At 55.6% G+C, this 135,766-nt stretch overlaps 7 protein-coding genes and 2 long non-coding RNA genes across 20 annotated transcripts in view; 5 read left to right on the plus strand and 4 right to left on the minus strand.

The window, feature by feature from the left end:
• Positions 1 to 12,553, minus strand: part of HDGFL2 (HDGF like 2) — a 20,378-nt gene extending 7,825 nt beyond the window's left edge. For all 5 annotated transcript variants that reach the window (XR_004677748.1, XR_004677747.1, XM_034996605.1 and 2 more), the window contains exons 1-4: positions 12,388 to 12,553; positions 9,660 to 9,736; positions 9,418 to 9,556; positions 3,557 to 3,748 (exon numbers count right to left, since the gene is read on the minus strand). Coding sequence is in view for 3 of the 5 variants with exons in the window: in XM_034996605.1 (XP_034852496.1) it covers positions 3,557 to 3,748; positions 9,418 to 9,556; positions 9,660 to 9,736; positions 12,388 to 12,459 (480 nt within the window). In the remaining 2 variants the exon portion in view is untranslated. The remainder of the gene's footprint in view (positions 1 to 3,556; positions 3,749 to 9,417; positions 9,557 to 9,659; positions 9,737 to 12,387) is intronic.
• An 8,477-nt stretch (positions 12,554 to 21,030) lies between these two features.
• On the plus strand, positions 21,031 to 31,717 carry UBXN6 (UBX domain protein 6). Of its 4 annotated transcripts, none has more exons than XM_034996608.1 (10): positions 21,031 to 21,209; positions 24,057 to 24,220; positions 24,549 to 24,613; positions 25,402 to 25,530; positions 28,439 to 28,536; positions 29,140 to 29,215; positions 29,891 to 29,975; positions 30,075 to 30,425; positions 30,532 to 30,680; positions 31,161 to 31,717. In XM_034996608.1, the coding sequence occupies exons 1-10, from the start codon at positions 21,127 to 21,129 to the stop codon at positions 31,287 to 31,289; spliced, it is 1,329 nt and encodes a 442-aa protein (XP_034852499.1). In that variant the 5' UTR covers positions 21,031 to 21,126; the 3' UTR covers positions 31,290 to 31,717. The 4 variants fall into 4 exon arrangements, with proteins under 4 accessions (XP_034852499.1, XP_034852501.1, XP_034852498.1 ...); XM_034996610.1 differs by having other exon boundaries at positions 30,075 to 30,372; XM_034996607.1 differs by having other exon boundaries at positions 29,891 to 30,425.
• A 1,634-nt stretch (positions 31,718 to 33,351) lies between these two features.
• On the minus strand, positions 33,352 to 59,082 carry CHAF1A (chromatin assembly factor 1 subunit A). Of its 3 annotated transcripts, XM_034996602.1 has the most exons (16): positions 58,906 to 58,936; positions 58,448 to 58,673; positions 55,812 to 55,862; positions 54,125 to 54,987; positions 48,298 to 48,354; positions 46,388 to 46,617; positions 46,120 to 46,180; positions 45,814 to 45,882; positions 42,354 to 42,580; positions 41,667 to 41,835; positions 41,432 to 41,512; positions 40,653 to 40,745; positions 39,304 to 39,556; positions 38,308 to 38,798; positions 34,422 to 34,518; positions 33,352 to 33,819 (listed from the first exon to the last, which is right to left on the minus strand). In XM_034996602.1, the coding sequence occupies exons 3-16, from the start codon at positions 55,858 to 55,860 to the stop codon at positions 33,719 to 33,721; spliced, it is 2,841 nt and encodes a 946-aa protein (XP_034852493.1). In that variant the 5' UTR covers positions 55,861 to 55,862; positions 58,448 to 58,673; positions 58,906 to 58,936; the 3' UTR covers positions 33,352 to 33,718. The 3 variants fall into 3 exon arrangements, with proteins under 3 accessions (XP_034852493.1, XP_034852491.1, XP_034852492.1); XM_034996600.1 differs by lacking the exon at positions 58,448 to 58,673 and having other exon boundaries at positions 58,906 to 59,082; XM_034996601.1 differs by lacking the exon at positions 58,906 to 58,936 and having other exon boundaries at positions 58,448 to 58,764.
• Positions 42,590 to 52,514, plus strand: LOC118004986. Its single transcript, XR_004677749.1, has 2 exons — positions 42,590 to 42,648; positions 52,417 to 52,514. It is a non-coding gene; the product is annotated as an uncharacterized LOC118004986 (long non-coding RNA).
• Positions 59,083 to 61,579: 2,497 nt separating the features above from the next.
• On the plus strand, positions 61,580 to 93,347 carry SH3GL1 (SH3 domain containing GRB2 like 1, endophilin A2). 2 transcript variants are annotated; one of them, XM_034996613.1, is made up of 10 exons: positions 61,580 to 61,778; positions 87,561 to 87,629; positions 87,909 to 87,981; positions 88,910 to 89,053; positions 89,491 to 89,624; positions 89,793 to 89,951; positions 90,241 to 90,344; positions 91,063 to 91,187; positions 91,321 to 91,377; positions 91,871 to 93,347. In XM_034996613.1, exons 1-10 carry the CDS (start codon positions 61,734 to 61,736, stop codon positions 92,065 to 92,067), a joined length of 1,107 nt encoding a protein of 368 aa, XP_034852504.1. In that variant the 5' UTR covers positions 61,580 to 61,733; the 3' UTR covers positions 92,068 to 93,347. The 2 variants fall into 2 exon arrangements, with proteins under 2 accessions (XP_034852504.1, XP_034852506.1); XM_034996615.1 differs by lacking the exon at positions 61,580 to 61,778 and adding an exon at positions 62,260 to 62,348.
• Positions 93,348 to 93,643: 296 nt separating this feature from the next.
• Positions 93,644 to 101,496, minus strand: MPND (MPN domain containing). Of its 2 annotated transcripts, XM_034997120.1 has the most exons (13): positions 101,481 to 101,496; positions 101,106 to 101,386; positions 100,139 to 100,375; positions 98,290 to 98,422; positions 97,757 to 97,841; positions 97,464 to 97,560; positions 97,113 to 97,185; positions 96,956 to 97,032; positions 96,023 to 96,191; positions 95,856 to 95,926; positions 95,396 to 95,485; positions 94,657 to 94,749; positions 93,644 to 93,855 (listed from the first exon to the last, which is right to left on the minus strand). In XM_034997120.1, the coding sequence occupies exons 1-13, from the start codon at positions 101,485 to 101,487 to the stop codon at positions 93,769 to 93,771; spliced, it is 1,500 nt and encodes a 499-aa protein (XP_034853011.1). In that variant the 5' UTR covers positions 101,488 to 101,496; the 3' UTR covers positions 93,644 to 93,768. The 2 variants fall into 2 exon arrangements, with proteins under 2 accessions (XP_034853011.1, XP_034853012.1); XM_034997121.1 differs by lacking the exon at positions 101,481 to 101,496 and having other exon boundaries at positions 97,464 to 97,563; positions 100,139 to 101,210.
• Positions 101,497 to 107,776: 6,280 nt separating this feature from the next.
• Positions 107,777 to 116,442, plus strand: STAP2 (signal transducing adaptor family member 2). Its single transcript, XM_034996426.1, has 13 exons — positions 107,777 to 107,878; positions 110,323 to 110,394; positions 110,493 to 110,615; positions 112,114 to 112,170; positions 112,615 to 112,715; positions 112,903 to 113,037; positions 114,072 to 114,141; positions 114,233 to 114,335; positions 114,459 to 114,533; positions 115,518 to 115,673; positions 115,761 to 115,838; positions 115,921 to 115,995; positions 116,264 to 116,442. The coding sequence occupies exons 1-13, from the start codon at positions 107,777 to 107,779 to the stop codon at positions 116,350 to 116,352; spliced, it is 1,236 nt and encodes a 411-aa protein (XP_034852317.1). The 3' UTR covers positions 116,353 to 116,442.
• Positions 116,443 to 116,560: 118 nt separating this feature from the next.
• On the minus strand, positions 116,561 to 127,579 carry FSD1 (fibronectin type III and SPRY domain containing 1). The gene is made up of 13 exons (XM_034997299.1): positions 127,565 to 127,579; positions 126,484 to 126,579; positions 126,134 to 126,265; positions 125,251 to 125,352; positions 124,333 to 124,355; positions 124,015 to 124,136; positions 123,369 to 123,578; positions 119,976 to 120,074; positions 119,042 to 119,201; positions 118,610 to 118,688; positions 117,326 to 117,487; positions 117,042 to 117,130; positions 116,561 to 116,944 (listed from the first exon to the last, which is right to left on the minus strand). Exons 1-13 carry the CDS (start codon positions 127,577 to 127,579, stop codon positions 116,920 to 116,922), a joined length of 1,314 nt encoding a protein of 437 aa, XP_034853190.1. The 3' UTR covers positions 116,561 to 116,919.
• Positions 127,580 to 135,747: 8,168 nt separating this feature from the next.
• Positions 135,748 to 135,766, plus strand: part of LOC118005898 — an 877-nt gene continuing 858 nt past the window's right edge. Inside the window, exon 1 of the long non-coding RNA XR_004677894.1 lies at positions 135,748 to 135,766. This exon is cut by the window's right edge and continues 42 nt beyond it. This is a non-coding gene — a long non-coding RNA (uncharacterized LOC118005898).

A 135,766-nucleotide genomic window follows, 5' to 3' on the forward strand; every position in this document is an offset into this window, starting at 1 on the left:
AAAAATATACATATACACACATGCACACATACAGTCTGAATTCAGTTTCAGGGGTTCATGCGTTCCCTGACGTCCACCCAAAGAGGCCAACAGAAGAATTTTTATGAAGGGCGCCTGGGTGGCTCAGTTGGTTAAGCGACTGCCTTCAGCTCAGGTCATGATCCTGGTGTCCCAGGATCGAGTCCCGCATCGGGTTGCCTGCTCAGCGGGGAGTCTGCTTCTCCCTCTGACCCTGTCTTCTCATGCTCTCTCTCTCACTCTCTCTCTCTCTCTCAAATAAATAATTTTTTTAAAAAAATTAAAAAAAATGTTTATGAAGAAAGAACCAAGCTTTAGAAACAGATCTCAACCAGGGACGACCTGGGTCTTCCTAGCCGGCAACTGTTGAGGTACACCACATTTTCCCTCTGTTTTGTCACACCTGAGAAATGTGTCAGTTCTCATAATAACAATCACCTGAGCATCTCCCCTGCTCCAGGCCCTGTCCCCCTAAAATTCCTATGGTGAAGCCCTGACCCTCAACCTCAGAAGGGAACAGGGTTTGGAGACAGGGATCTTTAAGGATGTAATTAAGTTAAAATGATGTCACTGAAGGGACCCTAATCCAGTATGACCTGTGTCCTCCTAAGAAGAGGAGCTCAGGACACAGACACACATGGAGTAACCACCATGTGAGGATGGGAGGGGGTGTCTGCACACCGAGGAGAGGCCTCAGAAGGAACCAGCCCTGCCGACACCTTGATCTCAGACTTCCAGCCTCCAGGAATGATCTCGAATCACAGGCCGTCTGTGGTCTAGGGGCGCCGCATGCTCTCCCTTCTCAGCCCTCCAGCACAGGACTCTCACCCGGGGTACTCAGGGAATCTAGAGTTACGACAGTAACTCTCGAGGCAGTTCCAGGGTAAGCGTTTAGAGCTGGGACGTGGCCAGATTCCCCAGACAAAAAGGCAGGAATCGCGGGGACTAAGATGACCCAGGACCTACCCTCCCAATGTCTACACGCCAGGGTGCAAGGGAAGGCAGTGGGGAGGGGCCCCGAGCAGTGAGATCGTGGAACCCCAGAGAGAACAGACCCTGGGGGGCGGGCAGTGCTGAGCTACTAGGGCTCGGGGCTGGGGTCAGGGTCTGTTGTGTCGTCCTCATGAAGGAAGTCTGCCACGGAGCCATTCAGAGGATAGATGAGAAGAGCAGAACACGGATCCACAGAAACACACCAACAGGTTAATGTCAACTGAAGAGAGAACACAGAAAGCTGGCCCGACCGGAAAACCACAGCTCCTCACGGATCAGGGAAAGGAGAGCTGCCATGTGCTAGTGCCAGGGGGCTACCAGGGAAAAGGTCTCTTAAATGCCCCCCGCGTGGTTAAAGGTGTTGTAAAAAGAACTTAGATCTGGGGCGCCTGGGTGGCTCAGTCGTTAAGCGTCTGCCTTCGGCTCAGGTCATGATCACAGGGTCCTGGGATCGAGTCCCGCATCGGGCTCCCTGCTCTGCGGGGAGCCTGCTTCTCCCTCTCCCACTCCCCCTGCTTGTGTTCCCTCTCTCGCTGTGTCTCTCTCTGTCAAATAAATAAATAAAATCTTAAAAAAAAAAAAAAAAAGAACTTAGATCTGTTTAATGCAAAGCTGGCAAAAAAAAAAAAAAAAATCTAAGTACTGACTTACAAATAGGGGTTTACCTCTAAGGGATGGCATGCTGGGGGGGCTATTTTCTACACATTTCTGTTTAACCTCCCCGGCAACTGGAAACAGAAATAGTGGGGAACTTCAGAAAATGATGCCACTACATTATAAAAACTGGAGAAAAACCTAAATGCCCACCAGTCTTAATAATATATTGGTTAGAGGGCGCCTGGGTGGCTCAGATGGTTAAGCGTCTGCCTTCGGCTCAGGTCATGATCCCGGGGTCCTGGGATCGAGTCCCACATCGGGCTCCTGACTCAGCGGGGAGTCTGCTTCTTCCTCTCCCTCTGCCTCTCCCACTGCTCATGCTCTCTCTCTCTCTCTGTATCTCTGTGTCTCAAATGAATAAATAAAATCTTTAAAAAAAAAAATAATATATTGGTTAGAAATCATCCATGTTATAAACTACTTCTTAACCGCTGAAGACTACTACTTAATATCGGACGTAAGGACAAAGAAATGCTCAGCATTTCACACACATGATCACCAATTCCGGAATTCTGGGCTTCACGCAGCCGCCCTGTGTGTGAGGCACAGGCGGGATCGCGGAGAAACACGTCAGGTTGCGTCCAGTCCTCGGCACGGAGGCCCTCCCACGGAATGTGGGTCTTTTCTACTACAGCCGCTCCACACCTTTTACACCTTTCAACTTACAACGAGCGTGGCTGACCCTTATGAATGGAACCGGAAGCAAATGTTATTTTTATAAATAATAAAAGGAAAGCCTTACTCTGTTGAAGAAGTTGATGATAAATCCTAGTCCTTTCATTTTGCACCCGAATGTTTAAAAGCAGTCAAAAGGCAGACAAGGCACGAAAGAGACTATCTCCAGGAGAACCGAACACTCTCGTCCCCACAGAAATCCGCACACACCCGTGCTCAGCAGTATGTTCCCAGCAGCCAAAGTGGACACAACCCAGATGTCCATCAACTGATAAACGGATACACACAATGCGCCCACCACACATGGGAACATCACTCAGCCATCAGGCGGTAAACGGACAAACACGTGAAAATGGCCACCAGCAGGAGCCAGGCGCCCACATGCGCTGCCCCGGGGACGGACCCCGAGCCCACGACGCTCAAGGAGGGAACCAGACACAGAAGGCCACATGGGGTAAGTCCACGTGGGTGACACGTCTAGTACAGGCTCATCCACGAATGGGAAGGGGGCACGTGGGGGCTGGGAGCTGGGGACTGGGGAGGGATGGGGGATGACTGCTGACGGGGACAGGGTTTCTTCTGGAGTCATGGAATGTTCTGGAACTAGCCAGTGGTGGTGATTGCACAGCTCCATGAATGTACTAACAACCAGTGAATTGTGTATTTTGGAAGGGTGAGTTTTGTGGTATGTGAATGGTATCTCGATTTTTAAAAAGTGTGTTAAAAAAAACCATGTTAATCATGCAGAAAAATTATCTGCATATTCAGGCTAAGGGCATAATTTCAGCTAGGAGGCTCCTGGGAGGGAAAAGCCAAGAGCAAGCACATGCATTCTAGTTCTGCCAGCATCTGTTCAGTCTGGCTGGTGTTGAGTAAAAGGTCGGGTTAATACAGGAAAGCATTTCACCTTCACACTAGAGAGCTGCGCTAAACACACAGCCTTCCCCGAGGTGATAATCTACACAGTGGAAATGGTAATATCTACTGAGCAATATTATAAAGGTTAATGAGATGACGCATATAAAAGAACAACAAATAAAAATAATAAAATACATCAGAATGAAACCACGTATTAAAAACAAGAAAAGCAGGGCAGGGGGCAGAGGCAGCCGGAGGCGGAGGCCTCCTGAGGGAGGAGGAAGGCCCAGGGCGTGGCTGGGGTGGGGGGGCTGCCTGCCGCCCCCCAGGCCAGGAGCTCCCGCCCCGCCCCTACCTTCAGGGCTGCCGCCTTCCGCTTCAGGCCACTGTTGTCGCTGCTTTTGTCTGAGTCTGAGTCACTCTCCATCCTATCGCTGGCCGCTGTGGCGGTCACGGCTGTGACGGCCATGACCCCCCGGACCTCGTCGTCCTCGCTCTCGCCCGCCGGGTCGGCTTCAGGGGCCTCGCTGTCAGAGGAGCTCACCGGCTGGGGGGCGGGGGGGGGGGGGGGGGGGCACAGACCATGAGTCACCATCAGGCTGGGGTGGATTTCCAAATCAGGATGGTGACCCAGAGGACAGAACCCATGGCGGGGTCTCAAATGTCAGGGTCTGGCCTCCTCACTTTCCAAACTGGGGACCTGCGGCCCAGAAAGCCCCCGAGAATGGAGGCTGGAGGGCAAGATGACACATGCAGGGGGTGCTAAGGATTACAGATCAAACCCTGGGCCAGTTATTTAGCCACCCAGTGCCTCAGTTTCCCAAACCGAGCAATGGGGATGGAACCATTTTGGCCTCACAGGGCTGTGGTCAGGATGAGGCAGAAGTGGGATGTGACATACTGAGGACAGTGCCCAGACCGGCCAGAGGTCCACCAGAGTTGACTTTTCTATATTAATACTCTCATCGTTATGAACACAGGCCCTCCAGGCTTGACCTGCTAGGCACTGTGATTTCTGTTTCACCCAGTGTGCCCGCTCAGGCAACAAGAGCCACAGAAGCAGCAGATGCTTATACAGCACCCATTCCCAGCTCGCCCTGTGCTGGGCGCCGTGCGGGGCAGGCAGTGAGCCCACACACGCGAGCACAGCATGGTGCCTGCCCCCAGGGGGTTTACGGTCTAGTGGGAGAGGCAGACAGGAGACTCTGCGGCAGAATAACGTCACACTGTGGGGACAGGGAGACAGGACAGCACCGGTATGTGGGTGCCGAGGGATCGGGGAGGGGCAGGAGTATTCTGAAGTGCATTTTGGGGGGGACCTTGGAGGGTGTGACATTTTAGTTGAGAAATTGTCCCAAGTATGCAAAGGGGCAGGGGCTAAACGTGAGCCAGATGGCATCCCTGCCCTCGGGGAGCCCACATGCTAACGGGGGACAAGGAAATGCACAGCTACAATGCACCACAAGATGGGGTGCCCACGACAGTCCTGGGGTACCCAGCACAGCCGAGCCTGAGTGTAAAACCTAATCGTGTTATTTTGTGGTACTTCTTTACTGAATAACCGATTTCCCTTTTTTTTTTTATGAGAGAGATTGAGACTTTTTAAAGCTACATTCTCTGCAAACAAGGCAAACGGCCACCTACTGATGAACACAACACCGCCCGGCTACAGAATGGAACACTACTCTGCCATAAAAAGGAACGAGGCTCTGACAGGTTACAGTGTGGATGAACCCCCAAAACACGCTCAGTGAAAGAAGCCAGGGGTAAAGGGCCAAATAAGGACTCCATTTATGTGAAATATCTGGAATGTGCAAATTCATAGAAATAGAAAGTTCATCAGTTCTCAGGGGTGGGGCACCTGGCCAGCTCAGTCAGTGGAACGCCCCATTCTTGATCTCAGGGTTGTGAATTCAAGTCCCACGTTGGGTGTGGAGCCTACTTTAAAAAAAAAAAAAAAAAGAGTTTGGGGTGCCTGGGTGGCTCAGTCGTTAAGCGTCTGCCTTCGGCTCAGGTCATGATCCCAGGGTCCTGGGATCGAGCCCCGCATCGGGCTCCCTGCTCAGCGGGAAGCCTGCTTCTCCCTCTCCCACCCCCCCTGCTGTGTTCCCTCTCTCGCTGTGTCTCTCTCTGTCAAATAAATAAATAAAATCTTAAAAAAAAAAAAATTATTAAAAAAAAAAGAGTAGGTCAGGCCCCAAACCTCAAACGCTAGGAGAGAATAATGTCGCTTTCTCGATGGACGTCGTCACACCTTGCACCAGGGCGCGGGTTCTCTTCACGGTAGCCCTGGTGGGGAGCAGGGAGACCTGAGCCCTGTTCTCCATGGCAGGGAGGCACAGCAGCTTGGAGGCTGAGTGACTAGGCCCATGGCTCTGCCGCAGAAGGGTCAGCTGCAGTAAGGGCTGGCACTGGTTCAGAGCAAGCCCCTGCCCCAAGCTCACCATCTCTCTCTGGGTGTACTGGGTATGAACTGTCACCCTCGTTTTGCCGCTGAGGAAAAGGTGGCGTGACAGCTCAGGATCATAGCGACTATGCGACAGAGGCGGGATACCAGCCAGGTCTGCCCTGGCCTTTAGGCCCGGGCCACTGGACACAGCTACTGCTGATTAAAACCCCTCCTTGCTTCTGCCAAGCTCCCAACTAACTGGGGTCCAACTCGTGACTCTCACGTGCGGCCAGGTGGCTGGGGCAAACGGGCTTGTCCCACGATTGGGAAAACGGACTCTCTGGGAAGGTGAGTGACTGGCCCTACCTTGTGCCTGTAGGTAAAGCTGGGAACTCTGCATCTCCTGGGTCAGCCCATGGGATCTAACTGCCTGCTGGCAAAAGTTTGGGGAAATCCGGTCCACACAGAGAAGCATGGGGCACAGAGAGGAACCAGGAGACACAGGCTAAGAGCCAGCCGACCTCCAACCATCCCGAGCCCAATGGTCTGGTGAGGGAGGTGAGCATTCATGTCTCTCAGTGCCTTAATGGATCAGGGGGGTGACGGAGGTGGAGTGGGAAGGTCACGTCCAGCCTGGCCTCATTTGAAATTAGTACCTCATCACCTGCTCAGCACTTTGCCTGTGGTAGGTGCCTGATGTGCGCTTGCTCATGGGGCTCCCCCCAGCAACCCTGGGAGACGCAGACACTACCATGACCCTCTGTCTTAAATGAGGAGACTGAGGCTCAGAGAGGCGATGTGGAGCCCCAAGGCTCATGGTAAGCAAGTGCTAGAGCCGGGACTCGAGCCCAGGTCCCTGTGCTCACACCACAAGGCTCTTAACCCCAGCCCAAGGTGCAGAGATTATTCTCGGGGCCCTCCTCCAGCCTGGGACATGGGAGGCTCAGGCTTTAGCCCTAGCTCATGCTCACCAGCTTGAGAACCGTGGAGAGGTCCCTGTCCCTTTTCTTCTATCGAGGGACAAGCATGTATTTCTAGGATCCTTCTAAGTCAATGGTTCTCAACCAGAAATGACTTTTGTTCTCTTGCCGGCATTTGGCAATTTCTGGGGACACCTGAGGCTGCTGAAACTGGGGCGCTCCTGGCATCTAGTAGGTGGGGGCCAGGGATGCTGTTAAACACCCCACAGTGCCCAGGAGCACCCCTCCCCACCCCGGCCTAGAATGATCCAGCCACAATTGCTGAAAAACCCTGGTCTATGTCTAAGAGGTCTCAGATTCTAGCTGGGTCCCTCTGGGCCTCAGTTTGCTTATCTGAAAAATGAAAAAGATACTACCTGCCCAGGCTACTCTCAGAATTACTGTGTGGACCAGAGGACAATGAAGTTGGAACCACACTCAGATATCACTTTCCACCTCCCGCCTTGGCAAGGAGATGCAGGAACAGGGCTTGCTGTCCCCTCTTAGTGGAAGAATCAGCTGAGTTAAGGCTGTCGGAAAGAATGAGTCTGTTCTCTGCATGCAAACCAACAGTCAAAATATATTTTGGGGCACCTGGCCGGCTCGGTCAGTGGAGCGTGCGACTCCTGATCTCAGGATCCTGAGATCCATGATGGATGTAGAGATTATTAAAAATAAATAAGTACGGGGCGCCTGGGTGGCTCAGTTGTTAAGCGTCTGCCTTCGGCTCAGGTCATGATCCCAGGGTCCTGGGATCGAGCCCCACATTAGGATCCCTGCTCTGCAGGAAGCCTGCTTCTCCCTCTCGCACTCCCCCTGCTTGCGTTCCCTCTCTTGCTGTGTCTCTCTCTGTCAAATAAATAAATAAAATATTTAAAAAATAATAATAAATAAAAGTAAGTAAATTTAAAAATATATATATATTTTGGAGAACAATAAGCAAAATTAAGAATTCTATGCTTTAGAAGGGAAAGCTGTGTAGGATTTCATAGGAATACAGAACCTCAGAGGATGTACAAGAAATGAGTAGCTATGGCTATCTTGACAGGACACTGCAGCAGAGTGACCGGGAGGCAGGGCCGACTGCCCACTCTCCCTACGCGCCTTCGTATCTTTTCAATTTTGCACCGCGAATCTGCATTCCCATTCAAGATGGAAAGAGAAACAAAAAACCTGAAGGCTGAACAAAGAGACCGCTCCGGTACCCACACAGAGCTGCTTCTAAAAGCGTGCCTGTGGCCTGGCTCCATCAGAAACATCTAGGCTGACGTGTGGTAAGGAACACCTCAGGGGTCCCCGGCCTGAGCTCCTGAAACCCAAACTTCCATGCGTTGGGCCCATGAATCTGCATCTTAAACAGACCTTCAGTGTGGAGCCATAGGCGCGTTAGAGAACCAAAGAGCAAGACAAGCTCTCAGACTTAACAGCTACTTCTCAACCTGGGAAGTCTGTGTAGGGCCAGTTTAATGTCAAGGTTGTACCATTTTTGAGTTTATTTCCTCGAGGGCAGGCATCTACACAGCACTTAGCAAGCCGTGGGTGTGCAATAAATTTTAAATGATGATTCACCAGCAGTAATAAGCTTAGGACGTAACCAACAGCACTTGAGCTAGGACCAGAAAAGGATCACACAGAACCCAACTGTCTTGAAGACCTTCCGACCCATTCAGCCACAAAGCCGGGAGACACGGTGGGCAGCAGAGGGGGAACCTCCTTCTCCTAGACCCACCTGAGGAGGTAAAAGCAGACCACCACCAACATCCACTAAATGTGAGCCTGGCCCCCTGAGAAGGGGGTGCCAAACCCTCAGTGCTCAAGAGACATCTGGTGAGCAAACTTTGAATTCTGGACTGTGAGCTCCCAGGACGCCAGAAGTGGGTCTGCTCCATCTTGGACTACTGGTCCCTCAATACGCAGTGCCTACCGGATCAGTGGTGGCTGAGCTCACACACACCAGACCCTGTCCGCCTCCTGCGTCCCTCCCCACAGACCAGGCCGCAGGCCCTCTTCTCCAGCAAGGACGCTCTGCCCCCTGTAGTTTGCTTGGCCTCCCAGCCAACCTCACGCCCACCCCTCCTGAAGCCAGACTACTCTGCGTCCCTGCGCCTCCTGCAGAAATCCAAAAAATGGTGGCTGAAAGCAGAGCAGAGAACCCCAGCCCAGCCTCCCCTCATCTGCATCTCTTCCCAAAATGCCCAGAGCAAGGTAGCTCTCTGCCACCTTTCTGCAGCCTTCCAAGGCTTTCCATGAATTTCACTTCGACTCTTCTGAATTCCTTCTTTCCCTGAACATTTCCTGACACTGATTTGCCACTGAGATGTCATCTCTGTGGTTCTTGGCACTTTTTTCCATCTAAGCAAGAACTCTCACATCGATTAACCACAGCCTTTTCTCAAGCCTAAAATCTGGCAATAACGGGGGAAGGGAGGTGTGTTACTGACAGAACGAAGTTTTTTTTCTGAGAACACAAAAGACTTTTTAAGAGCTGTAATAACGCTATTATAAATCCAAGCTAACTGCAGAGCACTGGGTTTCACCAGGGGTGGTCCTCTAGCCCTCCAGGACCCCAGGGGTACTCGTCAATGTCTGCAGACGTGTATGGTTGTCATGACTTCGGGGACGGGGGTGGGGTGGGGCGCTGCAGGCATGGAGCGGGTGAGGCCAGGGATGCTACTCACCCCACCGTGCCCAGGACGCCCCAGGACACCCCGACAGAGAACAGTCAGCAGTGCCAAGGGGGGATGAGCCCTTGCTCCTTTCCTATGAGACAAGCTAAGACCACCTGTGGCGCCCAATTCGTGCACGCACCAGGCATGACTTGGGCTCCACAGACACCACACCAGTCATTCTCCATCCCCAGGTACTCACCAGAGGAGCACTGTAGCTGGCGTGGGGATTGTTCTGGATCTCCCACAATCCCTCATTGAAGCCTTTCCTCTTGTTGGGTTTCCCGTACTTATCTTTACATTTGTCGTAAGGAAACAGGTCCTTGGGTCCCAGGAAGGCTCTGGAGAAAGGAACCATGGGGCCAGTCCCAGGTGAGTCAGGCCACCCAGGAGGCCCCAGGAGGCACCAGGTGGGAAAATCAAGCCCCACCTGCAGACACTTACGTTTCGTGTGTACCAAAGAAGAAAATGGGGTACTTGTTGGGCGGGGGCTTCACGGCACCGTCAGCGATGTCATCGATCTGCAGTGAGAGGCAGGTCAGGGGGTGGCTGGGGGACACTTTCACCCACTGACCCAGGAAATCAGCAAGAAACCAGCTAAGTTACTTGAGGTAAGCATGCTGGGAGGAAAGGAGCCTTCGACTGAGGGAGACACATCACCTTCCAGCTTGGCATCTGCATTCTTCCAGGAAACCCCCCTCTGTGCGTACCTGTCCCCTCCCCCCAGAGTGTTCTCTCTGCCTCCAGGGTAGGTGCTTCACCTGAGCAAAGCTCCAGGAGAGGGGGCCAAGCTCAGTTTCTCTACATTCCCAGGACCCTCCCACGGGACCCCTCCCGCAAAGAGGCGGTGGGTGGTCGGTGGTGGGTCTCCCAGAGGCTGCAGCTGGCAGCTTCCAAGGATGCAGAGGGTGGGGGGTGGGCTGCAGGAGACAGGCCCTGAGCATCCAGGAAGTCCCACCCTCTCCCTACAGGCCCATGGGCCCCGGCAGCTGTCAGTCACCTCCCCACAGGAGGCTAGCAGCCCCTTCACTTCCAATCAGGCGCTTGGAAATGTTCCGGGCTTACAGAGCTGGCAGGAGGGGGGACAGAGGAGAGAGAGAAGCTGGTACTCTGGAAAGTAGGGAAGTGCCTGTAAAGTTTCATGGCTCTAGAGTCCCCCCAAGAAAATAAGCCCGAGCACATCAGGTTAAAGTGAGTTTTCTGGTCCCCATTAATCCCTTCCCATCCTCTACTACGCCTGGGGGTTACTGGAACCTTCCCTGCCACCCCTCACCCAGCTACCTTCCCCAGTTCTCTGGGCTACTTTTCAAAGTCCTTGGTCCCTGGGCATCTGGCATCCATCCCAAGCATCCCACTCCTGCACAGAAGCTTCCCCAAACTTCATCTCCCTGAGAACTAGCCTGCCACGCCTCCAGGCCTGGCTTCTGCTCTGGCCTCACCGAGGACCCGCCTCTGAGCCTGAGGCTCAGATATCCTAGCAGCAGCACCAGCTCCAACTGTTCCCAGGACAGCCTAGCCAGTGTCCCTTCCTGGCCTCCTGTGGCAGCCTCTCCGCACCCAGACCCCCAGCTCTGCGTGATGCCCTTCTACTTACTCCCACCCTGAGGGGGTCCAAAGCAGGGAGCAAGGCTGAAATCTCCAGCCATCTCACAATACTGCCTGGGCAACTCCTGTGCTGCTTCAGTTCCAGCCTCATCCTTCCCATGCCCCCTGCTGCTGCCTGGGCCTCTCACCCCCCACCCCCCAAATTCCTTCAATCCTGTCATGCATATTCCACCAGCCTAGGTTCTGGGGCAACTTTATCCCTAAGACCTGGGGATGACAACATCCAGGTCCCTCCTCCACACTTGGCCTGCCCTGGATAGTGCCTGGAACGGCACTCTGCGACTTCCAGACTCAGGACGCCCTGCACCCGTCGGACCCTCTGGGTCCCCTGGATCTCCACTTCTACACGGGATCCCCAAAGTCCCCTTGGCTCAACCCCTCCCCTCAGATGCTCTCTCTCTGGGGCTTGAGCCTGAAAAGGTATCTGATTCAAGTATCAGGGAGGACCACCCCAAGATCCCATTCAACCTCACACCCCAGCCAGCCTCCTCTGCCAGAGCAGTGTGGAGGGGCTCCTCACAGGGCACCAGCCCCCAGGATCCCTTAAACAAGTCTCATTCCAAGCTCTGGTCCCTGACACCCCACATTATCAGATGAGTCCTCCCAGCTCGTGACCCTGTGAACACAGCCCCCGGCCCCATTTCCAGCCCTAGCCTCCCTCAGCCCCCCTCAGCCTTAACCCTCAACCCTTCTCCCTACTGCATCCCTCATCTCTAGCCCCCCCTCACACATGGCCTGGGGCCGCACAATGAGATCTTCAGATCCTCAGTCTGGGCACCCCCTTCACGTCACTGGGATTCCTCTCCTTAAACCCCGTGTTCCTCAGCTCTCCTCACACCACCAACTCCTTCAAACTTGAACCCTGCCCCCTCAGGCCCCAGGTCCCCGAAACCCCACCTCCCTTGGCTCTGAGCCTCCCGGCGGCCCCCACACCCCCGGCGCGGCCTCCCTCAGGCCCCGGGACCCCCAGACGCCCGGCACGGGCTCCCTCAGGCCGGGGGACCCCCCAGACCCACGGCGCGGGCTCCCTCGGGCACCGGGACCCCCAGGCCCCCGGGGCGGGGTCCCTCAAACCACGGGACCCCCAGATCCCCGCGCGGGCTCCCTTAGGCCCGGGGGCCCTCAGACCCGGTGCGGGGTCCCTCAGGCGCCGGGACCCCCAGGCACCCGGCGCGGGCTCCCTCAGGCTCCGGGACCCCCAGACCCCCGGCGTGGGGTCCTTCAGGCCCCAGGACCCCCAGGCCCCCGGCGCGAGCTTCCTCAGGCCCGGGGACCCCCTCCAAGCCCCCGTTGCGCGGGTCGCTCAGACCCGAAGTCCCCAGACCCCCCGCGCGCGAATCCCTCAGGCCCAGGGACCCCCAGACCCCTGTTGTGCGGGTCCCCGAGGTTCGGGGACCCCCCCCCGGCCCCCGGCGCACGGGTCCCTCAGGCCCAGGGACCCCCAGACCCCTGTTGTGCGGGTCCCTGGGGTTCGGGGAACCCCCCCGGCCCCCGGCGCGCGGGTCCCTCAGGCCCGGGCCCCTACTGCCCCACCCCCCCGCCTGGCCCATCTCCCGCGCGGCCTCACCCGGGCCGGCCAGTGCGGGTAGCCCTTCATCTTGGCGAACACCAAGTCCCCGGGCTTGAAGGCATGCGGCATGCTGGCGGCGGGAGGCCCAGGCCGCAGAAAGCGGCGGCAGCAGCGGCGGCGTCGGCGGCAGCGGCAGCGGCTGCGGCGGCGGCAGCGGGAGGCGAAGCCGGGGGCGGGAGAGGGGCGCCGAGGGGGCGGGGGCGACCGCCTGGGCAGAGAGCCGGCGCGTGCTTATTGGACTGCGCGCCCCCGGAAGTCCCGCCCTCCGGCCTTCACGGGCGGGAGACGCCGTCGCTCAGGACCACGTGCGGGGATAGAGGAGCACGGGGACCAATGAGAATAGGGGCTGGAGCTGAGCAAGTTAACGGGATTGGGTAACGGGTAGAGCCAAGGGGCGTGACCCAGAGGCCTAATGGGAGCGGGGCGTAGGTTATGGGAGGTGAAAGGGGAAAGATGGGAGGAGGGAAACGGAGACTTTCAGGGAGTGGTTAGGCGGGTCGCCAGGCTTCTTCGGGGCGGGGCCTAGGGCAGAGGGGAGGGCCATGAACCTCCACAGAAGGAGGGCTTTAAGTAGGAGGCAGGCTATTGGCTGCCACCGAAAGAAGGCCTAATCCACGTAGGGGGCGGGGCACCGAAGGCGTCCCGCTCCCCGGAGCCGGGGCTGAACAGAGAGCCGCAGGCCATTGGCTACCACTCCAGAAGGCCTCAAGGTAAGGAGCGGGCATTGGCTACAGCGGGGGGCGGGGTTTCAGCAGCTCTTCGCCATTGGATAATGTGATAGAGGTTCAACTCAAAATAGGGACGCGCCGTTGCCGGTCCGAGGGGTGGGGCTCGGGGAAGGGGCGGGGCGTGGGGCGTTCTTGGGATAAACAGCCACAGAGTGCACCGAGGACTCACTTCTTCGCTCACGGAAAGGTTTTGAGCACCGGGTGCGGGAGCCGCAAGATACCCGATATGACTGTTCCTTCAAGAAAAATGTGTTTCGCACCCCGTGGCCGAATTCCTTAGCCTCTGTGCCTTAGTCTACCCACCTCTAAAATGGGATTCGTGGGTGCCTGGGTGGCTCAGTCGGTTAAGCGACTGCCTTCAGCTCAGGTCATGATCCTGGAGTCCCGGGATCGAGTCCCACGTCGGGCTCCCTGCTCGGCAGGGAGTCTGCTTCTCCCTCTGACCTTCCCCCTCTCATGTGCTCTCTCTCTCTCTCATTCTTGCTCTCTCAAATAAATAAATAAATAAAATCTTTAAAAAAAAAATAAAATGGGATTCGTAATGGTACCAATCTTAGGGGGGCGTAAAAGTTAAGCGACTTCATCACCCCTAAAGCGCTGTAAACTGTGCCTGGCCATGAGAAATACTGGGAGCACTAGATGCTGTTACCTGCTCTGTTAATTTCGTTCTAAGGAGGACTCTTGGTAGGAACTCGAAGTACAAGGAGCCAGAGTGCTTAAGAAAATGCTGAGTAGTGGGGGAGGGACCAGGAAGGGCTTTCTGGAGGATGTAGTTTAACTGGAGACTCGCAGGGTTAATAGAGATTGGCCAATAGAGTGAAGTGGATACAGAGAGGGCACTCAGGGCGGAGGGGATAGCAATTGCAAACGTCTAAGCTAGAGAGGATGGAGCAAGTGAGTGGGGCAGACAGGTAAGGCTATAGGGGTCCATGGAGGACTTATCCTAGTGCCTTGTGAACATGTGTGAGAAGTTTGGCTTTTACTTTAGCTTCCTGGGAAGACACCGGAGAGATTTGATCACAGGGTACAAAGATAATACTTTAGTCTCAAGATACATCCTTATGCACGTGAAATATAGCTCAAAAAGACTTTTTTGTTTAAAAGTTAAACATAGGGACGCCTGGGAGGCTCAGACGGTTAAGCGTCTGACTTCAGTTCAGGTCATGATTCTGGTGTCCTGGGATTGAGTCCCTCATCGGGCTCCCTGCTCAGCAGGGAGCCTGCTTCTCCCTCTGCCTCTGCTGCTCCCCCTGCTTGTGGTCTCTTACTTTCTGTCAAATAAATAAATAAAATCTTTAAAAAAAAAAAGTTAAACATAGACTTATCCACATGACCCACCGATTCCATCCCTAGGTATCTACCCAAGGGAAATGAAAACACATTCCCCACAAATATCTGTACACTAATAGTCATCACAGCATGATTCACAACAACCAAAAAGTGGAAAGACCCAAGTGTCCATCAACAGGTGAATGGATAAAACCAATGTGCTATATCCTTACAAGGAACACTATTCAGCAATGAAAAGAAAAGCAGCACCGACACACACTACAACCTGGATGAGCCTCAAACACACTATACTCAGTGAAATAAGCCAGACAAAAGGTCACATATTCTCCAACATCATAGGCCATTTGATGGAATGTCCAAAAAAGGCAAATCTTTCAAGACAGAAAGTAGTTGCCTTGAGCTAGGGGTAGGAATCCAGAGTTAAATTTTTTTTTTTAAAGATTTTATTTATTTATTCATGAGAGACAGAGAGAGAGAGAGAGAGAAGCAGGCTCCCAAGGAGCAGGGAGCCCAATGTGGGACTCGATCCCAGGACCGTGGGATCACAACCTGAGCCGAAGGCAGACGCTTAACCATCTGAGCCACCCAGGCACCCAGGAATCCAGAGTTAAATTTATAATTTCATACAAAGGGGTATGAGGTTTCCTTTTGAGATGATGGAAATATTCTAGATTGTGGTGATGGTCTTACTACTTTGCAAATATACAATGAAATTCATTGAATTGTATCCTTAAAACAGGTGAAATTTAGGGTATGTAAATTATGTATCAACAAAGCTGTGTCTAAAAATGATTTCCCGGGCTAAGAAGGACTAGAAGGTAGAATTGTCAGATAAAATTCAGAGTGCCCAGTTAAATCAGAATTGCAGATACACAACAAATACCTTTCCAGTATAAGTATGTTCTGTTTGTCTCATGCAATATTTGTGACATGCCTATACTAGAAAATTGTTTGTTACACATCCAACAACATGCATGAACCTTGAAGACATTATGCTCAATGAAATAAGCCAGACACAGCAGGACACATCCCGCAGGACCCCACTCCCAGGAGGTCCCCAGAGGAGTCCTGTCCACAGAGACAGAGAGGAGAGGGTGGGAGCCAGGGCTGGGGCAGGGGGTGGGGAGTCCGTGCTTCATGGGGACAGAGTCTCAGTTTGGGGAGATAGAAAGTTCTGGAGACAGAGGGTGGGGGTGGTTGCAGAACAATGTGAGTGTGCTTCATGCCACTGAGCTGTGCACTTAAAAATGGTTGAAAGGGTAAATTTTATGTTATGTATATTTTACAACAGTAAAAATATAATTAATAATAAATATCATCAAATAGAAATACCTGATTCATAGTTCTTTAAAATGGTTAAAATTGTAACTCAATGTTATATAGATACCATTAAAATATTTCTTTATCAAAAATTCAGATCTAGGTGCGCCTGGGTGGCTCAGTCATTAAGCGTCTGCCTTCGGCTCAGGTCATGATCCCAGAGTCGTGGGATCGAGCCCCACATCAGGCTCCCTGCTTGGCGGGAAGCCTGCTTCTCCCTCTCCCACTCCGCCTGCTTGTATTCCCTCTCTCGCTGTGTCTCTCTCTGTCAAATAAATAAATAAAATCTTAAAAAATAAAATAAAAAATTCAGATCTAAGGGGTGTCCTATATCTTATATTTGCTAAATCACACAGGAGACAAGTGTGGAAGTTGAACAAGGAATGAGGAAAATGGTGAGGAGGGGCCTGAATTAGGTAGGTAGACAGACTGAGGCCCAGAGGGGGGCACGCCTTGCCTGAGGTCAGACATGGAGTCCAGGGGCTCAAATGTCATGTCTGCAGGTCCCTCTTTCCAAAGCCCTCCTGATTCTGTGCATACATTTCCCCCAGATCTTGAGCCAGGGCAGAAGACCAGACTCCCTGCCCAGACCTCATTGAGCTACATTTAGCAGCTAGGAAATGATGAAGGTTTGATGAAAGCTGGGGACAGCATGCTCCCAGAAGGTGGGGAGGGACCCCCAAAGTGGCAGGCTGAGGCAGGAGAGGATCCAGAGGCCAGTGAAGACAATGGTTGAGCAGTTAATCATCACCTGAGGAGGTTACTTCCTATTCCCTAAAGTTGCTTCCTGTTCCCTAAGAAATGGGGCCTGGCACGTGGCCAGAACAGGCAAGCTGGCACCACCACTGCCCTCCCAGAACGGCAAGACACAGCCCCCTCTAACCAGCAGGTGGTCTGAGCACCTACTGTGTGCTACAGGTTTGGTCCCCAGTTTACTGCAGGACTATCATGAGGAAATATTTACTACCCACTTAGCCAAGTACAATGATAAGTAACATTTAGGGGCACCAGCCTGGCTCAGTGGGTAGAGCCTGTGATTCTTGAGCTCAGGGTCATGAGTTCAAGCCACACGTTGGCTGTAGAGATCACTTAAAAATACAATCTTTTTTTTTTTTTTTTTTAAGATTTTATTTATTTGACACAGAGAGAAAGACAGCGAGAGAGGGAACACAAGCAAGGGGAGCGGGAGAGGGAGAAGCAGGCTTCCTGCGAAGCAGGGAGCCCGATGTGGGGCTCGATCCCAGGACCCTGGGATCATGACCTGAGCCGAAGGCAGACGCTTAACGACTGAGCCACCCAGGAACCCCTAAAATCTTTAATAAAATAAAAATAAGGGGTGCCTGGGTGGCTCAGTCGTTAAACGTCTGCCTTCAGCTCAGGTCATGATCCCGGGGTCCTGGGATCGAACCCCACATCGGGCTCCCTGCTCGGCGGGAAGCCTGCTTCTCCCTCTCCCGCTCCCCCTACTTGTGTTCCCTCTCTCACTGTCTCTCTCTCTGTGTCAAATAAATAAATACAAAATCTAAAATAAATAAATAAATAAAATAAATTCTTCAAAAAATCGGTAACATTTATTGAGCAGCCAATATGTTCCAGGCCACATTATTATTTTTATAACTTTTTTCAAAGATTTTATGTATTCATTGGAGAGAGAGAGTGAGCAAGAGAGAGAACACTAGCAGGGGTAGGAGCAGAGGGAAAGGGAGAAGCAGACTCTCCTGACGAGCAGGGAACCCGACATAGGGAGCCCCACTTAGGGCTCAATCTCAGGCAGGACCCTGGGATCATGACCTGAGCCGAAAGCAGAAGCTTAACAGACTGAGCCACCCAGGTGCCCATCTTTATAACGTTTTGAATCATTTCCTTAAATGTTTTTTCTTTTTATAAGATTTATTTATTTGAGAGAGGAAGCACAAGCAGGGGAGGGGCAGAGGGAGATGGAGAAACAGACTCCCCGCTGAGCAGGGAGCCTGATGCAGGGCTCCATCCCAAGACCCTGAGATCATGACCTGAGGCAAAGGCAGATGCTTGAGTGACGAGCCATCCAGGCACCCCTATTATTATTATTATTTTTAAGTAACCTCTACCTGCAATGTGGGACTTGAGCTCACGACTCCGAGACCGAGAGTCGCACACGCCACCAGCTGAGCCAGGCAGGTACCCCCAGGCTGCATTATGTAGTATGTTTGTTTGTTTGTTAAGATTTTATTTATTTAGGGCGCCTGGGTGGCTCAGTTGGTTAAAGCAACTGCCTTCGGCTCAGGTCATGATCCTGGAGTCCCGGGATCGAGTCCCGCATCGGGCTCCCTGCTCAGCGAGGAGCCTGCTTCTCCCTCTGACCCTCCCCCCTCTCATGTACTCTCTCTCATTTTCGCTCTCTCAAATAAATAAATAAATCTTAAAAAAAAAAAAGATTTTATTTATTTATTTGACAGAGAGAGAGACAGAGAGAGAGAGGGAACACAAGCAGGGGGAGTGGGAGAGGGAGAAGCAGGCCCCCCACCAAGCAGGGAGCCCAACTCGGGTCTCGATCTGGAGGACCCTGGCATCGTGACATGAGCCAAAGGCAGATGCCCAACGACTGAGCCACCCAGGCGCCCCTGCATTATGTAGTATGTTATGAACATAGTTAATTTCATTCCCATGTTAGTTATTTGTCATCCCTGCTTCCCAGATGGGGAAACCGAGGCAGTGGGGTAGCACTGGGGGTTTGGAACCCCCCCTCCCCCGCCAAGTGTTGGATTCTACTTACCCAAGAGCTTCTCCCCACCTGAGCTGTAAGAGTAACGTATTCATCTGTTCCGGCCCGCTCAGTGCCAGGGTAAGTTCCAGTCCTCCTAGCCCAGCCTCCTGCACTCTCACCCGGGGGGTGGGAGGTGGGAGGATGGGGATGCAGAATCATAGCCCACTCAAGACCTATGCCTCAGAATGTACATTTAAACAAGCTCTCCATGGGACTCCAGTGTGCATTATGATTTGAGAAGCACCTCACTGAAGTGTCATTAGATCTGCTGGTCCTGGGTTTGAATCTTCTCTCTGCAAGCTGTGGGGATGTGGACAAGTGTGTTTGGAACTTTACAACATCCCCTGTCAATTGGTGAGAAACATCAGTACTTATCCTTAGGGTCGTACAGCCTAGGGGTTGCTTTCCTTATCTATTATTTAGGAAACAAATTGCCACGAACTTGGTGGCTTAAAATAATGCAAATTTATTTTTACCATTTTGGAGGTCAGAAGTCCAAAATGAGTCTCACTGAGCTAAAATCCATGTGTTGGCCAAATTGTGCTCCTTCTGGAGGCTCTAGGGGAGAAACCGTTTCCTTGCCTTTTCCAGCTTCTAGAAGCTGCCTCCATTCCTTGGCTCCAGGGCTCCTTCCTCCATCTGAAGACATTTTCCCAAAGAAAACATAGATGGCCAACAGGTACCTGAAAAAGTGATCAACTAATTATTAGGAAAATGCAAATCGAAACCACAAAAATATCATCTGATACCTGTTAAAATGGCTATTATTAAAAAGACAAGAAACAAGTGTTGTGAGGATGTATGTGGAGAAATAGGAACGCTCATGTACTGTTGGTGGGAATGTAAACTGGTACAGCCACTGTGGAAAACAGTGTAAAGGTCCCTCAAAAGATTAAAAATAGAAGTACCAGGGGCGCCTGGGTGGCTCAGTTGGTTCAGTGTCTGACTCTTGGTTTCGGCTCAGGGCATGATCTCAGGATTGTGGGATGGAGCCCTGAGATGGCTCCAAGTTTGGCACAGAGTCTGCTCATCCCTCTCTCATCCTCTGTCAAATAAATAAATAAATAAATAAATAAATAAATAAATAAAATCTTCTAAAAATTAAAAAAAAAAATAGAAGTATTGTAACCCAACAATTACACTTCTGAGTATCTGAAGAAAACAAAAACACTAATTGGAAAAGGTATGTGCAACCCCCATGTTCATTGCAGCACGATTCACAATGGCCGTCTATGGAAACAACCCAAGTTCCCACTGAAGGATGAATGGATAAAGAAGAGGTGGTATGGATATACAATGAAATATCACTCTGCCAAAAAAAGAATGAAATCTTGCCACTTGTGACAACATGGCCCGACCTCAGGAGCATTAAGTGAAACAAGTCAGGCAGAGAAAAGCAAACAGTGTAGGATCTCTCTTATATGTGGAATCTAAACAAAGTTAAGAAGAAACAGGAAGAACCCCCCCCCAAGCTTATAGATAAGGAGAGCCCATGGTGGGTTGCCTGAGGCAGGGGGCTGGGAAAAATGGATGAAAGAGGTCAAAAGAGAAAAGAAAACAAAACCCAGATGAACCGAAGCTACCACCGCGCCTTTTCTCACTCCTAAAAAAGTAACTGTAGTTCCTTTATATCATATGATGCCCGGACACATCAGCATTTCCCCCGTGGTCTCAAAAATGGCCCCCCCTTTCCTGCACCTGCCCCCCTTAAGTGATGCTGTAATCTGTCCCCACCCGCCCTCCCGTGGTCCCAACGTCCACCATTTCTCTCTAGCGCTTAACACCATCTGCTCTGCCACAGACTTGACTTATCGCGCTGTCTGTCTGCCCAACCCCATCCAAAACACCATGAGGTCGGCGAGGTCAGGGACTTTGTGTCTTCTTCCCTGCTGGTACAGAGCCGACTCTCAGATATGAACAGAGCAAGCCATTATAACGTCTGACATTTATTGAAAGCTTTGGGACGGCATCGTGACCTTTACAACGGGGTCCTACGAGGCGGGTGCCAGTCTTCTCCCCACTTCCCAGGAAACCAAAGCTCTGCAAGGTTAGTTTGGGCTGCACCGGATTCTTCCCTAAATCCTGTGAAGGCCCTCGGGATGACGTTGGGGCTCCTTGGCCCAAGCCCCGTGGGGATGCGCCACCGTGGGTCCCCGGGTCCTCGCTCGTGCGCCCTCTCCCACGTCCCCCAGCACGTGTGTCCGAGAGAACCACTGGCGCCGGGCACGGGGACGGTCGCTACGGCCCTGAGCGCCCCCACACTGAACTGCGCGGGGAAGCCAGGGAAGGCTCTCGCGCAGGGACAGGGGCAGGACCAAGTTCGGGGGGCCGGTCCCGCCCTATCCGTTCGTTCATCGCTTCGGGGAACGCGGCGCAGCCTGCAACGGGAAGCGCGCCCGTCGCCCCTGGCAACGGAGTCCGGAAAGAGCACCGAGACGCGGCCCGAGGGTGCAGAGCAGCCGCCGCGGGCCAGCGAGGCGCGGAGAGCTAGAGAGGCACCCCGGCCGATTGTCACGTGGGAGGCATCCTGAAGGCGGGACTTCCGGGGAACGAGGTATTTTCTTTCCGGTTGTTGGCTCCTGCAGGCCCCACCCCGACTGGGCCCTGCGCCCCCCCCGCCCCCCGCGGCCCCCAGCCGCCGGGCCCGCCGCCACCATGAAGAAATTCTTCCAGGAGATCAAAGCTGACATCAAGTTCAAGAGCGCGGGACCTGGTCAGAAGCTCACGGAGTCCGTGGGGTGTGTGACCGGCGCTGAGGCTTGAGATCCGGGAGCAAGGACGGGACAGGGAGACCGGAGAGGGCTCGGGGCGGGGAGGGGCGTCCGCGCGTCTGGGGGTGGGGAGCGATCTCTGGGGGGCGGGGCACGGGGGGACGTGGGTGGGAGAGGGGGGAGGGGTAGCCTCCGGGGGTGGGGCGGGGGGCGGCCGAGGCCCGGGGGGCGGGGCTGGAGGCGGGAGCAATGGGGCGGGGTGCAGAGAGGTGCGGGTCGGTGGAGAAGCCGTAGGGGAACATGTGGACTGGAAAGGGGCCCGAAGGGGCGTCGCCTAGATGTGGAGGAATCTAGGTGTTCAGAGATTGCACACAAAGCCGGCGGAAGCAAGTACAGCTGGGGTCGTAAAGAGTGGGGAGGCTTAGCATCCATGGCGGTGGGGGTCTGGGCCCTGGTTCTGGAGCGTGAGGGAGGACGGGGTAAGTGAGGTTAAGGCCGGGGAGACTGACGCGGTGTCAGGACAGGTCTCGGTGAATTGGGGGCGCGGGTGTCGGAGCGGCTTAGGAAGGTCTGGGAGGGAAATGGAGGCAGGGTGGTGGTGGAGGTGGGGAGCTGGAGGCATCTGTGACAGGGAGGAGATGGGGACCTTGTGGGCGAAGGTTGAGTCAGAAGGGAGGCCCTGAGGGCGACCCGGGAGGAGAGGGTAGAAGACGGAAGGCCAGTGGAGTGCACATCCAGGCCACTGTGGATCATCTGGGGAGGACTTGAGAGAAGGGCCAGGGGCAAGTCTGGAGGCTCAGTGGGGAGGAGTGTGAAGAGCTGGAGCAGGGGAGGGCGGGAGACGGAGGGCTCTGGTGGGCTGGGAAGAGCGACGAAGTGCAGAGGGGGCAGGGGCTTTGGGGACTGGGTGGGGTCTAGGAAGGGGAGTGGCTGAAGAAAGATGTCAGTCCTGGGTGGCATCCGTGGGGAATAATGGAAGGGTTTGTGAAGAGGTGGGCAGTGAGGGGTAGGCAGGGAGGCGTCAGGAAGGGAATCATGAGTCAGCGGGGGTGGGTGAGGGAGAGTGGGTACATGACATCAGGGCATCAGTCATGGCGATTGGGGGTTCCTGGGAGTGGGACAAAGGAGGCCCACTAGGGCCAAGTTCCTGAGTCAGGGAGGGAAGCCCAGTACACCGAATCAGGTCCTGGGAGCCTGAGAGCGGAGGGCAGCTTAAGAGAGGGCCAGGGAGAAGGGGTGGACCAGACAAGGGGGTCCATTCATTTGTTCGACAGGTAGCGGGCAGAGGTGGGGGCTGGTGCAGCTGGGACTGAGCGTGACAGGAAGGAGGTGGGGGCCGTGTGGGTGACGGCTGTGTCAGACAAGAGGCCTGGGAGGAGAAAAGAGGGAAGTCGCGTGAAGATCCAGGCTTCTGTGACATGCTTGGGGCAAGACAGGGGGTTCAGGGTGTGTGACAAGTGCTGTCATGGGTAAGAGAAGGTCTCTGCTGTCTCGGGGCTCCGTGTCCGTTGGGGAGATATGGACAGATAAACCAGCACACGTGTGGTGAGAGATCAGGTGGTACTCGGGCCCGTGAAGAAAAATACGCTGGGTCAGGAGATAGCAAGTGATTCGCGGGACTGTTAGGGCGTCCCGGAACCCCTCAGTGGGAAGGAGACATTTGAGCTGAGAGCCGGAGGAGGTGAAGTTCAGCCATGTGAAATTCAATCTTCACACACACTCACTCACTCACTCACTCACTCACTCACTCTGAAGCAGCCCAACCACTCCCAGACCTTTCCTCATCCCACATGCAGACAGAACGTTCTGGGCAGAAAGTGCAGAAAGCGCAAAGGCCCTGCGGTAGGAGCCAGTTGGGCCTGTGGGAACAGCAGCAGGAAGGCAGTGTAGATCGAGAGGTGTGAAGGGCCTACAGGCCGGGGAGGCTTTAGGACTGTGTTGTGTGTGTGGTGGAAGGGCTTGGTGTAGGAGGGACAAACTTTGGCTTAGGTTTTAGAAGGATCCCTGTGGCTGCCCAGTGGAGCCTTCAAGAGTAAGGTGTCTTGAAAACAGGTGTTTTTATAGAACTAAATGTCACATGGGGCTAGGGTGGGGCTACGTGATCCATCTTTTCTTCAACGTGAGGTTGTCGGCTGTGGGCATAGGGGCAGGGATGGGCAGGAAGCAGGTCCCAGAGGCCTTGGGCCATGAAAAACCTGTGTATCTGAGCAGAGCAGGAGGAGTGAGGCCGTGAACCCAGAGCCTTGGCTGCTCAGAAAGTCCTGGGGTCGGGAGAGGGTCTTGAGGGAAGGAGGCAAGGCAAGTGAATCAGAGCAGGGTGTGAGGAAGGACTTCTCTGCAGGGGAAGGCCAGGTCACTTCTGTGCCGTGTAGATCCGGGAGCACGCATCCCGTGCTCGTTTCCCCAGGTGGAGGCGAGCGCAAACCCAGCACCTGCGGTGTGACCTGGCATACTGCCGGGCAAACTGTAGGTGCTCCCTGAAGGAAGCTTCGGGGCCTGGGGCTGCCGTAGATTGGCAGGGTTGATCTTGCTCAGGGGAGGGACGGAGGAGAGGAGTGACACCTTCAAGTCTGCTCGGTTCCTGAAGGCGATGGGTGCCTTCTCACTGCTGTGCTCTGGCGGGCCTGCCATTACCCCCGTTTAGCCGCCATGACCCTGAGGCCCAGGCCCATGCAGGACGTGCCCCCGGGGGCAGAGCTGGGAGCAGACTGGCCATCTGCCCCCAGGGGCTCTTCTGTGTTAGAACCATCTAGTGGCTGCAGGTGGCCCCTGGGAAAGAGGGACGGGTCTGTCTGATGGGGCAGAAGTGGGAGAGGGACAGAGGCTCTTCTGTCTGACCCCGTGTCACCTCACTTTTCCTCTGCTTCTCCCCAGGGAGAGGGCCCCCAAAGAAAAACCCAACCAGCCAGCACTGCGGCAACCCCGCCAGGGACCCACTGATGAGGCCCAGATGGCGGCCGCGGCAGCCCTGGCCCGGCTTGAACAAAAGCAGCCAAGGGCCCGGGGCCCCACGTCGCAGGAGTCCATCCGGAACCAGGGTGAGCGAGGCCTGTGCTTGGCCCTGGATAGAAATAGTTACGTGACCAGCAACTTTGGGGGCTTTAAAGTCTCACGTCGTTGGGGTGGAGGGGAGTGCAGGGTGGAAAGGTGCAAGGGTGCTGGGGTCTGGAAGGCTGAGGAGGGGAGAAGGGAGCCGAGACAGGGGTCATCAGGCCATCAGGGGAAGCCTAGGGGCAGGGGGGAGGTGGCTCAGGCAGGGGGGCCTGAGCGGGGGAAGGACTCGAACTTGACCCACTCCGGTCTCGGGGGTGCGTGCCTGGGGACAGAGCAGGGCCTACAACCTGCCCATCTCTGCCCTGTCTCCAGTGAGAAAGGAACTTCAAGCTGAAGCGACTGTCAGCGCAAGCACAGAGGCCCCAGGGACCAACACGGTAACGACATCTGCGTGGCAGTGGGACACCCGAGGGGCGTCCTGGAGCAGGGAGCTGGTTCTCGCCCGCATTGGTCTAATTGGCCATTTTCTCATTACCAGCCGGGTGCCCAGCGCTGGGCTGGAAGCACATGATGCTGGGGTGGGGGACACAGAGGAGATGTCAGGGTGAATAGAGGTCATGTCTGGCCTTGTGCACAAAGGCAGTTTAGGGGAACCCCGCCTGGAACAGTGGAGGCAGGTTGTGGTTGAAGGTGGGGTTGACTGTGACCTTCACACTCAACTCCTGCCCTCAGCTGTTTTCTGGGGAGGTGGGAGGGCTGTCCGGAGACTGGTGTCATCATGGAGGCCTTGCTGGGGGAGGTGGGCTTTAAAGGAGAGCTTGGCAGAAATGGTGTTCTGAGCAGCCTGACCCTCGAGGTCTCACTGCGTTTTAGAATGGGAGAGGCTCTAGATGGTGCCTAGGGACGGAGGTCCAGAGAGCGGTCTGGACTCATCTAGGGCGCAGTGACTCCTGACTCGCCCACCATGGCCTCCTCCTCACGAGATCAGGGAACCCTGGGTGGCCCTGGAACAGCAGGCGCTGCTGAGCGTTCGCCCCGCATCCAAAGCCGCCACACACCTTCTGTTCCCGTCGTTTAGTTGTGAGCTGGCCCCGCAGAGCCGTTTTACAGAGCGGAAGGCGGCCGGGGGGCGCTCCGGTGCGGGGCCAGGGTGTCCCAGCGCTAACAAGCAGAGGGGGCGGCGTCGGGACCAGGGGGCTCAGCCGCCTGCACCCCCACCCCCCAGGTGCCAGAGGCCAAAGAGGAAGGCTCAGCCCATCTGGCGGTGCCCAGTGTGTGCTTCACGTGCCCGCTCACCGGGGCCACGCTCAGGAAGGACCAGCGGGACGCCCACATCAAAGAGGCCATTCTTTCGGTGAGTGGCAGCCCCGTGTCCCGTCCCCCCGCCCCCTGGGTCCTGAGGCCAGAGCTGCTCCAGAGAGCTGGGCGGCATGGGTCCTCGGTGACACCTCTGCCTGTGTGGACGGCGTCTGCTTCCGTCTTTCCGAAGAGGCAGTGCGTTTGTGGGGAACGAAATTCAAACGCACCAGGGTGGGTGGAGAAAAGCCACCCTTCCTGGAGGCGTCCACTCTGAGTGGTTTCGGGGCCTTTCCAGAGAGAGGTTCCAAATAGGTACAGCTGTTGAGCCCCCGAACCCAGGGTCCGAGCTTCCTGTCCCCGGAGTAACGAACTCTGACGAAGCTGGTGACTTCAAACGGCTTCAGACGGCAGCTGCCCTCCCACCAGGCTGGTGCCCGCCCCCCAGCCCCCGCCATTCCTTCCCGCTTCTGGAAGCGAGGAGCGTGCCTCCGGTCCGACTGCGCTGAAATCAAGGGGGCAGCGGGCCGGAGTTGCTTCTGGACACTCCAGGGGAGAGTGCGGCCCGGCCTTGTCCGGCTTCCAGGCTGTCCCCGGTGTCTCTGTCCCTCCCCACAGCCCGTGCACCAGGCCCCGGCCTTTCTCAGGCCGCCTCTCTCCCCTCTTCCCCTTGAAGGGACCTCGACATTACGCCTCACCCACCAGGATAATCCAGGCTCATCTCCCTATTTTAAGGCCTGCGGATGAGCAGCCTTAACTCTCATCTGCCTCCTTGCTGCCCCCCTCCCGTGTTAATTGAACGTATTCGCAAGACCAGGGGTGAGCATGAGGGCATCTGTTGCGCCTTACCCCGAGTTCCCAGGTGTTAACGTTATTCCCCATCTGCGCCCTCACCCCTTTCTAGTTTTTTCTGAACCATCTGAGAGAAAGTTCTGCGTTGTTAACAATTTCACCATAAGTCCCGTAGCCGTTTAGCCAGCTCCTTGCTGAGGAGCGTGCTGGGAGTGCGTCTTTTACTGGTGGGAATGGGGACATGTCGCAGAGCCTGGGCTGTGCGTTGCTTTGAGCGCTGGGCTCAGTCCCGGGGGGGAGGGCGGGGGGGGGCGCTGGGCTCAGTCCCGGGGGGGGGGGCGGGGGCGGTAGGGCCCCCGGGGGGGGGGGGCGCTGGGTGGACACGTGTGTGCGGCGTGGGCAGAGCGGCAGCTGCTGCACCTCCAGGGGTTCGCGCTCCACCGCATCACGGTGCCCACACCGTCCCTGTGGGTGTGCAGACTCTTCGTCTTCCCCCGAATTGATAGGTGGAAATATCTCGAGATAGTTTTATCGTGCATTTCCTTCATTTGGGTTCAGATTGGCCGTGTTTTCCTATGAGAATGCATCCTTTGTTCATTTTTCTGTTGGGGGTGGGGCTACTTATGTGTGTGTGTGTATGTGTGTGTGTGTTTTAGGGAGGCTCCATGCCCGGGGCACCTGGGTGGCTCAGTCGGTTAAGCATCTGCCTTCGGCTCAGATCCATGATCCCGGGGTCCTGGGATCGAGTCCCGCATCGGGCTCCCTGCTCAGCGGGGAGTCTGCTGCTCCGTCTCCCTCTGTGTGCGCCCTCTCTCTCTTAAAAAAAAAAAGAGGCTCCATGCCCGGCGTAGAGCCCATTGCGGGCGATCCCACAACTCTGACATCAAGACCTGAACTGAGACCAAGAATTGGACGCTTAACCGACTGAGCCCCCCGGGTGCCCCTGGACTTTTTCTGAAGTTGATTTGTAGGCACTGTTTGCATATTAGGGAAATCGGTCCTTTGCCTATAATGTGAATTGTGAATATTTTCCCCTAGTTTTTTGCTTTTGGTTTGTGCTCATGGTCGCTTTGCCACGTAGAGGTTTTTGATCTTTATGATTAAATGTGTTGATCCTATGGCTTCTGGGGTTTGTGGCACACTTAGAAAGGCCTTCCCCTAGGGGTGCCTGGGTGGCTCAGATGGTTAAGCGTCTGCCTTCGGCTCAGGTCGTGAACCCAGGGTCCTGGGATCGAGTCCCGCATCGGGCTCCCTGCTCAGTGCAGAGCCTGCTTCTCCCTCTGCCTCTCTCTCTCTCTCTCTCTGTCTCTCATGAATAAATAAATAAATAAAATCTTTAAAAAAAAAAAAAAGAAAGGCCTTCCCCACTTTGGAATTAAAATGATTTTTCCGTGGTTTTTCTAGTGCTTTTCTGTTTTGCGTTTTGTAATTTAACGTTTAAAACTTTGATCCGTAAAAACCACCTCGATCCGACTAGAAGCTCTCACCCTGTAGAGCATGAGGCATGAAGCCAGTGCTATTTTTTCCCTGATAGCCACCCACCTTCTCCTCCCCCAACACCCCCTTTTATTGAAAACACCTGCTTCTTGGTCATAGCTGTGAAGTCTGCCTTTGTAACAAAGCACATTCCTGTATGCATTTGGGTCCTTTCTGGACGTTCTGCTCCTTTGTCTGCTCTCGGGCCCTGGTCCTGATTTAAACGTGGCCACGGGTCTCCTGGAAACACTCGAGAGCAGCCTTTGGGGCAGCAGCTCTTCCCGGGGGGCTGTGGGGGTTCCCGAGGAGGCTGGCGGGGCACTCAGCCTGGCCTGGCCTGGCCGCGTCCTGAGGACACGCCCCCTCTGACTGTGGGTGCGCCTCCCCTCTGCACACTGCTTTCTCTGCTGGGCCATGTCTGTGTCCCCCCCTCTGTCCCACCCTGGCAACTGAACCGGGAAGCTGGGCATCGTCTGGTGTGTGATGCCCCCTCTTGCCTAGAGGGGAGGGCAGGATGAGGCCCAGGCCACTGAAGGGCTCTCTCCTTTTCCTCTGCTGAGAACGCACAGCTGAGTGTATTTCAGGGCAAGGCTCCTGGCCTGCCAGGGGACCATTATCACCGATGTCACCTGAGTAGTGAGACTGGGCTGCTGGGGGGAGGGGGGGGGTGGCTGATGCATTGCCCTCCCTCCTCCCAGCACTTCTCCACCGACCCTGTGGCTGCCTCCATCATGAAGATCCACACGTTCAACAGAGACCGGGACAGGGTGAAGCTGGGCGTGGACACCATTGCCAAGTGAGCGGGCAGCTGCCCTCCCACCAGAGTGTCGCCCCCCCCAGCCCCCACCACAACCTGCTGGGGGAGTCTGGAAGGAACACAGCGCTGGGAGTGCAGCCGGCCCCCCCCCCCCATGCCGAGCCCTCAGAAAAGGGGCTTGGCTTCTCTGGTCCTCAGTTTACCTGTCTGTAAAATGAAGGGGTTTACCAAATCAGGGGGTCCCAAGCCTGGCTTTCCTTTGGGATCATCAGAGGAATGGGTGAAGGAGGCAGGGTGCCACCCCACTCCCCTCCTCTGTTCGAACAGGCCTGGGGGAGGAAGGATGCCCGGAAGTCCATGCAGCTCACGAGCTGCTGGGGACCCAGAGGCTTTAGTGGTCCATTCTGGCTCTGTCTGCCGCACCCCACTGCTGTGTGTGTTGGTGCCCTCAGGGGAGGCAGGACCAAGGAGGAGGCCCAGGGTCGGTCCCCCAGTGGGCTGTGTCAGGGGCAGCAGTGGGGGCTGTCAGCACCCCGGGGTGGGCTTCGTGGGGCGGCCAAGGTGCGATGGTGCCCCTCTGGGGTCACTGTCACCACAAGGCCAGGTGGGACCCTTCAGCTGCTGCTCCCTGTTCCACCCCAGGTACCTGGACAACATCTGCCTGCACCCCGAGGAGGAGAAGTACAGGAAGATCAAGCTGCAGAACAGGGTGTTCCAGGTGAGGCTGCCCCGGGCGGCCAGCGTGGCCGGGCCCTGCGCACGCACACACGCACATGCATGCACGGCGCCCCGGCCCGTGGGGGCCACAGGCAGCTGGAGGGCTCGTCCGGGGCTGGCGGCCGACAGGGACCGGGGGCTTTGTGAACACGGGTGGTGCGGAACGTGGATTCTGTCTGCTCTGCGCAGCACCCCCAGCGGGTTTTGACTTTAAGCCGAACGCTTCGGGAAGCCGTCGGCACTGGTGCGATTTCTCCCATAAACGCAGACTTGGGGTTTCTGTGGAGAAACCTCAGGGTCCCGCCACCATGGCCCGTGTTCGCTGCGCCGCTCACAGGGCGCCTGCTGTCCCCTGGTGGCCGTGGCCGCCGCCTGCCCCCTTCCTGCCCCCAGCACCACACGCAGCCGGTCTCCCCCACCTCTGGACCCTCGTGTTGTCCTTTGGCAGTTCAGCCGCCTCGCTCGCCTGCTTGGTGACCTCCGCGGGCCGCTGCTGGACGCCCTGCAGCCTGCGTTGGGGCGAGCATGCTCCGCTCAGGGGACGGCTTCAGCGGGTTCACCTCGTTAGCGGTTGCTCTAACACCAGGGGACTCCGAGCCGGGCAGGGTGGTCAGCGAGGCTAGTGGCCTCCCAGGGACCCCAGGGCCTCGTGTGACCTCTGGCTCCACTCCCTCAGGAGCGCATTAACTGCCTGGAAGGGACCCATGAGTTTTTCGAGGCCATTGGTTTCCAGAAGGCGCTGCTTCCGGTTCCTGATCAGGGTAAGGGAGGTAGAGCAGGGTCTCGGCTGTGCTGGGAGGAGGGCGGCAGGGTGGGGGGCTCTCCCCGCGGCAGCAGAGTGACCCCTGTGCGCGCTCCAGAGGGCCCCGAGGAGTTCTACGTGCTGAGCGAGGCCGCCCTGGCCCAGCCGCAGAGCTTGCAGAGGCACAGGGAGCAGCTGCTGGTCGCCGAGCCCGTGCGGGCCACCCTGGCCCGCCAGCGCCGCGTCTTCCGGCCCTCGCCCATGGCCTCCCAGTTTGACCTGCCCGGGGACTTCTTCAACCTCACGGCGGAGGAGATCAAGCGGGAACAGAAGCTCAGGTCCGAGGCCGTGGAGCGGCTGAGCGTGCTGCGGACCAAGGCCATGCGGGAGCGGGAGGAGCAGAGAGAGATGCGCAAGTACACGTACACGCTGCTGCGCGTCCGCCTCCCCGACGGCTGCCTCCTCCAGGGTGGGCGCCCGCGGGGCCGGCGCTGTGGCGGGGGGGGGGGGCCCTGGGGTGCTCCCCGGGGGTGCTCCTGTGGACCGCAGCCCCACTGACTGTCCCGCCCCCCCAGGGACCTTCTACGCCCGGGAGCGGGTGGCTGCCCTGTACGCGTTCGTCCGGGAGGCCTTGCAGAGCGACTGGCTGCCTTTCGACCTGCTGGCCTCGGGGGGGCAGAGGTTGTCGGAGGACGAGAGCCTGGCCTTCAACGAGTGCGGGCTGGTGAGTGACGGGCTCCCTGCCTGGGGCTGGGGGTGGCGGGGAAGCGTCTCTGGGTTTCCCTGCCCGGCACAAACTCCCCGAGAGGCCGGCCGGGGCCCTGGGTTCAAGTCCCACCTTCCCATGTACGTGCGGCATGCCCCCAAGTGCCGTGTCTCTGCCTCGGTTTCCCACCTAGAGAGTGGGAACACGGCAGGTGTGTTAGAGTTCTCTGAGGAGCAGAACCGAGGCAGACGGATGGGAGAGGAGGGCCTCACTGGGGCTGGGGAGGGGTGGTCAGACCCTCCCTCGGGCAGACTGGAGGGACGGCCGCTGGCTGGGGTGTTCGCCGGCCCGCGGGAATGGGCTGATGGTGGTGGGTGCGCCCACTGGCGGGGAGCTGCCCGGGGCGAGGGTGGCCCCGGCTCCAGCACCAGGGAACGAGCGTGAAGTCTCCATCACGTAAAGGCCGGAGTGGGGCTGAGGCTTCTCGCCCCACCGCAGGTGCCCTCGGCCCTCCTGACCTTCTCGTGGGACGCAGCCGTGCTAGCGGACATCAGGGCCGCCGGGGCCGAACCGGACTCGTCTATTCTGAAACCTGAGCTCCTGGCGGCCATCGAGAAGCTCTCGTGAAATAAAAGCAGGGTCGGCTTTAGCCCGCGTGGGTTTGTCTCATGCTCTCCTGCTTCCTCCACCACTACCCCCGCGCTGTGTCCTCCCTCCCGGGGCCCCCCGCTCCTCCGGAACTGCCTGCCCTGGCCCACAGAGCACTGCGGGCATGGGGAGGAGCGCTGGTCGGCTGCGACGTGTGCCTGGGACGGCCACCCGGAGAGGGCGCTTGGGAGGCAGCCGCCGCACCTGTTCACAGAGCCCCTGGGCAGGAGAGTAGGCCTGCGGCATGGGCCCAGTCCCTGCGGGCTGTGGCCCAGATGGCCGCAGCTGGCCCTAACACCGAGCCACGGGGTTGCTGGGGACAGCGGCAGCGGGAGATGCAGGGCCTGTCAGGACACGGTTCTGTGATCACTGAGTTACGAACCTGAATAAACGACATCGGACCAGGATCCTGGTGCTGAGTTGAAGCTGTGCCATGCAGGGTAGGGGCAGGGGCGATGGCCGCAGGGCTGCGGGCACAGGAGGCCCGTGTGGCTCCCAGGGGGTGGGGCCAGGTGAGCACCTGCTGAGGGTGGGCCTCCCAGAGAGTTCTTTTCTTACTGTGTGGGGGGGCGCAGAACAAGGTCCCCACAGATGGCCCATCCTCAGCCCCGGTCCCTGTGGTGGCTACTTTATAGGACTAAAGGGGCTGTGCCTGTGATTGGTGATAGCCAGACGGGGAGTGTCCTGGGTAGGCAGGTGGGCCCAGTGTAACACCTGGAAGGAGGTGGAAGGAGGCAGAAGGTGCCAAGCTGCAGGGGTCAAAGGTGGAGGAGGGGCCACGAGTCCACATGGGCGCCTCTGGAAGCTGCAAAAGGCAGGCAGGTGGTCTCCCCTCCAGGGCTTCCGGAGGAACTGGCCCTGCCCACACCTTGGTTTCTAACCCATGAGGCCCATGTCAGACTTCTGATCCCCAGAACCGTAAAAACAAGTTTGGTTTTAAGCCAAGTGCGCGGTGGTGTTTCCGCAGCCACAGGGAGTGAGTAACAGGGAAGCCGAGCCTGGAGCACGGGAGGCACTGGCCCTGGACACGCCCCAACAGGAGCTGCCCTTGACCGCTCATCTGGACTGTCCCCGCCTCTCCCCCCAGGCCAGCCCCTCCCAGACCCTCTCTTCCTGCTGCAGAGGCCTGTGCTGGCTGGTCCTCCGGCCACCGCCAGCTCGGTGGACAGACTTGAAGCTTTGAGCCCCAAATGTGATTTCAAAACCAAAAATGCCTTGTACCCCCCCAGCCAGCAAGTAGCCCCACACACGCTTTTTCTTCCCACCTGGGCCGCCAGCTGCTCTGTTCCCACACAGGGCAAGACCGGGGCCTGTCCTCTGCTGCCCCGTCTCGGTCCCCACCCCGCCCAACTGTGACTTGGCGTTGACTGCACGTTGTCAGGTGGCCAACTAAAACGGGTTCCAGGGGACCCAGCCGGCTGAGGTAGCCCCGTCCGCAAATGCAGCACACACACCTGTACCCCGCCTCCTGCGGGGAGTCCTGGCCTTCGATGCCCTGAGGGTGGGGTGGGGTCACCGGGTCTTGGCCGAATCCAGTGGATGCTGAACGCTGGGGGGGTGGGGGGGGCGGTCACGGCAGGAACAGAAAGAACTCGGCAGAGGGACCAGGCGTCCAGGTTAAATGGAGTCCATGAGCTCTGCCAAAATCTCAGTGCCCCCAGGCCTCTGATGTGCTCTGATCCCTCTGTGGGGCCGCTCACAGCCCCAGCACGGCTGCTCCAGGGCACAGGGGCCCGCAGCCGTCTGCGCATCCTTCCCCAGGTGTGACCCGACCCCGGCATCCATCTGGAAGCCACAGTTCCAGTCCCGGTGGCCTAACAGATGGGCAGGAGGGCCAGACTGGCAGAAGCACCTTCCGGAAGCTGTCACCTGGTACTAGGTCAGCGTAGAGACCGTAGAGTGGGGACAGTGCTTCTGCAAGGTGTGACCGTTCATACAAACGAGGCAGGGGAGTGCGCACCCGCAGCCCAGAGCAGGGGGCCAGCCCAGGGGATGGAATGTACCCACTCACAAGAAACGATGTTCGAAAAGACAACAGATGCACCGGGTCGGGGCTGGACAATAAGTTTATACACACCCACTTCAGGTCCAACTCATTTACAAGCATTTCATCACAGCGCCTGCTTGGGGGCCCACAGGCGCGACCAGCCTGTCCCTGGACAGGTCCTCACATCGCAATAATGCTTTATTAAAGGGCAGATTAATATGCAGCTTTTGGGGGGAACATTTTTACAAATATCAAAAGGAACAAATCAAGCATCCTCTATAAAACTTTCCAGACCTCCGGGGAGGCCTGCGAAGCAGGACAAAGTGCTCTTTACACAGGACTCGCAGGACTTTCAAGTATCCAAGAGGCGTTTGTGAATGCCCTAACCATTCTACCTACACACACCGGGCCGGCGGGGCACTCAGCAGGGGCCGAGCGAGCGGGCGGGCACGGGGCTCTCACTGGTGTCCATTCCCACGGACCCCCCGGCTCCAGAAGTGGTTCCGCACGGGGCCGGGGCCTCTGCAAGGCAAGAGAGGGAGGCGGCTTTAGCTGGCTGCACCCCCAGACTGGGTAGGGGCCCGAGTCACTGCCCCCCATGCCCCCCTGCCCCCTTCAGACAGCTGCACTCACAGCCCTCAGAGCCTGTCCCCTCCTCAGCTCACCCGGTAAGAGCCAAACGTTGGCCTTCCCCACTGCCCACTCGGCTCCACGCCCCTCCTTCAGGTCTCCCCAACTGAGCCCCTTCCACAGGAGAGCCAAGACTACACCCTAAGACTCCACCGCTCCCCTCCTGGGACTCAGCCCAGGGGTTGGCGCTGCAGGTGCAGCACTGCCGATTCTCTGGGAAGCTTCTGGAACAGCACCCCGACGTGGTCAGCATCCCAACTGCAGGCCCATTACTGTACCTACTTCTGCCATGGCTACTGAGTCCAGTCCTGCTGTGCACACGGCAGCTTTCAGATAAGTCAGATCCTGCAGACCCTGGACCAGAACCCGCCATCCACACCCACCCAGCCCGCCTAGCGCCTCTTGGGGTCTCTTAACTCAGCCCCACTCTTTACAGACGGGAGGCGCGTGGGAGCGAGTGCACGTGCATTCTTCCTTTCCTGCCAGGTTCTCACCCCCAACATCCGAGATGTCCAGGATCACACAGTCGCCGTCCTCCTCTTCCTCCTCCTCCGTGTCTGCCTGGAAGCCATCCAGGTCCCCGGCTCCAACCTGGGCAGACAAGGGTGCACGGGCCATTAGCAGCAGCAGATGGGCCGCTGTGCCCCCCGAACCTCCACCCGATCTGGCCACAAGTGAGAGCCTGTGAGCAAAGGAGCCTTGTGGGGGGAGAGAAGGTTCTCTCAAAGGACCTCATTCAGATCTCCCAAAATGACCACCGGCATTATTTACATTACAAAAATAATTTGCCGTTTTTTCTGAATCCGCAATCTGGGTTTCTGGTTTGGTCTGAAACAGACAGGGATAAAGACCCACTTTCTCAGCCAGCCAGCGTCTCCTCCTCTGCCCGGGCCCTGACAACTCTCTCTCGTCACTCATGCTCAGACCACTGTCGCCAGTGACGACACCGTCTGAGCCGCTGTGGGCACAACCTCCACCGACTTGCCGGAGCCGCTCATTGGCTCTCATCGGAGGGGACAGAAGGACGGTGTGGAAAAGAAGGCCACTTTTAAACACCAACCATCCATACAAGCGCCCTGCTCTCTGGAGATGAGCAAAGGGCCAGCAGAGGCGGAGACGGGCTTGTTTCAAAAGGGGGACTGTTTCTCAAGACACTCCCGGAATTCCTCTGCTACAGGAATCCGCATTTGCCTGGAGAAGGGGTGACGGCACAGGACCGTGGGGTGAGCAGCCTGCCGGCCCGGCCGGACAGCCCCACAGGCACGACGGTGGCCCCAGAACAAGCAGCGCTGCCGCCTCCAACCACCTGTCTCCAAAGAATTCACTGGCTAAGGAGAGCACAGCCCGGCTCTCGACCGTGCTGATCGGGAGGCGCTCGGCTGGGTCTGTCCAGCAAAAGGAACGAAGCGGCCACATACAGCCCTTCCCGCTCACGGGCCCTGCAGACAGGACGCGCAAGCGCCGACGAACAAGGCTCCCCGCATGTCCGCCAGTTTGCAGGGGGTCCCCATCCGCAGCCCTCCAGGCCCAGGACAGGTGCTCAGGCTGCCACTGCTGCTGGCAGGGGGCCCAGGGCCCGCCACACCCCCCATGCTTGGAAAGGCATTTAGCCACAACGAAGACTTGACTCTGGGGAGCACCTGTTCGGGGTCATTTTGATCAGATGATTTTTGACTGGAAAGGGAAAAGAGGGTCTCTCCCCATTTCAGAAAAAAACTGCGGCCCAAAGCTTGAGTCACCCTGGGGGCCACCCAAGACCACAGACCTGGTGCCTCACCTCAGCCCAGTTCACCTGACTGATCATGACCCCTTGTGAACACATGGCGTAGTAGGACGACTGCCAACTCAAAAACATCTTTAAATTCCCACAAGACTAAAAAAAAAATTAACCAGAATTTAAGTAAAAATTTGAAAAAATTAAATTCCCACAAATTAAAAAAGCTCAACCCAATCTAAAACATCTGCACATGTTCAGAGTTTGGCGACGACTATCCCCAAGGGGAGAGGAGTGTCTGTTAGCGGCTTTACCAAAACGCAAGTGGAAACACTCCTTCTAGAAGTTGACCTGTGTCTTGCGTGGTTTATGTGGGTGCTGTGCAGCGGGGGGCGCCCTGGCTAACGCACGCCCCAAGCCGTGCCCCCGCCCCGCCCCAGCAGAACCAGAGTGCTGTTGAGTGCTGCTGGCCAGGCTCATTTACCCAGCCTCCCCTGCGGCGGGGGTGGCTGTGCCACCGAATTCGGGCCGGGAGGACTCCGGTGAAGTCCGCTGGGGAGGGTTTCCCTTTCCAGCTAAACGGAAAGTCTCTGCTGCCTTGGTCCTGCTGGCTGGAGCTGAGACAGCCATCCCGTGACCATGAAGACAAAGGCCACATGCTAAGGAAGGAGAGAGTGGGACACGGGGGAGCCTGTCGTTACCGGAGCTCAGGACAAACCCCCATGTGCTGAAGCTGTGACGCTGTGGCCCCGTGACCGGTGGCCCGACACTAGGACCACCGAGTTCTGTGTCCCACTCTGCAGAGCAGGGGTGAGGCTAACTGCCCATGGAACCGCTCCCAGAATACCCCCAGAAGCCAGGCGCTCAGGGCTTCCCTCCCCATGAGGCACACACTGTGCGGACCCACCCTGCGGTCCTGGGCCGAGCGAAGGAGCACACATGCGTACAAGCAAGCAGGCGGAGGGACAGAGGAAGAGGGAGAGGAGAATCTCCAGCAGACTCCCCGCCGAGCACAGAGCCTGACGCAGGCTCAGCATCACGACCCTGAGATCCCGACCTGAGCAGAAATCACGAGTCAGACGCTTCACTGACTGAGCCACCCAGGCGCTCCTCTAAGGAGCTTTCACAGTGCAGACTTCAGGGGCGCCGGGCTGGCTCAGGGGGTGAAGTGCCCGACTCCCAGTTTCCGCTCAGGTCATGCGCTCAGGGTCAGGAGATCGAGGTCTCATCTGTCTGCAACATCAGCAGGGAGAAGGCCAGGCATCATTCCAGGAGCCATTTCTCCCGCCTTCCTGTTCTGAAGCCACTTTACTTTCTAAGCTGAAAGGAAGAGCAGCTGTGGGCAGGAGCTGGGAATGCGGGCTATCACCGCCCAGGTTGCGGCACGCAGCTCCCCAAGTCACATGGCCCCCCCTCGGAGGGCACCGGACGTGAGCCGGAGACACGGCTCGAAAGACACCTTCATCACGTCCTCCTCGTAAAATCCGTAACCCTGTAAGATGCCTGCCTGAGACGAGGACCCAGTGCTCACTCTGCAAAATAGGTTTCCGGTAAGAGTAGATGCATGAAAGGAAAGAAACTCACCACATCCCTATTCCAGTAAGGAAAAAAAATACACATCCAACATCAGCGAAGGCTGTGCCCGGGTCCCTGCCCCTGAGCACGCAGCCGGCACAGGAGATGGGGCGCCCCCGTGCCCCCAGGACCCCAGGCTCCGCTCCTCCAAGCACTGCCTGTCTGTGATCAAGCAGCTGTTCGTGCGACAAATTCGTCTGTGCGCCTATTAGATGGTTCTGCTCGTCACTGTGTGGACAAGGTTGAGCAGAGTCCCTGATGCAGTCAATGCTTTGTAACTACAGTAAGTGAATGTAAAAGCAAAAATAGATAAGAAAAAACTAAAAAGTCACTGCACAGAACACTGTTGGGGGCTAAAAAGCAATGAGCCATCGGGGTGCCCGGGTGGCTCAGTCAGTTAAGCGTCTGCCTTCAGTTCAGGTCATGATCCCAGGGTCCTGGCATGGGGCCCCACGTCGGGCTCCCTGCTCAGCGGGAAGCCTGCTTCTCCCTCTGCCTCTGCCTCTGCCCATGCTCTCTCTTTCAGATAAAAAAACAAAATCTTAAATTAAAAAAAAAAAGGAAAAGAAATGAGCCATCGAGCCAGGCAAGGGCACGGAGGAACCTTAGAGGCACATCCCTAAGTGAGAGAAGCCGGTCTGAGAAGGCCTCACACTGTGTGCTTCCAAGTCTGGGGAAGACAGGGCCTTGGAGACGATAAAGAGCTGGGTGGTTCCCAGGAGTCGGAAGGGAGGGGGGAGGAGGAGGAGGAGCACAGGGCACGTTTCGGTCGGTGAAGCTACTCTGCAGACCACAGCGGTGGATACGTGTCATCACACATTCGTCCGAATCCACAGCAGGTGCAGCACCAAGGGTGACCCCTACCGTCCCCTGGGGACTCGGGGTGAGAATGACAGGTCCCCGTGGGTTCGTGGATTGGGACAAACGCACAGCCCTGGGGCCGTGCTGATGGAGGGGAGGCGGTGCCTGCGGGGACCGGGCGAACGTGCGAAATCGCTATACTTTCTGCCAGTTTTGCTGTGACTCTAATAAACCTGCTCTAAAACACAAACCTTACTGAGTGAGAAAGCCCGCCCCGCCCCGCCCCTCACCTGCCCGTCGTGCCTGCGCTTCTTCATGAACTGGGTGATGCACATGCTGCCGGCTGACTTCCGCTTCAGCGAGACGGGCGTCCCCTGGCCGGGCCCCGTGGCGGGGACGCTGCCACTGTCCTCCCTGGTGGCCGCGGGCACCATGGTGACGTAACTCCACTGGCACGGCACGGGCAGGTGCTCCTGGTCAAAGGTCTTCAGCACCTGCGGGTGGACGTACCAGCACATCCTGAAATCAGGCCTCTTCTCGTACACCGAGTTCTCGGAAATTATCCGCTTGAGCCTGGCCTTGGAGGGCACGGCGGCGTCCTCGCTGGTGGTGGGGGTCTGCGGGCGGGAGGAGCTGGGGCTGGGCGGGCTGGCAGAGCTGCTGTCAGGACTGCCCGTGTCCTTGCTGAGCAGCCCCCGGCGGCAGCACTCCTGGAACTCCCGGATGATCGCTTTGCTTCCGTTCACATTCCCGTGCAGCAGTGGGAGCAACTGCCCCAAGACTGGCGGGGGCGGGGCGGGGAGACACGGGGAGAGAGAACACACATTGCACAGGGCTCCCCGGTCTGTCACCAAGGTCAGAGACGCGGTCAGCTTCGGGGTGGCCTTTCAAGGGTAGGTTTCAGACACACTCGTGAGCTGCAGGAGGCTGGGAAGCCCGTCTCCCGAGGCAGGATTTCTCTGGATAACCTAGCACGCCTCCCTCTCCTTAGTCATGGTCACCACGCTCTCCTGAGACATTGGGCCTCCCCTGGCTCTGAAGAGCGAGGAGGCAGAGTCCTCAGGGACGTGTGCGACCTTGAGCCAGGCACGCTGGGGAAGCGGGCTAATGAAAGGACCGCCCCGGACTGCTGTCGTCTTAAGGAAGGAAGAGATGTGCTCAGCAAGCGCTGGCTTTTGTGATTTGTTGGAAGGACTTCTACAGCCTAGTCCAGCCACCTAATAAAGTCTCCCTGGGCCCAGGACAGCTGGGATCCCCTCCCGTTCCCGCCAGGCACCGGCACTCACTCTGCTGGTCTCTCTTCTCTCGTCTGCAGGCCTTGGGCGTCTGCTCCTCCTCGGAGGGGACTGTCTCCAGAAGGCACGCCGTGAACTGCTGCAGCACCTTCAGGTCGGCACCACCATCCTTATCGGCTGCCCAGATGCAGCCAATCTTCACGGGCTGGAGCACGCGGAACCTCTTCCCTTTCGCCAAAAACTCGTCCCACTCTTTGGCCTTCAGTTTCTGGCGAACCTTGTGGTTCTCTGGGTCGGCACACTCCTTGCAGGGCGGAGAGCAATGCTCACTCAGGGTTCCCAGGCCCCTGAGCCTTCTCATGCCGCCCCCAGGGCCGCTGCGTCTGCCTCTCCTGGCCCCCACGGCGTCCTGCACCCCTCTTCCTAACATCACCGGCTGGGAGATAGCAGAGTGCTTCCCTAGACTTAATGTGACTGACATTAAGTGACTGACACTTGCACCCTTTGCTGTTTTGGGATGCACCCATCCTCTGGCCATGACTGGCAGAGTCTCAGGTATTCTCCAAGCCTTACCGGTAAGCTGCTCAAGGCCACTCTAGATTTTCTGGGGAGGATGTGATGCCAGGGCCGTCCAATTCCCAACCCCAAATCCCACACCCAGTTCACCCTCCGGGCCAGGCTCCTCCCACGCCAGGCCCAACACCGCTCTCAGGGACGGAGAGGCTCATGGGCTCCAGAGACACAGCTGCCTCGCTGGTTGGAAATACCCGAGGAACACCTGCCCCTCTAGTCTGATCTGGAGAGACAAAACCACTCCCCCGGGGCAACGTCCTACTTCTCCATCTCTCCACTGCCCCAACACTACAACCCGATGGGCTGTCGGAGCCCTAAAAGCAGCCATCTGGCAGAGTCTAGCAAGTTGGTGGCAGGGGTTGGGGGTTAACTTGAAGGGGCACAGGGGAACCATTTGGAGAGACAGGAAGTTCTAGATTTTATTTTGGGTGATGGATTTACAAATGTCAATCATTAAAGCTCACTGCACTCAATAATTAAGATCTGCATGTTTTCTTCTAAGTTCATTATACCTCAGCTAAGAAAATGTAAAAAGAACGAAAGTGCTTTAGCACAAACCCCCCAGCCTCTCCGACTCAGGTTTCTCCTCACGCCGCCTCCCCACCTGGGATTCTCTCCTACCTCTGCAGATCCCACTACCCTCCCCAAGCAAAACCCAAGCTCAGGTCCCTGCGACCCCACAAATAACTACATGTTGGGGTCACAAAATGCACGTGGAACCAGGTGGATGAGCTAGGGCTGTCACACAGCCTTAACGGCCCCCAGGATAGCAGCCAAGCTTGGCCCAGCGAGCTCTCTCTGGGACAGTCACCACCCTGCTCCCTCACCTCGGTTACTCCCTCGTCCTCAGACAGGTACCCATGGGGCACGAAAAAACCATCATCCTCATCTTCATCTTCTCCCACTTCGTCATCATCATCCTCAAAAAAAAAAAAAAGATGTTCATAATATGTGGCAACTGAATATATACCTCATTTAAAATGTTAACCTGCAAACATCTAAGGAAGAAAAAACCATCTACTGCCTTGAGCATCATTCTTATGGACACAGGGTCCATAAGAATTCATGAACGAATCCCATTATTTGACGGGGGAAGGGGTGCAGGCAAAACACAAGCGAGTGAAGTCACCCAGATTTAAGACAGAAGAGGGGGTGGGGACCAGGGCAGACCAGGGGTAAGCGTGCCCCACCTAACAGGGTGGACACTGCTCAGTCCCACAGCCAAGTGGGCTAGCGTCACCAAGTAAGGTTTTCCAAGAGAAGTTGGAAATCTGGTTGTTGTTTTTTTAACTATTCTTTTAAAAATAAGGATTTATTTATTTATTTGAGAGAGAGAGAGAGCATGGAGGGAGGGAGGAGGGCAGAGGGAGAGAGAATCTCAAGCAGACTCCCTGCTCAGCACAGAGCTTGACATGGGGCTCCATCTCACGAGCTTGAGATCGCTACCCGAGCCGAAACCAAGAGTTGGTTTCCCAGGTGCCCCTGGAAATCTGGGTGTTAAACGCCGGCTGAAATTTTCAGACAACACTGCCGTCAAACACAGGCTGGCTGTGAGTGAACTCAGCCTTCTGGGCGAGACCCGAACGAGGTGCAGGTGCATGCTCACCCCCTCACTATGGGAGAGGGACTCTCCCGGCTCCTCCTCTTCCCACTCCTCGTCACTGTCCACCTCATAGTCCAGGAGCTTCTGAGGAAACAAAGACGCAGTGCGTCATGGTTGTCTTTCAGGGCTGGCAAAGCAGAAACGCTAGAATCCAGGAGACCAGCATAAAAAAGGCAAAGCGAGGAGATGCAGACAGACAGACGTGCCTGGACCAGCAGCACCTCTGCCACGTGCTCACCCTGTCTTGGGCCCAGGGGTCCCTTGGATGGATGACAGTCGTCTTCTTATTCCATGTCCCCCAGTATGCCGGCCGGTGATTCTCAGAAAACTGTAGGAGTTTCATTCTGCCAAACTTCTTCCTCTTAGGAACGCCATCCACCTTGCCGCTCTCCACGATCAGCACATCGCTGAGGAAGAAACCCAGTAATGCGCCTCCTCCGCAATATGCCCGCTCAACACCCAGGCTTCTCAAGGAAGCAGGCCACCAACATTTTACAAAGATGGGTAACCACCTGCTCCCAAGAAAGCTAAGGGACGTTCATTCCAGGGACACAGAGCAAGGAGGAGGGAGAAACAAGATTGCCAAGCTGCTGCCCCACAGCAGTTATAGAACAAGGAGATCAACAAGAACAGCAAAATGTCCTCCCAGGGAGGCCGGCACGAAAATAGGATCCCTCCCCCAAAAGACCAGGAAGCCAGGCCAGGCAGTCTGCCCTCCTGCGGCAGCGGTTTTCAACAACGCCACTGCACACGAGACTTCAGCAATGAAATTTAGGCTTTTGGCCCAGGAGGGAGACAGCTGGCCCAAGGCCACGATGAGCCAGCACCGGACCAGAACCCAGAGCTCTGCCCTGGGCCCCCCAGGACTTTCCAACTGTGCTCTGACATCACCAACAGGCAAAAGACGGTCTCCCTGGCCACTAACCTGTTATAAATATTCGTGTTTCGGTTTGAAACCATGGTGGGTCCAGACCTGAGGGGCTGCCGGCCTTTCAGATCTTTCAGGAAGGAGAGCTCGCCATTCTGTTGCTGGAGGAGCTGGTCCAACTGATCACAGAGGTCTTGGTCGAAAGCAGTCCGAAACCGAGGGGCGAGAACCATGTGCTCTTTAATTTCAAAAGGGGCGAACTTCCCGCAAGAGCCGGCCAGGGTCTGAAATGGAGAAGAGGATGTGATGTACGCCTGTGAGGCGGGACGCCTGCCGCTCAGCAGCCTCCAGGGTGAGTCCCTGGACATGCGGCACGAGCATGTGCCTTTTCGCATTCACCCAGGTTGGTAAGTCCAGGAGACACACAAAAAGCTACACGCTGGGTGATGTCATTTACATGAGTTTCTGTAAAAGGCGAAACTACAGGGCCAGGAGTCAGGTCAGCAGTTGCCAGGGGCTGGGGGGCCCGAAAGGGGAGGAGGGTGCTGAGTACAGGGAGCAAACTGGGGTGACAGCAATACTCTTGAGTATGGGGGTGCTGGGGAGCCCGACACATTGTCAGAACTCACCAAATGAGCGAATTTTACTGAATTATACCTCAATAAACACGGCTCTTTAAAAAGAAGGGGGTGGGGTGCAATAGGACCTGAGATCCCAGGTGAGGAAACCAAGCCCCCGGGGAGTGACCGCTCACCCAGAGCCGCACCGTGACAAGATGACTCACGACCCAGAGCCCGTCTCAACACCAAAGGCGGACATGAACCTGACACATTGGTGTCTGTTCCCTAAGAATCATTCCCCACAAATTCTGGTGGATTTACTCTCCCCCCTCAGAGTTCCTTCAGCATCTGCCATGTCTGTCAGTGGATCCCAAAGCTGGCAGCACATGAGGACTTGGGGGGTCAGGAGGAGAGTCTAGTCTACGAAGCTGAGTATAAGCCAGCCTCCGACCTCACTGAGCAGGTACTGGCCGCACAGCGGGCCACCCTGCTGAAGACCCTGAGGCCCACACCAGGCCCGGGGGACGCTCTGGGACAGGAGCCAGGCTCCATGATTTTGTAAAGCTCCCTGGTGCTTCCCAATACACAGCCAAAGCCAAGAACCAGCCGCCCGCCCACCTCACTAACAAATGGGTGCTGGCATATCGGGCACCCATACGGGACAGAGTTAGGACCAAGCCCCCATGACCAAGGACTCCAGCCAAGCTAAGGAGCTACACATAAACAATGAAAAAACAGGCGCCTGGTTGGCTCAGTCGGTGGAGCCTGAGACTCTTGATCTTGGGGCTCTCAGTCTGAACCTCACAGTGGGTGTAAAGATTACTTAAAAAAAAAATCTTTAAAAACAAACAAAACACAAACAGCAAAAACAAAACAAAAAAACTAGGAAAGAGAATACATCTGTCTATGGCCACAGGGTACACGAGGCTTTGCAACCATAAGCTAACTGGCATAAAAAATTTTAAATGTCGACATTAAAACACAAAATTTCTGTAGGATAAAAGACACTACAAACAGGCTAGAAGGCTTGGGCTCCCTGCTCAGTGGGGAGCTTTCTTCTCCCTCTCCCTTTGCCACTTCCCCTGCTTGTGCTCTCTTGCTGTAATAAATAAATAAAATCTTTAAAAAAAAAATAAAAAAATAAACAAACAGGTTAGAAAGCAAATAACAGACTGAGGGAATATTTGTTGCGTATATCACCAAGAACAAAAATCCTGGCTGTGGGTGGCTCAGTCAGTTAAGCATCTGCCTTTGGCTCAGGTCATGATCCCAGGGTCCTGGGATTGAGTCCCGCATCGGGCTCACTGCTCAGCGGGGAGTCTGCTTCTCCCTCTGACCCTCCTCCTTCTCATGCTCTGTCTCTCATTCTCTCTCTCTCAAATAAATAAAATTGTAAAAAAAAAAAAAAAAAAAAAAATGCAGAACTAAATGCAATGTGGTATCCTTGATTGGATCCTGAAACTGTGACAACCAAGTAAATGGTCACTTAGCATACTTTTTAACACCTTTGCAACTTGTCTGTAAACGTATTCAAAAATAAGTGTTTATAAAAAGTGCAAAAAGTACTTGAGTGTGGGGACGCCTGGGTGGCTCAGTCGTTAAGCGTCCACCTTCGGCTCAGGTCATGATCCCGGGGTCCTGGGATCAAGCCCCGCACCGGGCTCCCTCCTCTGCGGGAAGCCTGCTTCTCCCTCTCCCTCTCCCACTCCCCCTGCTTGCGTTCCCTCTCTCGCTGTCTCTCTCTCTGTCAAATAAATAAAATCTTACAAAAAAAAAGGAATTGGCAAGTCACAGAAGATATAAAATGGCAAACAAAACACAAAAAGATGTCCAACTGGAATCAAGGAAAAACGTAAAGTGAAAGAATGTCAATTTTTTTGCCCACTGGATTGGTGAAGGTAGAAGAAAACACATTCCATTCCATGCCAGTGCAGGCGGGGAAGAGCTAATTTCCCCACAAGGCCCAGCACGGACATTTCTGCTGGGGGGGCACCTGGGCAGGAACTAATATAATCAGTAATTCTGTCTGCGTGCGTATCCTGGGACCAAGCATCAAGCCTGCTTCCAGGCAGCCGTCCTAGGAAAGGCACACGGGCACAGTGTCAGTGACAGTCATCGTGCCACTGATGGGGCAGCGGCGGGGCAGTGGCCATATAGACTGCGACCCCACCCACAGTACGGGAGGTGGCAACAGGAAGGACCAAGCCGACCCAAACGTGCCAGCATGGCAAGGATCCAAGATACAGCGACGTAGACAAAGCAAGGACAGGACACATCCATGACTCACCACCTATATAAACACACAAATACACCAAAGGATGTGAATGCACAGAAAGGTCTAGATGGACACCCTTGCATCAGGGGAGACGGGTGACCTCCGGAGCATGGAGGGAGGGAGAAGGACGTCTGAGGCCTATATAAACACACAAATACACCAAAGGATGTGAATGCACAGAAAGGTCTAGATGGGCACCCTTGCATCAGGGGAGACGGGTGGGAGCATGGAGGGAGGGAGAAGGACGTCTGGGGTCTCCAGAAGCAGATGCTGCTAGAAGGCGACAGATGCCAGGCTGGAGAAGCAGAGCTCTGTGCTGAATTCTGAACTATTGTTTTATGCTTAATCTCGCCTCCTATCCCAAGCCTCAGCTCCCTGAACGTAAGGACTAGGTCTTCTCTGGCACTTTCCCACACAGCTCCCAACGCAAAACTGTTCAGGAAGCAACCTCCGAACACTTGGCAGGGGTTTTAGTAAATGTGCCACTTTTAGCCTTTTCAAGGACATAGCGAATAACAAAATATTGCGTCTCCAGCCTCTACCAGAAACAAATCTCCCTCTGAAAGCAGAAACCCCCTCTTGATGAAAGGGAAGCTACCTGGTCAGAAGATACGCTTTTACTTTTCAAAAGGAAGAACATGACAAAGACAAAAAGTCAAGCCAGAGGAAGCCAGTTGCTCACCTTGGGGGCCTGTGGGGTCTTTGGCTTCTGAAAGAACCTCGTGATTTCAGCCTTCTCTGCTTTAATGCGCTGCAATGGAAGAGAAGATGAGCACGAACAAATGAAGAGAGATCGTAGCCCCAAGAACGGGAGCCCTAGCGTTTTTCAGCTGAAAGCATTCCTTTGATGTCAGCTCTCCAAACCCACCAACACAGGCCAGCATCAGCCACTCTGCATGCCAGCGAGCTGTAGGTGCAGCCTGCCCAAGCCACCTGGCTTCCCCAGGCAAAGGGAACACTCCGCAGCAGTTCTGTGAGAATAACCTACCTTCTCTTCTTCCCGCAACCGTTTTTCCTCTTCCTTTTTCCTCTTCTCCTCCAGCTTCGCCCTGGGAGACAGGAAATTCAGCTTCAGCCCAGCAGCGCAGGTGCACACAGACCCAGCCTGCGCTGGCGAGGTGCGGCTCAGGGGTCCCGGGCAGGCATGCGTGTGCAGTGTGTGTGTGTGTGTGGGGGGGGATTGTGTGCTCCCACTCCCCTGCACCCCCCCAGGCCCCTGCACCGCCCCCACCCCAGCCCTCCAAGGGCGCACGCACTCCAGCGCCTCCTGCCGCTCCTTGCGCCGCTCCTCCTTGAGCCGCTGCTTCTCTGCCTTCTCCTTTTCATCCTTCTCCCTTTTCTCGCGCCTCTCTTTCTCCTTCAGCTCCTTCTCTTCCTCCTTCTTCTTCTTGGCTTCTTCCTTGGCCCGCTTGGCCTCCTCCTTCAGCTTCTCCTTTTCCTCTTTCTCGGCCCGTAACTTGAGCTGCTTGCCCAAACGCTCCTTATCCTGCACCAAGAGACGGTCCCACAGCTGCGTCCCCACGCCTCCCTGGAGGGCCCACGTGCGGGGGGAGGGCTCGGAGAGGTGGCTCACCCGGGAGGGACCCCACTGGCCCGCGCCCTCCCACACGGGCCACGCTGCTGCACGGGCCGCTAGGAGAAAAGTGATGGCCGCCAGCCATTTGTCACAGGACCTCCTGGGCAATTCAAAATAAGATTCACTCAAAATACCATCTTTAAACATGAGGCGGAGTTTTATCTTTTTACTTAATTAAAAACAATGACCTAAGAACCTCCCAGCTACCTAATCATAAAACCATGATAAAATACACAAAAACACCTGTAGGTTTTGCTTCCCTATCTTTAAAACAAAAGCATTTTTCTTCCCACCTTCCCCAAACCAGCTCAGATTATAGGGTTTATTTTATTTCCTCTGAAATGGAAGATCAGGATGAGGCAGGGACCGGGAACCTGCTAAGTCAGGGGGGAAAATGAGAATAAACAATAAAAGCAAAAAATGAATTTCTTTTTATCTTTACATCAGTTCCTCATTCCAAACAACTGGCACATGGCCTGAGGCACTGCGTTATTATATAAGCTTCAGTTCCTACTCAGCAGGCTCGCCTGCCACACGTGGGCACTCGTCTTCTGCCATAGCACCAGGGAATTTTCAAGGACTCTATCTGTCGGAAATGGGTTTCTCAACATCAGGAGTCTGGCAACTCCGCTTTTGGTCTGGGCATAGGACTGTGCCCTCATCTCTAGGGAATATCCTACCCTCTGCCCTGAAAAACCTCTGGTTGCTTTAAGGAAAGCCACAGAGGCTCCCTGTTAGAGATGGTGGAACTGCTCAGTTCTTACAAAGTATCCTCTGCACCTTCTTCTGACTGGTCGGATACCTGAAGAAGGTTACTGGTCTGGAGAAAGCGTGCAAGGCTGTGAGGAGTCGCCTGTCCCCATTGCTAAATAAGAAGGCAGAAGGCTTCTGGAAACCAGCCATACTTGAGCCCCATGTCCATCCCCACCCCACGTGCGTCCACCTCTGAAATTCCAACCAAGAATGAGAGAAACTCTAAAACCGCCGCCATTAAAACCTGACCCACAAAGACTGAATGCAGCCATTAGGTGGGCGGCACAGGAAGCATCGGGTGAGGACAGACCCACTGTCATCATCAACCCTTCCACAAGCTGGTGGGTGGGCGGGGGCAGTGGGCTTCCCTGCTCTTTACGACAATGAGAAAAAAGTCCTCTGCTTTGAAGTGTGTGACATGTGGTGACCTCCAGATGACAGAAGTGAAGACTCAGAAGGCAACACTAGACAATAACCACCCACCTAGTCATGGCCACCAAACCAGCACAGCACACGGGAAGGGGCCTGGGAGGCAAATTTCAACTACAACAATGGGATGCCCAGCTCTCAAGACAGTATGAATAACAATGATAATAATAGTAGAAGTTTAGAAAAGGCTACGTGCAAAATCTTCAGATGATTTAGCAAAGCTAAAAATTATGATGCAACCCACAAGTCCCAGGGCACAGCTGTGCGAAATGAAGCAAGAACCAAAGTCATGGTCAGGACAAGTGGGGAAAGGTGACAACAGGCAAAGGAGGTGCACGGGGGCCTTGCTTACTATTTAATGCAAAAAGCACAGCAGGTTAACTTTCTATTTCAGGGGAAATGTCTTACTCTTTGCAGTCTGCGCTTGTCCTTCTCTGCAGAAGCTTTGACCAATTTCTTAGTTATCTGAAACGAAAAACATTTCTCTTTAAACATGGGTTGTTTCAATCACTACAGCACATATAACATATCACACACTTCTTTGGGAAAGAAAGGGAAGGAGGTGGATAGACGACTCACACGATTAAGAACTTCTTTACAAAAAGAGCACAGTGAAAACCTTTCCAAACAGAACCAAAAAACCAAAATGTCATGGTGGGGTCATGAACTCCAATGAACATGCACATGCATGCATCTGGGGATAAAACAGGAGACCGGGGAGACAGATAACCAAAATGAAGGGGGCCAGGCACAAAAGAAATAGGGCAGCCCCTTCCAATTTTTCCAAGAGGAGCTGATACTGGCAATTTTATTTAAATTTTGTAGGTAATGTCTAAAAATTAACACCGTGAATCAAATAAAACAGGTCTATGGGCTGGATTCCCATGAGCCACCAATGCGTACTCTCTGCCTTCTGAGATGTGGAGTGAATGTTCAGGGGAAAAGGTCAGCTTGCCAGAGGTGGTGATCTGGTCTAGGACCCCTATATCCTAGAGCACAACATTCTCTACCGCCCTGCTACAAAGTGAGCACGGGCCGGAAGGACTCACCAAGACGCACCGTGGGATTCACTCCCTATGCAGGCGACGTGGCCTCAGGTATGAGTATGAACAAGTTCAGACTACTGGCCTAAGCTATCTCCAGAGCGGGGAATCCTGAAAACCAAACCATCCGATGGAAGAACAGTGGGGAGGGAGCACGCAGACGGGAAAAGCAGTAACTCCCCGGGCTCCTTGGAGACTTACAGAGGCAACCAAAATGTGAGACTGAAGAGTCAAAAAACCAAAGGCCTATTCTCTTGACATGCTCTGTCATATCGACAAAACTAGGTAGCAGTGATTTCTCTGAGAAAGCCCAAGACCTCGTGCAGAATACGAATGACAGATTAATAAATTCAAGAAGACATCCTTCTTACCTGGGACACACCGAGTTTCTTGGATTGAGCCTTCCCTTAGGAAATGGCTGAGCAGTCACATGAAAGCCACTTGCCGGCAAGGACCTCAAACGCCACCCACATTGTGCCGGGATGCTCAAGCCTGTCTGTACTAAGCACGTGCCAGCACAAACACCAGTGACCAAAGTGGTTTTACCAAGGGCTTGAGACAAAGCATCTGCCTCTCCAGACTCCACTCTGCCTGCCAAGTCCCTGGACTTCACCCCCACCAGAAAGGGTTTAACAGCAGAATCTGCAAGTTGCTGTATCTCTGTTGTCCTTTGCGTTCAAATTTACAGTACCAAATGTGATGGCCAGATTCCCTCGTGAGGAGAGCACTTGAGGGAAAAAGTCTTGCCCCACACTTAGTGAATTTCAGATGTGGAATCAGTGCCTCTTACAGAGCTCCCCCTCCGCTGTGAGTCCAGGCTTACAGTTGACATGACTCCCAGGAGCCGGCTAAGGATCAACAACCACAGCAATTATAATTTCACGCAGAAGCAGGGTCTACTGCTTCCCTAGGCGCTCAGGTGAGCCTTACTGGTCTGATAGGTTAGCTTCCTTTTTTTTTTTTAAAGATTTTGTTTATTTATTTGACAGAGAGATAGAGAGAGAGCACAAGTAGGCAGAGAGGCAGGCAGAGGGAAAGGGAGAAGCAGGCTCCCTATTGAGCAGGGAGCCCGACGCGGGGCTTGATCCCAGGACCCCAGGATCATGACCTGAGCCGAAGGCAGCCGCTTACCCAACTGAGTCATCCAGGCGCCCCTGATATGTTATCTTCTTGACATTTGGCCCAAGTGTTTATGGAACTCTCTCCAAGTGGAGACCACACGCGTTACCTATCTGGAACTCAGCTGTCAAAAACAAGACCCAAGATCCCAGAAGGAAGCTGAAACACACACATCAACTATCCCGTGTCGTCAAGACTGACTGAACTATGTGCACGAACATCCTTGCACTTTATTTGGCAGGATCCTCTCAGAGCCACTTGCTCTGATTTTATATATACAGGGAGATTTAATTTCTTAGCTCATAAGCAGCGGCGAATGAGGTGAGGAGAGGTGGCGATGCGGCAGGAGCAGGAGCAGCTAAAAACCTGCCGGCAGGGGAGAGACAGCAGCGGGGAAGACATGCAACCCAAACCGCTCCAGCCATGGTGGAGGGCAAGCAGGCAAGATTCACCTGTGCCTTCCTGTGAGCTCCAAGTGCTACTGAACAGCAGCCCAAGGAAACACGCAGAAGGAAGCTCATTACAGTTGTTTTGTCAAGGCTGAGAATGAGAGACAACGGAAACATCCAGCAACGGGAATGACTCCGTGAACTGCAGTGTGTCCACACCACAGGTATAAGATATGGCAGCTAACGAGAGATCTTCCCAGCCCTGTACAGAAAATATCAAAAATACCGAAGACATCCCAGAATGAAAAAGAAACATATTTACAGCACATGGCTCATGTAAGGAAACAAAATGATACTGTGTATTCCCAAGAGATCTTGCACACACTGGTGAGGAGCTCCTGGGACAGCCCAGGCCAGAGGGATTGTCATGCTTAGATTATGTCTTTTTGAACACGAAGAATTTAATACTTGTATAATTTAAGTGATACTGGGGAAAGTTCCAGTGATCTGAGTTCATTTGTATAGATTCAGAGATTCCAGTAACACAACTGTATCAACATCATCATTTATAAAAAAATAATTCTTGAATCACCAATAAAGCAGGCTGAATTTCACAGCTAAATGTAAGCAATCTTCTATTCCAAATGGTAAAATGCTCTAATGCTAAAGAGCAACTGTTTAGCTAGTCAGAAGACCCTGGATTATCTAAAATTGGTATTCTTAAATAACTGTTTTTCAAAGTGAGATTCTCTAGAACCCCTGGAGTACTTTAAAAAAACAAAACAAACAAAAGAAACAACAGAATGAAGCTCTTTGGGCCGACCATCTCAGACTCCCTGGGAAGATACAGCAGGATCTGCATTTTAACCAGTTCCCTGGAAGGGAAACACACACACACTCACTCACTCACTCGCTCGAGGACCATGTCTAGGGAATCCAAATGCAGAGATTTCATGGTCCAACTCCAGGACTATGGGAGCCAAATAAAATCAAACACATTACATAGTAATATGAAACAATGTGTAAGCTTCCACGGAGTTTCTACCTACAACCAGGAAAGGAGGAGGTGGAGAGGGAAAGTGGAAAAACAAAAGTATTCCCCAAACTAATAAGGGTCAGGAAAACCTTGAGCCCCCCCCCCCCCAAAGAGAAGGTGTTGGTTGAGCACCAAACACAAAACTAACCAGCAAATCAAGAAACTCCTGCTCCTGGGGGGCGGGGGGGAAGGGGGGGGAGATAAAGGACGAGGCTGTGGGTGTGGCCGCAAGTGGTCTGTCTTCTGCCTCTCCCCGGGGAGTCTTGCTCTCACAGCAGCCAGAGGTGCCCGATGATCACTTCACTTTGCTCTCATCCTTTTGCGGTTGACCACCATCAGGAGGCTCTACATCCATTCCTGTGATGGACCAGCCCGCCTGTGGGTGGCAGAGGCAATTTTCTGCCACAGGCTCTGGGGCGGTCTGAACCTTCACCACTCACAGTGTAAATTATTTGCAAAGCCACGTGAGAACACTGCCTTCTGGAGCATTTCAGACCTCCAAGCCTGTGTTCAGAGTTAAGATCCAACATCTCAGATCTCAGGATCTCCTAACCGACCACACTCAGTTCACTTGCTCAGCTGTCCGAGTGCCATGTGGGCCAGCAGACAGAAATAAAATTGTTTCATGACAATGCCCAACTATGTCACTTCCCGAATCTCAGGCTCAGCTACAGGCATAAAAACAAACTTAAAGGGACGCCTGCGTGGCTCAGTTGTTAAGCATCTGCCTTCAGCTCCAGGGTCCTGGGATTGAGCCCCGCATCAGGCTCCTTGCTCGGCGGGAAGCCTGCTTCTCCCTCTCCCACTCCCCCTGCTTGTGTTCCCTCTCTCGCTGTGTCTCTCTCTGTCAAATAAATAAAATCTTAAAAAAACAAACAAACAAACTTAAAAAATGAAGTGCTTAAGAAGAATGGAAACGTGTACACGTCCTGTTTTCTAGGCTAACTGGCTGTAACATGTCACATGACAGAAGATCTCGGCAAAGTAGAAGCAGCAGTCTGGAAGGATTTCAAGCAATTGGCTGGGCCGAACAAGATGGCTGACAACAAAAAGGGACGTCAACTCTGATTCTCAGAGTCTGAATAATGGCTCGCGTGGAAGTTTAAAAATGTATCTCCGTTTCCAAGAAAAAAAAGATTGCTCCAGGGGCGCCTGGGTGGCTCAGTTGGTTGAGCGACTGCCTTCGGCTCAGGTCATGATCCTGGAGTCCCAGGATCGAGTCCCGCATCGGGCTCCCTGCTCAGCAGGGAGTCTGCTTCTCCCTCTGACCCTCCCCCGTCTCATGCTCTCTCTCTCTATCTCATTCTCTCTCTCAAATAAATAAATAAAATCTTTAAAAAAAAAAAAAAAAAGATTGCTCCACTCTTGACATTTTGAAAACCTAAAGAGAAAGCCATTTTTTTTCTTTTCTTCTCAACTCCTCAGGAGATAAAAGCCAAAGAATCATCTAGAAAAATAATGAGTCTCTTAGAGATCAAATCTCAGAAAGTGATCAAGGTCAAATCAAGCAGGTACAGTAGAGACTGAATGATCCAACCTGGGATCTGATCCTACATTAAAAAGCAACCAAAAAACAAAACAACCTAAGGGCATCTGGCTGGCTCTGTGGGTGGAGCATACAACTTTTGATCTCAGTCCTGAGTTTGAGCCCCATGCTGGGCGTGGAGCCTACTTAAAACAAAACATAATGTAAACAAAAATTCTACAAAACCAAAATACTGAAAAACAAAACCCCAAAAACCCAAAATAAAGAACACTGTTAAACATAAATCTGGATTCTTGACTCATTTTATCAGTTTTACCCATAAGACCCTAAAAAGATGGGTGAGAGCAGAGACAGCTGCCATCGTGCTGATCACAAACCAGCAACAGAAACAGGCATTTCAAGTCATCTTTCTGTGCTCCTTAAAAATGGTGTCATGTGGGGCACCTGGGTGGCTCAGTCGTTAAGCGTCTGCCTTCGGCTCAGGTCATGATCCCGGGGTCCTGGGATCGAGCCCCACATCGGGCTCCCTGCTCTGCGGGAAGCCTGCTTCTCCCTCTCCCACTCCCCCTGCTTGGGTTCCTTCTCTTGCTATGTCTATCCCTGTCAAAAAAGAAATAAAATCTTTAAAAAAAAAAAAAAATGGTGTCATGTTTTCCTTTTGTTCTTGTTGCTCTGGGTGAGGTTTCTCGTGGGTGTCTAGGTTGACGAGAGCTGACCCTACAGAATCCCCATTTTATTCTTCCTGCTGTCTTGGGGTCTCTTCACCAACACTCGTTACCATCAACACGCTTATGAGCCTGTGTTGGAACAGCAAGGAGAAATGGAGGGAGCTAACATTTGACATGAGGGGTCACAGTTGCCTGCTTACAAGCGTTCCTTACTAAAATTGCTACGGTGACTAGCACCACTCATCAGGTGTGAATAACCATGGCTACCAAGATGGCAGTTCACAGAAGACATCCGACACACTGGAACTCGTACATCGCAATGGATACGTAACCGAACACTGCTAATGGCTTTTGATAGCCAAAGAATTCTGAATCAGCCTGTGGCCCCACCTGCTTGGCCACTAGCCACTGGGGTGACACAGTATCCCCAGGGGAAGAGCAAGAGGCTGAATACCATCAGCACTGCCACACCGGCATTCAGCAGAGATACTTACTCTACGGACAGGTGTGGAGGTGGGGGAAGGCCTGGGACTGCTGTGCATTTTGGAAGCAGACTGTCCCTCAGGTGAGCTGGTAGGAGAGGAAGAACCCTGGGACGAATGGCTAAGAACAGAGTCTTCTTCAGGGCCAGACTCCAGCATCTCGCTCTCAGAGGGCATGCCCTGGTCTGCAGGTGTCATGGGAGGAGACTTGGCTTGAGGAGGTTTCGCAGCCAGGATATCCTGCAAAACCACTACGGGCACCTTCCCTTTGAACAGGATGCCCCTGGCTTCACTCCAACCATCCTGGTCCCTCTCGGAGCATGTTCTTGGACCACCTGTCGGCACAGGGCTGCTTGGGGGCGAGGCTTTCTGCCCATCTCCACTCCTCTCTGCACCCCTGGAGCCAGCACCCTCCTCTGTTTTGCATGGAATGTCTGTAAGGGTCTCCTCAGGGTATGTCAGCTCATCCTCCAGACTGGCCTCCAGCGTCGCCCTGTCACATCCAGCTTCTTCTCTGACCCCACTTACAGCCTCCTCGGAGGGAGAGGCTGCAGCATCTAGTTTACTGTGGGCCACAAGGCCATCTAGTTGGTCACTCGAGTCCTCCGTCAAGTCAATGATGACTGTGGTCTGGTCAATACTGGTTTTGACTCTACTTCTTAAAAAGTTATCTAAGGGACCCTTCCCATTGACAAGTTTTGGACTACAGTCTATATCAGAGCCCATATGACAGTTGTTCTCCAAGGTGTCCAAAGAGGTCTCCAGATCAGGTACTTGACTTTGTGCAGGAGTGCCCTCAGAGCTCCTCATGTCATCTGACCCATCCTCACTCTTCTCCTTTGGAACAAGATTCAGGCGCTTGAAGGGCAGACGAGCTGAAACAGAGAGAGGAGGCCATCTTTATGGGGAACGTGTGAAGAGCGACAACCCATCAATAATTTAATATTCCATATGTTCAACAAGTATCAACCTTGCTGGGCTGGAGGTGGGCCCAGGAGGTGGGGATTTCCCTATAAAACACTCATGCCCTCGGGTTCCACAGTTTGCCCCTGTCCGTGATCGTTTCACCTCAAAGACTGTTGCCCTTAACGTGACTCCCCTCAACACCAAACTTGCTATCAGTCATCATGGGAGGAGGAAAGCTGCTCCAGGAGAACCAGATATCAAGTTTTAAAAATCAGAAACCATAGTTTTTTCTACAGTCACTTAGCTAATCTGGCCTAAGGGCAAATATACTACTCTTTTCATACAGAAGGATTTGGACACATTTATTGTCCTGTACAACAGTGGTTCAACCAGGGGCAGTTGTGCCTGCCAAGGATTTCTGATGAAGTCTGGAGATATTATTGGTTGTGATGACTTGGGTGAGCGACAAGGGACACTGCTAAGCCCTACATTATAGAGGATAGCCCCACACTGTGACAAAAAATTACAGAACATCAACAGTGCTGAAGTAGAGAAACCCTCATAGTCAGTGACCACTGGATTTGCTTCTGAGAACCTAAGAAAACAGTAACAATCACATGGATTCCCCAGCTTCTGACTGGAAGGTGCAATTGTTTATCTTGCCCCTAGCCCTTGAGGCTTCTGCTGAGAACCCCAGCAGAAGGCCCCTGCTCAAAGAAAATTAAAAATACAAATGAGGAGACAATGAAGGATATAAATTAGGAACAGTATTTAACCCTTCCCAGACAGTTACCTTGTATTAACTTCTTGACTGGAAAAGCTGGTCTGTCTTTGCAATCCATGGCTGTGAATGAAGTGTCAAAGGATAAGTTATTAAAAGTTGGAAATAATGAAGTAGTAAATACATATGCAGCCACCTACTATGTCCAAAGTGGTTGTCCAGTGGGGGCGATTTTGCCACCCCCACCAAGGGGCCTTTGGCAATGTTTAGGGACATTTTTGGTTGTTGTGAGGGGGGAGCGTCTAGTGGGTAGAGGACAGAGATACTAAATATTCTAAAATACACAGGACAGCACCCACGACAGAATTATCTGCCCCAAATGTTAACAGGTTGAGAAATTCTGTTCTCAACACTGTCATACCTTCTCATCTCTGTGTGGTAATTATCACTCTGAATCTTACATTATTATGTCCCCCACCCCCCCAATACCAGCTCTGTGACAACAGGGAGATTTGTTCCACACTGTACCCTTTGCACCTAGCTCAGAACTGGCACATAGTGGGACACCAATGAGCTGGTAACAGGGACAGTGGAAAGGGGAAAGATGGGGCACCTGGCTGGCTCAGTTGGTGGAACGTGCAACTCTTAATCTCAGGGTCATGAGTTCGAGCCCCACACTGAGTGTAGAGATTACTTAAAAATAAAATCTTAAAAAAAAGAGAGAGAGAGAGAGAGAGAAAAGGGAAACGAGTGCAGAGATGACAGAAAACACTGCATTACCAATTTCACCATTAATGACCCCAAAATGTTCTCCTCCAATCAACCCATCCCCACCACCAAATCTGCAAAATCAGAATAGGGCTTATTTTCTTTTTTAAATAGAGTCCATACTGGGGCGCCTGGGTGGCTCAGTCATTAAGCGTCTGCCTTCGGCTCAGGTCATGATCCCAGGGTTCTGGGATCGAGTCCCACACCGGGCTCCCTGCTCTGTGGGGAGCCTGCTTCTCCCTCTGCCCACTCCCCCTGCTTGTGTTCCCTCTCTGGCTGTCTTTCTCTCTGTCAAATAAATAAATAAATCTTAAAAAAAAAAAAAGTTTATGGGCGCCTGGGTGGCTCAGTTGGTTAAGCGACTGCTTTCGGCTCAGGTCATGATCCTGGAGTCCCTGGATCGAGTCCCGCATCGGGCTCCCTGCTCTGCAGGGAGTCTGCTTCTCCCTCTGACCCTCCCCCCTCTCATGTGCTCTCTCTCATTCTCTCTCTCTCAAATAAATAAATAAAAAATCTTAAAAAAAAAAAAAAGTTTAAATAGAGTCCATACAGGTAAAACAATTTAAAGCATGTTGAGCTTGCCAGGCTGGAGCTGAGGTGCTGTCAAGAAATAAGGGAGAATGTTCTCCTGCATGAAAAAAATCTCAAGAAAAGCATCTAATGATATCAAAGCTGATGCAGAAATGACTGTAAATAGAACTAAGTCTTTGGGAAAATATGCTTAAATTGGTTAGAATAAGTTTAGAAGCTGACACCCGCTAGGAGATCTGGCTTGAGAAAAATCTAGGTTACTTATTTGGGCCAATCTACATACGTTTTGTAAAAGATACATACACGTAAGTATTTTTAAAAAGCAGATCAAGGTTTCTAAAAAACTTGCTGTCCATAGATGAAACTGCTCTCGCCTACCCTCCAAGCTTGGAATACCAATACCCTGAGGATTCACATTTCCTTTCTACCCATTTCAAGACAGTATCATTCTCAAGCCCTTGTTTACCAAAGACATGATTTTCACCCCTCGACTGAAGTATATACGTAATCTTTACCTACTTATTTTTAGGACAACCACAAGTATTTACTGGTGTGGCCCTGAGTCACCAGCTTTGATGTGAGTGAAACACAAGTGACCTAGGCCCAGAAGCATAAAAGAGTAGCCCACCCAGGGATCTGAACTGTTCAAAGGAACACGTACAATTAACACACACTCCTGTCTAAAGTTACCAATGCTCTTTATTCTGAGATTACATGCCTCCTAATTTTATTTAGCATTAAAACGCACCTTCCCTTTATGATAGGGCGGTCACAGCAAGGTAGTGTTTTTTAAATTTTTAAATTAAACATTCTTACTGGATCAAATGACTGCCCAGGACAATCGGTCCCAACTTTACTGATATGAATCTTATGTCTCCGTGAAATTTCAAAGTTTGGAAACAACTGGAACAGTGCTTCTCAACGAGGGGGCCATTTTGCCCCCTCATCCTGAGGGGCCGTGCTTGGATACATTTTTGGTCATCACACACAGAAAAAAGGGGATGCTACTGGGATCTAATGGCTGGAGGCCAGGGATGCTGCTCAACACCCTACAATGCACAGGACAGCCCCAAATGTCAACAGTGCCCACCCAGGTTGAGAAACCCTGGAGTAGACTAGTTGATCTCCCTGTCAACCCTTAAGTCAACGAACAGGTTATTTGTCGGGCACTTACTATGTGCCAAGCATTGCGCCAGTGCTAGGGACAAAATGGAAGTCAAGCAAGGTAGACAGGCAGTCTGGTCCTCTTTGGTTCACCATCCCACGTTTCCGAGGCCCTGCCAGGTGCTAGAAAGCCCCTCCCAAGGTGGGTGGGGGAGGGGAAGGCAGGTCTTCACCTTGCACATCGGGCAGGATCAAGAACCCAGGAGTCCCAACTCCCTGACGATCCCACCATCCAGGCCTCTTACCTGGGCTTGCCCTGACCCGCAGACGCAGCTGTTGTGGTCCCCGAGCCCGTGTGCCCCCGGGCCTCAGTTTCCCCAACCGGCCAGAGGGTCGCTGCACGGTCCAACTTGCTCAGGGAACACAAACGCACTCAGCAACCTGCAAAGCCAGCCCTTTCGCCTCCCTGGGCCTCAGTCTCCCCTCCGGGCCATACCGACCCGTCACCGCAGAGAGCCCTGCAAGGACGAACTGACGCAAAAGCGCCGGGGAAAAAATGGTCGCGGCCGCAACAATAACGTCAAGGAGGGCGCCCTTCGGGTCGCAAGGCCCTGGCTCCGACCGTAACGGCCGCACCGACCGAACGCCGGCCGAAGAGGAGCGGGCCGGGGGCCGAGAGGCCCGTCCGCCCCCAAATGCCGCCTCGGCCTGCGCAGGCCGCGCGCCGCGCCCCCCCTTCCTCTCGGCGCGGGCCCGAACCGACCTGCGGCCGCTCCCCTGGCGCCAGGCGCCGCGCACTCCAGCTCCTCCAGCATCGCCCCGGCGGCGGCTCGAGCTCCCCTCAGACGGCGGAGGCGCGGGCTCTGCTCAGGCGGCCCCTGCCGCTCGCCCTCCCGCCCGCGCCGCTGCTGCCGCGGCCGCCGAGCTCGTATTTGGCGGGAACCGCGGCGACCCCCGCAGCCCGCGCGGTGATTGGGCGAGGCTGCGTCACGTGACAACCCGCCTCGGGAAGAAGGGAGGCCGGGAGCATCCTCGCGAGAACCGAGGCTTCCATTCCTCCCATGGCTCCCCTATTGGTATTCCCGCGGAGCACCGGGGCTTCCGCTCGGGCGCTGGTCATTGGCAGGGAGGAGGTGCCCTGCGATTGGAGGCAGACGATGTCAAGCTGAGAGTTCAGCACTATGATTGGCTGAGTGCGTGGGATAGGTCTGCAGGAGGAGGGAGGGCCAGGCTCTTACGTCATGACGAAACGCTTTACGTAGGGTGACGAGTGACAACCTGAAACTGCGGTTTAGAGCAAGAACAAAGTTTTTAGTTTATGCTAATTGGGCCTCGGCTGAATATTATAAGTATTAAAATTATAAATGTCTTTTTATGTGAACAACAAGGAGAAAATAAGTTAAATTCTGCGCAGCGCTTTAGAAGCATTTAATATGCACTAAATATATTCAGAGGGAATGAATGAAATGGATCTTTCTGGTTTAATCCTCAGGACTTTTGCACACGCTGTTTCCTCACCCAGAAAACTCTCCGCAGCTTTCTTCCTGGCTAGTTTCTATCTAACTTTCAGATCTTAGATCTGCACCTCAGAGGCGCCTTTCCTTCCCTATCCCCAACAGGGTGAAATTCCTACAACTCAGTTCTTTTCCCCTTTTTTTCTTTTTTTCCTCCTCCCCCGCCCTTTTTTCTTCGCAGTTCTTTTTCTTGAAGCAATTACAGCTTTTTTTTTAAATTAACGTGTTATTTGATTTAGTACCTGTATTTGTCACTAGCTCCATGAGGGCAGGAATAATTTAACATTGTATCCCCAGTACCTCTCAGTGACTGATACATTAGCAAGGGCTCAATAAATAGTTGAGTGAATGCATAAACTTCATTTGATTGGACTGTGTGATCATGTAGATTAAAAACCTCACAAAGAACAGAGACCTTCAGTGTCAACCTGTGAGCCTTAGAGTCGGTTTTCTTTAGCACCAATTTAATCCCTCAAGAGGAGAAGTGAGGAACGAAGACTGAAATTTAGCCCAAGTTCGTAATTCTATTGATTCTATAGATTGGATAATTAAAGCTGAATTTTCACAAACAATCATGGAACACTACATCAAAAATTAATGAGGTACTGTATGGTGACAGACATAACATAATTCTTTTAAAAAAGCCGAATTGTTAGGTATCACTTTGGGCAGGTCATGTTTTACTCAAGCCCTGAGTTTCCCCATATGAATCATGACATTCTGGCATTTTCCAATGATTTAAACCAGTGGGTCACCGTTGAGAGTTCCTTACAGAATCACATGGGGAATTTTAAAAAAACTATTCATAACAGCCCCATCAGGATCTTTGGGAAGGAGGTTTGTGGCCTACATATTCTGAAACAATCCTCCATCTAGTCCAGTACGTTCTGTTGAGGCATTTGGAAACTTCCAGCAATCTTCTGCTTCAGAAAATCACCCAGATCTGTCAGAGATTTCAACATTGAAGTTGCAAACACGTTAGCTCTAGCCACTTTCTTGTTCCTCTTTTTGGATTAATTTATCCATTTCAAATCATTATTAACTTCCAATTAACTCAATTCAATAATAATTGATTTAAAAAACGAAATCAATTAACATGTATCAACCTGGAAGGACTTCCTGAAGGAGATGACATTCCAAACAGATTTCTCTTTTATGCACAAAGGATGGAGGGAAGATTGGGGGAGAATGGAACAACATTAGCAAAGACCCATAGGAAACAGGGATCATGGATTATAGAAGAGGAAGAGAGCTGAAGTCAGAAGGGTTGATGGAACCAAAATGTGCAAGCTTTGTAGGCAGGCCATGCTAGGAAGTTGTGAGTGTATTCTGAGGACAGTAGACTAATGTGATATGAATTGTGTTATAGAGCATCTTTCTGACTATTTTTTAGGGGAAATTGTAGGGGGAACCTGCAGGTGGGCATACCAGAGAGGAGGCTGGTGGGATGGTCTAGTCAGGGCAGGGAGAACAAGGGGATAGAAAGGAAGTAGAAGTGACACCCTGATGTCTGACTTGGGCAACTGACTGGATGAGCACGTGGCAGGGTCACGGAGGTGTGTGGGGGAGGGACTAAACGCAGAGAGAATTGGGTTAGCTGAGATTAACGAACAGGTAACTGGAGACTTGTAAACCCCGCCTCCCAACTTCTCCAGGATTTGAGCGCCTTTTCTAAAACTTTAGGACTACCTCCGGGGCCTCCAGGGGACGCTGTAGCCCCCATGGTCTCTCTAGGCTCGCCCCTGCCGGCTCGCTGGCGGAGGCAGCTGCCGCAAGGCAGACGACATGCGCGTGCGCTCTCTGGCCGGCAGGGGGCGCGCGTGCGCAGTCGGGGCCGGGGGCGCGCGCAGGCCGGCGCCGGAAGTGTGCGGTTGCCATGTAATATCCTGGCCGCGCGGGCGCGCGAGGGGCTGAGGCGGCGCCGGCGCGGGCGCGGAGCTGGCGAGAGGGCGGTGGAGGCGGCGCCGACGGGGCCCGCTGAGGCGCGCGGGGTGTCGGCGGCGCCCGGGAGCCTGTCGCGTGCGCGGTCCCTCCGGTTCGCTGGGTCCGGGCGGGAGCCCGCACGGTGGCAGGCAGTATGTCGGTGGCGGGGCTGAAGAAGCAGTTCTACAAGGCGAGCCAGGTGAGCGGAGGCCGAGGCGGGGGGAGCGAGCCCCGGGACCCAGGCTGCCCGGAGTCGGGGACCCGGCCAGGCCCGACCGTGGCTCGGGAGGGGGCTGCGGGCACCGAGCGGGCGGCGTTGGCGCGTGCTCCCCGCTGGGTGGGGGGAGCCCAGGCGGGACGGGGGCTGCCCCCGAAGTGGCCCCGGCCCTCCCCGCCATGTGGGCTCCGGTCTCCCCGAGAAGGGTGGGCAGACCCCTGAGAGGGGCAGAGATGCACGCGGAGGTTGGCCCGGGACACGGACCCCTCCCCTCCCCTCCCTGTAAAAGGGCAGGGGGTGGGGAAGGAGCCGGGGAAGAAACACTCCCGAGGCTGTCGACACGGGACTCTTGCCGGAGAGCCCAGGGGAGGGCAACTTGGCGTCTGGAGTAGTTCTTTAAAACAAACAAACGGAGACCCCTTTTGACGGACCCGGTACAAAGCTGGGAGAGGGTCGAGTGAAAAGTCCGTTTCCGCGTCCGGCCCCTCGGGCATCCAGCCCCTCTCCCCGGCGGCAAGGACCGTCACCCACGACTCACATCCCTTTCCAAAGGTATGTTTCACCTTTCCTTTTAAAACACGCGCCGACGCGGTGGTAGCACAGTCCACATAGCCCTTCGTGCTTCGGGTTTTTCGTTAAATGGTTTTGGAGATAACGCTAGAGCTGGAATTCACCTCGGGTCGCTCTCTGTTGTGGAGGGACGTCCTGGGCACTGTGGGGTGATGAGCGGCATCCCTGGCCCCACCCACTCGATCCCAGGAGCACCCCCCCCATCCCGACACCACAGATATCTCCCTGTACTACCAAATGTCCCTGGGGGAACTCCCCTTCTCCCCTTACCCAGAGCTACTGCGCCAGAGCATACCCCCGGAGTTTCTTTGACCTTTATAATGGGTTGGTGGTATTCCAGTCATCTACTGGGGACTGGTTGGTTAAATTTTAACCAGTCATCTGTTGATGGATGTGTAGATTGTTTCCAGTCGGTTTCTGCCGCAAACGATACTGTAGTGAATAGCTATTGAATATCTTTGCTCACAGGTGGGATTGGATTTACATGTTGAATTCCCAGAAGGGGGATGCTGAATCCAAGAGTATAGTGTTTTATGTGTGACGGCTAAGTATAGGTTTTTTGGGGATGTCCAGGCCCCATTGCTTGTGAATCTGGTGAAAGCTGTGGATCCACTCTCCAGAAAACTGGGCAATGGGGGAATTCAGTTTACAGTTTCGGATCCACGAAGTCCCAGATTCCTTGAATCCTGTTGGTTCCTGCATCCCAGATTAAGAACCTTAGGTATGGAGTCTGTGTGGATAGACTCCTCGGAGGAATGAGCGGCCATCTTAGGGATGGTGTGGTCCCTGCTGGCAAACTGGGCTTTTCCCACAATTTGGAGAAGTTCAGTGGGAGGGAAGAGAAATGAGTCCACAGTAACACAGCTGGTACCTTTTGCCCCTTGATGGAAGAAGTCCTGACCCCACCCTACTGTTTTATCTAGGGCAAACCCCAGATGATGGCTAACCCCTGGTGGAAGAGAAACTTAATCCAGAGGGGTTCTAGGATTATTGCTGAGAGTACAGCCCTTTGCCCCAGCAGGATAGAATTAAAGGGACCTGGCCCTGGGTTAAACCTTGTCCGACAGGCACCAGATCCCCAGGGCTTGACCAGAGCACCTGGGGATGGTGCTTACTGTCTTGGACCTTGATGACCTTGATGTAGTCCCTCCTGCCGGAGAAGCCCTCTCCTCCCAACCCCCAGCTCTCAAGGCCCATGCTGGAGGTCCATACCCCATACTGTCCCAAGCAGACACACTCTGCTAGAGGCACTAGCTAGGCCGCTCTGGCTGGCCACCAGAGCTTTTGGTCTCAGGGGGAAGCAGGGTGTCCTGCATTCAGATTTGTGAGAAATACATTGAAACCTGGAAAGCACTGTGCAGTGTAAGCTGCTGGTTCAGATCGATTTGTGATCTCGCCATTCTGAGGCCCATCCCCAAAGAGCTGCTGCGATGGCCACATCCTACTTTGGGAGCGGCTGTCTTGGCCTCCTGATCAATCCTCTGCTGAGTTGTGCTCTCAAGAATCATGCTGGCTGTGCTCCATGCTCTTCTGCAATTGTTTCCACAGGCCCCCAGCATCTCTGCTGTTTATCCAGACGTGTCCATCTCCTTGTGTGTTTCTTTTCTTGTCCTCAGAGTAGGGTCGGCTGTTGAGAGTATGAGGCAGTAATTAATGTCTCTTGAATTCTCACCATATGAACAGGCAGTATGCTTTCAGCCACTGGTCTCATTTATCTGGCACAAGGGTAAATGCACTCCCCTTTTTACACAAAGCCATGTAGGGATATTTATATCTTCCTGTAGGACAGTGGTTCTAAACCAGGGCCAGTTCTACTCTCTAGGAGTCATTGGCAATATCTGGAGATATTTTTGGTTGTCGCAACCTGAGTTCCTATTAGTATCTAGTGGGTGGAGGCTAGGGATGCCACTCAACACCCTATAATGCACGGGCAGCCCCCACAACCAAGAATTATCTGGGCCCAGAAGCCAGTAGTGCTGAGGTTGAGAAACCCTGCCCTAAGATTTGTGAGAAGTGAGAATAATTATACCAAAACAAAAAACAGAACAAAAAATCTCTCCTGGGCCATTCTTGTGATAGCCGCCTGCTTTTCTTTGTTTCTTTGTACATAGATAGACATGTACATAAAACTCAGCATCCAGATCCCAAGTTGTTAGAACCCCAGGGTATCTTTTGGCATCTGGTATTTTTAAGAAGGTATAAGCTTGCATCTGTACTTTTCAGCTGGGGTGACTAACCCTTCTTCCCCCCCCCCCCCCCCGCCCCGCCCCCGCCCCATGTGCCCTTTCAGGAACATTTGGCAATGTCTGAGATGGTTTTTGGTTGTCACCGCTTGGGGAGAGGGCGGCTACTGGCATTGAGTGGGTAGAGGCTAGGGATGGTTGCTAAACATCCTATAATACACAGGACAGCCTTCCCCACAACAAAGAATTATCCGGCCCCACATGTCAGTGCACCGAGGTTGAGAATGCTTTGAAACAGGTTCTTGATTTCAGAGGCTTGTAACAGTGTTATTTCTAAATTGAGAAAAAGAAGTCAGGTGGATGTGGGAGAGAGTGGGGCATGGAGAGGCTTGATTCCTAGCAATTGAGGCTGTGATATTAATTAAAAGTTTCTGATCTCACTGATGATACTGGTAACAAACCAGTTATTAGTATCTGGCAGCATCCTGGCAAATTCCATGCTAGTTCATCTCTGGTGCAAGCGTTCAGGTCTTGTATAAGGTCAGTTTGGGCTTGCGTGAGAAGTTTGTGAGCTTTTACTTGTTCAGAACTGGTTGCTACTGGGCTGTGGCCTGCTGGGCTGAGGCCTGCTGAAGAATCTGTAGAGGAAAGCGCTGGAAGGAAAAGACGTCTGTCCGGAGCCTCAATCCTACCGCCCACCTGGTACTTCTGCGCATCTAGAACTGGGGGAGATGCTTTAATCTGAGTGTTTCTGGAGGACTAAGGAGGGTCAGGGGACCCCACTAGTGAGATCCAAACTCAGAAGTTCATTTCTCATTGTGGTATGATGTTAATTTCCAGGCCTAAGCTGCTCACTGGTTTCTGATAATTCTTGTGGCCAGGCCAGGTTTGAGAGTGTAACTAGGGATAGATCTGGCAGCTGCCTGGAATGCTGGCTTAACTTTTTTTCTTTCTTTTCTTTTTTCTTTTTTTCTTTTGGCTTGAAAGGAGGGAGAGAGTTTGAACTGAAAGATTGGTTCCGTCAGAGCTAGGAGGAAAATTTATGACTGCCATATCACATAGCTTTGAAGTTCGTTGGATGCTTGCTAGGCTCTGGGTTTGTGCCTAGGAGGAAAGATCAGACTTCCTTTGAGAGGCATGGGGTGGGGAGTGGGCTGGGGCACCCAGGACCCCAACCTGTTAGAGTAAGTAATATCTGGGGGACGTGGCTGGTATTTGGAACGTCAGCAGGTACTACCTGCTCTGACCTATTTTTAAAACCTTATTGTGTGGAATCGGGCTTTTGATTTCCCAAGAAAGGGTTTGGCCTGTTAAGTAATAAATGTGGAATAGTCTTAGATACAAGAGTCTGGAACTTGTAGCTCCTTCACCTGAGTGGAATAAAAGCATGGAACCTGTGTGCTGAGAACAACAGGTGACAGGCAAAATTGGGTCCCTGCCCCAGGCCCTTGAGCTCAACTGCTGCAGGCTAACTTCCTGAAGACCTTCTGCCTTGGGCAGCAGACATGGGAATGGCTTTGGCTGTTGGCGATATCCATGTGTGATGGGAACTGGATTAAGTCCAACTTTGCCGGAAGCAACTCTGCTGACTCCCTCTGTAAGAAGACCCTTGAACTGGCAGTGTCCCTGTGGGACCCTGGACAGAGATGTTCCCATCCTGTTCCATCGGTAGACAGGCCAGGCTGCTCTTCCCAGCTCAGCTTTGGGTCACCAGCCTGGTGTTTTAGGCTGGACCGTGGAGCTACAGAACAAGTGTGAGACTGCTCTCCCCCAAAGGATCCTGGGACCTCCTGGAACCCCACCACTTCCCAGGCCTGTCTGTAAAACTGGGTTCGCCCGACCGCCTTCACAGGACCCACTGTTCACAGTCATGGAGGCACTCTGTAACCAAGCAGAATCCTATATTCTTGTTGTTAACAAACCAGGACCAAGAGGGCATCATACTCGGATTCTGCTACCCGTGCCTGCCAAACATGAGGTGGCAAGTTCCCCTCTGACTCAGAACCCTGTGTTTATTAAAGACCTGTTAGCGTGCCTGGGTGCACTTCTCCCTACTTATCTGGCACAGTGTGAAGGCAGAGCCATAGGATACTTAATTATAGTCCACGTGCCACTGAATAATGGCCTGTGAGGTTAAGGATTTCATAGTGTCTCTCTGTTCGGTTTCAAAAATTGGGGGCTGTCGCATTCCTGAGACCCCAGAACTTAGCGAGTGAACCAGGGATACAGTGCTGTTTATCCCCGCACCCATCCACCCAGCCTTCCCTTTGTGGAGCCCTCTGAACCTTAGGTTTGCAGGCCTGAGCTCACCGGTTGGCCCCTCAGATGTCCATATGCGCATCTGCTCGTTTTTTTCCTCAGAGGAAACACTTGGCTCTGTGACCAGGGCCACTCAGGCCTGCCCTTTGCCTCTGGAGAGCCCATCCCATGGCCTTTGACCCAAGGACATAGGCCAGTTCTGCTCTGGCCTATCTCCAGCCCTTCTCCTCTTCTTCCGTTGTTGCCAGTATTTTGATACTGATCCAATCTGGGGAAACTTGGTTTTTGATTTGGGCCAGCTTCCTCCATAGGATTTCAGAGGCAAGTGTGCCGCACGTTTTGGCACTGTGGCAAGTTGGGGGTGGGGAGGTGGCCAGAGGAAAGTCAAGTAGTCTTCTGTTCCTGATTTCCAAGGCAGGAGGTGAGATTTGTAAACTGTAGGATGGTTTGATGCTGAAGCTTTCCAGCAACAGACCTTTTCAGCCCCAGGGGGTTAGAGAGCTGCAGGCCCATTGAGGCGTCTTTACCCTTGTACTCAAACCCTAATGGCTTTTTCTGCCTGGTGAAGTGTTAGGGGTGGCTTTTTCTGGTTCTTTTTCAAAGCTGTCCCTGGCAAGCTGGGTGGAGGAGTGTGTCAGATTGGCAGCAGCTGGTTTCTGTCTTCTCTCCTCTTTGCTCTCTCCTCTCCCCCCTCTCTCCTCTCCCTTCCCCCCCTTCCTCCTCCCCTTCCTCCCTTGCCTTGTCCCTGCCCCCCACCCCCACCCCCCAGCTGCTCACAGGGCTGGATTTGGCAGCTGCTTCTACTGAGCACTGCAGTTTGGGTACATTTCCGCTCATTTCCTGTTAGGCAGTAACCAGGGTTCCACTAACGCAGGATCCCAGAAGGACAGCTCCATCTTCCTTTTCCGCTCAACTCCTAGGAAAAAACCTGCTGACTAGGCCCAGAGAGGGGGGGTCACGCGGAGACTCCCAACCACAGCAGGAAAATAGAAGTGTGATTTCCTCCGAAGGACCTGACTCAGCATTGGGTCACTGCCCAGCTGCTCAGAGTTCCACACCTGGGAATCAGGCACCTCCAGTGGCGTCACTTCCGGTGCCTGAGACCACTAGCCCAGTGGCCACTGTCCCAGCAGGGCTGGCAGTCGTAAGGGGTGCTATCCTAGCCCAACCGTGCAAGGTATCCACTGAGTGTCAGAGAGGACACGGGCTCTTCTCCCGGGCTCAGCAGCCCTACCTGCCTTTGGTAGATGAACATTCAGTTCACCTTCCATGTCCCTTCAGCCTCTGCAAGATGTCTCCCCAGCCCCTGGGCACTCAGAGCCCCTGTCTTCCTGTCTCTCTGACTCCCGCGTAGCTGCCTTCCCAGTCGAGGACTAAGATTGGTGTCTTTGTTGCTGGATCCTAAGTCTTTGCGGGAAGGGCCCATGTGGTTCTGCCACTGCTGTGTGCCCAGTTGAGCCCGGTCCCTGGCCTGTCCCGGGAACTCAGGAAGAATTGGATGGATAGATGGACAGACGGACGTTTGCACACTAGTGAGCAAATGGTTGCATCATGGGTTATGGGTGCAGATGCCGAGCTGTAGTGTCAGCATGCCTAAAGGAAGCAGAGCAGAAAGGTGAACATCCCCAGCTGACCTGGCATTCAGGACCTCCTGGAGCCCCACCTGGTCCCAGTTTTAAATCCCACCTCTTCCCTTCATGGGTGGCACAGTCCAGTCGGACCAGTCTGCCTGCCGGCCGGGCTACTTTATACTGCCTTATGCCTCACCTTCCGCATCCCAACCTGGTTTCTCTGTCCACTTCCTGTTTACCCTGTAAAGCCCTGTTTGTATCTCCCTTTATCCTTACCCTCTCCTGTGGCTGCCCACTGGAAAGACTTCTCCATCCTCTGAGCATCTGACCCAGGGCTCTCGCGCCCACGTGCCACACGCCAAACACATCCTCACACCAGAATGTGCTTTTCTGCTCATCAGACCTGAGCTCCTGATGGAGCAGGGCTGCCTGGTGGCTTGTGACAAGCCCAGGGCCCCCTGGGTCATGGCTTGCTGACCAAGTTGTCAGAAATGGTGGGCTCCTTCTGAGTGGGAGTGGGGCAGTCCAGTGACAGTGACAGTGGCCTCCTGCAATGTCCCTGGGGGTGGCTCCTGCTCAGGCCCAGGCAGAACCCCAGGGGAGCAGAGTGGCTAACAGCCCTCCATCAGGAACAGGTCCAGCTGGTTTAAAAAGAAGAAGTCAAAGCTCAGAGATTGTTCCCCTGGCTTTGGCTTGGCCTGACAGTAAGTGCACGGTTCAGCCGATACTCTCAGGGAGTCCCCAACCATCACCTGGGCCCCTAAGTCACATCTCTTTCACCAGTGCCCCTCCTCCCAGCCCTACTTTTTCTAAAGTGCAACAGTTGAATGATGAACTTTCTGTCATTTGGGGCTTCAGCCCCAGGATTGAGCAGCAACCCACATTCTTAGGAAGCCCCACGGGAAGGAAACTGGGAACTTCCTGCTCCTTTTGCCCCCCAAGGCTCCCCCTGGCCCCAGCCACTCACCTTCCCAGACGAGGCCCCATGGATGCCTGGGGGCAGAGGGGCAGGCACCCTTCAGCCCGGAGGCCTTGGCCCATCAGAGCCATGATTGTCTGGAGGTGGACACCCGGCACTGGCCCTTCAAGGCCAGCCTTTGTGGTTCACAAGAGGGCAGCTGAGGGAATGGGGATGGGATTTCTTCATCCCTGAATCAAACCCGGCTGGTCTAGGGTTGACCTTTAGCTCCTGAGAGTTGAGAACCGTTGCTACAGGTTAGTCTCTAGCTGCTTTCTGCCCTGCACAAGGCAGTGTTTCCCTCATCTTTGTGAAACGTAGGAGCTGCTGCAGCTCCGCGCTGACCACCAAGTGGGTGTCTGGGTCAGGGCCCTGAAATGCGTGCAAGTGATGCCCCTCGCCGAGGTGGGCTGTGAGGAGGTCCTGGACGCCCCAGTCCGGATGGCTTTCTCGCCCAGCTTCGGCCTGGGACGTCTTCACAGCCGAGTCTGAGCCATCTGTCTCGGGCTCCCCGCGAGGTTCCTTTCTCTCCCACAGCCTCAGGGACCCCTGAGTGTTCTCTCCCGTCCTGCGCTGCCCCAGCTCAGGGTGGGCAGGAGGTGCTAGCAGGCCCCTTCCGTTGAGTAGAGCCTCTCTACCACCTCAGTACAAGCGGGCTTGGGAGTCTCAGGTGGGAAGCTGCAGAGGCAGGAGGAAAGTGCGCTGGTTCGGGAGGGCAGGGAGAAAGTCCTTTTGCCCGGTTGCCTCCATTGTGCTTCTGGAGTCCAGGAGTCCGCTCGGCTTTCCAGCGGAGTCCGCAGGGTTGACCTTCTTGCAAAGGTCACCGGGGTCGCTCCGGGTGCACTCACCAGGCCCCGAGCCAGTCGGTGCTGGGGTGCCTGGGGTGCTGTCGAGGGCCCGTCACTTCTCAGGCACCTTGGTAAGGTTGTTGCTGCTGTTATTAGCGTTCCTTATTGTTAATCACATCCTTATGTCATAACCATTAATGTGGGTACATTGATCTGCTACGTGGAGTGACACACATTATGTGTTGTCCATAACCATCATCTAGCTAATGTTAAATTATAAGTGTCCACGTAAGGTTGTGTATCATCCACGTCTTGTGTTGCTGTATCATGAAGTGGTTCAGACACAGGAAAAGATATAAAGAAGGGCCACCATAGTAGCCACGCGCCCACAAGAGTTTCACTAAAACACGGGCACTGCAGTCACAGGCAAAGCCCCTCCCTGATTTACACCTTCACTGCCCGTGAATTGTCACCAGAAGGTGCACAGTGTTGTTTTGCAAGTTTACCCCTCCAAATAGTTTCGCATGGTTATTTGGTGTAAGCTGCTCTTTTTGCTCGGTACCCTTCATGCTTCTCGTCCACACGCACATGTGTAGCTCTAGTGTCATTGCTCAGCTGAACAGCTTTCCCTGGCGTGACTGTACCATCCCCTGCCAGTGGGCATGTTTCCATGCCTTTGCTCTTTCCAACCGTGTGTCAGTGAGCACTCTTGCAGATGTCCCCTCAGGCATGTGTCTGAGAAGTTTTCCAGACTTACACCTCATTTAATGTAAATGTATAGGTTTTCCGTGGTAGCAGCATGGGAAAAAAAAATCGTATTCAATTTGCATGACCTCAAGTCCCGGGCCCAAAGCTGGCGGGAGTCATGTGTCTGAACACTCATAAGGGTGATATTTCAAGTGTGCTCTGCGGTACCGCCCAGGGGCCCTGGCCAGGATGCTGAGTGGGTGGGGCGGAGGCTCCCCAGGCCTGGGGTTAGCTGGGGGGGTGATCCAGGGGGGCCTGTAGCTGCAGCCGGCACCCAGAATCCTCTGTCTGCCCCATGTCCTCCTCACAGAATTCATTTGTTCATCAGCCTGTCAGTTCCTCAATAGCTGTGTTTTCAGTTCTGTTCTCCACAGTGAGACCGAGTTTGCAGAAAGCACCTGGCATCCAGCCTTGTCGCAAAGGGCCACTTGCGCTAGTATATACAGTCGAAGCTCCCTGATTGGAGATTCTGTATGTGCCTTCACCTGTTCGCTGGTATTTACTTGTAGCCCCCAAATCAGTACTTGGGGCACTTTGCAGTCATTTGCAAACATGTGCAGAGGGGCAAACAATTTTGAGTCTCCCGATGTGCTTTTTCCCTGCTGAGATGTGTTTCAGCTCAGATTCTTAACCAGCATCCTTGCAGTATATTTAAGTGCCACAGTTTTTTTTCAATTTTGTGCTTTTTGTGGGTGATTTCGCTGTTCGGAACGGCCCCAAGCACAGAGCTACAGGGCCGGCTCGTGTTCCTGAGTGCAAGAAGGCTGTGTTGTGCCTTATGGAGGAAACCCATGTGTCAGATGAGCTTGGTTCAGGAGGGGTCACAGCACTGCTGGCTGAGTTTAGTGTAGAGGAGTCAATAGCGTGTGTTAAATAAGGTGTCTTTAAACGGAAACGCACGTGACACAAGGTTATGTATTGATTGGCTGTGGCCAGAGGCTTACAAGAGCCTAACCCCGTTGTTTCCCCTAGGAGCAGTGGTTCCATATTCAACAGCTCAGTGTTTGCTGCGACTTTCTAGAACAGAACTGCTATGGACGAGTGGCGAGACCCGCCTGCGGTTCCTGTGGCAGGCAGGGTGACTCGCCCTGCTCCACAGAACCTGTCTGTGTGCTGCCTTGGTGTGGGGGCCTTGTCAGTGGGAGCCAGGGTGTGGACCTGGAGATGCAGAGATCACTTGGAATTAACCTGGTGGGCCCCGCTCTAGGGATCAGGGCACTTAAAGGCATATTCTTGTCCCCTCTGTGGTGAGAGGGAGGTGTGACTGCAGAGCAGAGGGCCCAGGAGAAGGGAGCGTGGCAGATCGGCTTCGCCGGCTTTGAGGACAGGACGGGCCACAGCCAAGGAATGGGGGCCGCTCTAGAAGCCAGGAGAGGCACCAAAAGCCCCAGCGCTCCTAGACGGGAATGCGGCCCTGCCAACATCTTGAGCTTAGCCCAGTGAGATCCGTGTCGGACTTCTGACCTCTTTAAGATTTATTTTTGTATGTTGTGTGGTGTCAGGTTGTTTAACGTTTTGTGGTGTTTGTCCCTGAGTTTATAGTAATTTGTTTTGGCAGCCGTAGGTCTGCACGGTCTTAAAGCCTTGCCCTGATAAAAGTTTTCAGCTCTGTCTTTAAGGTGTGGGTGTGTGCGCACATGTGCTCGTGTGTTTTATCCTCCGTGAGCTCTCGCCTCCAACTTGATAGCCGAAGTCAGCCAGAAAATAGGACCGGTTCGCTTGGCCAGGTCGACTTCTGGGTCACCGTGCTGAGAGCAGGTCCCCCAGCCATCTTCAGGTAAAGGGCTCTGTGGAGGGAATCCGAAGCTCTACAGAAGTCACTCCCTGGTTCCTGGATCCCATGTTGGTGACTTAAAAGCTGATGGACTGATAGGAAGTCCTCCATCACCATTGTTTAACATGAATTTGAAAACTGGCTCCATGTTCAGGTTTTATGCCCAAAAACCCTGTTGCCCGTCTGCCCCTCAGGGCAGCACCTTGCAGCAACACTGTGGGAGAGTCTGACCCACGCTGGCTCCTGCTAACTGTGTAGAAGGAGGTTGGTGGGTCTCAAGTCCGAGGGCCCCTTTCTTCCCATTGTGGAGCCTGGAGCTTCACACCAGATACTCTTCGCTTAACGACCCTCTCATCTCTAAGAGGGACCCTTCAGGACCCCTCCCAGGCACCTGTGTCCGTGCCAGGCCTCAGCTCCTCTGTCCTCTGCATGGGCTCAGATGCCGTGTCCTCTTGTCTCTGCCTTTCTTCACATCATGTGCCTTTCTCCTTTCTGCATCAACTTATCCTTCAAAGCCAAGTTCAGGGTCATCTCCTTTGTGAACAGTCCCTGGTTCTCTCCCCACAAGGAGGAAGTAGCTTCTCGCTATAGGTCCCTTAGCATAGACCCTTCTAGTAATCTTTTTTTGTGTGTGGTTTTATTTTTGTGTGTGTGTGGTTTTATTAATCTTTTTTCCCTCTACTATACCTGGCATTTATAATGAATTGTTGAATGAATAGGGCAGCCTTTTCAAAAGGGGGGAATCTGGCCTTCTGACTTTGACCCCAAATGTTCATCCCCACCCAACAGAGCAGATCAGCTCCAGGCAGGAGAGTGTCCCAAACATGCATGGTGACTAAGTGATTGGATTAGGGCTGATAGAGTAACACAGGATCCTATGACCAGGCTTGTAGGAAGGAACCAGGGATGATTCCCAAGGTGATGACCCTGGATGCTGGCTTTGCATTTGGATGTGGGAGGAAGAAAGCAAAAGAGCATACAGGGCTTCCTAGACAGGCAGCTAGAGCGAGTGCTGGAGCCTCAGGGCTGCTGGCTTGCCCTGTTATATTCTCCCACTCTCCCCCTGCCCCATTCCAGGAGCCCAGAGACCGTCTATCAGTGGCGTCTGTCCTTCCCGGGAAGTGGAGGCAGTCCTGGCTGCTAGATCAGCATCACAAGGTGGAGAGGGATTTGAATGCTCTTACGGCTCCTGGCTTCAGAAGCAGCAACACCAGACATGTATCATGGGGGTGACAACAGAGCAGGAAGGCCTGGGGAGAAAGACCACCAAATTGGGAGGCAGGGTTCCTTCTCTCTTGCAAAACATAAAAAAGCATTGCTGAGGAGTACCGTGAGTCAGAATAGGACAGCCATCTTGGCAAATGCAGCAAGACCCCCCCATCCCCAGCTTGTGGGGGTGAACTCTCATTCAGGGATGGGGAGAATAGGCATCTCAGGTGGGGGGGCTGGGGGCAGGAATCCCATTAGCCAGGATAGAGGGTAGACCTCTGCTCGGGCGTGTTCAGGGTTGGCCAGAAGGCCACCTTGGTTGCTGGGTGAATGCAGGACGAGGAGCAGTGGCCTGCAGAGGGGGGGCAGCCAGGTTGTGACATGGTAGCAGTTGTGTGCCAGGGCCTACCCTCCACTGGGGGTTTCCTACCCGCCGTCTTCGTGCAAACCAAGTCGTTTCATCTCAGTGCCCTGTTCCCTCCCTTTCCCACAAATAGAGCTTCAGAGTCGTATATCGCAGGGGCTCCTGGGTGGCTCAGTAGGTTAAGTGTCTGCCTTCAGCTCGGGTCAGGATCCTGGGGTCCTGGGATTGAGCCCCATATCGGGCTCCCTGCTCAGCAGGAGCCTGCTTCTCCCTCTCTCTCTCTGTCCCACCCCCCTGTTCCTGCACACTCTCTTGCTCTCTCTCACTCTCAAAGAATTGTGTATCACAGCTGCCCATCAACAGATAGTCTTGGTGCTGTGAGCTTTCTGGAGTCAAGGTCCCGTTACTGATCCCTTGGAGTTTCTGTTGCAAAAGAAGAGCTAGTAGATCAGCCTGCTGTGGACGCAGTTTTTATCCCTGCCTGGCTCTGTGTGGTCATGTGTGTGTGGGACCATGGATCCCTCAGGAGGGCTCCCCAGGAAGCCTCTCACCCCGTCCTGTGGGCCACCTGGCAGATCCTGCTTCTGGACCTTGCCCGAGTTGTGGAACGCTGCCCAGCTGCCTGCACACAGCCCTCTGGCCGCCTTTCCTCTGGTGGCCTGCCCCGGGGTGAGCAGCAGGCGTGTACCTATAGTCTGTGGGCTGTTTTTGTTTTTTTTTTAAGATTTTATTTATTTATTTGACAGAGACATAGCGAGAGAGGGAACACAAGCAGGAGGAGAGGAAGAAGCAGGCTTCCTGCCGAGCAGGGAGCCCGATGTGGGGCTCGATCCCAGGACCCTGGGATCATGACCTGAGCCGAAGGCAGACGCTTAATGACTGAGCCACCCAGGTGCTTCCCCCCTTTTTTTTAAAGATTTTATTTATTTATTTGAGAGAGAGGTGTTGCCTGGGTGGCTCAGTTGGCTAAGTGTCTGCCTTTGGCTCAGGTCATGATCCCGGAGTCCTGAGATCGAGTCCTGCATCTGACTCCCTGCTCAGCGGGGAGACTGCTTCTCCCTTTCCCTTTGCCCCTCCCCCTGCTCCTCCTCTCTCAAATAAATAAAATCAGAAATAGAGGGCGTGCACACGCAGAGCAGGGAGGAGGGGCAGCAGGAGAGGGAGAAGCAGACTCCCCACTGAGCAGGGAGCCTGATGCAGGGCTCCATCCCTGGACCCTGGGATCATGACCTGAGCCAAAGGCAGCCGCTTAACTGTCTGAGCCACCCAGGCGCCCCTACTCTGTGGGTCTTAAAGCACGTTCATGCCTGAGTCCCAGAGCACGTCGTCACCACCTCCCATCTTAGAGTTGAGGAGACTGAGGCTCAGCAGAGTCTGCGTTCTTGTGTAAAGTCATGGCCTGGTAGGCAGAGGTGGTGCTTGTTTCTGCTGAGAGCCCCCACCCAGTAGCTCCCGGAGGGCAGGGTGTGCATGCCAACATGAATCTATTTACTGTCTCAACGAATATTGGTTGCCCAAGCACCTACTGGGAGCCAGGCCGGTGCTGCCCTCCCAGCTCCTCACCGTAGCCGCACTGCCGACTGGGGTGCCCTGGAGCGGGGAGGTGGGGCGAGGAGGTGGAGCCAGGCTGTCCCAAGTGGCATTGCTGGAATGAAGATGAACCCTGAGGGAGAAGAAAGGGCCCCTGAGACCTGCACTTCTGCATCGATGGCCTGCGGCAGGGTCCCCGGGAACCTCAAAGTGCTGGGGCTCGGGTGCTGACAGCTCTGTGTGTGTGTGTGTGTGTGTGTCTGTCCGTCTGTCCGTTGTGCCTCGGATAAACCTCATTGGCTACGATACTGCCACTGCACAAAGCTCCCTCCGTCCCGAGGAAGAACAGGCCTGGTCGCTCGGGTGCTGACAGCAGTGTGTGTGTGTGTGTGTGTCCCAAGGAAGAACAGGCCTGGTCACTAAAGGGTGGGTGGCAGCTGGGGGGATAGGGGCAGTTTGCCCCCGTGACCACCGCGGACTCCCTGCCTGACCCAGGCAGCTCCTTCCTCCTCAGCCCTGTTGGTGTCCTCATCCGTGCTGAGGTGGCTGGACAGTGATTTTGAGGCTAGACTCCTTCCAGCTCTGGCCTTCCAAGACTGATTCTGCAGTTGAGACAGGCGGGTGCCCTGGACCAGTGGGGCGGGGGGGGTATGGTTGGAAAAGTGGCCAGGCAGGGTGACCGAATTTCGGCATTTAGCACGTGGCCCCACTTATGGCGCCAGTCATTAACCGGCAGCAGGGGTAGGTCAGCTGTGCTGAGGGCTACTGACCGCTTCACCTCTCCCCGCTTGCCATGTGCCGTCCTAGGGTCAGCACCTGCCTAGGAGCTTATGTAGCCTCACCTGAAGAAACTGGTCTTGTCAACCAAGCCTGTTGTCACCGCCCTGATAGGACAGGCGAGCCATAGAGCCAGGTGACAGTACGTTCCTCGGCACCCACTCAGAGCTGCTCCACGTCGGAGCTCTGCCAGCCCGGGGATCCACGGCGCCCTGAGTGTGTGCTGCCCTAAGCTCCCCAGCTCCAGTCTGGCGTGTTTCTGCTTGACCTTTAGAGGCTGTTTCCTCTCCTGTGTCCTGGCCTCCTGAACCACAGACTTGTTGCTTTCACAAGGGTTCCTGTCCGTGAGAAATCACGCCACTCCGGGAAGGGGGAGCCTCTGAATACGAACAGCCTGGGCCTGGCTAGCTCAGATTTTTTTTTTCTTTGCAAATTTTTTTGACCCTTGGCTCTCTGGTGAGGGAGCCAGCCACGGGCAGACCTTGGGTGGAGAGCAGGGAATTGGACCGGCAGCCTCCAGCCAGTGCCAGCCTAACCTGGATTTCCCACAAGTGGGTAACAAAAGGAAGTTGGGGATGTGGAGGCATGCTGCCATCCAGCTAACCCCAGGAGTCTGCTGCGCTCTCAAAGCCTCGCCGCCGTGGAGTGGTGTATGAGGTCATATCAAAGTGCTTCTGTCAGTGATGGGGTTACCCACTTCAAGTTCACAGTCCAATGGGTGGAGGACCATAACGAGGTGGGAATGAGGTGGGTGACTTCACAGAACAGAAAACACAGCCTGGGGGGAGCTGGTCCAAGGTGAGGTCTGAAGGGGGCAGGGACTTGAGAGAGGAGGTGCCAGTAATGTGATGGGAGAGATGGCCAGTGTCCACGTCACTCCCGTCTAGGTAAGGAGACAGGTGATAGAGAATCAGGAGGGCTTCCTGATCAGAATCAGAAGGGGGCTTTTCATTAGTTAGGCCTTTAAAAATGGAAGGGGTCTTCGAGACAGGAGAGAAGGCATCTGTGTTCCAGGAGGCAGGGGCTCTGGGCTTTTAAATTGATCAGGGGGTCACCTTAGCTTGTCATGGTTGGGGTACACGTGGCCCTTCCTCGAGACTCGTGCCTGGGTGCCTAGCCTCTGGTGTGGTAGGCTGTGCTCACGGTGTTTGATATGGATGTTGTATCGGTGCCTTCCAGAGGCCAAGCAGGATTTCCAAGCTGCCTCTCTGGTCTCTTTCTGAAGGGCTACTCTTCTGTCCGCTCTGCCATCGATACCAGATGAGTTTGCAGAATACCCTTATTGTATCCGCGCATATGCGGGACACACTCCTGCTCTGCCGGCCTGACTGTGGACTGGCAGCCGGCATGCAGCGCGCACTCACTGATGCGGAGCCAGGCAGGACTGGGGGGATTTATTACATTTCTTCGTGGGTTGGGTGTTTCTTTTTTTTTTTTTTTTTAAAGATTTTTTTTTATTTATTTTCAACAGAGAGAGAGACAGTGAGAGAGGGAACACAAGCAGGGGGAGTGGGAGAGGGAGAAGCAGGGCTCCCGCGGAGCAGGGAGCCCAATGTGGGACTCGATCCCGGGACCCTGGGATCATGACCTGAGCCAAAGGCAGACGCTTAACGACTGAGCCACCCAGGCGCCCTGGGTGTTTCTTTTTATAAGTTGTCATCTGAAGTTGACTTTCCCAGTTGTCTGACTTGCAGCCCTCCTGCCTCATCCCTGTGATGAGAAGACAGAACACAGGAGGTCAGTATATACCCAGTATACCCAGGCATTTTAGCCCGACCACGAGTCCCAGGGGTGATCTGTTCCGTAAGCAATTGCTGGCATCTCAGGCGTTGGGAAAAACCTTCTGTATAGCGAGGGGCACCAGCTGGGATCAGGCCCAGCTCAGAGTCCCCTGGTCAGCAGGCCTCATTCCTTCCACCTGTCCTAGGAGGAGGCAGAATGAGCTTACAGCCTGAGCCTCCCCACCCCCCCATCCCCTGCCTGGTCTGGTGCTGCCCAGATTCCGCACTTTCCCAGGGTGTGTTCTGGGCCAAGTCACAGTCAGCGGGAGGGTGAGAGAGAAGTCCTGTCCTATTCTTTCCAGGTTAGCAGCACCATGCCACAGGCAGGGGTCTGCATGACGGAGACTGGTGAGCCCCCTGAACAGCTCCAGTCTGGTGCGCCCTTGGTATTTGCACAGGGCTCTGTAGTGTTCCAGGAGTTTTGGCCTCCTGTCAGCCCTGAGCCGTGGGTATTATGTGGAGTTCCAGAAGGCTCAGGGCAAAGCTGGCCCTCAACTTCAGGTCTCTGGAGTCTGGGCCGGCACAGTTAACTCAGAGTAGTCCTGGACGGCCGCCCTGCTTTAAACTCGGGTTCTTGGCCTGGCGTCCAGGAGCAGGTAAGGTCCTCCTGACCACCCGCTTACAGGGCCTGAGATGTGGCTCCACACCCGCTGGTGGGAGGGTTGGGGTTTGCAGCCCACCCCAAGTGCCATCCTTAGTCTCCAGCAGACCCATGCCCGTTATTAATCGGCCTCTTGTCTCCCAGCACCCTGACACCCAGCTAGCCTCTGAAAATGGGGAAACAAGCCAGAGAAGTCCAGGAACAGCCTCTGGAGTTGGGTTGGACTTAACTATTTTGGGACTCCTGCCTGGCTTGGACACACACGTGCACGTACACCACCACCACCCCGCCGCCCCCCCGCCCGGCACCCCTGCACATACGGACTACTCTGCCTGGCCCTGGGCAAGGCACATCCTGGGGCCTCCTGGGGCCTTAGTTATCCCATTTATAAGGTAAAGATACCTGCCCAGAGGCCGCAGCTAGGCCAGGTGGTTGCTGGAGCTCTCTGATAGCTCTGTCCCTTCCTCTTGGGGTCTCAGGGATGACAGAAGGGCCAGCAAGGCAGCAAGACCACAGAACATCATCTGTGCTGCATGACCCTCCTTAGCTCCTGCTGTCCTGCCTCCCTCTGCAAGCCGAAAGTGCTTCAGAGCCAGAAGCTGGCTCTTCTCAGCACCCAGCGGGGCCCTCTTCCTCCCCCAGTTTCTGTGAGATCAACCAGGGAACTGGAGAACCATGGATGAAAGCAGGGACCAGTTCTGTTAAGTGGCTTCTGATTCCTTTTGGGGAAACTTGGCATCTTCGTAGAAATCCCAGGATTGCCAATCTTTACAGTTGAACTTGGGCCAACACTCCATTTCATTGACAAGGAAACTGGGAGGGTCCCCAGAGGAGCCACACCTAGGACCTTAGGCCACCTCCGCACCAGGTGCTCAGCCCCTGGCTCCTGGCCAGACGGACCCTGAGGGGAAATCCCTGCCTGTGGCCAGTGCTGGCCAGCCTGCCCTCTCCCCGCACCATCCACGTGGAGCTGGGGCCAGGCAGGGTGAGTTCCTTGTTACCACATCTCCTAGGACTGCTGAGTCACCCTGCGGGGAGGAACAAGGCACTTCCCTCAAACAGAGAGGGCTGAGGCCAGCTCCATAACGTCTGGGAACTGGGCCCGAGCAACAAGAAATGGCACCTTGCAAATGCCTGTGTCTGCCCAGCCCCTCGCTGTTCCTCCGCGGCCTCGTGCACACAGACTCTCCCAGCCTTTGGGGCCTCCTGTGCCCCTGCACCTCTGTGTCGTTAGCCATGCCCTGGGAAGTGAGGGAGGCTTCATCTCAAGCCTGCCCTTTGCAGGTGGGGAGAGGGCCCAGCAAGAGTCTGCCCTGCAGTGGGCCTTGGGCCAGCCAGTCAGATGGTGTCCATCAAACCCATGCAATGTGCTGGGTTGGGCCAGAAAGCAAGACACACGGGGTCCTGCACCCTGGGAGCTGGCCGTCAGCCAGAGACAAATGTGGGATCCATGGCATGCATGGCATGCAGAATTAGAACGGGAAGAGCTCTGAAAGGCATGGGGGACTCTAACAGGAAGTTACACTGAAGCCGAGGCCTCTGACTCCACACAGGGATTAGGCTGGAGTGGCGGGGAGGGGAGGGGAGGGAAGCAGTCCTGGGGGCTGCAGTGCAAAGACAGGGTGGGTGCGGGGAGACGGTGGCAGGCTCCGATTTGACTTGTGCAGGGTTCTGGACAGGAGGCGGGAGCAAGGCCTGGGGAGGGAGACCCGGGCAGAGGCTACCCGGGGTCCTGGGGAGGAACGAGGAGAGTCCGAGCCAGGGTGGGAGCAGGCCTGGTTCGGGCACGTGGAGGGCGCAGAGACACACGCGGCCCTCGGACGGATTCCTGGGTGTTGTGGGCCTGGCGGGCAAGCGGTGTGACAGTCGCAGGGAAGGGTGGATGAAGCAGGCTCTAGCGGAGTCCGCGGAGAAAAGTTTTTAGCCTGGAGCTGGAGGGGCAGCTGTCTGGGTGTCCGCCTGGCGGGAGCCTCTTCCTGCCAGGACTGACTTGCGCTGCAAAAGCAGAGGTCGGGGCCTCAAGAGCAGCCTCCACCGCATCCCTGTTCTGTCTCTGGGACAAGCAGCACACAGAGCTCCGTTACCTGGCTCCTTACTCCACCGGGACGGTCACTGGGTGAAGGCCCCCCGTCTGCCTCGCCACCTCCCTCTAAAGTCCCTTCTCCACAGTGGTCAGTTCCTGCTTTGCTCCCAGTGCTCTTGCCGTGGCCGGCTCAACTTTCGGATGAAGCCAGACAGGTGATTTGGAGGGATTTTCTTGTTTGAGGGACCCCCCCCCCGGCATTCAAACGGCCTGTGCCAGGCAGGGCAGCAGCAGCTGGGACTTCGTGTGGCATTCGGCTCGCCGCCTTCCAGACAGCACAGCGTTTATCTCCCCGTGCCAGGCCAGTGTCCCATTCCTCATCTCGAGGAGCCAGGAGCCAAGCAGTCCTGAGCTGCGTCTGTGCAGGGATGGGGGAGGCTCGGGCCAGCCCAAGACGGGACATCAACGACCGGCCCTGCGGGTGGCAGAAGACCGCGAGGGTCTCGGTGGCTAGAGGCCAGGTCTGACCAGGGCCCCCCTGCCCGGCTCCTCTCCACAGCTATCCTGGCTCCTTCCCCAGACAACAGCCAGCCCCACTCTGGCTGGGAGAGCAGCAGCTGGTGCAGCCCTGCAGTCTAGGGGACCCCCGGCTTCCGCTTCGGGGCCAGCATCGCAGCCACCACGGCCCCTCCTGCGGAGAGATCTTCAGAGGCCACGGTGCTTTGGCACCCAGAACCAGTTCCCGACGAAGTACCACATGCGGGGTCTGTCCGCTGGGGCCTGATCTGGCGGTCGCGGCGCCCAATTGGGAGTTTTCATGTGGCACATAACTTCGGAAGACTTTTCCTGCTTGATCATTTCTACTGCACCCTTCCACCGAGCTGCTTTTTAGAAATCACCGGGTTGGGATGGCTAGGAGAGGAAGCGTGCACCCTGAGGCATGAGGGTACCAGCAAATCCGGGGAAATTTCAGAATTCCCGGTATGTCTCCGGAAGTTCTCACTTGTCCGAAGCCTGCCCTCTGTGAGGTTTAACCAAGGGCCTGGTGATTTATTCTCCCAGTCACCTCACAAATATTTATGGAGGACCTGTGACAGATGAAGCGTCTCGCTTAGTGCCAAGAGCTTTCGGTCTTCTGCTCACATGTCTGCTTTGTGTCCTCCGGCTCCTCCCAGGAGGGGAATGAAGGTCTGCTAGGGTGCAGACGATGTTTCCGCAGGCTCTGCTTCCCTGGCACCTCCTCCTCACCCCCCAAGCTGTGGGCCAGCCCCATGTCTCATGGCCTGTGCTCTCAGAGCCGCAAGGGAGCTCCGCCCCAGTCAGCAGGCAGCTCGTCCTCGAGCAGCTCACAAGGGCCCGGGCTTTGGGAATTTTCCCAAGTACCCTGGTGACGCCAGGGGCCACTGAAGGTTTCTGGGTAGGGACAGACGCATCAAGAGAAGGGGGCTTGGGGGCAGCCAGTGCACCACCCACATCACCTCCCCGGCAGCGTGCTCAGCTCGCTTTGCCTTTCCAGGAAGAGAGTCCCATTAGCCAAAGAGTACACCAGGTGGTGTCTCTGCTAGCACCCCCCAAGGTGGGGGCCCGGGAGCATGGGAAGAGGAGGGAGAGCTACAAGAAGGCCAGCAGCCTCGTGTTCGGAGGGGCAGCAGACAGACCTCGGCTCTGCCCACGCCATGGACTCTGGGTCAGGAGACAGAAGACCGTGATGGAAGCTAGAGGGGTTTGCTCTGCAGCGTTTGGCTCTAAGCCTTCCAGATGTCAGGAGGCGGCAGGAAGGCGGGTGGAGTTGGAAGGGATCTGGAGGGAGTGTGTGTGTCCTCCGGGGGCAGGGGGGCGGGGGGGCTCCCCTCCCTGTGCCATCACCCTAGCTCAGGAATTTCTCAGCTCCGCCCAGGATCATCACTGCTGCCTCTTGGGGCCTCCCATGTCCAGGCATTGTGCACACGGCATTCTGACACCTCCCCACAGCCCTCGGAGGCCCTCACGGCCCCCAGGCTTCACCCACATCCTATTGCTGCCCAGTCTTCCAGCACAGGACACAATGCAGGTGGACTGGCAAGTCCGACAGGTCTGGGCACAGCACCCATGTCCTCCACTTACAGCTCCACAGCCTCTCACCCCTCGGTTTCCTCATCCGTGAAGTGGGCTGGCTGGTCCCTGCACCCTCATCAAGTAGATACAGTGCGTGTACCTACACAGTGTCTGGCACATAGTTGGCCAGGAATGGTAACCCTTGTGCCCCAAACCTGCATCTCACCCGGAACCCAGAGCTCTCTCTGCCCGCCTGGCCCGGCTCTGCCAGTTGGGACCCTGCCCTTCAGGTCCAGCTCGGATAGCACTGGCTGTGTGGCTCATCCAGCTTGCAGCTACATCCTGCTGCCCTTTGGGCGTATTTACATCTCCTTTGTGACTCTCACCGTGTTCTTCTCTGAATTGCTGTTATATCGGACATTCTCACCTCCCCCGCCAGAGGGCTGCTCCCCAAGGCCAGGAGACAGACTCTCGTGCCCCTTCTGTATCCCCTCCTGCTTTAGACACAGATCATCACGTAATGTGGTCATTAGCTGGTGCTGGCCCCATTCTGACAGCCATCGCTAACGAGGCAGCCGTGCTCACACCCGAGAGCCAGGAGGCCTGTTCACTGGCCCAGATCTCAGGATGGCTCATGTAGGGCCATAGCCAGAGTGGCTGGGCCTGGACCCTCAAGGCCCCCTTTGCCCCGGGGCCCTGGTCTCGGTCACCTGTTCTGTGCCGTTCACTCCGGCTCTCCAGCAGTGCCGACAAGCAGCTTCTCCCCTCTATGCCTGGTGAGGGAAAGGTCATCCTGGCACCCACAGATGGGCAGGGAGAAGTAAGCTACGCAGAGGCAGGAGGGGAAGCCTGGGCCAGGAGAATTCAGGTGACCTCCAATGTTACCCTGGGAGGTGGTCCTGGAGCGTCTCAGGTGGCCCCCAAACACAAGGTGGCTGGACGAGGTGCAGGACACTGGAGTTAGGGACACACGGTGCCCCTCCGGGACAGTGCAGCCCTGAGCAGCCCTGCACATCTCCCCTCCTCCCAGCACCTCCGTGCCAGCTTCCTCCTCCTCCTCTTCCTCCTCTTGTTTTCTCTTAAACCCTCACATCATCAAAGCAGGCCATCTGCCCAGGTCACGGAGCCTGCAGATTGGCCCCTTCATTTTCCGTGTCGCGTGTGTTGATCAGGTTTCCCTGCGGAGATGATTCAGTTGGAGGCCTGATGTTGGCTTCCTCCCACCCCACAGGATTCGAACTGCTTCCGCAGCTACCAGCAAGTGGCCACGGCAGACGTGCCCGCCAGTACAGTTGGCCGTCATCCGCTCGCCCCTGTGAAAGCAGCTTCTCTGACTTTCCGTGTTCGGCTTGCTACTGGAGGGGCCGCCCTGCTGGCTCCTGGCACGCAGCAGCTCCCCAGTTCCTTTCATGGATCCTTCCACTGCATATGCTTTCTCTCCCGAATGTCAGATTCCTTACTTCTCCCCCAAGATGCCAAAATCTGGAGTGATAACACCAGTCTTTGAAAGAACAGCCTCTCCCCTAACTGGTCTTACTATTAATGCCCACAGGCCAACACTTGTGCATGGAAGTCACGTGGGTGCTCTGGGTGACGATCCAGCTCTGTTCCAGGCTGGCTCACCTCCCAGGTGCCCAGTTCGCAGGGGGTACCATCAGCTGACGTGGCCCTGCTGCTCATAAATGCAGGAGCCTGTGACAGGCCTCTGTCTGCCCAATGCGGACACGTCATTGCCAGTGTGATCATTCAAAGGCCAGGTGGGATCCGGGCCCGGGGAGTTGCCAGAAAGCAAGAGGGGGTCGGGCATGCAGAGAGGCATACAGGAGCAGGGCCTCTTGCTCCCTACCCGGCAGCACCCACCTCTGCAGCCTGAACTTAAGGCACTCAGAGCCACAGATCCCTGTCCCATCCTGGAGCGCCTGCCACCCGGGCTGGAGGCAGAGCATGCTTTTCCCAAAAGTCAACAGTAGTACGGGGGTAGTATCAGTCTGGCCAAACATACGGCGTGAGCTCGTGTGTGCAATTTGCAGAAGAGGTGCCAGCAGAGAGAAGAGAGGGAACTTCCTGCCTGCTGGGGGTGTCCTGAAGCTGGATCGAAGTGCTGGCACTAAAACTCATCCAAGGGGAACTCATGACTGGTAGATGTGGGGGAGGCCAGCAGGATCTTGATGACAGACACGGGGGCCTCGCTGCTCAGGGTGCCCAGCCCCCCCCAGGAGAGACCCCACTCTAGGCCCTACGTGGACACAGTCACTGAGCCAGTCTCGCAAAAAGCCGGGAAGCATCCGGTGGGCAATGGGGAGCTCATCTCCGGAGGCCGCCGCCAGGTCCCCCTGCGCGGTAGCCTCTTCCGCAGCCCCTGGGTCTCACCTGGTGGGGGCCACTTGGGGCGCAGACTGGCTCCCGAACCGGGGCAGGGTTCTGGAGAAGGTTCCGGCCCGGTCTGGGCTTCATGTTGGCCCCAAGGAGGCGCCAGCCCGGCTTTCACAGCAGCAGCCATGATGGGATCACTGCTAGTGACTCAGGCTCTGATGCAGTTGGGTGGGGCCCGGGAGGCTGCAGTTTGCACACACTGCCGCGGTCACGGCCCTGCAGGGCTCAGCCAGTGGGGGACAGGCCCTGGGCACTGCGGGCCCACCAGGCACCTCGGCTGTTCCCTCCCGCCCCGCGTGGGAGCAGAATCGGCTTGTGCTGAGCCCCGACTGAGGGAGGGTGGGAGGTGGGCTCTGTGTGCGGTGCAGGTTTTACAGGTGTTATTTCCATGGTGGTATCTGCTGCTCTCGTTGGATCTGAAAATGTGTGTGCATTTTTCCTGAGCGGGACTGAAATGTCAGGGTCGTAGCCTTCCCCATGGGCAGGGCCCTTTGGGGCCCTCCTGCCCCCTCCACCCAGGCAGCGTCCCAACCGCTGAGTCTCCAGGGCTGGCTGCTCAGTGACAGGAGGCCTTGGTCCCTAGAAATACCTGCTCTTCATACCCAAAGGTTCGTCCTTGTTATCAACACCACTTACAGTTCTTCCCATGGACCAGTCAGGTCCCTCTCCGCCGGACATGGTCTGCACCCTGGGGAGCCCCACACTCAGAGCCGCGGCTCTTCTTTGGACTTCTTTGATTTTCCCTTTTCCCTTTTGGCCTCTTGTCATCCTTTTATCCATTTGTGCCGGTTCCAAGACTGTGAGCCTTGAAGAGAAAGGACATGGGGAATGATCGTCTGCTACCTGAGGGACCTGAGCCCAGAGCTCCCAGGCGGGGGGAAGGGAGACTGGTAGGGGCCCAGCATGGCTTCCTGTGTGCCCGGGTGCAAGGACAGCCTGGTAAATCCAGCCCCACACGTAGTTCCTGAGGATGAGGGCTCTGGGGAGACAGGGAGGCGCCACTCATGCCCCCCACCCGCCCTCAGCAGCCTGCAGGGTCTGCTCGTGCTCCTCCCGTTAGGGAAAGGATGTGGTTTCTGCCTGGGAGACCTGTCCCTGTCTGCCCCGCGACATGTCCTCCTGCACTGAGCGGGCCATCGGTCCTGGGGCCCCGGAAGGTGTGGTTTTGAGCACCTACGCTTCATCTCCCTCCCAGTTCACCAGAAGAGTCTTGTCTCACGTCAGGCAGTGAACTCATTTCCCTCTCTGGCAACCACTGAATTTGAGAACGTCCTGTTTTACCATCATCAAAAGAAGTGAAACTGTCCCATGAAATAAAGTGGAACGCCCCATAAATGCCTAGGGAGCAACCAGGGTCTTTCCTTAAGAGTGGCTAGCAGCAGGAGGGCAGCCCCTGCCCGTCCTGCAGGGTCCCCTAGAGGATGGCACGGGGCCTGAGCCGCTGCAGGTGGCAGTCAGTCACCAGGCAGGCCCTGCACCAGCCCTGCCTCCTTCCTGTCCCTCCACTGCAGCGGCCTCACAGCTCACCTGCACCCCAGGCCCCTCCTGACTCCCAAGCTCAGCCAAGCAGGAACCCCCGACCCACTGGGGAAGTGGCCCTGTCTCCTCTGGACCCTGTTGCGGGGGCGGGCACAAAGCGATGGACTGGGTCATTCCCATGTCCATTCAGCCGCAGGACCTCCTCCCCACCACAGACCTGCTCATTTCCCAGAGGTGCCCGGGGAGAATGTATTTTGGGGAAGTGCCGGCCCCAGGGTTCCCAGGATTCCTTTCCAAAGAGGCAGGAATTCAGTGGGGGAAAGGGAGGTGTATGATCCCCGAGCAAAGAGGCTCTGATGAACCTCTTCCCCACTCCTGGAGCTGAACCATGGCATCACTGTCTGGGTGTGGGCACCTTGGCCCTGAGAGAGGACATCACTCAGCTGCGGTTGGCACCAGGCAGGTCTCTGGGGATGGTGGGCACTCGAGGGGTAGGCATGGCCAGGGAAGGCTTCCAGCAGGAGGCGCCACCCTCCCACCCCGCCCTGGGATCCAAGGAGGGTGTGGGTGTGGAAGCAGGGTCTCACTTGGCCACCCATCTTGCCGTCAGCTGTGTCCCTGGGAAGCAGTCATGGATGTGCTGACCCCTTCACTGGCTCCCCCTGGCAGTGGACGTGGCTGGAAGGCATAGTTGGGCCCCCTCCTTGTCTGAGGCTCACACTGTTTTCCCTCCTGTCCCCCAGCTGGTCAGTGAGAAGGTCGGAGGGGCCGAAGGGACCAAGCTTGATGAAGACTTCAAAGAGATGGAGAAGGTACCAGGAGAGGTGGTGCGGCCCGCCTGATGCCCGGCGCCGTTTACCCTCACGGGCCATAGCAGCCCTACAGCTGGGCCACGGGGGGGCTCATGGATGGACGGGTCCCCCGGCCCTGGGAGGCAGGGAGGCCAGCAGCCCTGAGCGCAGCATGCCGTTCTTGTGTGGGCTCTGAGGCAGGTGGGGCCGGGGAGCAGGGCACAGGCTGTCCAGGGATGCCAGGTTTGGCCTCTGGCACCCCGATGGTTGCGAAAGCCCACACCCTGCCTCTCTTGACAGAAGGTGGATGTTACCAGCAAGGCTGTGACAGAAGTGCTGGCCAGAACCATTGAGTACCTGCAGCCCAACCCAGGTAGGGGTGCCAGCCAGCTAGGAGGGGTCCGTGTCAGCCAGGAATCGGCCGGTTACCGGAGCCTAAGAAGGAATGTGTGAGCTCAGAGAACTGAAGTGCCCAGGAGTAGGCAGGCGGGTTTCATGGGTGGCTGGATCCAAGGGCCCAAAGGATGTCCTCAGAGTCCTGCATTTCCTTTCCACTTCATCAGGCAGCTCTCGTTCTGTGTGGCAACCCTAGTCCGAAATCACCCTTACAGCTAATAGTCCCAGCTGAAAAGAGCATCTTTTCCACCTCACCAACTCACTGGACCAGTTTGAATTGGTTGCCCACCCGTTTGCCAGGCCCACTTTGGAGCATGAGGTGGGAGTCTCCTAGTCTGAGAGAGAGATGAGGACCTTTCCCTGAGGAAAATCCATATCTGGGTTCCCATAGAAGGAGGTGATTGATGTGGGACCGGCAGCAACACCAGCCAGGTCCATTCGCGGCCCGGGCCAGGGACAGACCCGAGCGGGCAGAGGCAAGCGCACAGCTCCTCCCCGACGCCAGGTTGGGGGGCTATGTCTGGGGCACCTGGACCTATCTATACACACCTATACCTGCTCCCCTACTTCTCTGGGGTGCTACTCCCCAGGCCAGGGAAGGGAGCTTCTGTGATCGGAGCTGTGCTCTAGAACGAGGAGACCCCGTGGGGTCCGGAGGAACCAGCCACCTGCCCATTGCCAATGTTCCTCTGTGGCCGAGGTGAGCAGAGGAGGGAAGTCTATGTAGGAGGTTCTCCTCGGAGCCTGGCCATCAGCAGGCATAGGAACCAAGCTTCCTTGGGTCAGGGCAGCGCTTTAAAAATAAGGGTGTTGGGGAGAGGGAGGCAGCCAGCAGCACTGGCCAAGTGCAGGCCTGGTTCTCGAGAGAGACTGGCCGCATGCCTACCCAGCCTGTTCTCTTCCAGCTTCACGGGCCAAGCTGACGATGCTCAACACGGTGTCCAAGATCCGAGGGCAGGTGAAGAACCCTGGCTACCCACAGTCAGAGGGCCTGCTGGGCGAGTGCATGATCCGCCACGGGAAGGAGCTGGGCGGCGAGTCCAACTTCGGTGAGGGCTCTGGAGGGCCAGAGCGTCTGGCACTGGACGGTGGGATGCCACTTCCCTGCCACTGCTCCAGAGTCTTCTACCGTGCCCGTTAATCCCCTGGGCGAGGGTGACTGAGGCTCCCAAGAACACCTTTCCTTCCTCAGTGGTGGTGAGCGAGCATCGGAGTGTTGCCTGTAGGGCCAAGGCCACTGGAAAGCCTACCCTCGAGCCACAGCTAATGCGGGGGAAGCCATGGGGTGGGGGGCGTGGGAGGTTTGACACCCGTCATCGCCAACTCCTCCCAGCTGCTGGGGCTCAGACTTCAGGGACCCTTGTTTTGTCCTGAATTCTGGCGTCTGGGCCCTGGGGTGAGGGCAGGTTAGCAGTTGGGGGTATCTTGGGCCCCGAGGCCCTGGCCTCCTATGACAGCTTCTCTCCCAATCCCTGCCCTGCTGCAGGGGATGCCCTGCTGGACGCGGGGGAGTCCATGAAGCGCCTGGCAGAGGTGAAGGATTCTCTGGACATAGAGGTCAAGCAGAATTTCATCGACCCCCTACAGAACTTGTGTGACAAAGACCTGAAGGAGATCCAGGTGCTGCGCACCCCATGCCCCATCCAGCGTGCCCACCCTCACACAGCCCCCAGGGCAGGTGCCTCACAACCCTGCTCCCCCACCTCTCCACCCCACCCAGTGTGCCCGTCCTCCTGCAGACCCCAGCATGTACCTCACAGCTCTGTTGCCCTTCCCCCCCCTCCCCAGCACCACCTGAAGAAGCTGGAGGGCCGCCGCCTGGACTTCGACTACAAGAAGAAGCGACAGGGCAGGATCCCTGACGAAGAGCTGCGCCAGGCCCTGGAGAAGTTTGAGGAGTCCAAGGAGGTGGCCGAGACCAGCATGCACAACCTCCTGGAGACCGATGTGCGTCTGCCTCCCCCCAAAAAAAGCGGGGCGGTGGGCAGAGTCACTAATGCCCTGCCCATAGCGGGCTCAGCCCCTGCTCTGAGCCTGAAGGGGCAGCTGCCGGACCCGAGGGGCCTCTACCCGCCCCCAAAGCTTTCGGGTCTCCTCCAGCAGCGCAGGGGTCAGGCAGATGGGGAGGGGGCCAGCCCCTGTCCCGGGAGCATCTAGCAAGACTTCCTAAAAGAGGGGGCCTTGGGGGTAGGGGTCACAGGGAGGGCCACCCCTTTAGCGGGCTGCTCACTTGCAGATCGAGCAGGTGAGCCAGCTCTCCGCACTGGTGGATGCCCAGCTGGACTACCACCGGCAGGCCGTGCAGATCCTGGACGAGCTGGCCGACAAGCTCAAGCGAAGGTGAGCCCCAGCCCCTGGCCTTCCCTGTGGGAGCCTGTCCTGTTTTGGGCTGGGCCGGGGTGCCCTGGAAGCCCAGAGTTACCCCCGTGGATTCCTGGGCGGCCGTTCAGGGCTTCCAAGACCCCACCGCCAGCCTCCTCGACAGCCCAGCCCTGCTTGGAGCCTGTGTCAGAGCAGGGGGCTGGCTTCTTTTCATAGGAATCCCCAGACTGCACTCGTAGGTGGGGGCTCCGGGAGGGAGCAAGACCTCATCAGGCTTGCCGCAGTTGTCAGAGGGGAGGGTTGGAGTGACCTGAGGCTGGGAGGCCAGAAGAAAGAGGCCTTCAGAGCTCTGGGCCTGAGGGGGTGGGTTACCCAGGGCCGGGGCGGACGGGGCTCCCCTCTGAGAGCTGTCACTAGTCTAGGGCCTGAGAAGGACAGCCTTGGGCAGCCGTGTCCCCAGGTCAGGTGGGCATGCTAAGGGGGCTGCAGGGTTTGGCAGGAACTGGCCAGTTGGCAGCCTCTAAGAAGGGCCTGAGCTGGGGGAGCTGACCAACTGGGAGGCCCTTTGGTTAGACCCATTGGGCCTCTGAGTCCAGGCCTGGTCTCGGGGGTCCCTCCCCCCACCCCAAGTCCTGGACAGCAGCATCAACGGTGGGGAGGGAGGTGTCCCTTCACCTTGGCACACACAGGACTCAGGCGCTGCTGGCTGCTCACAGCTCTCCCTCCCTGCCTGCAGGATGCGGGAAGCCTCCTCTCGTCCCAAGCGGGAATACAAGCCCAAGCCTCGGGAGTCCTTCGACCTTGGGGAGCCTGAGCAGTCCAATGGGGGCTTCCCCTGTGCCACGGCCCCCAAGATCACACGTAAGGAGGGGGAAGGGGCCGCCCCCAGCCCGCTGCTCTGTCCAAACTGCGGAGCCAGGCCCACCCCACTCCCTCTGGGGAAGGGGCCCAGCCCAAGGTTCTCAGCCCCACTTTTTGCTTTGTCTGCGAGCAGCTTCGTCATCTTTCCGGTCTTCCGACAAGCCCATCCGGACCCCTAGCAGGAGCATGCGTGAGTGTCCCTGCGGGCACAGGCCCTGCCCTCACAAGCTCCCCACCTCAGTGCATAACACTGCCTTCTGGTCTGTTCAGAAGGACCCTTCTCTGGTAGACGCGGATGCCCCTGGGATTGGTCCTCTTGGCCCATCTCGGGCAGGGGAGGAGCTAGGCACTGGGCCTGCACGGCACAGCACGGCCTCTCTGGGCCTCCCCATCCGCGTGAGGGTCTCCCGTGAACACCAAGGGTGTCCCAACAGCCTCTAGGCTCTCCAAGTGGCCGCCTGAGGGCTTCTGGTCATTCTCTCACCCTGATGCCACTGGGCGTCCCCAGCTCTTCCCAGGAGCACGTTTGGAGTCCGTTTATGTCCCTCTTTCCCTTGACCCTCTTTTCTGACAAGGCTGGGGGGCAGCAGAGGAAGCGGCAGCTGTCCCTCAGGGGCCACGACCAGGCTGGGGCGGGCGGGGTGGGAGGGAGCCAGGGGTCTGAGCCGAGCCCCTGCCCCCAGCACCCCTGGACCAGCCGAGCTGCAAAGCGCTGTACGACTTCGAGCCTGAGAACGCCGGGGAGCTGGGCTTCCACGAGGGCGACGTCATCACGCTGACCAACCAGATCGATGAGAACTGGTACGAGGGCATGCTCCACGGCCAGTCGGGCTTCTTCCCCCTCAGCTACGTGGAGGTGCTGGTGCCCCTGCCACAGTGAGGGCGTCGGCCCGGTCCACACGGCCTGCATCCCACCTGCGTCTGTGGCGCTCCTGGGGCTGGGGGTGGGGTGGGGAGGCAGGCCCCCCCTCGGGGGTCAGCAGGGGCGGGGGAGGCGGGGACCGCTGACAGTAGCGCTCACCCCCAGCCCCCTCTCCACGCAGCAGTCTGGGCCGGGGCTGCTCCCTGACTGCATCTCCCCAGCCCCGCGCCCCGAGGGGGCGAACACTAAGGTGCTCTTAGAAACACTAACTTCCTCCCGCCCGTCCAGGAACGGGTAACTCCAGGTGGGCCCCCTCACTCACACACGCACACATGTGTGTGCACACACACCCTGTCCTGTCCCTCCTTCGTCCCCTCTATTCTGGGGCGGCCCCCACCCCCCAGGAGACCTGCCCTTAACAGGATGAGCTGGAACATCTGTGCCGCTGGGTGTTCTGAGCAGGACCCGCGGCCAAGACTCGCCACCCCTGCTTTTAAATTTCCCCACAGCACTCCTTCCCAGCCCCAACTCCAGGCCTCCCCAGGCCCCGGCACACCCGGGATGCCACCTCCCTGGGGAGACACAATCCTGGGGTCCTCAGGGTTCCCCTAAAGACCGGCCCTTCCCTGAGCAGCCTTGGAGTGGCTGTCCTCTCCCTCCCGCAGGGCACTCAGCCCTGCACGCCGGTGCCCTCCCCCCGTCCTGCACCCTCTCCTCAGTTCCCCGTGTAGGGTGCCCCACCCCAGACAAGCACACAGACGTTCTTCTCGGGCACGAGCTGCCACCACCAGCTGTGCACGCAGCACACCCGTGTGCCCCCGCAGACGGGACCACAGGAGTCTTGCAGCCTCTGCTCTGCTGAAGGTCCAGTACACAGGCTTTGAGGCATCTTCCCAGACCCCTGGCTGCTGGGACTACCCTCAAGAGAGGGTCACAGGCGCCTCCCCCTCCTGAGCCGGCCGCTGTGCCCGCAGCTGACAGTGGCCCCAAGCAGGCAGCTGCCCTGACCAGCAGGGCCCAGCCCTGCATCCACTTGCTCTCTTGCCTCGTCCAAAAATTGGCTCAACTGGGGGACTTCGGGACTGGATCACATTCCCCCCTCCTCTGAGGACTCAGCAAAGCCCTAGGGACACCAGGCTCTGCTCCTGCCTGAGCCTCCCCCCCCACCATTGCCATTCCGGGGGGGAGGCACCGACCTCCCAGCAAAGAATGAGCAGCGTAGCCTTGGTCACAATCAAGGGCAGATCAAAATGTAATCCTGATTTTTTTTAAAAAAGTATTAAAGGTCTCTTTCTAGAGCCTCTCGCTTGGTTGTGGTGGGGGTGGGTCTTCCCCCAGCTCCCCTGGACCCTCACGGCTCCCCCGAGGCGTCCCCTGTCAGGGCAGGGCCACTCCCGGGGAGGGTACCTGCCCCCCCAGGAGCCAGGGAGGGCGAGCTGTCCCCTGCCCAGCCCTGGCCCCGGGAAGCCCACACCATGGCTGCACGAAAAGCGTCCCCTCGTGCACCGGCCAAGGTGCCACGCTGCCCAGACAGCCACCCATGTGCCCAATGATGAGTGCGGGGACGGCGAGGCAGCCCCAGGTGAGACACACGCCCAGGCTATTCGCTTCTCCCCTTTATTATCTGTGCCACAAACAAAGCCCCCAGACCCATTCCCCCTGAGCCGGAACCACTGGGGGTTCAGAATCTGACCAGAGGCCCTCGGAGGTGGTGGTGCCTCAGCTCCCTTGTTTAAGGAGGCCGTAGACCTGCTCCAGGACGTGGCACAGGCCCTGGTCCTTGGGTGTCCTGCTGGCCAGGGAGATCTGAAACGGGCAGGGCTGGCGCCTCAGGGCTGGGCCCAGTGGTCCTGCGCCCCCCCCCCCCCGTCCTGGTAGAGGGGCTCCACTACACAGTAGTGTCCCGAAAACGTTTTATTTTTAAAGTAGGCGGCCCCCCCTTGCAGTGTTCTGGGTTTTGGCAGGGGGAAGGGGGTGCTCTCTGCACATTCCACATCCTGCTCTCTCCCCAGCTGCCTCCCTGCCAGGCTCTCACCCCCCCTGCGTGGAGAGCCACCCCTGACCCCACCCGCCCAGTGATGGGGTGGAGGGGACCCGTGGCAGCTTGAAGTTCTGGTCACTCTAAGTTTGAACAAAACAAGCATGCAAAACTGCATTTCTCTAGCTAGTAGAGTTGAAAATGCCTTCTGAGAAGGACTTCCATGTCAGAAGTCAGTCAGAAACCGCCCCCCCCCCAGGCCACCAAGCCCTTATGTGTCCCCCTAAATGACTGTAGGGCCGGCGAGCTGGAGAAACCCCTCAGGGTACCGGCTGCGCTCGGACTGCAGCCCCCTGTGCGCTCCCGCGGGCGCCCAAGCGGAGAGACGGCCCCAGCGTAGCTTCTCCCCAGCCCAGGGTCCGCGGGCCTTTACGCTTGCAGCTGCATTCCAGTAGTGCTCCCGGTCACTGTCACCACCCACACGTGGCCGAGCAAGCTTTCATATCCGGCTGAAGTACTTTATACAGAACAGTTTAGGACAGCACCGTTTCTCAGGCTGCCCCTGGATAGAGCCTTCGGGGCTCCCCAAGAACTGTCTTCCTCTGCAGGAGACGGGGCATGAGTCTTACCTTCAGCTTGTCGAGGTACGTGTGCTCCTGGCTCCAGGGCTCCTGGAACCTCACGAGGTCCGGGGCGCCCTTGTAGAACTCCACCAGCAACATCTGGAGGACGGGGGACCGATGGGACCCCTGGCGCCCGCCCTCCTGCGCAGGCGCTCGGGACACAGCAGCGAGCACCACGGGCGCCTACCGCCGCCTCTCGGGGGGCTCCCAGTCCTATACAGCACACAGGCGCTACCCGGGACCCCAGGACAGACCATCCGGGAGCGCCACCAGCGGGAAATAAGGGAGCTTCGCAGGAGGGCCCTGGAAGGGGGAGGCGGGAGGGGCACCCCCTCCCCCGGCAGAGGGAAGCACCAGTGGTTCTGAATGTCCCCACAGACCCGCCCCCGCCTCCCACGCAACAGCGGATCCGCAATTCCACAGGTGTGATCCACTAGCTGTTTTTAAAACGGTTGTTGGAATGTGGGCGCTGAAAACATTCATCTGGGCACCACCTGAAATCCCTCACGGGTCTTCAATCAGTGGCAGGTGCAGAGGCGCGAGGCCGCGGCACCTCCAGCAAGTTCCAGAACAGCAAGGAGGCCAGGTTGGGGGGAGGGCGGCGGGGGGCAGGTGGGCAAGAATCTGGGACTTGAGTTTCGGCCGCGGAAGAGGAGTCTGACCCCTGCTCCGATGAGTCCTGCAGTATCGCTCCGTCCCGCGGGGGCCCCGAAGCCCCGCCCTCCCCTCCCGGAAGTGAGCTCACCATCTCATGCAGGATGTCATTAGTCAGAAAGCTGTCCTGGACGTAGGCCATCTCCACGTCCATGGGGATGCCGTAGTCACTGGGCCTTTGCTGGCAGGGACACAAGCCGGTCACCACCAGCCACCTCCAGCGCCCCATCCCATGAGGGATGTGCCCTGGGCCAGCAAGGGGAGAATCGAGGCTGCGACCAGCTTCAGGGCCACGTGGCCCTGCGCCCCGCACGAGAGGTCGGGAATGGCTCTCCAAACCCCATTTCCGACCCCAGGACAGCTTCGGGAAGGAGGCCGTCTTAGCAACAGGCGCAGCATGCTCCGGGTGGAGCGCACACCCTTTCAACGTCCCTCACGGCCCAGGCCTTCACCAGAAGCCCAGAGAGTGCAGGGGTTCTGTTCCCATTTCACAGGAGATACCGAGGCCCCAGCCCCCTCCCGGCCCCGCCTCCCCCAGCAGCCCCGCCTACCTCGGGCGGCGGCATCACCCAGAAGGGGGAGATCTTGGACTCGGGGCCCGGATTGCCAGAGTAGTAAGGGGCTGCAGGGGGAGAGTGAGAGTGGGCTGGGCCCGGAGGGGGTCAGCGGCGCAGGAGGGCCACGCGCACGCGCACGCACGCCGGGCAGCCGGACTTACAGCAGAGCAGCGCGAGGCAGGGCTGGAAGCCGTTGCTGGAGCCCTGCAGGCGCAGCTGGTAGTCCATCTGCGAGTCGATGTCCTGCAGCGATGGCAGCGCGGGGCTGTGCGGGTGGCTGTGGTACCAGCCCACCAGGGACAGGCCCCGCAGGAGCAGGCTCTGGTAGATCTGGGGGGCACAGGCGAGGCTGGGGCCGGGCGGCGCAGGCCGGGGGCTCTACCAGCCCGTGTGTGCGCACACCTGCCGCGTTCCGTCCCCATGTGAGGCCAGCACTGAGTATGTGCCTGCTGTGTACCAGGCCCGGGGACGCAGCGGTGGCCAGGACCCTGCCCCCACCCTCCATGAGGCCAGTGGAGGGGGCACAGTCAACAAATACATTAAGAAAAAGACGCACCTGTCACCACAGCAAAGGCAGAAGTTTATTGGGGGCCCTGCGGTGTCCCTAGCTCGTGGAATAATTCCTGGCACACAGTAGGCACTCAAATAGTTAAGTGAGGAGCTAGGTGGGTGTGTGCGCACTTGCGCAGGACCGGCATTTCCGGATGCCTGAAGCAAGTAGGGGCGAGCGGGGCCTACGCGCAAGAGCCAGCCGGGCCGGGAGAAGGCGGGTGTGGAACGCTTGGCACAGCGCCGGGCACACGCAAGGCCGCACCGGGCAAGCACTGCTAGAGTGGCAGCTGATATTCGCGGGGCTGTCACTGCACGCCGGGCCCGGCATGCAGACGGGGGTCCAGAGGCAAAGGGGGCGGGCCACCTGTGCCCAGAGGAAGGATGTCCGCGGGCTCACAGCCACGGGGCGGGCACTCACACACGCACACATCTGCACACTTGTTGAACTAGGACACCGTGCTAGCCACCAGGACACGTCAGCCAGGACAGCTGTGTCCACCCCCGCCCTCCCCAGAACACCTGGACCCCACGTGTCCCCTCACCTCCTCTTCCATGGTGGCGGCCATATCCGCATCCCCCAGCCGGCTCCGACAGGGGAAGGCTCTCAGCACCGTGAGCACTGCGCAGAGGTGGGGAGAAGGTGTAGACATCATCCCCGGCCCCAAGCACCCCCCTGCCCACCTGGCCCCAAATACCCACTCTGGCTGTTGATGTCCCAGCGGCCCCCCAGGTACCCCACGACCTCGCTGCGAGTCAGGTGGCTGTGGAAGTCCTGGGGAGGGGATGGACATCGGAAGAGCGGCTCAGGCTGCGGCCCAGCCCCAAATGTCTATCCGCAGGGCCAGAGCCCTTGCTATGTGCAGGGACCACCCCACCCACCTCCTAGGTTCAAACCTTGAGTGCCTACTGTTTACCAGCAGTGACAGGCAGACAAGGTCCCTGCCCTCATAGAGCTAACATTCCAGGGACCCCTCCCAGGTGCCCCAGCCACCTGCCCAGGCCTGGCCTGGCCTAGGCCCACAAGGGACAAGGTGGCAATGGGGCACGCACCAGCAGGAATAGCACGTTGCTGGAGATGGCCACGTTGAACGGCTGGAACTTGTTGATGGCAGCGAAGGATGTTACTTCCACCAGTGTGTGGGGGTTCCTGCTGGAGCCAGAGGGTCCCACGGCTTCAGGAGCTAGCTCCCCAGGCCTCCAGAGCCAGCTCTGAGCACGGGAGGCCTTGTGCCCACCCTACTCCTGCTCGGGCTGCCCCCACTCCCGCGGAGCGAGTGCACACGGCGGGGAGGGGGGGGCGGGGGGACAGGGATTGGTGGCGGCGGGCACACGGTGTGTCTGACCTGGCAGAGTCGCGACTGCCCAACATGCAGTAACGCACAGGCACCCGGATCTTGTTTTCCACCCGCTTCCCGGGGGGCACGGCCTCTGTGCGTGTGGGGTAATGGAAAAAAGACAGTATCAATCCCTCCCAGCCCAGAACCGGAAAAGAAAAGCCCAGACGGCCCAAGAAAGAAAAGCCTCCAGAGGCAGCTTGAAAAATCAGGCCGCAGAACCAAGAGATCAAGGTGGCGAGTTAACAAATCGGAAAAAGGAGATTAAAATGCCAGATGAAGGGGGGCTTAGGAAGTCAGGTGAGGACCTCAGGAAACCAGGCAGGGGGCCAAAGGAATCTGGCAATGAGGCAAAGAAGTCCTTTAGGGGAGCATGGAAATCAGGCAGCACGGGAAAGAACTTAGGCAGCGGGGCTAGGAAGTCAGCCAGGCATCTTGGGAGCGCTGAGAAAAGGAAAGGCCAGATCTGTCCCCTGCCACCTCCCTCACCTTACTTGTGCCCGCCTCCTGCGCGGCCTCCTCCCCTCCCCTAAGCCTCTCACCTGGGTGGGCAGGCTCCAAGGGTCCCTTCGCAGGTGGTCTCCGACTCTTGTCCTCGGTGGAGACCCCTGTCGGAACGTCCTCCTCTTCTTCCTCCATCAACAGCTCCTCCTCCTCCCCTTCACTGGCCGGGCTCTGGTGGGGAGGGGGCGGGGGTGGGGGACGGCCGCAGCACCCTCAGCTGGGTGCCGCCCACCCTCCTCACCACGGTCCACCCAGACCTTTGGCAGGCCTGAGCCTTAGGTTCCTGCCATTGCCCCAGATGTCCACTAGAGGGAGCGAGGGAGCAGAGGCGGCCGACGGTTCTGCCGCAACTCCCCTCTGAGCGCCTTGCAGAAAATCCAAACCTGGCCTCTGCTTTTTACAAGCTGTGTGGCTTCCCGCAAGCGCCCTAACCTCCCTGAGCTCTATTCTCCTCATCTGTAAAACCACACAATGACTTTCACCTGCATAAGGACAACATCGGGGTGAAATAAGATAATGCCTGCAAAGCAATTAGCATGCCTCCTGTTGAATTCACTCATTGGGCAGGCCGGTGCTTACAGGGATTATTTTATCAGAGTCTCTCAATAATCCCTCCTCCTGACCTCCCCTTAACTGCCTGTGCTGGGGTGACTTCCCAGTGTCCAAATCCAACAGTCACATAGTCTCTGTCCTCCTCCCCCTCGCCGCGGTGTCTCACTGACCCTCCTTCTCCTGGGAACTCCTCAGGGACCTCACACCCCTCCCACCTCTCTGGCCCCTCAGTCTCTCACCCCTCCTCCCCCATGCCCAGGCTCGGTCCTCGGGCCTCTTCCCTCCCTACCTGCTCCCCTCCTGGGCAGCCTCGTCCACTCTCCCCCCTTGTCTATGGCAAGATGACGCCCACAGTCCTGTCTCCAGCCGGGCCCTCCCCTGAGCTCCAGACTCGGGGGTCCAGCTCCAGACTTGGAGGTCTCTTTGTGGGGGGCTCCCGGGCGTCTCACACTCAGCTGGGGGACACTGCACCGGACTGTCCCCCACACCTGCTCCTCCCCAATCCCCGTATCTCTGAGGATGGCAGCTCCAGCCATCCTCAGAACAAAACATCCCTTAGCAGTTATCCAACATCTCATGCAGCCGCAGATCCCGTGAGATCCACTTTCAAAATTAGCCAAAACCTGCCCACTTCTTCCCCCATCCATTGTTGGGCTGGCCCACCCCATCATCTCCCACCGGGACCAGTTCAGCCTCCTATACTGGTCCCCAGCTCCCACCCTCGCCCTGCCTCCCAGTCTGTACTGCATACAGCGGCCACCAGAGGGCGCCTGTGGGCCCCTGAGTCAGGTCTGTCCGTCCTCTGCCCCTAGCCTTCCAGGGCTCCCACCCACCTGGGGGTAAAGGCCCAAGTCCTCCCTGCCTGTTCCCAGCCTGCCAGCCGCCCTACAGATTTCAGACCTGCCAGCCAGATATACATATCTGATACATACGGGTACTGTGGTCATCTTTATTTTACATACGAAGACGACTTAGGACCCAGAGAGGGTCTTTGGTTGGTAAGTCCAGCCAGCTGGTGAATACTCAAAGATCTATTATTATCGTAGCATTCGAAACTCAACCAGATCTGGTCCCTGCCAATGTCCCCAGTCCCCTCAGCTACCCAAGACACGTGAGCCTCCAGCTGTATCCGCTAATCATGGCCCCCCCAAGTGCTGTGTTGCTTTCTGCCAATGTGGCTTGGCTGTGCCGTTCCCGCCCTCTGAAAATTCTCTTCACCTTGCTCTGACAAACTCCTGCTCATCCCACAGGGCCCTAGCTCCAACGCCCTCACTCTGGGCACTCCTTATCCAACAGCACATCCGGGAGAGCTTGCTCCGAGGCTGAAGGACGCACCTCATCGGCGGCAGCGGTGGGAATGTGGAGCTGGTGTCGCCGGAGCCAGGCTGCCTTGTACTTGTCCAGTTTCTGGCCCTTGTACTTGACAGAGGCCCAGCCACAGCCGGACTTCTTGGCCGGGTTCACCAGCTTTTTGCAGTGGGTGGCCCAGGCGCTGGGTGAGTTGAACACCTGCCCCGTTTCCTGCCACACGATCCTCCCGTCGGGCTGCAGGTCCCCCATGAACTTCTTCCCCTGCAGTTAACAGTGGCCTGGCTGGGCCCCGGGGACCTGGGACCCACCAAGGCCCCTCCAGGAAGTCCTCCCTGACCGCCTGCTGCTCCCCAGGGCTTGGCACCCACTTCCGCCTACAGCATCCCTCCCAGGAAGCCTTCCAAGGCTTAAGTGCCTCCCAGCACCTGTGTGTCCATTCTCACAGTCCTCATCAGCCTGGGCTGAAAGTGCCCAGCTCTGTGTCTCCACCCCTCACTGGACTGTGAGCCCCCAAAGGGCAGGGACGGGGTCTGCTCGATCCCTAACACACAGCGCACAGTCAGGCGCGCAGCAAGCGCTCCGCTCATAAACTGCTCCCACTCCCAGACCTACAGCAACAGCAGCAAGCCCGTAAAGCACTCACGGTAGAGCAGGCACCCTGCTGGGCGCTGTATTCATTTAATCCTCACACAACTCCGTGAGGGGGGAAAAAATGCCATTTTATACATGAGGAAACCAGGATATGGAGAGGCTGAGCAAGGTCCCACAGCCGGGAAAGCGGTGGTGTCCTCTTCTGAGCTCAGTTTCTCCTTTGTGCAATGGGGTGTTTGGTAAACGAAGTCCTCCTGCCCAGAGGGGCTCCTGCTGGGTCTGGATGCTCCGTTTCAGCTTTCCCTCCACACACCCGGGCTCGGCCGGCGGCCAGGGAGCTCTGGGCCTCAGTTTCCCCTTCCTGCCTCAGCCGGGATGGGATGGGGGTAGGGGCGCTCACCAGGTAGTAGATGGACAGCACCCCGGCGCCCGGCTCCAACAGCGCGTCTTTGAGGAGCACCCTCAGCGTGACGGCGCGCCTGGTGAGCGCGCCCCCCGGCCCGCCGCAGCCCCCGGCCCCGGCCCCGCAGCCTCCTCCTCCTCCGCTGCCGCCGCCGCCGCCTCCGCTGCGCGCGCTGCCCGCTCCAGCCGGCCGCTCGGGGTCCTCGGCCTCCGCCTCGTCCTCATCCTCGTCCGGCGCCTCCTCGCCCGCGCCGCCCGCCGGGGACAGCGGCTCCGGAGCTGCGGGCAGCGACAGGCTGCACGGAGCCGCGCGCCCCCCGCCGCCCCAGCCACCCCGCCGGGTGCTCCCCGGCCCCCGCCAGGCCCGCCGTACCTGCCATGGCCGCTCCGCCCCGCGCCCCGCGCCCCGCGCCCCGCGCGCCGCGAGCCCTTTCTTCCCGGCACGTGACACGGCTCCGCCCCGAAGGGGAGGGGCCCCAGCCTGGGGGCTGGCGGGGAGCCTGAGGCCTCGCGCCTGCGCGCGGACTGGGAGCCGGGGCACCCAGCCCTCCGGGACCGTTCAGAAAACGGAGGCCCAAGGCTACCTCCCGTGGGAGGCGCGTGGCAACATACAAGGGGGGAAACTGAGGCCCCGGGACTTCGGCTTTCGGGGAACGCGTGCCTCCACTCGAGGCGACCCGTTATTGGACTGAGGCCTGGAGCTGGAGGCTACGGGGGACTCAGCTCATTGGGACCAGACGGGAAACTCGAGGGGCCAGAGATCTCGGTCGTTGAGACCAGGGGAGAAACTGAGACCCTGAGAACGAGCCACACAGCGCCCTGGCGCTGCAAGCCCGAATGGGGAAGGAGCCCCGCGCCGCGGCTCTAAAGCGTCCCAGCCGACGTCAGTCTCTAAAGGGTTAACTCCCAGTCCCTGAACTGATTCCACAGTTGGACCGGCGCCCAACAGCCAATTATAGGAGGGCCATTTAAACTTTAACCAATAGGCAGCAGCCGCTGGATGCCCCTCGGCCAATCAGTGTTAAGCTGCTGCTTCCGCCAAACCCGTCCCCCTCAGCCAATCAGCAGGAGCTCCTGGGCTTCCCGTATCCATTCAGTTGTAGAGTTTGGTCCTCCGCCAGCCAATCAGGTCCCGGGTCAAAAAAACGCGTCCGCCGTCTGGCTCGCCCCCCCACTTCCCACGCCCCCTTGCGCGGGGTGTTAGTAGGTGGAGCCCGGCTGGGTGTTCGCTGGGCGGGTCCGTCCCTGTCTGATCCCCGATGCTTGTCCCCGGACCTTTGCGCCGAGGCGCAGCAACACTTCCCAGAACTGATAGGACTGGAAGTCCGGGGTGGGGGCTCCTAGCCTGCGGGGAGCCATGGGCTGGGCTCTGCCGCGGACAGGTTTACTCGGCCCCCGTCTGGAAAGGGGGACAGGACATTGGGGGTGGGGGCGGGGATGTTCAGGGAGGGTGGTCTGGAGTCCGACCGGACCTGGCTCCAGATCCTGCCCCACCACTGCCCAGCCCTGTGACTTTGGCCAAGTGGCTCCTCGTCTCGGGTTCACCATGGGGGCAATAATAATATCTACCTCAGGGCTGTTGCAGAACAGGGCTTGACATCTATCTAGTAAGAGCTGGATAAATTTTTGTCAAGTCCACGCCTGCTTTTGGAGTTTCCCACACACGCCCCGCCACCACCACCACCCCACAGCTACCAACTGGGCATTCCCTAGCATCTCCAGACTCTGACCTTAGTTTATACCCCCATATCCTTGCCCATGTTCTCTTTGACTGTGTTCCCAAGACCCTGGGCCAGACCTCCAGCCTCTCCATCTTCCTCATCCATCTTCCACCCTGGCCCCAGAGGGATCTTACTAAAATGCAACCATGACCACCTCCCTCCCCTGCTCTAAATCCTTCTATGGCTCCCCATTGCCTTTGATAAATAAAATTAAACTGCAGTGACCTTACTAACCGTCTATGACTCCCCTTTATGGCAGGTATTGTTATCAACTTTGTAAGATAGCTCATCAGATGAAGAGATTACCAAGTCAGACAGCTCTTGAATGGATTCCAAAGGCTATTTTTCGCTATGTGTATGAAGTCCAGGCAGCTCTGTAATGATTAAGGAAGTTGAATTTGTAATTTTAAGACTCCGCAGAAAGAAATCTCCAAGCCCAGATGGAGAATTCTACCAAAGTTTCAAAGAAGAAATTAACACCACTTTTAAATAATCTCTTCCAGAACGTTGAAGAGGAGGGAACACTTCCCAATTCATTTTATGAAGGTAGCATTACCCTGATAGAAACACCAGTTAAGGGTAATACAAAAAAAAAAAAAAAGGAAAGGAAAGGAAAGAAAACTATAGACCATATTCTTCATGAAGAGATGCAAAAAATCCTTAACAAAATATTAGGAAATAGGGGCGCCTGGGTGGCTTAGTCGGTTAAGCGTCTGCCTTGGGCTCAGGTCATGATCTCTGGGTCCTGGGATCCAGCCCTGAGTCTGGCTCCATGCTCAGCGGGTAGTCTGCTTCTCCCTCTCCCTCTGCCCCTCCCCACCCCTTGTGCTCTCTCTGTGTCTTAAATGAGTAAATTCTTTTAAAAATATATTAGGAAATAGAATTCGGCAATATATAAGAAGAATTACATACTATGATCAAGTGGCGTTTACTCCAGGGATGCCAAGCTGGTTCAGTATTCAAGAATCAATGTTATCCACCATATTTAACAGGCTGTGGTAGGTAGAGTAATGGTTCCCTAAAGATGTTCACATCTTAGTCCCCAGGACCTATAAATAGGTTACATGGCAAAGGGAATTTAAACTGCAAATGGAGGGCGCCTGGGTGGCTCAGTTGGTTGAGCGACTGCCTTCAGCTCAGGTCATGATCCTGGAGTCCCTGGATCGAGTCCCGCATCGAGTCCCGCATCGAGTCCCGCATCGAGTCCCGCATCGGGCTCCCTGCTCGGCAGGGAGCCTGCTTCTCCCTCTGACCCTCCCCCCCTCATGTGCTCTCTGTCTCTCTCATTCTTTCTGTCTCAAATAAATAAATAAAATCTTTAAAAAAAAAAATAAACTGCAAATGGAGTTTAAATCATTAATCAACTGACTTAAAGAAATTATCGTGAATTATCTGGATGAACCCAATGTCATCACAGGGTTTCCAAAAAGCAGAAGTGAGAAATGACAGTGGAAGAAATTGAGAGTGATATGATGTAAGGATTGTACCTGCATTGCTGGATTTGTAGATGGGGAAAGGGGACCATGAGACAAGGAATGCAAGAAGCTTCTAGAATCTGGAAAAGGTAGGGAAATGGATTCATCTTTTGAGCCTCCAGAAAGGAAGGTAGCCTTGCCAACACCTTGATTTCAGCTTTGTGAAATCCACGTAGGACTTGTACAGAGCTGCAGGGTAACACATCTGTGTTGTTTTAAGCCTCTACATTTACGATAATTTGTCAGAGCTGTCCCAGAAAACTAACACACAAACTAAGGAAGAAAGGTTGAAAGAGCATTTCAATTGATGCAGGAAAAGCATTTGACAAAGTTCAACACTCATGCATGATACAAACTCTCAGCAAACTAGAAACGGACAGAAACCACCTCCACGTGCTGAAGAACATCTGCAAATCTTCAGTTAACATTTTACTTAATGATGAAAGACTAAATATTTCCCCCATAACAGAGGGAACAGGGCACCCATATCCAACACAGTCCTGGAAATTCTAGCCAGTGCAATAAGGCAAGAAAAGGAAATGAAAGGCATACAAATTGGAAAGGAAGAAATAAAACTAGCCCCATTTACAGCGGACATGATGGTCTTCATGAAAAATGCCAAGAAATGTACAGGAATACATCGTGCTCATGTGTTTCACTTTACTGCACTTCACTAATATTTCATTTTTTTTAATAAAAGGCTTGTGGCAACTCAGCATCAAGCAGCACCGTTTTTCTAACAGCATTTGCTCGTTTCATGTCTGTGTCACATTTTGGTAATTCTCATACCATTCCAATCTTTTCCATTATTATTATATACTTATGGTGGCTCATGGGAAGAGGGCAAAATATTAACAGTACCAGGAGTTTGGAAGGAGTTGGTTCATAGATGAGGTTGAGAGAGACAAGTAAAGACTCTAAGTAAAGATTCTTTTTTTTTATTTTTTTTTATTTTTATTTTTTAAAGATTTTATTTATTTATTTGACAGAGAGAGACACAGCGAGAGAGGGAACACAAGCAGGGGGAATGGGAGAGGGAGAAGCAGGCCTCCCGCGGAGCAGGGAGCCCGATGCGGGGCTCGATCCCAGGACCCTGGGATCATGACCTGAGCCGAAGGCAGACGCTTAACGACTGAGCCACCCAGGCACCCTCTAAGTAAAGATTCTTAACCATAGAGCACACACTGATGGTTACCAGAGGGATGGGAGAAGTAGGTGATGGGGATTAAGGAGGGCACTTGTCATGATGAGCATTGGGTGATGTATGGAAGTGTTGAATCACAATATTGTACACCTAAAACTAATATAATGTGTATGTTAACTAACTGGGATTTAAATAAAACTTTAAAGATTTTTTTAAAGTACAATCTATTCCTCCAAGGTGGGGCTCAAACTCATGATGACCCCAAGATCAAGAATCGCATCCCCTAACGACTGAGCCAGCCAGGTGCCCCTTAAGTAAAAACACCTGGCTGGTTCAGTCAGTGGAGCGTGGGACTCTTGATCCCAGGGTTGTAGGTTTGAGCCCCACATTGGATGTGGAGATTACTTAAAAATTAAAAAAAAAATTAGAAATCTATGCCTAAAAAAAAATAAATGCACATCTGTGTGCTAGCAGTGAAATCTGGAATGAAAAATACAATGCTGGGGTGCCTGGGGTGGCTCAGTTGGTTAAGTGTCTGCCTTCGGGGGGCGCCTGGGTGGCTCAGTCAGTAAGCGGCTGCCTTCGGCTCAGGTCATGATCCCAGGGTCCTGGGATCGAGTCCCACATCGGGCTCCCTGCTCGGCGGGAAGCCTGCGTCTCCCCCTCCCACTCCCCCTGCTTGTGTTCCCTCTCTCGCTGTGTATCTCTCTGTCAAGTAAATAAAATCTTTTAAAAATAATAATAATCTTTAAAAAAAAAGTGTCTGGGGGCGCCTGGGTGGCTCAGATGGTTAGGCGTCTGCCTTCGGCTCAGGTCATGATCCCAGGGTCCTGGGATCAAGTCCCGCATTGAGCTCCCTGCTTGGCGGGGAGCCTGCTTCTCCCTCTTCCTCTACTGTTCCCCCTGCTTGTGCTCTCTCACTCTCTCTATCAAATAAATAAATAAAATCTTTAAAAAAAAAAAGTGTCTGCCTTTGGCTCAGGTCATGATCCCCGGGGTCCTGGGATCAAACTCCACATTGGGCTCTCTACTCTGTAGGGAGCCTGCTTCTTCCTCTCCGTCTGCCTGCCGCTCCGCCTGTTTGTGCTCTCTCTCTCTCTCCCTCTCTCTTTCTCTGTCAAATAAATAAATACAATCTTATAAAAAAAAAAAGAAAAATACAATGCTATTTATAACTGTTCAAAAAAAGAAATGCTTAGATGTAAGTCTACCAAAACAGGTACAGGACTTGTATGAGAAAACTATACCTTGCTGATGAACAAAATCAGAGATTTATTTCTTTTAAGATATTATTTATTTATATGACAGAGAGAGAGACAGCTAGAGAGGGAACACAAGCAGAGAGAGTGGGAGAGGGAAAAGCAGGCTTCCCACCGAGCAGGGAGCCCCATGCGGGGCTCAATCCCAGGACCCTGGGATCATGACCTGAGCCGAAGGCAGACGCTTAACCACTGAGCCACCCAGGCACCCAAAATCAAAGATTTAAATAAGTGAAGATATAGACCATGTCCATGGATAACACTCAACATCATAGGGGCGGGGCAGTGGAGCTCATGACTCTTGATCTTAGGGTTTGTTTGTTTTTTTAAAGATTTTATTTATTTATTCATGAGAGACAGAGAGAGAGAGAGAGAGGCAGAGGGAGAAGCAGGCTCCCAAGGAGCAGGAAGCCCGATGCAGGACTCGATCCCAGGACCCTGAGATCATGACCTGAGCCAAAGGCAGACGCTTAACCATCTGAGCCACCCAGGCGCCCGATCTTAGGGTTTTAAGTCCAAGCCCCACATTGGGTGTAGAGATTACTTAAAAATAAAATCTAAAAAAAATAAAAGACAACATAGTAAAAATGTCAGGTGTTCCTCAATTGATATGCAGGTGCAATTCCTATCAAAATCCCAGCAAGATTTTTTGGTAGGTTTAGGCAAGGTTGGCCTAAAGTGCAGGCAGCCTAAAGGGCACTCAGACCTTCCTGCTATGTTCCTGCCCTGTCCTCTCTGACACATTCTTTGCTGCCCTGACACTTTGCTCCTCCTTATCACACATCCAGGACTTTGCTTAGACAGGTCCCTCCTCGTGAACCCTCTGCCCAGTCTCTGCGCTGTACTGAAAGCCTCCCAGTGGCCCCCTCCTCCATAACTCCTGCAGGCCTCCCAGACCTCCTGGGGAGACCAGAGAGGCTGGGATTTCCCCTAGGACAAGCTGGACCCAGCACCCGCCCATTGCTGGCAGGGGAGGGAGCTGGGGAGCTGACAGAAGAGGAAATTCCCCTGAACCTGTTTCTCTGCTTCCTGGCTCAGCTGGGGCACCCACTGGAAGGAGAGGCCAGGCCATGGCCTCAGCCCTAAGCCCACTCCGGGTCCCCAAACACAAGGGTGCTCTACCCTCACACTACTATGAGAGCTTTCTGGAGAAGAAGGGACCCCACGACCAGGTAAGGCGGGGCAGGGAGCTGGCACAGCTGGGCTCCTAGGTGGCTGGCGGCCCTTCTCTGAGCCTAGAACTCTGCATCTGGCCGAGGGGGCGGGGTGGGTACTGGGTACTAGACGGAGCGGGGAGAATACTGGGGGCTGGAAAAGGTTCTGTCCACCGCCAGGCTGATTTATCTTTTTCTCTTTGCCTCTCCCTGCCTGTCTCCATGTATCTCCCTCTTGGTCTCTCTGTCTCTTGGATACAGGGAGGATCAGGGACTTCCACCAGGAAATGGGAAGGCTTCTGACTCCCATACCCCACCCCCAGCCCCTAAGTAACCATGAACCTCAGCTGCAGGGGTCAAGGCTAGGACAGGTGGCATGTGGGGACACCGAAAGCTGAGGGGGCCACATACGGCAGGACCAAATACTCCTTCCCTGGAAGCCCCATCTCTCCCTCCCCACTGCTCATGCTCATCTCCTGCTACAACCCCAAACACCCACCCACTGCTATCCGGGCCCACCCCCAGAGCCACCAGAAGGAACCCCCAGTTCCCTCCTCCCTGCCTTATGCCTCCAAGTGCCCACATCCTCCCCAGCCTAGACAGCATTGAGACCACAGGGGCTCAGAAAGGCCTGGCCCCAGAGTGCAAGACCCAGGTTCACATCCCTGCTCCATGCCTTCCTGACTCCCAGGCCTTGGACAAGTGACTCTCTGTCTTTGTGCCTCAGTTTTCTCTAGTACAAAATGGGTACACGAGGGCCCTAGTCATGGTTACAGGAGAGGGGTAGCCCTCAGTGGTCTGTGGACCCGACTCCGCAAGCGCTGGTGCTTTACTGGTATTCACACCCCCAATTCTCACAACATCCTCCGAGGTAGGTACATCTCTATGGCCATTTTATAGGTGGGGAAACTGAGGCACGGGGCACTTAACTATCTTGTGCAATGGTGTATAGTGGGTCCATGAGGAAGCAGGTCTGACCATGCTGAGTTTAATCACTTATTACTCTGTTCCCCGTGCCTGGAACATCATAGGTCCTCAGTAAATGTTAAATGTGTCTATATATCTACGGACAGATGGTGGGTGGATGGATATGTGGATGAATAGATGGATGGATAGATGGATAGGAAGGCAGATGGATGGAACGATAGGTGGATTGATGAATGGATGCTAGCTGTCAATATGAGAGCTATCCTTATTATCATTATGGACTAATTAAAGTACCTTCTCCTTCAGGAAGTTTTCCCAGATTCCCACTTGGAGGGCCTTTCCCATCCTCTGTATCTCAAGGTTCAGGGTCTGTCCCTCCCAGGGTACTAATTTCTCTTCCCTGGAGGATTTTGGTATCTATGCTTTCTCTTTCTTTTTAAGGTTTTATTTATTTGAGAGATAGCATAAGTCGGGGTGGGGGGGCAGGGGCAGAGGGAGAGAGAGAATCCTCAAGCAGACTCCCCACTGAGCACAGAGCCCTAAGCAGAGCCCAATCTCGGGACCCCGAGCTCATGACCTGAGCCAAAACCAAGAGTCGGACACTTTACCAACTGAGCCACCCAGGCACCCCAGATTTTAGTATCTATGCTTTCTATATTCTTCTGGAAGATGATCTATTTTGAAACAGAAGCCAAATCCCATTTATTATTTTGCCTGTAACACAACTGGGTGCAGAGTAGGTGTTCGGGGAATATTTGCTGGAAAAAACCCTAGAGGGCACCTGGGTGGCTCAGTTGGTTGGGCGACTGCCTTCAGCTCAGGTCATGATCCCAGGGTCCTGGGATCGAGTCCCGCATCGGGCTCCCTGCTTGGCGGGAAGCCTGCTTCTTCCTCTCCCACTCCCCCTGCTTGTGTTCCCTCTCTCGCTGTGTCTCTCTCTGTCAAATAAATAAATAAAATCGTAAAAAAAAAAAAAAAAAACAACCCTAGAATCTTACGGTCTTAGCTGTATCAGTCCCTTAGACCTCCAAGAAATTTAGGACATTTGCAATTCAGAATCCTGGGGAGACATCCTGAATCTCCTGTACTTCTAGAGTCCAGAACCTTGTAAAATTAGGAGATCCCAATAAATATTTATGGGGTGGATATGGAGAAGGGGGATATATGTATGTGTGGATGAGTAAGTAGATGGGTGGGTGGGTAGGTGGATGGTTAGTTCAACTTTCTCCTAGAGTTCCTACCTCTGTACACTGGGGGGCTGCTCTGGATCTCCCATCCCTTCAAAATTCCCTTTGGTCCTTTCTCAAAGAATAACAGATCCCGAGGGGCTGGGCCATGGATGGAGAGGGCCTCCCAGAGAAGGAAACATTTGTACAAAGACCCAAAGCAGGTGATGAAGGAAACCGTGTGAAGATCTGGGGAAAGAGTATCCAGGCAGAGAGAACAGCCAGTGCAAAGGTCCTGAGAAAGGAGTGGTGTCATGGAGGTACCCAGATTTGCCTTCTCACCTTCTGCTCTCTATCTTTGGTCCTCAGGATTACAAGAAGTTCTGGGCAGGCCTCCAGGGTTGCACTCTTTATTTCTATAATAGCAATCGGGACTCCCAGGTAAGGATGGGCATGAGGGCTCATGGTGGGTGTGGCCAAGCCGAAGGGCCTGAGGAGCCGCAAGCCTGGTGCTCAGACTCCTGCTTCTGGATCCCCAGCACGTGGAGAAGTTAGGCCTAGGAGCATTTGTGAGGCTCACCGATGAGGCGCCCTGGGGAAGCTCAGGAGACCCTGACATCTATTTCAGCCTGGTCCTCTGCAACCAAGAGATCAAGTTCAAGGTAGGCCCGTCCCTCCCTGTCATACTCACACACTAGCATGGAGTCACACGGGGTCTACCACTGGGTTAGTGACCCGGGGCAACTCACTTTTCTAGGCCTTGGTTTCTACAACTGCAAAACGTGTAGTATAATACGTGTAGTCATAACAAGATGTGAGCCCCGCCGATCATCACGGCCCACATGCAATCTTTCGGCCAACGTTATTGAGCTCCTACTGTGTGCCTGACACTCTCCTAGTCACACAGCTGTAAACTCCACCCTTGTGGAGTTTAGAGTCTAGTGGGAAGACACACAATAAACAATATAAATGGGTGAAATGTCTGGAGTGTCAGGTGGCGGGAGATGTTAGGGAAAGGACAGAGGGGGGTTGGGGTGCAGTGTTACACAGGGTGACCAGGGAAGGCCTTCCTGAGGACCCGAAGGAGGAAAGGGAGCCAGCAACGTGGATAGCTGTGAAATGGCTCTTTAGCTGAGGCCTGGCATGTTGGAGGAGCACGGAGGAGGCCCAGGTGGCCGGAGCAGAGTGAGGTGTGGGGGAGGGAGGGGGGCGGAGAGCGGAGGGCAGGGAGAGGAGGGGGGCTGTGTGGTGCAGGGCCCTGTGTGGGCCCTTGGGAGGACTTGAGCTTTTACTCCAAAGGAGGCGGGAGTCCTGGGAGGGTTTAGGGATACATGGGAGATACATGATCTGATTTATGTTGTTTTATTTTATTTACTTATTTATTTTTAAGATTTTATTTATTCATTTGAGAGAGAGGGCGTACAAGAGGGGGTGGGGGCTGGGGCAGAGGGAGAGGGAGAAGCAGGGAGCCTGATGGGGCGCTGCATCTCAGGGGATCCTGACCTGAGCCAAAGGACTTTCAAAACAACACAAACCGGGGCGCCTGGGTGGCTCAGTCGTTAAGCGTCTGCCTTCAGCTCAGGTCATGATCCCAGGGTCCTGGGATCGAGCCCCGCATCGGGCTCCCTGCTTGGCGGGAAGCCTGCTTCTCTCTCTCCCACTCCCCCTGCTTGTGTTCCCTCTCTCACTGTGTCTCTCTGTCAAATAAATAAATAAAATCTTTAAAAAAAAACAAAAAACAAAAACACAAACCAGGGGCGCCTGGGTGGCTCAGTTGGTTAGGCATCTGCCTTTGGCTCAGGTCATGATCCCAGGGTCCTGGGACGGAGCTCTGGGTTGGGCTCCCTGCTCAGTGGGGAGTCTGCTTCTCCCTCTGCCCCTCCCCCTGCTCGTGCTCTCTCGCTCACTCTCTCTCTCAAAATAAAATAAGATCTTAAAAAAAAGTTGATGTAGAATAAATAAAAGAGACAAATAAGTTAATGTTGATTCAGTGACATTACAGGATAGCATCCCACATTACTAAGGACTTAAGTTCAGACGTCCTAAATTAACACGTCCTTACTCATTTAACCTTGAAAACTACTAGTATTCCTCATCCCCATTTCACAGATGAATGGGCCGAGGCTCATCGACATGGACTCTTTCTCTTTCCCTCCCCAGGTAGAGAGCCTGGAGTCTCGGGAGATGTGGAAAGGCTTCATCCTGACGGTGGTCGAGGTAAGAGCGGTCGCCTGCTCAGAACCCTCTTTCCTCTTTCCATCCTACATCCATCAAACCAGCCTCCTCTCACACGGCGGCCGTGAGCCAGGTGGAGCCCACAGACGTAAAATATGTAAAAGTTACCTGCCCTTACTTAAAAGCCTGGAGTTTTTGTCAACATTCCTGATTTCTCTTTTAGTCATTTGTCCTCTGCCTGGCCCCTGCAGGCCGCTGGGTTTGAGACCCTACATTTATTCTAGCATCTGATCTGTCCTCCCCATCAGCGAAGTGACTTCACGTCCCCTCCAAAGCCTCTTTGCCCCTGCCCTGGGTGGCTGCAGAACCCGGGTTCCCATCCTGGCTCGGCCCGCACCCCGGTCTCAGGGTGCCCGTCGGTGACACGGGCACAAGCCGCTCGTGCCCTAACGGCCGGGCGTCCTCGGGTGCCCCATCGCCCCTCAGCTGCGTGTCCCGTCGAACCTGACCCTGCTGCCGGGACACCTGTATATGATGGCCGAGGCCCTGGCCAAAGAGGAGGCGCGCCGCGCGTTCGAGGTGCCCTCGTGAGTGCCCCGCCGGGCCGAGCGGCCCCGGGACGGCGGCGGACGGAGGCGCGGGGCTGGGGCCTGGGGGGAGGCCAGCCGGGTGTGCGCGGCCGGGTCCCGGGGCTGGGGGCGGGGCTTCGCGGGAGGGCGGGGCTGGGATCCAGGGGCGGGGTCTGCCCTGAGTGAGGCACGCGGCCCGCCCCAGCTGCTTCCTGGAGGTGAGCCGGCTGGAGGCGCAGCTACTCCTGGAGCGCTATCCCGATTGCGGAAACCTGCTGCTGCGACCCAGCGGGAACGGCGGGGACGACGTGTCGGTCACCACGCGCCAGACGCTCAAGGGGTGCGCCTGCGCGGCGCCGGGGCCGGGGAGGGAGGAGGAGCGAGCGTGGGGGCGGAGTCAGAGCTGGGACGGGGGTAGGCCCTGGGGGCGGGGCCAGAGCTCCCGGGGCACGAGGTCCTGAGGTTGGCCCCGCCCCGGGATGGGTGGGTAGTGTCAATGCCTGGGGGCGGGGCTAGAGGCCAGGAAGGGCGGTGGATCCCCTTGGGGGAGGAGTTAGATCCTGGAGCCGGGACGGGACTCTGTAGGCGACGTCAGACCTTTGGATTAGGATCGGCTCTTCGGGGCGGAGTCGGAGCTGGGTCTGGGCATCTGGAGCAGGGAAGAGGTCAAATCCAGGGGTGGTAACCAGTCCCTTGGGCGGAGTCAGGACCCTGTGGGTGGAGTCATGGCCCGGCCCTCCCTGTGGTGGTTGAATCAGGCTTTGGAGGGGGAACCACTCTGGGGGCGGATCAGAGCCTGACATTAAAGCTTCCTTTGGGATAGGGGCGCCTGGGTGGCTCAACCGTTAAGCGTCTGCCTTCGGCTCAGGTCATGATCCCAGAGTCCTGGGATCGAGCCCCGCTTTAGGGCTACCTGCTCTGCGGGAAGCCTGCTTCTCCCTCTCCCACTCCCCCTGCTTGTGTTCCCTCTCTCGCTGTGTCTCTCTGTGTCAAATAAATAAAATCTTAAAAAAAAAAAAAAAAAGGTTCCTTTGGGATAGTCTGGTGAGGGGTCGGGCCAGTTGAAGGTGGAGTCAGAACCCCGGGGGCGGCCCAGTAGGGAGGCAGAGCCCAGTAGGGAGGCGGGGCCCCTTGGGTGGAGCCATCAGGGCATGGTCCTCCCTGGGGGCAGTGGCAGGACCAGCGGCATGGTCTTCCTGGAGGGTGCAGTCAGTTGAGGGCCTGGTTCTCCGCATAGAGCCACGCCAGGACCGGGCGTGGTCAGTGTGCAGGGGAGCAAGAAGAGTTTAGGCCCCCCGTGGGGGCGGAGTCAGGACAAGGGGCGGGGTTCTCCCCGGTCTGAGCCGGTCCACCCACTCACCACTGTCTGTGCAGGAAGTCGGTGGTCCGGCATTACAAGGTGAAGCGTGAGGGCCCCAAGTATGTGATCGACGTGGAGGAGCCGGTGAGCGTTGGTCCGGGATCCCGGGGTGCGTAGTGGTGAGGTCTGCGCCCCTTCCGCAACAGCTTTAACTGCGACCCCTATCCGTCTCCAGTTCTCCTGTGCCTCACTCGACGCGGTGATCAACTATTTCGTGTCACACACCAATAACGCGCTGGTGCCCTTCCTGCTGGACGAACACTACGAGAAGGTTCTAGGTGGGTGCGGTCTCAGGGAACTCGGGGGACCCAGTACGTGCCTCTCCGGCTCCTGTCCCCACGGGCCACCCCTGGGTCGATGCCCAGCCGCCGCACCTCCTCTAGGACGGATCTCTGTTCTAGGCCACGTGGAGGCGGATAAAGAGAACGGCGAGAGTGTGTGGGTGGCGCGCTCCACCCCCGCGGCGCCCGGCGCAGGTGATGCCCCCGCCCTGCGGGCACCGCTGGGCCACAGTGGGGAGAGACCTGGGACCCACTCGGCACCGCCCGTGTCCAATCTTGTACCCAGAGTTGCAACGACCCAGAAATTACCTAGACCCTGCCCTCCGGGTTGTGGAGCCCGATACACTCCCAGCCCTGTGCGGTTGAACCTGGGGATGGAGGCAGAGGTGCCTAGACGGGCAGAGAAAGAGGGCAGAATAGGAGGAAGGCTTCCTGGAGGAGGGGGTGTTGCTTAAGGTCTCAAAGGATTTCAGTAGGTAGAGATGGGCTTCACCTGGAGCAAGAAACTACCCAGAGAATCCCAGGTGGCTGTTGAGGTGGGAGGCGGTCCCGTTTATGGAGCAGGGAGAAGGGGCTCCTGGGAAGGTCTGTGGGGTAAGCAGCCTGGTCCTCCTGGGGCTGGGCAGATGTGGTGGGACCCTTGTGCACGCTGGGCATGTATGTACACACACACACACACACACTGCACACTCACGAACACGAACTGCGTCCGTCTGCATAATCAGAAGCTCGTTTGTAGACACCAAATGGCCGAGGGCTCCACACATGCGTGAGTACCAGTGTCCCACAGTTCCAGTCCTGGGTCGCACACATACACACACCTAAGCCACGACCAGGCACGCACACGCAAATGCTCACCGCGAGCGCAAATTCAGACATTTCTAGGTACACGGGTGTGCACCCTGATGGAGACGAACACCTGAGCACATACTCTAGTATCCACGCAGTGTCCTGCACGTACCCACGTTTAGGGGCGTGTGTACAAACGCTTTACATATATTCAACTATGCAGATTCACTCAGTGTACATGTTTATACTACACGGGGACACGCACACGCACAGGATCACATGCCTGAATCCTGGCATGAGTACATGCATCCTCATTCGGAGGCCAGCAGACCCACGCGAAGGTGTCCCTGCACCACATGGGCCCAGACAGGAACTGCCGTTTCCCACCAGGGCCTGCACCTGCCTCGGATGGCCCCAAGCAGCTGCCTCCCGTGCCCATCACACCTGTGGCAAGCCAGGGCAGGTCACCCCCACTCCTGAACCAGGAGGAGAACTATGTGATCCCCACTGGAGATGACCCAGCTGCCACCTACGTGAACGGGGATGGTAGGTGGGGAGGGAGCCAAGGAGACATGGGGACAGGGGGAGGGGGCTCAAAGCCGGATGTGACACACCACACCGTTGTCCATACAGTGCCTTCCCCCAGTCGGCCGGTCCCAAAGCCCAGGAAGTTGGCAAAGGTGCCCAAGCCACCCATTGCCCCCAAGCCAGGTAGGGGTCCCTCCTCCCCGGCCCTTCCCTCATCCAGCCCAGAGCCAGCCTCAGCCTTCACCTCTTCATCTGCCTTCTCCAGAGCCCAAAGGCCTCAGCGGCGGCCTGGCCAAGAAGCTAGCAGTCGGCTCAATGCAGACTCTCTTCCCCACAACAGGTGAGGCGTGTGGGGGTCGATGCAGGGTGGGCCTCCCAGGCAGGTGGCCTGCGCAGTCACACGGGACCCCCCACTCTGAAGCTCCCCATGCTCGGTCTAACGCTGAGCCGTCTTGAAATTCCTCCAGGCTCTTGAGTACATCTTCACCTTTCACGGGGCCCCGCAGATTTTGCAGCACGTCGTGGGTGGGTGTGGGGTTGGGGGGACAGCATGGACTGGGGATCCCTGGTGCAGCGGAGGCCTCGGTCACATCCCCCCCCTCCCCCAGGGTTGGCAGATTTGACGGCGGAGCTGGAAGAGAAACTGCAGCGGAGGCGGGCTCTGGAGCGCTCTGCTGGACACGCTGGGGATCAGTGAGCCGGGCTTGGGCTTCCGAAGTCAGCCGGGCCGACCGCTCCTCCCAGAATAAAAGTTCCAGTGATCCCAGGGCCGACGTGTCCGGCCTGGCTTGGGGCGGGGGTGGGGGGGTGGGGGGGCCGTGAGCCTCTGTCAGATGCTGCCCACAGCAGGCCCCACTTGCTTAGCAAAACCTGCCACCTGACCCTACAAGAAAGGCCCATTTTACAGCCAGGAAAGCTGAGGTCCAGAGAGGTTTGGGGCATACTCAGTGCCAGCCAGCCCCAAAGAACCATCAGCACGGCCTGGCCAGTGATTGACTTTTATTAGGAGGTGAGGTGGGGACGAGGGCCCGCCCTGGTGCCCGCTCCCCATTGGTGACCCCCCCCAATCAGGAGTTAAGGCTCCAAGCAGCAAAGTGAGAAGAAGGTGTCGGCTGAAACAACCAAGGCCTGGGGGGGGCTCCCCAAACTCAGCCGGGCCGGGCGGGCGGTCCAGTGGCCTAGGTGAGGCTGGTGTTGGAGCTGCTGGTGGCACTGCCCCGCTTCTGCAGGCAGCGCACAGAGCTGGGGACCTGCAGGCCTGTCGTCACCTGGAAGCTGCCGCACCACACCTGGGGACCGGGGACCGGTGAGGGGAGCGGGCGGGCGCAGGAGCAGAGCCAGCCCCCGGCCCCACCTCTCCCCTCCCCGCCGCGGAAGGGTTCTCACTGTGAAAGCAGGCAGCACGGGCTGTGTGAACTTGGCCTTGAACGTGTGCACCAGCTGTTTGGTTCGGGCGTTGTAGAAGGACAGGAGGCCTGGGGTGAAGGCAGAGCGAGGGGGGGGGAGCGATGAGAGGGGCCTGCAGCAGAGAGTGGGCGGGGAGAGGGGGCTCGCGAGGCCGACCGGGGCTCGGGGTCACCTTGGTGGAAGTCGCAGTGCACACCCAGGCAGTCGGGCACGGGGGGTTCCAGCACCTTGGCCTTGTTGGCGTGCTTGGCGGTGAAGCTGACCTGCAGCCAGTTGTTGACGTGCAGGCACCAGGACGCGGCCGTCTTGCCCAGCTGCTCGAAGCGGCCCAGGCTGCGGTATGCCACCCCCACGCCGAACGCCTTGCTGTCCGGCTCGTAGCGCACCTCCCAGTAATGTTCCCCACCGTCGATCAGCGTGTCCCCGGGGGGGGGGGGGGGGGCAGCGGGGGCCAGGTGGAATCGGGCCCCAGATGCCCTTCCACAAAGGGGTGGTCACCCCGGTACTCCCCAGACCCCAGCTCTTCCCTCCAGATACTCCTCAGTTCCCAGCTATTCCTCCCAGGTAGTCCCCAGGCTGCATCCACTTCCTCTAGATACTCAGAAAGCCCAGATACTCTCCAAGCCTCAACTAATCCTTTCAGATTCTCTGCAGGTCCAAGCTACTCCTTCCAGATGCTTCCAGCCCTTAGAAACTTCCTCCAGATACTCCTCAGTCCTCAGTTCTTCCCAGAGACTACGTAATCCCCAAACCCTTGCTCCTGGCCGACTCCACATATTCCCACAGGCCTCAAGTCCTACTGGAGCGCAGACCCTCCCTGGCACTTTGGGACTCTTTCCTATCGCTTTGTGAATCTAGATTCTACCCAGACCCCAGCTCCTGGTGGAGGCCAACTTCTGGGCCTCAGCTCTTCCCGGATCTCAGCTAATCCCCAAGTGCACACTCTCCCAGGTTCCGATTCAGATTCTTGCCAGCTCACCTCCTCCCTGATCCAGCGACTCATGAGCTTCAGCTTCTCTACGTGCTCCTGCCCCTCCCCCCTCCCAACTCCTGTCCATCTACCATCTCGGCTCCTCCACAGATACAGGGCTCACCCCCACGTATGTCTCTTCTCTGGGCCTGCTCCTCCCCGACCTCAGCTACTCTCCTGACCACAACTAGGCGAGGTCTCAGCCACCCTGCAGACCAGCCCCCCTCCACCCCTTCCCCTGCTTCTTACCCTAACCCCAACTCTAGCCAAGACCGGCAACCGTTCTTTCCAACTACTTTGCAAATCCCAGGCACTCCACAAACCGCAGGACACCCTGCCCTTGGCTGATCTCTAGGCCAGAGCTTCCGTAAGCTCTGCCCCCCACCCCCAGGAAGCCCACCCCCCAATCCTCCCACTCCTCCAGTGCCACAGCAACACATTATTAGACCTATTCCCAGAAAGCTTGGTTGGTGGCTGCCTCAGTTTCCCCAGCTGAAGTTCTCTCCGCCCCCACCCCCCCCATCAGGGCCCCGCCCAGAGTGTCCCCTCTGCCCTCCTGTCTTCGCTCCTCCTTACCCAACACCGTGTAGGACTCAGCCGTGAAGCGGTCCCGACCCCCACGACCCGAGGGCATCCTCTTGGGGGATGGCACACCTCTGTGAGGGGTGGGGAGGGGAAGGCTCAGTTCGGCCCTCACTGTCCCCAGAGGAGGGTTTTCCTGGCCCACCCAGCCACCATGGTCTTCTCATCAGTCCACCACAGGACTTGGTTCTTTTTGTGTGCTGGGCCCCGCATATCAGAACATGCCCCTGCCCTTCCTCATGTGGAAAACTATTCACCCAGTCAAAACCCAGGGGAAAACCTCTTCTCCCTTCATTTCCTCTTTGCACTCCTCCAGTTCCATGTCCCTCCTTCCACCCCAGCCTTGACCATGCAGGACTCTGGGTGTCCCTGTCCAGCTTGATCTCCTCCATCAGACACTCAGGGAAGGGCAGGGGGGACAGGCTACCTCGCTGGGGAGTTGACGGGAGACGCGGTCCGCCCCTTGCCGTCTTTCTCTCGAGCCTTGATGTCCTGCACCTTCCCGCCCATGGCGTCCCACTCCACGGAGAGGTCATCCACCCGCAAGTTCTGGTGAGATGTGGACGCATCCAGGCGGAACATGAACGCTGGGGCCGGGCAGACGAGGGAGTCACAGAGATGGGGAAACCCGGAGAGACACAGAGAGAGACAGAGAGACAGACAGTGACCAAGACACACCGTGACAGGGACAGAGAACAGAAAAAGACAACGGCGACTGAGACAGAGAGACAGAGAGAGAGAGACTGACGGACGGACTCAGGGGCAGACAGCTACAGAGAGGACAGGCAGCGAGACACCAAGACAGACAGACGGGGAAGCACGGAAGGGGCAGAGCGTGCAGCTGGGGGAGTGAAGGCCGAGGGCTTGTTGCCTAAAGGTCCCGAAGGTCGGGAGGCATTTTCAAAGCCCCTTGTGCTGGGGATTAGTGGCAGGAAAGGGGCTGGGCTATGGCACCATAGTTAAGCTAGACTGCAGAAGGACTTCCTACAAGGGCATGCAAAGGTGTTGCTGTAGGAGAGTAAGATCGGTCTTCACGACTGATACCCCATCCCTCACTCTAAGAGCCCTTATCTTTTTTTTAGAAGAGAGAATAAGTGTGTGTGTTTGTGAGAGAGAGAGGAAAAGAGTATTAAAACCATCCAGGTAAAATGGGATCAACTGCAAAAGCAAAAAACAATAGCAGGTTTATATTAGACACTTGGGCTGAGGAATCTACTGTGGACTAAGCTCTGAGCTTCCTGGCAACCAGAGCAAAAAGGGTCACAGAACCCTGATATAGAAGATTATCATTACACACCAGTACCTGGGGCCCCAGGGTGAGGGGTTATGAAGTCACAGGCAGGGTGGGGGGGGGCAGTCACCTGGTGTCTCCAGGGTCACTGACTCGGAGAACTCGCCTGCGACCGCCTTATTACAGGCCTTCACACGAAAATTCATGTATTTCATGTCAAACTTGAGACCTAGGAGCAACAGAGGGATCTCAACATTGTGTACACTTTGAGCAACTGGTTATAGGTCCCTGTGTCCCAGGGCAATCCCACCATTCCTCGTTCTAAGGAGCACCTTGCAAACGACATCTTATCCCTGAGAAACCACCCGGACCCTCATTCACCGGAAGGACTATGTGTAACTTGGCTCCGCCTCCAACCCAGACTAGCCAATCAGGATGCTTTAGGAAGTAGTAACAGCAGGTTCAGGAATAGCACATGACCCAAACTGGCCAATAAGAATCTTCCCTGGGACATTGGGCTGGTATTCTAGGGAGCAGAGTCACTGTCTTCTCTGGGTTGGCCAACTAGGAGGAAGCTCCTCCTGGGAAAAAAAAAATTTTTTTAAACATTTTATTTATTTATTTGACAGAGAGAGACACAGCGAGAGAGGGAACACAGCAGGGGGAGGGGGAGAGGGAGAAGCAGGCTTCCTGCAGAGCAGGAAGCCCGATGTGGGGCTCGATCCCAGGACCCTGGGATCATGACCTGAGCCGAAGGCAGATGCTTAACGACTGAGCCACCCAGGCGCCCCTCCTCTTGGGAAAATTTATCAGTGCATTTGGCAAGCCTCCTTCAGAATGCAGCCCCCAGATACAACAAACGCAGGGAACAACAGTGAGCAGCGAGTCAGTTGCTGGAAGCCCTGGATCGAGCCGTGCCAGGGTAAAAATGTTCCCCACTTCTAGGATATGCCTCACACTCCCTTATGTCCTTTTTTATTAGTTTCTTCCAGTCTTAAAAAATAAAAAGCAACTATCTAGTTGTCTTTAGTTGTGTTTCCCCTCAAGCTAAACCTCTTTAGAGAGCTGTCTACATCCCTAACCCCTCTCTGCTGCCTCACTCCCTCTCGCTCCTCTGGCTTTGTCAGTCCCCACCTTGCAGGACCTCCTGGCTGACCACTCCTTCCCTCCTAGAACATTCTCTTCCCTTGGCAGCCAAGGCACAGTGGTCTCCTGGACGCCCCCTCTGTTTGTTCTCCCTAGGTCCTCTTTGCAGGCTCCTCCCTCCTTGACACTCTTAAATGTCGGGGCGACTCAATCTGGGGCCCTCATCTCACTCTGCTTGCTCCCTGACCCCTTCTTGCCCCTCACATACCATCCATCCACCACAGCACCCACAGCCCAACCTCTAGCCCAAACCACATGTCCAGGTGCCTCCTGAGTGTTCCCCATGGAATGCCCATTCTCTGATCATCCCAAACAGCACTCAGCACCCCCTGCTCTAAAACCTCCCATAGCTTCCCTTGCCCTCCAGGTAAAGACCCCATTCCTCCTCTCCCTTCTCCCCACAGATGTGGGTGGCTAACTTAACTAGTTCCAGACACAAAGGCTCAGCGCTCTGGCCTCTGAGCCCTCGATCAGGTTTTTCCTCTGCTTAGAAGGCTGTTCTCTACCCGCCCCTTCTCTTTCGGGCCTCAGGCTGGCTGCCACCTCCTCCAAGGGCCCAACACTGGCTCACCCTTCTCGGAACCCCTTCTCCAAGAGTTCAGCATTTTGCTCAGCGACACCGTCTACCGCCCCCCAAGCAAAGATTACCAACCAGAAGGCTCAGTTTTAGAAACCTGGAACCCATCTGATTATGGATGGTCTGAACTCACTGCGGGCCTCAGTTTCCCATTCTGCAAGCCAGCAATCACATTCCCCATCCTAAGCAGGGTTCACGTGAGGATGAGATGAGTGGAGGCATGTAAGTTACAAACACCAAACCAAAACCCTCCTGACTGTCCGAGCAGTCGGGAGGGCAGGTGGGTTCTAAATAACCACACGGGTTAGTTAGCCAGATGCGTGTCCTCATCTGCAACCTCAGTACCACACACCTTTCCATGCACTCGACTTCCTGCCCTGCGGAATTCACTCGCTAGAAATTTTGTAGAAGGCAGGAGGGTATGGCGAGGGGGTGATGCATCAGGAAGCCTGTGATACAGCAGTCCTCCACCTTGACCGTGGTGGCGGTTACGTGAATTTGCACACGGGAGAAAACTGCACAGGGGAGAGATTACACACACACACACACACGGATGAAGGCGTCCTGAATCACCAGGGAGATGTGGATCAACACCGCAGAATATGCTCGTGTTGGTTCCTCGGTTTTGACATTGAACCAGCGTTACGTAAGCAGATACTAGTGGTGAAAACCGGGTATGTCCACACACGGGAACGCTATTCAGCCTGAAAAAGGAAGGAAATCCTGATCCGCACTACAACATGGATGACCCCTGGGGACACTGCACTCGGTGAAATAAGCCAGACACGAAAGAGCAAATCCTGTCGGATTCTGCTCACGTTAGGTACTAAAAGTAGTAAAAATCACAGGGGCAGGAAGTAGATGGTGGAAGCCAGGGGCTGAAGAGTCAGGGTTCCGGGGCGACACAGTTTCAGTTTTGCAAGATGGAGAGTGATGAAGATGGTATGATGGCTTTACAACGTTATGAATGTACTTACTACTACCGAACTGGACCCTTAAAAATGGTTAAGATGTAAATTTTATGTTATATGTATTTGGCCGTAATAAAAAAATATATATATCGGGGGAAAAGTGGGGTATGTTTATTTTGATTCCGATGCAAAGGACAGGCCCTCTTGCTGGCTGGTAGCTTTTCTTTCCTGCAATTAGCGTGCTCATTATTAACCATGTATGCTAATTACAGATAAAGAACAGGCTGATTACAGCCCAAGAGCTGTGGTGATGGTTATCTTGTCAGCAAGACTCTCCCCGCCGCTGAGGATTTCCCTTGGCTCAGGACCGCTTCTGAAACTCATTAGGGACCCCCTGATTTTACCCATCCTCAGACCCTCCCCCACCAGCTGGGGGATCCCCCCCACGCATTCTGCTCTCTTACACCTGCCAAGGAAATCCCCAAACACTGGGAGGACGCCAGCTCCACGAGGGGAGGGGTTTTCGTCCGTTTTGCTGACTAATGCAAGGGCCCCTCCCGGTACACCATGGGCGCTCAATACACTGGAATGAACAAATGATGGATGGTAGCTGGGGATGGAGAATGCCTTCTCCCCCTGGGCCTCAGTTCCCTCATCTGTAAAATGCTGATAAGCCTGTCCATTACATGGGGGTAAAACATTTAGTAAGCCCTCCATTAACAATGCAGGGGCGAGCATCAATATCGTTTTCATTATTATTACTTTCTGTTACTCCTGATCAGCCCAGCCAGGCCCCCCAGTTGAAAGGGGATCCTGGAATTGCCGAGCCGCACCGGATCGGGAAGGTGGAAGGGGAGGGGTTTCGGCAGCAGGGCTGAGCTGCCCTTACCAGTCAGCGTGTACTCCGTCTGCCGGATGCCCTCGATGACCATCCAGGGCTGCTCCTCCTTCAGACGGGGCGGGCCCTCGAAGTTGGTCCGCCGGTACCCCAGCACGTAGTGGTCAATCTTGCTGTCCTCGTCCGGCATGCGCCACACCAAGGTCACGCAGTTGTCTGCTACCAGGGACTCGGCCAGGTCAATCACAGGGGTGCTGGGCACTGTCCAGGACAGAGGGGCCACCTTACCGAAACTCCACCACCAGCACCTTAGGCCTTCTTGGGGCCGGGGCCCCTCCAGGCACTGAGGTCCAGGGGTGGAGCTTCCCCAGGGTGGGGCGGCGGGGAAGAGCTTTCTCAGGGTTCAACCAACAAAGGGCTGGGCCTTCTTGGGACTCCACCATTTAGAGGTAGACTATTTTCAGAATTCTCTGATAGGAGTGTGGCCTTCATGAGACTCCACCCCTGGTAGGTGGGGCTTTTCAGGGCTCAGCCCCTGGGGGTGGGCTTGCTCGTGGCTCCACCCACACGGGAATGGGAGCCTCGGGGCTCCACCCCCAGGGCCAACGCCTCTGGGGTTCCAAAGCGAGGCTCGCTGCGGCCTTTCTCAGGGTACCACTGGCCTGAAATCCAGGCCCCGAGAAAGTTCTCTTCTCACCAGGTAGGAACTTGAGTGCCTGTAGCATCCTCCGCTCCTGCGCGAAGTCCACCATGAGGTGACTCATGTTGTCGCTCACCTTGGCCTTCAATGACAGCCGGAAGGCAGGGGCCATTGTCACACTGCAGGGAAGAAGGTGGAGGCAGCCTGCTGGCAGGCGTCTCAAGGGGGCCCAGGCCCGGTTCTCGGAAGTGTGTGGAAGACCCACTCCCCCTTGTTCTGGTCCAGTGCTCTGGGCCCAGAGACCCTCACCTGGGCGTCCCCACCTTCACACCAGGGGCGGGGCACTGGGGTGGGAACCAGATCCCAGCATCTTACCCATCTTTGACTTGCTTGGCAGCCTAGAAAAAGCGACAGAATAAAAGTCAAAGAGTTTTCTTGATTGAATCAGAAAGCTACTATACAGACAGGAAGACTGAGGCCCAGAGGGGCAGCCACTGGCCAAAGTCCTCCACCACTGGGGCAGAAACGCTTGGCTGTGCCCCAAAGGGATGGGGGCAAAGACAGGCTCCTACCCCCACCCCCACCCCCAGTGCCTGGTGCCCATTATATCCAGCTAGTCAACTTGGCAAATAAGAATACAGGATGCCCAGTTAGATCTGCATTTCAGATAAACAAAATGATTTTTTGGTATAAATATCCCATTCTATATTTAGGACATATACTAAATATTGCATGGGACATATTATACTAAAAAATTATTCATTGTTAGGGGCACCTGCGTGGCTCAGTTGGTTGAGCGTCCGACTCTTGGTTTCAGCTCAGGTCATGATCTCGGGATTGTGGGATCCAGCCCCATGTCGGGCTCCATGCTCAGCATGGAGTCTGCTTGTCCCTCTCCCTCTGCTCCTCCCCCTGCTCTCTCTCTCTCAAAATAAATAAATAAATAAAATCTTTTTAAAAATTTGTTAAATTTGAATTTCAGATACACAACAAACATTTTAGTATAACTATGTTCCATGCAACATCTGGAAATACTTTAATACTAAACATTTGCATGGGATCTGCTTACACTAAACAAATTATTCCTTGTTAAATTTAGATTTCAGATCAACCACAAATAATTTTTTAGCATAAGTATGTTCCGTGGGATCTTTGGGACATACTTATACTAAATGTTGTACGGGCCACACTTATACCAAAAAAATCACTTGGGGTTGATCTGAAACGCGAATTTAACCGGGTGTCCTGTATTTTATGGCCTAGCCCTACCAGTATGGCTTCAGAGGTGCCCACCTGAGGGAAGTCGTTGCTGTCTGTGGCCTGCAGGGTCTGGTTGGCTGTCTCCAGAAGCTCCTCTGAGCTCTCCAGGGCCCGAGTGCAGGCGGCCAGCTGGTTCTGGGAGTGGCATGGCACCGAGGGAAGAGACACCTCACCCCACTGCATCAAACCCTCTGGGGCTCCCCACTGCCTTTGGGATTCAGGGCACCATGCCTTTCTCCAACTCCAGATGGGGGAGGGAGGGTGGAGGGAAATGAGGCCTCACTCCTGGCAGCACTTCAAAATCACCTGGGGATCTCTCTCTTAAAAACTCGCCTGTCCAGACCACACCTGAGCCTCGGGGCCCCAAATTCTCCCGGGATTGGGAACCCGGGATGTTAGAAAGTTGTCCAGAAGGCTTTGATTCAGCTCCAGTACCTCCGTTTAGAGTCTGAGACCCCACAGGAGCCATGGGGTTGGGGGGGTGTTTGGCAAGAGTGGGTGTTGCCAGATCTGGGGGACCAGTGGGAAGGGCTGAGAAATTGGAGGTGAGGACTGGAGGGGAGGAGGAGTCAGATGTGGGGGTGGGGTTGTGGTGACAGAGAAGGGGAGAGGGAGGTGGTAGGAACAGAGATCAAGGGGGGCGGGGGGGGGGGGGGGATTGATGGATCACAGCCAGTGAGGGGGCAGAGAAGAGACCAGGAAAAAGAGGAGCTGAGGCCAATGCCACTAGGGTGTCTGGTTCTGGATACTGGAGACACTTAGGGGCCTTTCCAAGAAGCGGTGCGGGACAAGGAGCAGATTTGGAGGAAGACACAGGCCAGATGGGCTCTGCTGAGTCTGAGGGGTGCCATCGGGGAATCGGGTCTGGGTGGGGGTCTGGGAGAGTTCCCCCCCCTCCGCCCCACCCAACACACACCTGCAGCTCGTAGGTGCGGCTGGCCCGGTCCTGCTTTATCTTCATGAGCATGCCCTCCTTCAGCTCCTCCAGGAGGGAAAAGAGGGACTGGAACTCGGCCTCCAGGTCCCCCTGCACCTTGGTGGAGTTTGCCTTGGAGAGATGTTGTGGGGTCAGACAGGCCAGGGTGGGCCAAAGCCTATGCTCAGATAGGGAAACTGAGGCCTGGACACTGTAGCCAGGCCACGGCCGACAGGCATCAGCAGTAACAGGCTAACTCCTATGCCTGCACCCTCCCTCCATCCCTTCCACCCACCTGTCCAAGACTTCCCCACCTCCTTCCATCCCTCCTGCAGAGGCGCCTTCCTCACCTCCACGTTCAGCAGCATCTGCTTGAGGGAGTAGATGAAGCTTTGAATCTCTTCATTCTTCACAGCCAGGGTGGTAATGATCTTCCGCAGCGCCTCCTGCTGCCACCGGAAGCACGCACACATGCAGGGCCCATAAGCCCCTCGGGCAGGCCCGGCTCCCCCACCTGGGGCTCCCCACTCTGCCTTCCCGGGATGCAGGAGATGTGGGAGCCATAGCGCCAGTGAGCTCAGGCACCCGCCACGAGGCAGGCCCTGGGCAAAGCTCTGGCCCTATCTTCCCTCACTTAGCAGATGGACACTGCAAGCATGCCCATTTTACAGCGGAGGAAACTGAGGCTCACAAAGAACCTCTGGGGAAGGGGCAGACCCTGGGCTTGAGCCAGGTCCGCCTCAGCACAAAGCCTTCAACCTTGTACCTATCTCCTGAGGGCGGGGCATGGGGTGAGGGGCTACCTTGGGCAAAGAAAACCCCAGGGCAAAATCATGCCTGTAGAAAATGGGCTATCCTGGGGAAGGGGATACCTTGGGAACAGGGATTAGAAAAAAGAAAAGGGGAACCTGGAGAACAGGGTGCCTGAGAGCCCAGGTAACTGGGGAGTGGGGGACCGAGCTCTGAGTGAGGGGACGCCTGGAGAGAAGGAAGCCGCGTGGGAGGATCCTGCTGGGGCCTGGAACCCTGACCCAGGCCTCGGACGTGTCCCTTTCCTGGGGGAGCAGGATCGTGGGACCACCTGGGCTGAGCTAGAGGGGCGTCCTCCGGGGCGGGGCAGAGACCCGACACCTGGTCCGCAGTCCGGATGGAAGGCGTGGGGGATGGGTCAAGGCTGCGGCCAGGATTCTGGGTGCGCGTGGGCGGCATGGAGGGGATGCGCCTGGACCCCGGCCAAGATGAGGAGAGGTCGGGGCGACGGCTGGGGGTGCCGCGTCCCGAATTAGGGGGCTTGATCCGGGCGGGGGTGGGGCGGGGGTGGGGCCTCGGCCGCAAAGCAGCTGCGGGGGGGGGGGCGCTGCGGCATCACCTGGTCCCCTCCCCCTTGTCCACCCCCGCCCGGGGCCCCGCCCCGCCCCGCCCCGGTCCTACCCTCTGGTCCTCCATGGCTTCAGCCCAGGTCGTCCCCGGCCCGGCCCGCGGGCCCCGCTCGCTCTTCTAGTCCTCAAGCTGCCTTTGCCGCGACCACGAGCCAATGGCCCGCCGAGCCCTCCCCGCCGCCGCCGCCGCGCCCCCCGTCAGGGCTCCATCACTGTCCGCAGTGCGCACGCGCGCTCCCCGCGGCAAGCTGGGAAACGTAGTCCCGCGCTGGGGTCCCTGACAACAGGGACCCCAGAGCCTGGGGCCCCTAAGAACAGGGACCCCCAGAGCCTGGGGCCCGCCAGGCGGCATTGGTAGTGATGACTGAGCTGCGGAGAGCCCGGAGCTGGGAAGCAGGTTGCCTGGGTTCGACCCCTGGCCCTGCTGTGTGACCTCGAGCCCATCCCTAGTCCTCTTGGTGCCTAAGTCTCCCCAGACTTGCACCCATGCCATTTCGTGGCTGTTCCTCAAACTGGAATTCCATACTCTCCTGCAATGAGATCTGGCCCCTGACCGCTCACAGTCCTTGCATTTACTCCTAGCATTTACATTTTGCCCGAGCTGATGTTCAGCTTCCAATGCCCTTTCTCTCCCCAAGGCACAACTGAACTGTACATCCCATAAAGCCCTAGGCTCTCACATCCCCTCCTCCAGAAGCCTGTCTGCCTGACCGGAAGCCACAGGTCTCTGAATGTCTGTGTCCAGCTTGGTCTTCCCTGTCAGCCTGGGGCCAGATCTATCCAGGATCTCCAGCATTGCCTCTGGGCAGACTGTGGGGGAAGGGTAGAGTTTGAGAAGAAAGTCGGAGGGAGGAGGTGGCCTGGGTAGGGGAGGCTGGGAAGCTGTGTGTGTCCGCTGGGGCCGTGTGGGTGGAGTGTCGCCGCAGTCAGGGGTCATCCTGTGGTTGATAGTAACGGCCCTTTTGAGCACACAGGCCCTCTTCTTTTTCGGTGAGAAAAGAGGTCATCATGTGGTTAGGGTGACACATTGAGGCCTGAATTCTGCCACCTCCTCCCCCCCCCCACCCCCCCCCAGGTGACAAATGCAGGGCTGGGAGAAATCCCAGGGCCTACGAACTCGCTCCACTGGGCCCCCAAACTTCTGTGCAGGCTGTGGGGACAGGGGAACCCCCCCATACCTGTCGTGGGACCTGAAGCTGTCAGCACAAGTCTACTCTGAACCTCAAAGGAAGACATTTTGGGGGCCAAATAATTGAAGCTAGGATTCCGATCTTCAATCCAAGCTCAGGCCTCTGCTGCCTGCCCCCTGTTCCCACACCTGCATCACCTAACCTTCCAACGTGCCCCTGTCAGCTCAGGTGTGTTTATTTATTTATTTTTTAAAAGATTTTATTTATTTATTTGTTTGACAGAGAGAGAACGCACAAGCAGGGGGAGCAGCAAGCAGAGGGAGAGGGAGAAGCAGGCTCCCTGCTGAGCGAGGAGCCTGATATGGAAGATCGATCCCAGCACCCCGGGATCACGACCTGAGCGGAAGGCAGCCACTGAACCGACTGAGCCACCCAGGCACCCTCAGGTGTGTTTAAATAGCATCTCCCAGGGCACCTGGGTGGCTCAGCCGTTAAGCGTCTGCCTTCGACTCAGGTCATGATCCCAGGGTCCTGGGATCGAGCCCCGCATCGGGCTTCATGCTCGGCGGGAGCCTGCTTCTCCCTCTCCCACTCCCCCTGCTTGTGTTCCCTCTCTCGCTGTGTCTCTCTCTGTCAAATAAATAAATAAAATCTTTAAAAAAAAAAATAGCATCTCCCAGAAAGATTTGCACTCACTGGGACACATTATTCCATTGACATACACATACTGCTTTTCAGATTAAAGAAAAAACAAAACCAGAAAATCTTGGGGGAACCCAGGCACCAGAGGGAAGGCAGTGGAGCCCTAACCAGGATTAGTTACTAGACGTCTGGCCTGGCTGTCACATCTGCCTCTGTGGTGGGGGGCGGAGATTGTGGCAGGAAGTCTGTCACTTAGGATGGGGAGTTGGGGGGTGGGGCGCCTGCCAGGAGAGGGGGGCCTGGTGGGCCAGGAATGGAGTCCCTGGGCACAGCGCTGGTCCTCCTGGTGCAGTTCTGGGGTGAGTACTTGGGCCCCCCTCCCCTCTGCCCTCCCTCCTGTTGTCCATCACCCCAGCAGCCTGCCCCCTGGCTCCCAGCCCCTGGAACCCAATCTCTGTGCTCTGCTAAATAGGGCCTGTTTCTCTCTGATACTCAGAACCTTACAAGGCTTGAAGGGTTCTAGCAGGATCCTCAGAGTGGGTCCCTAGAGTAAAACTCACACCACGACCTATACACCAGGCTTGCCTGAGCTAGCTCCGCTGCCCTCTGTCATCTCCACCCTCCACAGCTTTCCCTTTGTCATCCTTGTCCGGCCTGCTGGCTTTTTTCTTTCTTTCTTTCTTTCTTCTTTCTTTCTTTTTCTTTCTTTCTTTCTCCCTTTCCTTCTTTCTTTCTCCCTTTTTCTTTCTTTCTTTCTTTCTTTCTTTCTTTCTTTCTTTCTTTCTTTCTTTCTCTTTCTTTCTTCTTTCTTCCTTCCTTCCTACTTTGCTTCCTTCCTCCTTCCTTCCTACTTTGCTTGCTTCCTTCCTTCCTTTCTTTCCTTTTTTTCCCAACACACCAAGCTCGATCCCACCTCCGGGGCCCTTGCACCTGCTCTTCCATCCGCCTGAATCTCATCTCTCTAGCATCCGCTGCGATTGCATATCAAAGGCCAGGAACTTGAGCTAAACATACCCCTTCTGGGGGATCTGATAGGCACCTCAGACATCTCAGGGGCCCAAAGCAAACTTTTCTTCTACTCCAGCCTTGCTCCTCTGTCAGGATCCTCCATATTGGCCCAAAGCCACCGCCCTTCACACAGTCCCTGAGGCTAAAACCTTGGGAATCTGCTACCGTCCTTCTTTCCTTTTCTCAATCCATTCGGCTGCTGATCGCTTTTTTCCAGAGTCCAGCCCCCGTTACTATGCTCGTGGACCCTCATCCCCCAGCCACCCCGAACCCCTCTCCCACCCCCACAGTCTGTTCTTAACACAGCACAGGGTGATCTTTTTTTTTTTTTTTTAAGATTTTATTTATTTGCGAGAGAGAATGAGATAGAGAGAGCATGAGAGGGGGGAGGGTCAGAGGGAGAAGCAGGGAGCCCGATGCGGGACTCGATCCCGGGACTCCAGGATCATGACCTGAGCCGAAGGCAGTCGCTTAACCAACTGAGCCACCCAGGCGCCCCAGGGTGATCTTTTTAAAAACTTTAAATTGGGGGGTGCCTGGGTGGCTCAGTTGGTTGAGCATTGACTCCTGATTTCAGCTCAGGGCATGATCTCATAGGGTTGTGACATCCTGAGATCGGGCTCTGTGCTCAGTGTGGGGGTGGGGTTCTGCTTGAAATTCTCTCTCTCTCTACACCTCCCCCTGCTTGCATGCTCTCTCTCTCTCTCAAATAAATAAAATAAATTAAAAAAAAAAAACTTAAATTGGACCATGTTTTCCCCTGCTCCCCTGGTTTCCTATCACACTTAGATTAAAAAGCAAACTGCTCCCTTTTCCCCACCTCCACCCTGTGGCCTGCAAAGCCTTGTATAAGCCATCTTCTCTCCAATTCCACTTCCTCCCTTTCTCCCCCTCAGTCACTCTTGCCTTTCTTTGCTCTTTGCCTTTCACTCTTGCCTCCTTGCTCTTTCTCCAACATACCAGGCATGGTTGTGCCCAGGACCTTTGCATGGCCTGCTCCCTCTGCCTGGAGTGCTCTTCCTCCATTTTCCTTTCTTCCCACCACTGGCTACTTCTTACCATTTCATCACCTCCTCTGAGAAGCCTTCCCTGACCACCCTCCATAAGTAGATTTTCTCTCATCTCATCCTCCATCAGGATTCTCACTTCATGACGTCCCATGTCTCTCTCTCTCTCTCTCTCCTCCCAGACTGTCAACTCCAGAGTGGGGCAGGAATTTCTGTCTGTCTCCATCACGTCTGTCTGTGTCCGTGGTGTCCAGAACAGGGCTCGGCACACGCAAGGCGATATTTGTGTGCCGAGAGCTGGACTGGTCATAGAATCCTCCCTGAAATCTCCCAAGTGCCGAAAGAAAGTTAAACCCATTTCACAAATGAAGACTTTGAGGGGCTCCTGGGTGGCTCAGATGGTTGGGCATCTGCCTTCAGCTTAGTCATGGTCTCAGGGTCCTGGGATCGAGCTCTGCTCATCAGGGAGAGAGCTCTGCTTCTCCCTCTGTCGTCTGCTCCCCCCCTGCTTGTGCTTTCTCACCTTCTCTGTTAAATAAATAGATAAAATCTTAAAAAAAAAAAAAAAAGACTTTGAGCCTCAGTGAGACGTGATCTTGCAAAGATCATGTAGCCTCAGCCCTGTGGGCTCAGTGGGGGAGTAAGTCACACACACACACACCAGCCTTACTCACTTCTTGTATCCCCTCGTCCTGCAAGGAGCCACAGGCCTAAGAGTGCAGCAGGAGCCCAAGTGGTTGCGGGTGACACGGGGAAGCCAGGTGACCTTGGCCTGCCAGGTGATACAGTCCCAAGCCTGGGAGCGGCTCCGGGTTGGGTGGACCAAGGACGATGTCTCCTTGTGTGAGCCGCACATCACCAACGGCAGCCTCAGCCTGGGGGTCTGCGGGCCCCGGAGGCTGCTTTCCTGGAAGGCGCCTGGCAGCCTCACCCTGCAGCTGGACCACGTGAGCCTCAACGACAGTGGGGACTACGTGTGCTGGGTGGCCGTGGAGATTCCTAAGTTGGAGGTGAAGCAGGGCAATGGCACGCAGCTCCTGGTGGAGAAAGGTATGGGAGCAAGAGGAGGGAAGAAGTGGGCTCTTGGAACTTATAGGATCTCAAAACTCTAGAATCTCAAATTCCTTCCTAGGAACATAAACTCTAAATTCTTCCAATGGGAGTCTTAGAAACAGAGATCCTGCAAAGTCAGGAACATCAAAATCTAGACTTGCAGAACCAAAGACATGCTGGAACTTATAATTCTAGATGAGGACTCAGCAAACATTCTGTAAAGGCCCACAGAGTAAATATTTTCTAATTTGTGTTCTACGTTGCAACGACTCCACTCTGCCATTATAGTGTGAAATCCTCCATAGACTGGACAGGCGTGAATGGGTGGGGCTAGGTTCCAATAAAACTTTATTTAAAAAAACAGGTAGTGGGCCTAATTGGATCCACAGGCTAAAGTTTGCTGAGACTTCTTCCTGAATACTGCAATCATGAAGACTCTTGAATACATGTAATTCTGGAATTTTGACTAAACACAATCCCAGAATCTTTTTTTAAAAAATGTATTATTAAAGTATCTCCGACATACAGAAAAAACGCATATTGTAAGTGGCCGGCTTAGTGGATGCTTTTGTCCATTTGGGCTGCTATAACAAAATACTGCAGACTGGGGTGGTTTGTAGACAGCAGAAACTTATTTCTCATAGTTCCGGAGGCTGGAAGTCCAAGGTCAGGGCCCCAGCATGGTCTTGTTCTGGTGAGGATCCTCACCCTGCTTGGTAGTTGGCACCCTTCACTTGGAGGAAGAGGCAGTGATGTCTCTTTTATAAGAACACATATCCCATTCGTGAGGGCTCAGGACCTAATCACCTTCTGAGGTCCCATCTCCTCCTTCCATCACCTCCAGGGGTTAGGACTCCACGTAGGAATTGCAGGGGACACATTCAGACCACAGCCTGAGCCCACCCCTTGTACCACCACGCAGCTCAAGAAACAAGACTTCCTGCCTCCCGGATCCCTTCCCCCCACCCATGCACACACGCATCATCCTGACTTCTGGCTGCATAGACTTATTTGGCTTGGCTTTGTGTGCTACTTAAGGGAAATCATAGAGTGCATTCTCTTCTGTGCCTGGCTTTTTTCATTCAACATTGAATCCCCCACTCGGCCAGAAGGTACGTCCATCTTGGTCATGCCGCAGCGGGATGCTCTTTCTCTTTGCTGTAGACCCACCACCATCCATCAATCCAATTTCCTATGGATGGGCATTTCGGCAGCTCCTAGTTGTTGGCAATCACGAATAAGGGTGCTGTGAACAAATTACAACTGGTCTTTGGCCAACACATTTCTGTTGTGCCTCAGGCAATTCTAGGATCTCGAACCACAAAACAGAATCTTGCAGTTCTAGAATCCTAGAGGCATAGAAGTCTAGGCTCTTAGAACTACAGCATTCTCAATGGGGAATCTTGCTCCTAAGGAGGCAAGAATTGGTTCTTGGGGAGCAACAAAGATTTTATTTTTTTATGTATAAAGCATAGATGTATGGGCAGTACATAGATTCACACTGTATCTGTGGTACTAAAATGTCATGGGGAAACAAAGTAAGATTTTAAAAGTCTCTTTGGGGGTGATAACGAAAAAGGGTTGAGAAACTGACGTAAAGGAATAGATGATTCTAGAATCTTAGAATTGCAGTATCTTAAATATTTTAAACAGGCTTTTAGAATTTTTCAGTCTCAGAGTCTGTTAGGACAGATAATTCTAGAATCCACATTGAAAGCCATTGATTCTCAAGGCTAGAAGGAATTTCCCAGTTCAGCTAAGCCAGCTGCCTCCATTTGGAGATGAGAAAGCGGAGGCCCAGAGAAGGCCTAGACGTGTCCAGCCACATACACGAGCCAGGGATGCAGCCAGCTTTCTCAAAAGCCCAGGTCATACACTCCCTCTACTCTGCATGACAACCCACTTTGGCCAAATGCTGCATAGGGCCTGGAGACTCCAGCAGACCCAGAGGGGGCTCGTGCTCTCTCAGTGGTTCCTGAGGGCCTCGGGCACATGCCTGGACCCATGAGGCAGGATGGAGCACCTCCCCAGTTCCTGGCCCAAAGAGATGCCCGTTCCTCTCCTGTTGGCAGGACCCTCCCACCGCCTGCCTCTAGGGCCATGCCTTATGGCTGTCCTGACTGCCCCCACCTTCTAGTAATGAGAGGGCCAATTACCAATTAGCAGAATCTGGATTGCAGAGGCACCAGGCTGTGCATTGTCGGCATCTGCAGGGATGCGGCCAGTCTGCCTCCAGCCACACACAGCTGGCTCTCCACTCCCCCCAACAGCGCTTGGTAGCCCCCAGGGACCAAAGCCAACTTTTTTTTTTTTAGATCCTATTTATTTATTCATGAGACACACACAGAGGCGAAGGCAGAGGGAGAAGCAGGCTCCCCGCGGAGCAGGGAGCCCGACGTAAGGGCTTGAGCCCAGGACCCTGGGATCACGATCTGCGGACTAAGGCAGACGCTTAACCGACTGAGCCCCCCAGGTGCTCCCCGACGCCAACTTTAAAACATACAAGGCGAAGAGGTCAGGAGCACTGGGCCTCATCTTAGTCACACCAGGAGCCTTTGGCTGGAGTTTATATCAACTATACAGACCTGGGAACATGTCCCCACTCTGCTGTTCACTTGCTGTGTGACCTTGGGCAAGTAACTTGACCCCTCTGTGCCTGTTTCCTTAGCCATGGGTTAGGTGAATTTGAAGTTAATTATATCCAAAGAGTTTATTACAGGGTCTGGAACATGACAAGTCCTCAGTAAACCTAAGTGATTATTTATGTCTGTTAGGCTGATTACTCAGCAAGACTCAAAAGGTCAGGACAGTATAAGCTTTTTCTTCCTTTCCTTTCTTTTTCTTTTTTCTTTCTTTTCTTTTTTCCTGAAACAGAAAAGGAAAGGGGAGCTGAGGTGAGCAACACCTTTGTTCAAAGCAAGGCACTGTTGCTGCCTGGGTGCATGACCCCAGGCAAGTGACTCAGGCTGACACTGTTTCCTTGTACGTAAAATGCGCTTGATGGCAGAGTTGAGCTCAAAATACAGGAGCCGTAAAGATGGTGGATCCCATGACCAGGATCGTGGAGCTCACGGTGGGAATGATGGAGCTCATGATGTCAGTGATGGGGCTTATGGGGACGAGAGGGCTTGTGATGGGAGTGGTGGAGTCTATTGTGGGGGTGATGGGGTTCATGGCAAGGATGGTGGAGCTCATGATGAAAAAAATGCATTCGGCGATTACTTTACAATAACCGAGCAAGGCAGAAATGGGCCGCCTCGTTTTTCAGAAGAGGAAACGGGTCCGGAGGGACACCTGCCCGGACTCCCGCAGCAAGGCAGGGGCGGAAGGCTGACGTCCCACTGGGATGGGGGGAGCTCTGAACGGTGGAGGCTGGACTCGAAGGGGGGCGCCCCCGAGACACAGGTTTCCTCT

This window comes from Mirounga leonina, unplaced genomic scaffold, assembly GCF_011800145.1.
Source record: "Mirounga leonina isolate KUSES-001 unplaced genomic scaffold, KU_Mleo_1.0 Mir_94, whole genome shotgun sequence".
NCBI lineage: Eukaryota > Metazoa > Chordata > Mammalia > Carnivora > Phocidae > Mirounga > Mirounga leonina.

Bases quoted from the DNA above. Each gene is read 5' to 3' on its own strand.
- UBXN6 (XM_034996607.1), top strand. From the start codon at position 21,127: ATGAAGAAATTCTTCCAGGAGATCAAAGCTGACATCAAGTTCAAGAGC. The intron at 24,614-25,401 runs GTAACGACATCT...CCCACCCCCCAG, and splicing joins AGGCCCCAGGGACCAACACG to GTGCCAGAGGCCAAAGAGGA. The intron at 30,681-31,160 runs GTGAGTGACGGG...GCCCCACCGCAG, and splicing joins CCTTCAACGAGTGCGGGCTG to GTGCCCTCGGCCCTCCTGAC.
- CHAF1A (XM_034996600.1), bottom strand. From the start codon at position 58,957: ATGCTGGAGGAGCTGGAGTGCGCGGCGCCTGGCGCCAGGGGAGCGGCC. The intron at 48,355-54,124 runs GTAAGTATCTCT...TTTTCGTTTCAG, and splicing joins CCTCCACACCTGTCCGTAGA to ATAACTAAGAAATTGGTCAA. The intron at 42,581-45,813 runs GTGAGCAACTGG...TCTCCATTTCAG, and splicing joins AGACCCCACAGGCCCCCAAG to ACCCTGGCCGGCTCTTGCGG.
- SH3GL1 (XM_034996613.1), top strand. From the start codon at position 61,734: ATGTCGGTGGCGGGGCTGAAGAAGCAGTTCTACAAGGCGAGCCAG. The intron at 87,982-88,909 runs GTAGGGGTGCCA...GTTCTCTTCCAG, and splicing joins GTACCTGCAGCCCAACCCAG to CTTCACGGGCCAAGCTGACG. The intron at 89,054-89,490 runs GTGAGGGCTCTG...GCCCTGCTGCAG, and splicing joins GGGCGGCGAGTCCAACTTCG to GGGATGCCCTGCTGGACGCG.
- MPND (XM_034997120.1), bottom strand. The intron at 97,561-97,756 runs GTCAGACACACC...TGGCTCCAGCAG, and splicing joins GGCAGTCGCGACTCTGCCAG to GAACCCCCACACACTGGTGG. The intron at 94,750-95,395 runs GTGAGCTCACTT...CCCGTCCTCCAG, and splicing joins ATGACATCCTGCATGAGATG to ATGTTGCTGGTGGAGTTCTA.
- STAP2 (XM_034996426.1), top strand. From the start codon at position 107,777: ATGGCCTCAGCCCTAAGCCCACTCCGGGTCCCCAAACACAAGGGTGCT. The intron at 107,879-110,322 runs GTAAGGCGGGGC...TTTGGTCCTCAG, and splicing joins AGAAGGGACCCCACGACCAG to GATTACAAGAAGTTCTGGGC. The intron at 112,716-112,902 runs GTGAGTGCCCCG...GGCCCGCCCCAG, and splicing joins CGCGCGTTCGAGGTGCCCTC to CTGCTTCCTGGAGGTGAGCC.
- FSD1 (XM_034997299.1), bottom strand. The intron at 126,266-126,483 runs GTGAGGAAGGCG...CATCTCTCCAAG, and splicing joins AGATGCTGCTGAACGTGGAG to GCAAACTCCACCAAGGTGCA. The intron at 117,131-117,325 runs GTCAGCTTCACC...CCTTCACCCCAG, and splicing joins ACGTCAACAACTGGCTGCAG to GCCTCCTGTCCTTCTACAAC.